The following is a 103,510-nucleotide window of genomic DNA, read 5'->3' on the forward strand; positions in this document are numbered from 1 at the left end:
AGAGAAAGCAATCATGAAATTCATATGGAAAAATAAAAGACCCAGAATAGCAAAAACAATGCTAAGCAGAAAGTGTGAATCAGGCGGTATAGCGATACCAGACTTCAAACTATACTACAGAGCAATAGTAACAAAAACAGCATGGTACTGGTACCAAAACAGGCGGGTGGACCAATGGTACAGAATAGAGGACACAGAAACCAATCCACAAAACTACAACTATCTTATATTTGATAAAGGGTCTAAAAGCATGCAATGGAGGAAGGATAGCATCTTCAACAAATGGTGCTGGGAAAACTGGAAATCCATATGCAACAAAATGAAACTGAATCCCTTTCTCTCGCCATGCACAAAAGTTAATTCAAAATGGATCAAGGAGCTTGATATCAAATCAGAGACACGCCGTCTGATAGAAGAAAAAGTTGGCTATGATCTACATACTGTGGGGTCGGGCTCCAAATTCCTCAATAGGACACCCATAGCACAAAAGTTAATAACTAGAATCAACAAATGGGACTTACTCAAACTAAAAAGTTTTTTCTCAGCAAAAGAAACAATAAGAGAGGTAAATAGACAGCCTACATCCTGGGAACAAATCTTTACTCCTCACACTTCAGATAGAGCCCTAATATCCAGAGTATACAAAGAACTCAAAAAATTAGACAATAAGAGAACAAACAACCCAATCAACAAATGAGCCAAGGACCTGAACAGACACTTCTCAGAGAAGGACATACATTCAATCAACAAGTACATGAAAAAATGCTCACCATCTCTAGCAGTCAGAGAAATGCAAATCAAAACCACCCTAAGATACCATCTCACTCCAGTTAGATTGGCAGCCATTATGAAGTCAAACAACAACAAGTGCTGGCGAGGATGTGGGGAAAAGGGTACACTTGTACATTGCTGGTGGGACTGCAAATTGGTGCAGCCAATTTGGAAAGCAGTATGGAGATTTCTTGGAAAGCTGGGAATGGAGCCACCATTTGACCCAGCTATTCCCCTTCTTGGTCTATTCCCTAAAGACCTAAAAAGAGCATGCTACAGGGACACTGCTACATCGATGTTCATAGCAGCACAATTCACAATAGCAAGACTGTGGAACCATCCTAGATGCCCTTCAATAGACGAATGGATAAAAAAAATGTGGAATTTATACACAATGGAGTATTACTCTGCATTAAAAAATGACAAAATCATAGAATTTACAGGGAAATGGATGGCATTAGAGCAGATTATGCTAAGTGAAGCTAGCCAATCCCTGAAAAACAAATGCCAAATGTCTTCTTTGATATAAGGAGAGTAACTAAGAACAGAGTAGGGTCGAAGAGCATGAGAAGAAGATTAACATTAAACAGGGATGAGAGGTGGGAGGGAAAGGGAGAGAGAAGGGAAATTGCATGGAAATGGAAGTAGACCCTCAGAGTTATACAAAAGTACATACAAGAGGAAGTGAGGGGAAAGGGAAAAATAATACAAGGGGGACAAATGAATGACAGTAGAGGGGGCAGAGAGAGAAGAGGGGAGGGGAGGGGAGGGGAGGGGGGATAGTAGAGGATAGGAAAGGCAGCAGAACACAACAGACACTAGTATGGCAATATGTAAATCAATGGATGTGTAACTGATGTGATTCTGCAATCTGTATATGGGGTAAAAATGGGAGCTCATAACCCACTTGAATCAAATTGTGAAATATGATATATCAAGAACTATATAATGTTTTGAACAACCAACAATAAAAAATTTAAAAAAAAAAAAGAAACAATAAGAGAGGTAAATAGGGAGCCTACATCCTGGGAACAAATCTTTACTCCTCACACTTCAGATAGAGCCCTAATATCTAGAGTATACAAAGAACTCAAAAAATTAGACAATAAAATAACAAACAACCCAATCAACAAATGGGCCAAGGACCTGAACAGACACTTCTCAGAGGAGGACATACAATCAATCAACAAGTACATGAAAAAATGCTCACCATCTCTAGCAGTCAGAGAAATGCAAATCAAAACCACCCTAAGATACCATCTCACTCCAGTTAGATTGGCAGCCATTATGAAGTCAAACAACAACAAGTGCTGGCGAGGATGTGGGGAATAGGGTACACTTGTACATTGCTGGTGGGACTGCAAATTGGTGCAGCCAATTTGGAAAGCAGTATGGAGATTTCTTGGAAAGCTGGGAATGGAGCCACCATTTGACCCAGTTATTCCCCTTCTCGGTCTATTCCCTAAAGACCTAAAAAGAGCATGCTACAGGGACACTGCTACATCGATGTTCATAGCAGCACAATTCACAATAGCAAGACTGTGGAACCATCCTAGATGCCCTTCAATAGACGAATGGATAAAAAAAATGTGGCATTTATACACAATGGAGTATTACTCTGCATTAAAAAATGACAAAATCATAGAATTTACAGGGAAATGGATGGCATTAGAGCAGATTATGCTAAGTGAAGCTAGCCAATCCCTGAAAAACAAATGCCAAATGTCTTCTTTGATATAAGGAGAGTAACTCAGAACAGAGTAGGGTCGAAGAGCATGAGAAGAAGATTAACATTAAACAGGGATGAGAGGTGGGAGGGAAAGGGAGAGAGAAGGGAAATTGCATGGAAATGGAAGGAGACCCTCAGAGTTATACAAAAGTACATACAAGAGGAAGTGAGGGGAAAGGGAAAAATAATACAAGGGGGACAAATGAATGACAGTAGAGGGGGCAGAGAGAGAAGAGGGGAGGGGAGGGGAGGGGGAGGGGGGATAGTAGAGGATAGGAAAGGCAGCAGAACACAACAGACACTAGTATGGCAATATGTAAATCAATGGATGTGTAACTGATGTGATTCTGCAATCTGTATATGGGGTAAAAATGGGAGCTCATAACCCACTTGAATCAAAGGGTGAAATATGATATATCAAGAACTATGTAATGTTTTGAATAACCAACAATAAAAAAAAAGAAATAATATCAGGCCTGGGGTTGTGGCTCAGCAGTAGAGTGCTTGCCTAGCACATTTGAGGCCCTGGGTTCGATCCTCAGCACCACATAAAAAATAAATAAACAAATTAAAACTATTATGTCCTACTAAAAAATAAATATTAAAAAAAGAAATAATATCAGAAAACTTTCCAAACATGAAGAATGAATTGGAAATCCAAATTCAAGACACCTACAGGATGCCAAATGTACAAAATCACAACAGATCCACACAAAGGCACATTATAATAAAAATGCCCAACATACAGAATAAAAGCCATGAGAGAAAGGAATCAGATTACATATAGGGGAAAAACCAATTAGGATGATGGGAGATTTTTCGACACAGACCCTGAAAGCTAGAAAATCCTGGAACAATATATATCCAGCTCTGAAAGAAAATGGGTGCCAACCAAGAATCTTGTATCCAGCAAAATTAAGCTTTAGATTTGAAGATGAAATAAAAACCTTCCATGATAAACAAAAGTTAAAAGAATTTATAGCTAGAAAACCAGCACTACAAAATATCTTTGGAAAAATATTCCATGAAGAGGAAATGAAAAACAATAATAAAATCAGCAGAGGGCGGTAGTACCCTAAAGTAAAAACTAATCAAAGAAAAAAATCAAGTCAAATTAAATAACAAAAATAAACAAATATGGCTGGGAATACAAAACCATGTCTCAATAATAACCCTGAATGTTAATGGCTTAAACTCACCAATCAAAAGACATAGGCTAATAGATTGGATTTTTTAAAAAGACCCAACAATATGCTGCCTCCAGGAGACTCATTTTATAGAAAAATAAATACACAGACTGAAGGTGAAAGGTTGGGAAAAATCATACCACCAGCTGGACTGCAGAAGCAAGCAGGGGTTTCCATTCTCATATCTAATAAAGTAGACTTCAAGCCAAAGTTAATCAAAAGGGATAAAGATGAACACTACATACTGCTCAAGGGAACCATACACCAACAAGACATAACAATCATAAATATATATGCCCCAAACAATGGTGCAGCTATGTTCTTCAAACAAATTCTTCTCAAGTTCAAGAGTCAAATTGATCACAACACAATAATCTTGGGTGACTTTAACACACCTCTCTCACCACTGGATAAATCTTCCAAACAAAAGTTGAATAAAGAAACTACAGAGCTCAATAACACAATTAATAACTTAGACTTAACTGACATATATAGAATATTTTAACCAGCATCAAGCGGATACACTTTCTTCTCAGCAGCACATGGATCCTTCTCTAAAATAGACCATATACTATGCAACAAAGCAACTCTTAGCAAATACAAAAAAGTAGAGATACTACCATGCATTTTATCAGATCATAATGGAATGAAATTGGAAATCAATGACAAAATAAAAAATAAAAATTTCTGCATCATGTGGAGACTGAACAATATCCTACTGAATGAACAATGGGTTACAGAAGACATAAAGGAGGAGATTAAAATTCTTAGAGGTAAATGAGAACACAGACACAACATATTGAATCTCTGGAACACTATGAAAGCAGTACTAAGAGGAAAGTTCATTGCATGCAGTTCATTCCTTAAAAGAAGAAAAAGTCAACAAATAAATAACCTCATATTACATCTCAAAGCCCTAGAAAAAGAAGAACAAATCAATCACATAAGTAATAGAAGGCAAGAAATAATTAAAATTACAGCTGAAATCAATGAAATTGAAACAAAATAAACAATTGAAAAAGTTGACAAAACAAAAAGTTGGTTCTTTGAAAAAATAAATAAAATTGACAGACCTTTAGCAACAATAATGAAGAGAAGGAGAGAGAAAATTCAAATTACCAGCATAAGTGATGAAAAAGGTAATATCACAACAGACACTACAGAAATACAGAGGATACTTAGAAATTATTCTTGAAAACTTGTACTCCAATAAAATAGAAGATACTGAAGGCACTGACAAATTTCTTACGTCATATAATTTGCCCAGATTGAATCAGGAAGATACACACAATTTAAACAGACCAATATCAAGTGATGAAATAGAAGACGCAATCAGAAGCCTACCAACCAAGAAAAGCCCAGGACCGGATGAATACACAGCTGAGTTCTACAAGACCTTTAAAGAAGAACTAATACCAATACTCTTCAATTTATTTCAGGAAATAGAAAAAGAGGCAGCACTTCCAAACTCATTCTATGAGGCCAATATCACCCTGATTCCAAACCAGGCAAAGACACATCAAAGAAAAAATACTTTAGACCAATATCTCTAATGAACATAAATGCAAAAATTCTCAATAAAATTCTGGCAAATCAAATACAAAAACATCAAAAAGATTGTGCACCATTGCCGCAGTCTGGCTGGGCACAAAATCACGAGCCACTCAAGCAGGAACAAAGTTTATTTTTTGAAACTGCCGCCAATGTCCGGTACGCGCCCGGGAAGATTTTTTCCACCCACGCGGCCTCCTCCCGGACCCTCAGAGAGAGCTCCTCCCCCGGAACTCCCTCCTACTGTACTTCCCCAACCAATGGGAACTCTCCAGGAGTCCCGTAGCCGGCCTAGGTGAACAGCAGGAGTCCAATATCCATATGAATGCAAATCTTAACATAATCATATCATCTCAATGGCTAGCTGGCGTCACCTTTAGACTAAAAATGCCATGCATCATATACTTGGCTCTTAGCACACCATGATCAAGTGGGATTCATCCCAGGGATGCAAGGTTGGTTCAACATACATAAATCAATAAATGTAATTCATCACATCAGTAGACTCAAAGATAAGAACCATATGATAATCTCAATAGATGCAGAAAAAGCATTTGACAAAATACAGCACCCCTTCATGTTCAAAACACTAGAAAATCTAGGGATAACAGGAACATATCTCAATATCATAAGGGCTATCTAAGCTAAGCCCCAGGCCAACATCATTCTAAATGGAGAAAAATTGAAGGCATTCCCTCTAAAAACTAGAACAAGACAGGGATGCCCTCTTTCACCACTTCTATTTAACATAGTTCTTGAAATACTGGCCAGAGCAATTAGACGAAAGAAATTAAAGGGATACACATAGGAAAAGAAGAACTTAAATTAGCACTATTTGCTGACGATATGATTCTATACCTAGAAGACACAAAAAGCTCCTCCAGAAACTAGTACTAGTAAAACTAGTTGCATAGTATATATTCTAGAACTAGTAACTGAATTCAGCAAAGTAGCAGGATATAAAATCAACACCCATAAATCAAAGGCATTTCTGTGTATCAGTGAAAAATCCTCTGAGAGGGAAATGAGGAAAACTACCCCATTTACAATAGCCTCAAAAAAAAAAAAAAAACAAAAAAACTTGGAAATCAACTTAACAAAAGGGGTAAAAGATCTATACAATGAAAATTACATAACCCTAAAGAAAGAAGTCAAAGCTGACCTTAGAAGATGGAAAGATCTACCTTGCTCTTGGATAGGCAGAATTAATATTATCAAAATAACCACATTTCCAAAAGCACTGTATAGATTAAATGCAATTCTAATGAAAATCCCAATGGCATTCCTCATAGAAATAGAAAAAGCAATCATGAAATTCATCTGGAAAAATAAGAGACCCAGAATAGCTAAAGCAATCCTTAGCAGGAAGAATGAAGCAAGTGGCATCACTATACCAGAACTTAAACTATACTGCAGAGCAATAGTAACAAAACCAGCATGGTATTGGCACCAAAACAGACTGGTAGACCAATGGTACAGAATACAGAACACAGAGACTAACTCACAAAACTACAATATCTTATAATAGACAAAGGTGCCAAGAACATGCATTGGAGAAAACATAGCCTCTTCAACAAATGGTGCTGGGAAAATTGGAAATCCATGTGCAACAAAATGAAATTAAACCACTATCTCTCACCATGCACAAAACTCAACTCAAAATGGATCAAGGACCTAGGAATTAAACCAGAGACTCTGCGTCTAGTAGAAGAAAAAGTAGGCCCTAATCTTCATTATGTGGGATTAGGCCCCAACTTCCTTAATAAGACTCCTTTGGCACAAGAATTAAAATCAAGAATCAATAAATGGGATCGACTCAAACTAAAGAGTTTCTTCTCAGCAAAAGAAACAATTTGTGAGGTGAATAGAGAGCCTACATCTTGGGAGCAAATCTTTACCCCTCACACAACAGATGGAGCACTAATCTCTAGGGTATATGAAGAACTCAAAAATCTAAGCACCAAAAAAAAAACAAATAACCCAATCAATAAATGGGCCAAGGACCTGTACAGACACTTCTCAGAAGAGGATATACAATCAATCAACAAATATATAAAAAAATGTTTATCATCACTAGCAATTAGAGAATTGCAAATCAAAACTAATCTAAGATATCATCTCACTCCAGTCAGAATGGCAGCTTTTCTGAAGACAAACAACAATAAGTGTTGGCGAGGATGTGGGGGAAAAGGCACACTCATCCATTGCTGGTGGGACTTCAAACTAGTGCAGCCAATATGGAAAGCAGTATGGAGATTTCTTGGAAAATTGGGAATGGAACCACCATTTGACCCAGCTATCCCTCTCCTCAGTCTAAAAAGGATTTAAAAACAGCATACTACAGGGACACAGCCACATCAATGTTTATAGCAGCACAATTCACAATAGCTAAACTGTGGAACTAACCTAGATGCCCTTCAATAGATGAATGGATTTTTTTAAATGTGGCATATATACACAATAGAATATTACTCAGCAATAAAAGAGAATAAAATCATAGCATTTGCAGGTAAATTGATGGAGTTGGAGAAGATAATGCTAAGTGAAGTTAGCCAATCCCCAAAAAACAAATGCTGAATGTTTTCTCTGATATAAGGTGACTGACTCATAGTGGAGTAGGGAGGGGGAGCATGGGAGGAATAGACGAACTCTAGATAGGGCAGAGGGGTGGGGAGGGAAGGTAGGTGGCAAGGGGTTAGCAATGATGGTGGAATATGATGGACATCATTATCCAAAGTACATGTATAAAGACATGAATTGGTGTGAACATTACTTTATATATAACAGAGTTATGAAAAATTGTGCTCTATATGTGTAATAAGAATTGTAATATATTTCACTGTCATGAATTTAAAAAATAAAATCCATTAAAAAAACCTGCCAAGCTTCTTTCCAAACTGGTTGTACCATTTTTACATTCTCAAAAGCAGTGTTTAAGAGTTCCGGTTGCTCTACATTCTCATTAGTATTTGGTATGTCAGTCTTTTTTTTCCTAGTGGGCACATAAAGGTATTTTAATGTGTTTTTAATTTGAACATCCCTAATGACTGATGATATTGATTTTTTTTTTAAACTGAGGATTGAACCCAGGGGTGCTTAACCACTGATCCACCATTCCCAGCCTTTTTTATATCTTATTTTGAGACAAGGTGTCTAAGTTGCTTAGGGCCTTGCTAAGTTGCTGAGGCTGGCTTTGAACTTACTATTCTCCTGTTTTAGCCTCCCAAGCCTCTAAGATTATAGATGTGCTGCACTGCACCTAGCCTTGATCATTTTTTCATGTGGTTTTTCTTTTTTTTTTTTTTGCATTTGTATATCTTTGGTGAAGTATTTATGCAAATCACTTGATCATTTAAAATATTATGTTTTTCCCTTAATTCCTAGTTTTTTTAAAAATTTGTTCTTTTTAGTTATACATGACAGTAGAGTATGATCTGACATATTTATATGAACATGAAGTACATCTTATTCTAATTAGGATCCCATTCTTGTGATTGTACATGACATGGAGTTTCACTGGTGGCGTATTCAAATCTGAACATACAAAAGTTAAGTCAGATTCATTCTACTCTCTTTCCTACTTCCTGTCTCCCCATTCTTCCCTTCCCTTCCCATTGTCTAATCTACTGAACTTCTATTCTTCCCCTCCCTCCCTTGTATCAGAGAGAACATTTGACCTTTGGTTTCTTGAGATTGGCTTATTTTGCTTCGAATCATAGTCTTCAGATCCATCCAATTGCTGGCAAAAGTCATAAACTTATTCTTTTTTGTGGCTGAGTAATATTCAATTGTGTAAGGCTGGGACATGTGAGGCACTGGGTTCGATCCTAAGCACCACAAAAATAAATAAATAAATAAAAATTAAAAGATTAAAAACTTAAAGATAAATAAATGTATTGTGTCCATCTACAACTAAAAATTTAAAAATTCCATTGTGTATACATATCACATTTTCTTTATCCATTCATCTGTTGATGGGCACCTACGTTGGTTCCATAGCTTAGCTTTTGTGAATTAAGCTGCTATAAACATTGATGTGGCTGTCACTATAGTATGTTGTTTTTACGTCCTTTGGGTATATACTGAGGAGTGGGAAAACTGAGTTAAGTGGTGGGTCCATTTCAAGTTTCCTGAAGAATCTCCATGCTGATTTCCAGAGTGGCTGTACAAATTTGCAGTCCAACCAACAATGTATGAATGTATCCTTTCCCCCCACACCCTCACCAACATTTATTGTTACTTGTATTCTTGATAATTGCCATTATGACTGGAGTGAGATGAAAAATATATTTTGACTACAGTTCTTTATCAGATGTATGTTTTGCCTTGTCTGTGTTTTATTTTTATTATCTTTCAAAGGGCAGATGTTCTTAAAGTTGATGAAGGTTACCATCAATTTTTCTCTTATGGATTAGGCTTTTGGTGATGTAAATACACACACACACATCTATAAACACACACATACATATGTATGTATATAAATGTATATATGTATGTAAAAACATATATACTGTATAGTGTGTGTGTACGGGTGTGTGTGTTTGATGCTGGAAATCTAACCCAGAGCGTGTTAGGCAAGTGTTCTATCACTGAGCTACACCCCAATCCTTGAAATACTTTTTTTTTTAAATATTTTTTTTAGTTGTAGATGGACACAATACTTTCCTTCCTTCCTTCCTTCCTTTCTTTCTTTCTTTCTTTCTTTTGCTGAGGATTGAACACAGTGCATCACACATGCCAGGCAAGCACTCTGCTACTGAACCACACTCCCAGTCCTTGAAATACTTTTAAAATTCATTGTATTACACCATGTTTGCAGGGTTTCCTCCCATGATAATCATCAATTCATTGCTTCTTATTGAAATCCATCTTTCTTGTCTGCTCTGAGAAAATAAAAATGGATCCTTCACATATACCTTTTTTTTTAAATTTTTTGTTAGTAGTAGATGGACCCAATATCTTTATTTGTTTTTATGTGGTGGCTGAGGATCAAACCCAGGGCCTCACATGTGCTAGGTGAGCATTCTTCTGCTGAGCCACAACCCCAGCCCCTCACATGCACCTTTCTTAGTTAAGCCTTGTCAACTGATGGCACTGGAGAGACACTGCAGGAGGGAAGGGGCCTGCTTCCTGGTCCTTGTGTATCAGCTCAGCACATTCTGCCGCAGAGCTAGTTTCTGCAGTCCGCATGGCTTCTCTAGTGCCAGTTCCATCAACCAGTAGCTTCCCTCAATGCCCCCTGCCACTCAGGTGGGTTCTAGCAGAGTGTGTCCAGTGAGACACCTCCCTGTGGACAGCTTGCTCAGCTGATACAGTGCCACAATGACTTCTCTGCCATTCAGTGTTCTACATCTGTGTTAGGTAGGAATTCAGGACACCAAGATGTCTGAGATAAGGTGAAAGGATGCTGCCAGAGGACAAAACATGCAGAGGAGTCCTGTCCCTGTTTATGATAAGTCCCATTACCATGACACTGAGGATTTATCACTATTACAACTACAGGTTAGGAATTTTTAAATGACCATGGGGGTAAATTGGACAGTATTCTAATCAGGTTTTCTAAAGTAACCAATAGGGGAAAATTGGACTATAGTCTAATCAGGTATCCTAAGGCAACCAATGGGGAAAATGGGATAAGGTCTTCAATCATGTCCACATAGGAAAGAGAATACCTCATAGCTCAGCATGTAAGATCCTAATTTCCAGATACCAGGGCCTTGAGCTTCCCTCTTTTGCTCCTCCCACTCCACTCTACCTTATGAAGTGTTACTTCCACTTTCACCTTCAATAAATCTGTACTTTGCTGTTATTTTTATGTGTCTTGCTCAGTTCTTTGTTGGGGACGCCAAGGACATAAGCCCAAATTGGACACTGTGATAACACCTGTGCCCTCTCCAGCAAGGTTGGTTATCAGCCCAGGAGTGGAAGGGCTCTCCTTCTTGGAAGCTATATCTTAGCCACAGGTAGTGGTTATTATATTATATATCAATTATTATTATTATTATTATTATTATTATTATTATCTTCTTTAAAATTCTTTTCTTCTTATTAGCCCAACATCTCCCCCTCTCTGTTTAAACAAAAAGCATGTGGCTTAGGGACCGTGCCTGCCTTAGGTTGTCCAATAGTACATATGGTCCTTACCCGTTAGGTTGGTACCATTGCAATTGGATCTTACCCGTCACTGACTACCGGTCCAGTATACAGCCACACCTGTGGAGAGGTCTTTGTACCAGCGGGGGGGTGAGGTTCTTTGCCTCACCTCTGTTGGCCCCCAAATTTTAGCTGGACAATCATGACAAGCAGAAGGGAGGAAGATACACCAAGCCAATTGACGGCTCCTTTTGGAAAAATTGTACCACCGATGGCAACATCAACCAAAATGCACCCACTATTATGACTAGACAAGGTTTTAGGAAAGGAAAAAGATTAGAAAAACAAGAACAAGGTATAGCAGCATCAATACAAATAGATCAAGGAACAGACAGACATGGGTTGGATTTTCAGAAAGGGCCACTGAGACAATAAAAATTACTTGGAAATCAGACCAGTATGGGTTCCTCAGTGGCCCCTGACTAAAGAAAAGATACAAGCAGCCCATGACCTGGTCAAACAACAATTAGCTGAAGGACATATACAACCTTCTGTATCTCCCCATAATACTCCCATTTTTGTCATCAAAAAGAAATCTGGTAAATGGAGATTATTGCAAGATTTAAGAGCCATTAATAATGAGATGGTTATTATGGGACCTGCTCAATCGGGGATTCCTCAGTTGTCTGCTTTGCCAAAAACCTGGTATGTTTTAGTTATAGATATTAAAGATTGTTTTTTTTTCAATTCCAATTCATCCTGAGGATAGTCCACATTTTGCATTTCCTATCCCTGTACTGAATCATGAAGGTCCTGATCAGAGATATGAATGGAAAGTACTCCCTCAAGGGATGGCTAACAGCCCAACTATGTGTCAAATTTATGTTAACAAAGTAATCCAGCCACTTAGAAATCAAAATCCTGAACTACAAATATTTCACTATATGGATGATGTATTATTAGCACACAAAGCTAAAAACACATTGCTAGAATGTTATGCCACACTTACAAACTTATTAAAAAATTATAATCTAGAGATAGCAATAGATAAAGTACAATTAAATTTTCCAATTAATTATTTAGGAGTTCTATTATCCTCAACCATGGTGCGTCCACCAAAAATTCAAATACGAGTAGATCAACTCAAATCACTTAATGACTTTCAAAAGTTATTAGGAGACATAAATTGGATAAGGCCTTATTTAGGTATACCAACAGGAGAGTTGGGACCTTTATTTGATATCCTAAAAGGTCCATCAGATCCAAATTCACCCCGAATGTTAACGCCTGAAGCAAGAAAGGCATTAAAAATCATTGAAACATATATGGAAAATATGCATTTGGATAGAATTGATATGTTTGCCTTTATTATTTATTGTACTACCAACAAAAAATATTCCTACAGGAGTATTTTGGCAAGAAGGTCCATTATTATGGATACATTTATCTTATTCTCCTAACACTATTCTTACTAGGTATCCTGAGGCTGTAGGACAATTAATACTCAAAGGAATAAAAGCAGCAAAGGGAGTGTTTGGAATTTCTCCCAATAAAATTATTACTCCATATACTATGAATCAAATTGATGAGTTAGCTAATGAGTTAAATACTTGGGCAATAATCATGTCCAAATCTAATGTTTCATTTGATAACCACTTACCATCTAATCCTTTATTGTCTTTTTGGTCATCGCATCCTGTAATTTTTCCAAAAATGACAAGAAAAACACCTATCATGAATGCTCCAAATATATTCACTGATGGATCAAATAATGGTACAGCAGCAATAGTTACACCTGATCAAACTTTTACATTTTTAGTACCCAAACAATCAGCTCAAAAGGTAGAGCTTAATGCAGTATTACAAGCTTTTGTGATGTTTAAAGATTCTGTATTTAATTTATTTTCCGATAGTCAGTATATAGTTAACGCTATAGTATCCCTTGAAGATGCTGGTAGGATTTCCCCTTCCTCTACTGTTTTCTCTTTGCTTTCCACTATACAAAGTCTAATCTGGGACAGAAAAGATCCATTCTTTATAGGACATATCAGGGCACATACAGGATTGCCTGGAGCCCTTAGTTTGGGCAATGATTTAGCAGATATAACTACACATGACATACATATTTTCTCTACACTTGAAGAAGCTATAAATTTTCATAAACGGTTCCATGTCAATGCTAATACTTTACAAAAGCGTTTTAAAATAACTAAGGAACAAGCTAGACAAATAATAAAACAATGTCAAAATTGTGTGACCTTTTTACCACAAGTTAATCTTGGAGTCAATCCTAGAGGATTGATACCTAACCATATTTGGCAGATGGATGTCACACACTTGCCAGAATTTGGAAAATTAAAATATTTGCATGTTACAGTTGATACTTCTTCTGGATTTTTGATGGGTTCCCTTCATGCCGGAGAAAAAACTAAAGATGTTATAGCTCATTGCTTACAAAATTTTGCCACTGTGGGCATTCCAAAACAGTTAAAAACAGATAATGCCCCTGGTTATACTTCTACCTCTTTTAAACAATTTTGCTCATCATTTGGCATTACTCATATAACAGGAATCCCATACAATCCACAGGGACAAGTCATAGTTGAAAGAGCTCATCAAACTATTAAATTGTACTTATTAAAGCAAAAAGAAGGAATTGGGAAGGGGTATATATTCCCCAAAGATAAACTTAAAATAACCCTTTTTACTCTAAACTTTTTAAATTTGGATTCATCAGGACTTAGTGCTGCGGAAAGGCATATGTGTCCAAAAAATGTATATAAGCCCAAGGTACTTTGGAAGGATATTCTAACAGGACAATGGAAAGGTCCTGACCCAGTGATTGTCTGGAGTCGGGGGTCTGTTTGTATGTTCCACAGGGAGAACAGCAGCCGATTTGGATTCCAGAGAGATTAACCAAGGTCCTGACCCAGTGATTGTCTGGAGTCGGGGGTCTGTTTGTGTGTTTCCACAGGGAGAACAGCAGCCGATTTGGATTCCAGAGAGATTAACTAAAGCGATTTCTACAGACCAAAAAGAAGATGATTTGACTCAAGTCCATAACAGCTGATATCCAAAACTCCAGCTTGGCTATCCTTACATCTGCGATAGAACCAGGATGCTTTTTTCAATAGCAATTTTATTATTGCCCTTTCCCACATTCTATTTCGTTTTTTGAGCTCATACAGACCTAGGTTAATGTTTTGCTGATCAGTTCTATTTTTTGACTATAGAGTTTTTAAACATTGCAATGGAGATTTCACCTGTAAAAAGTTATAAGGCCTTTACTATTAGGTTATGTGTTGTATGTATTATATGTGTGCACACTTGTGTTTTGTGTTATATGTTTAAATGTACGTATGTCATATATCATATATGATGAGCGCTCATGAAAAAATGGATCCAAATATATTTTTTTTATTCACGTGATTTAAATGGTTTAATTTAAATTGGGTAAACAACTGTTGAGGATTGTTTTAATATGTGAACAAAAAACGAGGTTAACAGATCTGTTTGTTTACTTTCACCTTTCCTTTTCATTATATTTAATAATTCTCTTAAAGATAATGTAAATTGTTAAGAAAATTGTTTTCTTTTAGTGCCTTCTGTAATGTTACATAATTTTTTCTTTAGCCATTATTGCCAGAATTCCTATCTTCATCCCAGTGCCGGTGAAGACAATGTAAATTGTTAAGAAAATTGTTTTCTTTTAGTGCCTTCTGGAATGTTACATAATTTTTTCTTTAGCCATTATTGCCAGAATTCCTATCTTCATCCCAGTGCTGGTGAAGTCAAAGATAAAACCAATCTACAGCTTCTGCAATAGCCATCACTGAACTGCTTGCAGAACTTGCCTGGACACATTGTGAACTCACCTGTATGCATTGTGAACTATTTGTTGGTGCAGCGACTTGTGGTAGTGTTGGGGTATTTTTGCTGATGATGCCATCGGTGGTACAATTTTTCCAAAAGGAGCCGTCAATTGGCTTGGTGTATCTTCCTCCCTTCTGCTTGTCATGATTGTCCAGCTAAAATTTGGGGGCCAACAGAGGTGAGGCAAAGAACCTCACCCCCCTGCTGGTACAAAGACCTCTCCACAGGTGTGGCTGTATACTGGACCGGTAGTCAGTGACGGGTAAGATCCAATTGCAATGGTACCAACCTAACGGGTAAGGACCATATGTACTATTGGACAACCTAAGGCAGGCACGGTCCCTAAGCCACATGCTTTTTGTTTAAACAGAGAGGGGGAGATGTTGAGAGCCACAGCCGAAGGGGCCCCAGCAAACTTCCAGCTGCCAGCAAACTTCCAGCTGCCGGCTGATGATTGGCTCACAGCGGCCCCAGCAACATCTAGCTGATTGGCTCCTCTGCGGTGATGCTCATTGGGCTGTTTCCCTGCCCTTTCAGACCATGGAGCTGCTCATTGGGGGACTTTTTTGGCTCCGCCCATGTGACCCAGCCAATCGGCCTCAAGAGCAGGAGGATTGTGGGAGGTGGAGAGAGAGGCTTGTGTTGGAGAGGGAGGCTTGTGGAAAGCTGGTGGTGGCAGTTGGGGCTCTGAGGGTTTTTCCTGAGAGGCTGTTTTGTTTGGCGTGTCTGGTTCTAAAAATAAAGTTAGTTTCTTTTGACAAGTGGCTCCTGATTGTGCCCAGCCAGACTGCGGCAATTATTATTATTATCTTCTTTAAAATTATTTTCTTCTTATTAGTCCAAACAGTTGGCAAGCCATGATCCATGAGGCAAATCCAGCCCACTGCTTATTTATATATATATATATATATATAAAGCTTTATTGGAACACAGCCATGTTCATTTGTTTATGTATTATCTGTGACTGCTTTCATACTTCAACTATTACCAAGAGTTCAATCCTTGTCCCTGATACCAAACCAATAACAAGGATGAGAAAAAGAGAAAAAAAAAAAAAAGTTTTATTGTTTGCTAGCAAAGGAGAAACAGAGGACTCCAGCCCCAGAGGCTGTGATTCTGCCCTTCAGGGAAAAGGGTTTTTTTAAAAAGGTGATTCAAAGGCTACATTCCACATGTTCTGTCTGAAATTATAACTCACTTGTTAATTTGGGAGACAATCATTTCTGAGATCTTCTGATGCTATCCTCAGTCTACCACGCGGCCTGCGCAATGGTTTCATTAATGAGGTTTTAGGCATAAAGTTAGTTAGAAGAGATCGAAATAAAACACACAGACTCAGTTACCTTATTTCTATTGCCAGGTCCGAGACGGCTCCCCTCTCTGGCTCCAACCTCTAACCGCCCAGCAGGGCAGCAAGGATTACTCAGGGCTAGCAGGAGAGAGAGAGAGTGAACACGCCAGGGAGTAGCCTTTTATTGGGGAACAAGAAATTTAGGGGATAATTCCATCTAATGAAGGTTGAGGGGGGACTGTACTCCAAGGTCAGGGTCAGTGATTGGGCCCCCGGGGTCAGTGGTCAGTCACACCCCCACACGGACGGGCTCTCTCATCAGGAAAGGGCCGGGAAAATTTCGACACAGCCAGAAGCCTCAGACCCTTAACGGGAGTCGCCCAGTCACGTGTCAGGATGGCTTCCCACACCTCAGAGTGTGAATTACTTCCTTTCTGCGGTGGGTGTATGCTCAAGGACAAATAACTCTGCCTAGGATGGGAAAGAAAGGTAATTCTGTTTCCCCTGAGATCAGGGAGGGGGAGAGATTAGGGAGGCCCTGGGAGAAAGGAAGAGAAGAAACATGTCCATTTTAAAAACAAGTCGCAGTGGTAGAGCAGCAGGGCTGTATTCAAAGCATAAGGTGAACCACTGTTACTATTTTATTTTATTTGGCACCAGGGATTGAATCCAAGGGGAAGTTAACCACTGAGACATTTCCCTAGCTCTTTCTATTTTTTATCTTGAGATAAGGTCTTGCTAAATTGCTTAAGGCCTCATTAGGTTGCTGAGCTGGCTTTGAATTTGCAATCCAGACTCAGCCTCCAGAATTGCTGGGATTAAGGCATGCACCACTCAGGCTGGTTTAACCAATTGTTTAACCAATCCTCAGCAATTTATCGAGGCCCTAAGCAATTTTAATCTGGATTCTATGAATGATTCCACTATGTTGATAAACCACCTGAAATTATATGCAAAGTTTGGGTGGATATGCAAATGTGGATATGTATGGGGAGAAAGTTTCCAGCTTAATCTTTTGGTAATAAATTTCAATAGTTAAGGGCATAGGCCCTGGATACAAACTGCCCTGAATCCCAGCTCTGCTAATTCCACTATCACATAAACTAATTAACCTCACCATGCTTTGTCTGTAAAATGGGGATGTTGTAGTACCTACCTCATTATTATGGGAATTTAGAGAGTTAACATATATAAAGCATTTGGAGATGACTTGGCATATGATAAATGGTATATAAGCATTGGCTAATATTGCCATTTCTGGCTTTCCCCTTGCCTGTAAGGCTCCCAGCTAGACCAATGTTTTCCTTTTCTTTCTTTCTTTTTTTTTAATGTTTATTTTTTAGTTGCAGTTGGACACAATATCTTTATTCTATTTTTTTTTTTTTTTAATGTGGCACTGAGGATCAAACCCAGGGTCTCCCATGTGGTAGGCGAGCACTCTACTGCCTAGCCACAACCCCAGTCCCTAGACCAATGTTTTCTGATGTTCTAGTGCACCTTGCTCTCCAGGACTCATCCCTCAGGTTCTTTCTCTGCTCAGAGCAAGTTTGCCAAAGTGTGGCTTGCCCACTAACTCTTGACCTTGCCTCTGGCCTCAGCTCAAATATTTTCTCCAAGAAGCCCTTGCTGATCTCTAGACTATGAGAGTCCTCCCTCCTCTCAACTCTCAGCCCAATTTTTCCCCATTAAAAACAAACAAAAAAAAAAAAACCTGCACTATAATTGAGTGAGATCTCTTTAAGGGTTTCCCTTACAGTTTCTAAGCTCTGAAAAGGACAAAGGTCATGTCTGCCTGGCTCCCTGTGGAGTTCAGTGCAGTGCCTAATATACTGTAGGAATACCATAAATATCGGTCAAATGAATTAGTGAATGAATAAAAACAAAACAAAAAAATGTAGCTGGCTGGGTGGTACGCAGAGATCAAAGCCATCCTCAGCAATTTAACGAGGCCCTAAGCAATTTAGGGAGACCCTGTCTCAAAATAAAAAAAAAAAAAAAAGGCTTGGGGATGTAGTTCAGTGTTAAAGCGCAAAAGCGCGCCACAAAGAAAGAAATAATTAAGCAGGGAGCTTGCCTGTTCCCAGAGAAGATATGCATACCCTTAATTTAAGACATGATTAAATACTTTCATAAACTGGTAAAATCAACTGTGTCAATCTGAGAAATTTACTGCTATCTTGGGAGATGATACATAAGTGACACGTTATCAGGAAAACTACATTTTATTATTAATACTCGAACACTAGGAAAATTATAATAATTACCATCATAATTCAAAATAGACACAATAAAGAGATTCTTTAGGAAATGTCTTAAAGGACCAATAGTTGCTTTCCCTCCACTGGAATAAGGAATCCCTGCAAGAGTTCGCACTGCACCCACCTCACCAACTGTCAAACTCCAACGGTTCCTCTGCTGTGTAAAGGGCCTTAAAATACCTGCGGGACACCAGTGCCTGTTCTCCAGCCAAAACAATGAGGTAAGTGCCAACCACGATGGGGGGTGGAGGCGGGGACTGGACTTGGGCCCCAGGAGATACAGAACTGGGGAAATTTCACAAGAATTGCTGGTGGTCAGAGGGCTTTAGGAGAGCCGGTTGGAATGTCTCAGAGTCCCTAGACAGTTGGAGATCTGTCATGCATATGGCAGATTTCTGAGGCTGGAAGCAGCTTCCTTAGACAGCCCTTCAGCTCACAAGCCTTGGACTACATTTCCCAGCGGGCTTGCTTTAGGGCTGGTTGTGAGTAATAGGGCGTGTCTAGGAAGAGAAGCCATAGTACTTCAGCAGCGCTGGGGCATCTTGCTCCGCTGCAGCTGCGCCGGCAGAGATGGTTGTACTCCTGCTCCTGCTCTTCCTTCTCCCCTTTCTCCTGTACGTGACTGCGCCCCAAATCAGGTTTGTGCAATTATGTGTTGCCTTCTCTTGCAAAGTCTTCACGAGGGCACCCGAATTCTCAATGAAGCTCTTTTCTTCAAAAAGAAGGACTAAGGAAAACTCCCCGTGGTGGTGGTGGTGGTGATGGTGGTGGGGTCCCCAAGATGGCCTAGAGCCGGAGTTCAGTGGGTTGCAGGCCAGGTCCAGGTGTCTTGGATGTTGGTAGGGTAAGATCCGACACCACAGGCGGTCGTGAACCATTCTGAGCATCCTGCTTTGCTTCTCCGATCCCCCCTATTCGTCTGGCACCCCCCCTGCCTCCGCCTTCAGGGATCCCTGAGCGCAAGGCTGCCTTAAATTCTCGAGTTTTCAGCTGGGCGGATTTCAAACCCTAGAACGGAATGTGGCCCCCAGCTCTGTTTCCTCCTTCAACTCCCACGCCTTGCCCCAGCGCTATCTATCTTCTTGCTTCCAGCCTTTGAGGAACAAAGAACGATTGCACCTTTTGCTTTATGGCCCCGTTGCATGCGCTCTCGTTACTATTAGATTCGTGCTTTCGTGAGGCGGCTGTAAAGGAGAGAAATGGAAAGAGTGATTATGCACCCTACCCTGCCTTCGAAGCAAGAGCATGGGGGACGGTGAGGGGTGTTGAGGGGGAGGACAAGAAAAGTGCGGGGGACGGTCTTTTGACCAGGTGACAGATCAGCCCGAGGCTGGCGCGGTTCCCCAGAGAATCAGCAGCGGGCTGCACAATCGCTGATTGGTTCTGAGTAGAGTCACCCGTAGTGACGGTGGTTCAGTGACTGAAGAGACACACTCCTTCCCCAGGAGGTGTGATCATAGTTGCAGTAGAAACGGAAGCTGTGCCAGATTCTACTCAGTCATTTCTTACCATATAAGATTGATCTAATGCCTGCCTCCCTGCCTCCCTTTCTTGACTTTGACTTTTCCTCATTGATGACCCTCTTCCGGTTGTATTTTTTTTTCTCAATCCTAAACATTCACTGCTCCTATCTCTAAGCACACACGTGGGTTATCATACTCAAATGAAAACATGATTTTTTTTTATGTCTTTGCCACATCTTCTTATGCACATAGAATCTCAATGAAAACTTGAACCATAACTGGGAAATAGTTCCTAATGATATTTTTTACTGGGAATATCTTTCTTAGAAAAATATCTAAGTGAGGTGATATTTTTCTTATAAAGAATATTCTTCAGGCTTTATCTCCAGCCTAGCTAGGTCATGGGAGCCAGGCCAGAGCTGGAATTTTATAGTTGATTTTCTTTTTCATTTCTGCTATTTAAGGAGAGGAAGGAGCTAAGTGCAGCCCCCAACAATTTTCATTATTGGAGCTCAAGCTGAAGGAGTGTGGGAAATAGAGCTGGGGACATGTTCTTTGAGCAGGGAGGTATCAGTTGGTGGGCACCATGAATTAGTTCACCTCCTTTTCAGCCTGTTTGCACTAAGCAGGTAGCTTTGGTGGCTAGGAGTAATTTGCAGTTCCAAGTTCAATGAAAAAAGCTGAAATGCTCTTTAAAAATGCACCTCCTCGTCATCTGATTATTTTAGTCCTAAGATTGTAAAGGAGAGAAAAGAAGAATCTGAGGACTGCCAAAATGAATTTGTGCATTTGTTCTTTTGGAAAGGCAGTATAGTGTAGTACTTAGGAGCAAGGACTGTAATTAGACAAACCAAGACTTGAAACCCCACTCTCCTTTGTACTTATTTAACTCCGTGTGTGTATATGTGTGTGTGTGTGCGCGTTCATAGGACTTGAATCCATGGTTTCACTCATGCTAAGTACATATCACTGAGCTACATCCCCGACCCCTGTCTTATTTTCATGTGTGTAAATGTATGTGAGTGTGGCCTTTTTCTTGATTTGTTCTAGATTTACAAGCTTTCATAATTTTAACTCTTCCAATTGATTAATCATTTCTCAAGACTAAATATGTCAGTTGTTGGCAGAGTGACATGCAGAGACAAGTTCTTTCCTCTTCTTGACTGGGTCTTGTGATTTTTCTAAGCCAAAAGTACCTCCTGGGGAGCTCAAACTGTAGTCAGGTGCTTGGCTAATCAAACCTTCATCCAGTTCTTATGCTGCGGGGAACAGCTTTTTCCCTTGTGCAAGAGCAGATTGTTTTCTTTCCACCAATTTTTTTTAAACTTGTAAAAGGACATAAGTGGAAGAACCTAAAGGAAACCTCAGCCTTGGGATTTGAAGACATTGGGAGTTGAGGAATCCTCTGCAGGGATGAGATAATGAAGGACTGATAAACTCTCCTCCTTTGTCTACAGGAAAATGCTGTCTAGTGGGGTGTGCACATCTACTGTCCAGCTTCCTGGGAAGGTAGCTGTAGTCACTGGAGCTAACACAGGCATTGGAAAGGAGACAGCTAAAGAGCTGGCTCAAAGAGGCAAGTTCATCTGCTCTTCATTCCCTACTGCTACTGTAGTTTTCCCTCACAGTGGGTCATTTTCCTTATTTCTTCATGGTCCTAGATTCAAGAATACTCCAGTGTGATATTCTACTTGTAATGGGCATTTAACAGATATTATCTATCTGTTTTTCTTTCTTGATTTGATTTGAATACCTCTGTTGTGAATTAGGGATAAAAATTTTAATCTAAAAACAGAGAACAACATTAATATTACTACATTAATGTCAGTATTAATCTATAACACCCAATCAAAAAACAACTGACAGTTTTTTTCATATGTCGTTTGATAGGAGCCCGTGTGTATTTAGCTTGCCGGGATATGCAAAAGGGGGAATTGGTGGCCAGAGAGATCCAAGACATGACAGGGAACCAGGAGGTGTTGGCACGGAAACTGGACCTGTCTGATACAAAGTCTATTCGAGCCTTTGCTAAGGACTTCTTAGCACGTAAGTGTGGAACCAGAAACTATGTTGTGGGTCTTACGATCAACATAGCAGACTTAGCTAAAAGGGAAAGATTCCTTTCCCTCTAATACATAGAAATAGTGGATAAAATATAGCCCCAAACTTTCCATATATAACTGAACTCATGTGATCATTGGGATGTGATTTATGTCTGGGGAACATCCTAGGAGGCAGAAACAAAAAGGCAACCATAACAGCGAGCATGAGCCAAGGCCAGAATCTTATGGGAGTATCAATACTTGGTTGGGGCTTTTTAAGGTCTAGGGTCTAAATACTCTAACAAGAACAGGAGATGAGACCTCAGGTTTTTGAGGGGTGAAACACCATAGATAAGGTTGAGATTCACAAAGGGCTATCTGGTCCATGGTAAAGGGAAAAACAACAAAACCCTGACTACTTTGTACCAGCTCAGGGACATGATGAAAAGCCTTTTCATCTTTTCAGGATATGGATGAATAGTCATCTGCAAGAAACTAAAACCTCAAACTGGTCTTATCTGTGGGGTCTGAATCATACCACCAAATGGTGTAGGATCTTTATTTTTTAATTACAAGAAATGTTTTTTGGTGCCAGACTCTTGAGCTGAGACATTAACATAAAAACCTATAATAGGTGCCAGGTATGGTATTACATACCTATAATCTCAGCTACTCGGGAGACTGAAGCAGGAAGATCACAAGTTTGAAGCCAGCCTGCACAATTTAGAGAGAACCTGTCAGGAAATAAAAATTTTAAAAGGGCTTAGAATGTGGCTCAGTGGTAGAGCATTGCCTAGCATGTATGAGGCCCTGGGTTCAATTCCCAGTATTGAAAACAAACAAACAAAACTATAGATCTTGTGAAAAACAAATCCAAGCTTACTCTATAGATATCCCTTTTCATTGCCCAGGGATCTAGGTCTCCCAGAGGAAATACCTTCCACCGCTATGAACTTAAACCACATGAGGAAATGGACCACTAAAGACAGGTGGCAAGTTTCTTTTGGGATCTGAATTCCAGAAGCAAGGGTGCATATAGAACAGCCTTTTTTCTCTTGCTTTGGGATCTTCCCATTCAGCTTGGGATGTCTTTGTATTGGGAGAGGTGGACAGAATACTTTCAAAAGCAATGAGTAAGCAGCTCCTGAACTGGAAATACTGGGAAAGCCATTCAGTGATATCAGATGGTATTTTTCCATGTTGTAGAAATATGTAGGATTCAACTAAGTTCTTACAATGAAAAAACAATGCAGCGAAGGGGAAATGGAGGGAAGATTGAAGTCCTGCACCCCCACTTTCAAAGCCTGGGTTTTGAGACAGGTGTCAAAGATGTAACAGCTATGGCTGGCCACATTCATGCTCCGTTTTCTCTTTCCTGCAGAGGAAAAGCACCTCCACATTTTGATCAACAATGCAGGAGTGATGATGTGTCCCTACTCTAAGACAGCAGATGGCTTCGAGATGCACATGGGAGTCAACCACTTGGGTAGGAAATCTGGTCTTATCATAAAACTGGAAGAAATCTAAAGTTCTCCTTGGAAACATTAGGAGTCAGATTGAGCCTTCTTTGTGGTATGATTGGCGCTCAGGGCCATAATAGACCAGGTGAGAGTTATGAATAGTTTAGATCAGCCTGAAGCTGAGGCCTGCCTCAGGTTCTGCCTACGTTTTAATCTGCATTCCAGATTTGGTTTACCTTGAGAGCATTTTCCAACAGCCCAATCGGATTGGGGACTGTGTTGCTTCTTAGAAGTGATCCCTGTAGCTGGTATCAGATAGAGGCTACCTACTCTTAAAGAGTGATGTTAACCACCATTGGAACAAGACAGGACTTCATAGGCACTTGTCAGACCTACCTGGCTGTTTCCATTTCCCTGAACCTTCACTGGACTTGTGTAGTTGACAGTGTAAGTTGAGGTGAAAGGCTTTATTCCTGAATTCTCTGTCCCCCATAGCTGAGCCCTGCTTACCTCCATTCCTCTTACCTCATACTGGCACTGAACTCTGTTAATCCTAGTTTTTTCTCAACAGGTCACTTCCTTCTGACCCATCTGCTGCTAGAGAGACTGAAGGAATCAGCCCCATCAAGGGTAGTAAATGTGTCTTCCTTGGCACATCACCTGGGAAGGATCCACTTCCATAACCTACAAGGCGAGAAATTCTACAATTCAGGTCTAGCCTACTGTCACAGCAAGTTAGCCAACATTCTTTTCACCCAGGAACTGGCCAGGAGGCTGAAAGGTAGGCTTGGGAAAAATGAATATGGAAACATAATTCAATGGAAGATAGCTAAATGCCACAAGAATGGAAACTGTTTTCCAGAGCCTGTCACCTGCCCTCAGGACCTGCTTCCCTGACTCTAAATGAATATTGGAGGTGGCTAGCTGGGGACAGGGAGATTCTTACTTTGATTCTGAAGGCTCCACAACTTACTGTGTGAGCTGAAGAAGTTACTTAACTTTTCAAAACTTATTTCTTCATGTGTACAATGAGACTGCTCCACAGATGGTTGTCATAATTCAGGCTCATGAGCAAGTCGAGATTTTTCACTCTTAGTGAGACTGAGTAGCAGGAAGGGAACTGAATTAACACTAGATACAGCCATTAGAATAAAACATTTACTGGGATTCTGGAGGGGCATCTTCCTAACACCAAAGGGTCTAATATGAGGGATAGTGAAGGGGACTCTCCAGTCACAAGTAAACAAAAGTTCTTAGCATGATCAACTCTGGATTTCCAACAAAGATAAAGGAAATCAAAATCTAAAAGGGCAATATGTAGGAGAAGAGAGAGGCAGAATTCAGACTCGAGGAATTAATCACAGGATCCCCACTTTAGAATGGGATCCTCATACCTCATGGTCAGCCACAAGATGAGAAAAAGGAAGCTGGTAGGCAGCTCAATCCATATGCCCAGTCTGTACCCAGGGCATGCATCCTTTAATAACTCAGGATAGATGAGGATATCATAACAGTAAGAACTATCCAAAGAGTAGGTCAGGGAGCTAAGGCAGCCTGGAGGGGTAGAGATGGGTCCACAGTGAGAATCAAGTAAAAGTAGAGTATATACTAGAGAGTAAACCTGACAGTTTTCCTGGCTTTTTAGGTAGAAAATAGCTGTGTTGAAGAGCAAGAACCCCCGTGTGACAGATTGATTCATCCAACCATTCCGCAGACATGTATTCCATTCCTGATTTAGGGGAGTAGGGATGAGGTGGTGGACAAGACTCTATTTGTTTGACGTCTAATGGGAGAGAGAGATGATTAGCAACATTTGTTCCACGTAAAATCGTCTAGTAATACATGAGGTAATTTTTGCTATAAAAAGTTCAAATAGTATGTGATAGTATACAGAATTAAAGGTGAAAACCTTCTTCTTTTAGCCCCCTTCCAATTTTTTCCCTTCAAGTGATGCTGTCAGCAGCTTGTTGTGCTGATTTCCAGTCATCCCCCGTGCATTTACATATGCATGTCATACACAAGGAACTACATTTCTAACATGGTATCTTGGCAATTCTTCCATGTGGTACATATTTACTCCCATTCATTTGTTGGCTGCATTATATTTAATATAGCTGTACCTTTGCTTATTTATCCATTTTCTTAAAACATATAGGTTGTTTCCTTTTTTGTTGCTGCTATTTAATTTTAATTATGGTAATGTTATAAAGGTTAAGTGCAAGGACTTAATAATGGATTGGGCTGGCAAGGACCTTATTCAATCTAAGGGTTTAAGAAAGATTCTCTGAGGAACAAATTGCAATCTGAGCCCCAAAGAATGATTAAAAATTAAATGGGTCATAGGTGCAGGGGGGTGAGGAGGCTGAGGAACATTCCAGCCAGAAGGAAGAAGATGTATAAAGTATGAGCTCTGTTGGAGAAACAGAGAAGACTGGTTAGAACATGGTTTGAACAGAGGATTGAGCTAAAACTGAAAGGTAGATAGAGGCCATAGTAAGGATTTTAGTGTTAATTCTAAGAGCAGTAGAAAAACCTTTGAAATTAAGGCCTTTTAGAAATGGGCAGGAGTAGGTGCAGCAAGCCTGGACTAGGGTGGTGGAGATGTAATGTAGAAGACACTCCTGAGAGATATTTAGGATGTAGAGCTTGTTGATGATTATGCATGGTGAAGTGGGGAATCATCAAGTGCTGCTCCTAGAAGCCTATTTAGGTATTTAGGGGACATGGCAGCAACCAGGTTTGGACTTAAAAGTGGAAGTCAGTTTTAGACCTCTGAATCTGCATTGTGGTAGGTTATCTAGGGAAGATTGTGGAGTAGGCAGTTGGAAATAATGAGTACTTTATCTCAAGTTGCAAAATCCACAACTCAAACTTGACACCAAAACGTATTTGGTAGCAAAACCTCAACTATGCTAGGGAGATTAGATAATAGGCAGGATAGGTATATGTCTCATATCCTGCTAAAATAAGAAGAAATTTAAAACATTTTTGGTCTCAAGATTTCCAGACAGGATCAGGGACCTGAAATAACATGTGCAGAAGTGTTATTTAGCATTTCCATATTCCAGGGACTATTCTCAGCTCTTTACATATGTGAAATTATCTACTCTTCAGACAAACCCTGTGAGGTATAGGTATCATGATTAGCCCCATTTTAGAGATGAGAAAGTAAGTCACAAAAACAGGAGCTTGTCTTAGGTTACACAGCCAATGAATGGAGTTGAGAGTTGAAATGGGGCATTCTCGCTGCTACAAAGTCCATGCTCTTCACCACTTCTCATAGTTACTCTAGAATCCAAAGGAACAGTTTGGGCTGTAGATGCAAAGTGTAAGTCTAGTGAGCCATGAGAATTCCAAGACTTAACATTTGGATAGAAAATGATGATAAGGCTGTCTAGGAAACTGAGATGAAGCAGCCAGAAGAAGGGTTAAGAGACCAGAAGAGGTGTGGGGTCATAGAAGCCAGTTAAAAAAAAAAAAGGACTTAAAAAAACAGGGGATCAACAATGTAAAGTGTTCTTAAGAGGCCAAGTCTTGGTTCTGCTACAACAAAACAGTTAATAACCTCTCAGAGCCTTAACTTCTTAATCTGTGAAATGGATGTGTAAATTAACTGTGAATAGTGCTTGTGATGTTACCATGGCAGGGGGTTCACTTGTGGGATCACAAGATTCTTCCCATCCTTTTTGGTAAAATCGAGTCCGTCTCTTTACATGGCACCCCCTACAGGCTCTGGCGTTACCACATATTCTGTACATCCTGGCACGGTCAAATCAGAATTGGTTCGGCACTCATCTTTCATGAGGTCGATGTGGTGGCTTTTCTCCTTCTTCATCAAGACTCCTCAGCAGGGAGCCCAGACCAGCCTGTACTGTGCCTTAACAGAAGGTCTTGAGATTCTAAGTGGGAATCATTTCAGGTATGCATATATCTGTTTTTGAAGATGAATTTTATTTCTCAAAGGAAATTATCGGAATTTGTCTGGTATGTCGTAACCTTTTTAAAAAAGTATTTTGTCAAATATATCTAGAGTTTTTATCTTTTATGTGACCCATTCACATTTTTTGTGATACCTAAGTTTGATTTTTTTCTCTTACTCTGATAATTATGCTTTCTATTTCTTTTCATCCTATCTTTTGTTATGTCAGTCAAGTTCTATTTATTCCTTTTTGGACTCTTTAGTTCTATATTTCTCACATTAAAAAGAACTTTAATCTGTTTTTTTCATTGTCTTTAGAATTGAAAGATTCCCTTCTTGAATGAGTAAAAGTTTAAAAACTTCATTGTAGAGGCTTTTGAACATACATAGCAGTAGAACAATTAGCATATTGAACTCACATATACCCATCATCCAGTTTCAACTGTCATTATCCTTCACACCTTTCCATATTTTCTTCTCCCATATTACTATTATTATTATTATTTTAATGTTTTTTAGTTGTAGATGGACACAATACCTTTTCATTTTATTTGTTTATTTTTATGTGGTACTGAGGATCAAACCCAGTTCCTCACACATGCTAGGCAAGTGCTCCACTCTGAGCCACAACCCCAGCTCATTCTTCTCCCATATTATTTTGAAGAAAAATCCCAGACATCACATAAGATTGGATTTTTAACATTTTATTTATCTTCATGACAATGTTAAAGTAACCTGATATTTTGGAGAAGGGGCTATAAATTATATTCAGATTGGAAAGAAAGGTAATTAGATGATGAAAAGCCTATAGTACCAACTTACAGAAGAACCACAGAAGTTATTTCCTTAGAGACAGACAGAATCTAGCCTATGTTTTAGAAAAATATTTGTTTAATGAATAAGTAACCCAGTGAGAGGTAGAGTCCCTGATTTAGGGTATTGACAAAAGGATAGTTGCATGCCAGAGGCCCTTGAAGAGACAGAATTTTACCACTGGATGAGTGAGAGAGGGAGGGAGAGAGGGAGGAGGAAGATTTGGTAGCCTGGGTTTCAAGCCTGAGTGTCTAGGAGGTTGATGATGACATTAATCCAGATAGCAGGCATGGAAAAATAGTGTATGACTTAAGGTTCTTGAATTCCAAAGCAGTGGACATGAACTCTGGCTAAGTTAAGCAGGAAGGAAATTTTCTATAATATTAGAGCTGGAGGTGCCCCTAGATTCAAAAGGAAGACTGAAGAGTTGCTTAGAACAGTCAGAATGGCCAGCCACCCTGCTGGAGCACTGCTGCCAGGGTGAAGTCTTTTAGTTTTGGTTGCTCACTATACAGTCTCCAGGGAGGAAGCATTGGATAGAAGGAAGTTGCCAAAAGAATATGGAATGGATATTTAGTCAGAACGACAGTTTTCCCTGGCGTAGTAAATCTTGCTCTGTATATGTTGAGTGTGTATTACAAGACATACAAATAGAAATGTGTAGCAGAGAGTTGAAAGTATGGGTCTGAAGTTCAAGAAAATAGATAAATACAGTTTTGCACACTGGAATGATTTTCCAAGAGTGAGTGGAGGCCGGATGTGGTGGTGCACACCTGTAATCCCAGCGGCTTGGGAGGCTGAGGCAGGAGGATCGCAAGTTCAAAGCCAACCCAGTCTATGGATTCTTAATTTTACTTCATTTTGAAGATCCAACAGCAGCCAAGTAGAACACTATGTAAAAGTCTGTTTTGATTGGAACTTTGCACTGGCTGTTCTCTCTGCCTATTTCTACTAATCTTTCTGTCTGTAATGTTTTGCCTATAATGGACATTTCACAAAAATGGAATGATAAAATGTGGTATTTGTGACTTTCAATTAGCATAATGTTTTCAAGGTTTATCTATACCAAAACGTATCAGTTCTTAGTTCTTTTTTTAATAATTTTTTTTAGGTGTAGATGGACACAATACCCTTATTTTATTTATTTATTTTTATGTGGTGCTAAGGATAAAACCCACTGCCTCACACGTGCGAGGTGAGCACTCTTCTACTGAACTACAACCCCAGCCCCTCTTATTTCCTTTCTATTGCTTAATAATATTTAATTATATGGATATACCATAGTTTATTTATCCTTTCATCAGTCAGTGGACATTTAGGTTTCCAAATTTTTTGGCTATTTGAATACTACTGTTGTGAGCATCCTTATAGAAACTTTTGTATTGGTATTGCTCTTGGGGCATCTGGTAACTGTTTAAAGAGTTGCCAGACTTTTCCAAAGTGACCATCCTTTTACATTCTCACTGGTCATGTATGAAGGTTCCAGTTTCTCCATATCCCAAACAATACATGCTATTGTCTCTCCTTTTGATTTTAGCCATCATAGTGAATATCTTGTCATTATCATTTTCCTGCTAATGATATGAAACATTTTTCTTGTGTTTCATTGTACTTTTATGTATGTACATTGGAGAAGTGTATGATTTGAATCCTTTGCCCATTTTTAAGTTAAATTATTGTCTTTTTATTGTTCAGTTGCAAGAGTTCTTTATAGTCTAAATACAAGTCCTTTATCACATAAAAGATTTAAAAGTATTCTTTCACTCTATGGGTTGTGGGTTGTCTATTCACCTTTTTTGTGTGTGTGTGTGTGTGTGGTACTGGGTATTGAACTTAGGGGCACTCAACCACTGACCACACCCCCAGCCCTATTTTGTATATAGACAGTGTCTCACTGATTTGCTTATTGCCTCACTTTTGCTGAGGCTGCCTTTGAACTCATGATCTTCCTGCCTCAGACTCCTGAGCCACTGAGATTGCAGGTGTATGCCACCACGCCCAACAATCACTTTCTTAATAATACCCTTGGAAGTACCCAAATTTTTAATTTTGATAAAGTCCAATTTATCTACATTTTTCTTTTGTCACTTGGGCTTTTGGTGTCATATCTAAGAAACCACTGCCTCACCCAGGTTCACAGATTTTCTACTCTGCTATGTTTTCTTTACACAGTTTTATAGTTTTAGCATTACATTTAGGTCTGTGATCCATGTTGAGTTATTTTTTGTATGTATTAGGAATTAGAGGCCTAATTTCATTCCTTCGCATGTAGATATCCAGCAGTCCAAGCAACATTTGTTGGAAAGACTGTTCTTTCCCCATTGAATTATCTTGGTAGCTGTATTAGTCTGCTCAGACTGCCAGTACAGAATATAGTCAGCCCTGAATATCCATGTTTCTGCATCTGTGGATTCAACTAGTAGAAGATTGACAGTGTTCACGGGGAAGAGTGTATCTGTACTGAACTCAGAGTTTGTTTCTTGACATTATTCCTTAAACAATATAGTGTAACAACTTATTTACATTAGGTGTTGTAAGTATCTTATAAGAGACAATGTGTGTAGGCTATTATGCAAATATGATACCATTTTATGTAAGGGACTTAGGCATCCCACAGGAGGTCCTAAAACTAGAGACTGGGTACCTGTAGCACAGATTGGATGCCTTAAACATTTATTTTTTTACAGTTCTGGAGACAAGATCTTGTCCAAGATAAAGGTCTGGCAGGGTTGGTTTCTGATGAGACCTTTCTTCAAGGCTTTGGAATGGCTGTCCTCTCTGTGTCCTCACAGGGCCTTTCCTCTGTGCACAAACATTCCTAGAGTCTCTTCTTCTTCTAAGGACACTAGTCCTATTGGATTAGGGCCCCACTTCTAGCCTCATTTAACCTAAATTATCTCCTTAAAGGCCCCATCTACAAGTACAGTCACATTGGGGGTTAGGGTTTCAATGTATGGATTTTGGAGAGACAAAATTCAATCCCTAGGCTAGGTATAGTGGTACACGCCCATAAACCCAGAGGCTCCAGAGGCTGAGGCAGGAGAATTGCAAGTTCAAAGCCAACCTCAGCAACTTAGCAAGGCCCTAAGCAACTCAGTGAGCCCTCTCTCTAAATAAAATACAAAAAAGGGATGGGGATATGGCTCAGTGGTAGAGTGCCCCTGGGTTCAATCCCTGGTACAAAAAAAAAAAAAAAATTCAATCCATAACAGGAACCTTTTTGGAAGTCAATTGACCATAAAGGTAGGGGTTTATTTCTACACATTTAATTTTGTTATATTCATTTATCTGTCTGACCTTATGCAGGTACCACATTATCTTGATTACTGTAACTTTGTAGTAAGTTATTTTTTTTATATTAGCCAATCTTTTACTATATTTATTCTTAACAAATTTTGGGGGGATTATCAGCACTTCAACCATGTTGATACAGTAACCACACTTAAATAGCTCATACTATAGTATTTAAATAATTTTTATAGCACATCATAATTTACAAGGTATCTTTGTGTCCATTGTATCATTTGCTCTTCACTATGACCTTAAGAAGGGTATAAGACACAGGGCAGAGGAAGATGCTTACAGAGGCTAGATGTTTCCAGAGAGTGGTTCTCTGTGATGGTATTTTCATTCACAAAAGTCAGGTTGTGCTGGTCATACTGTAAGTTTTCTTAAGTAGATATACTACACTTATAATTCTTGTTTTATAAATGTGAAGTTTCGTGGGGTTTTTTCCTTTTGTGTGTGTGGTACTGGGGATTGAACCCAAGTTCTCATGCTTGCTAGGCAAGCATTTCTATATATCCCAACCCTTTTTTAAATTTTTGAGACAGGGTCTCATTCAGTTCACCAAGCTGGCCTCAAGCCTGTAATGCTCTGGCCTCAGCCTCTGGGGTAGCTGGGATTATAGGCATATACTACCACCCTTGAATATGTTTTTAAGTGATCTGTACATGTGAAGGTATTTTAAGTGATGTTTCTCAAGCATTAGCTAGTTATAAGGATCATCTTAAGAACTAGTTGAAAACAGATTCCTGGGCCTCAACCTGAGGGATTCTGATTCAGTATGTCTGAAATAGGACCAGAGAACTGTCATTTCTGACAAGCTCCAGGATGATATTCCTGCTGCTGGTCCACGGCCCACACCAAGTAGCATGTGTTAATGAACATATGTTAGGAATTTGCTTCATGTTGTTAATTCAGAGTTGGCAACTCTACTTTTACCTTCAGAATTTGCTTAGAAGCCATGCCTATAATCCCAGTGGCTTGGGAGGCTGAGGCAGGAGGATCACAAATTCAGGGCCAGCTTTAGCAATTTATTGAGGCTCCAAGCAACTTAGCAAGACCCTGTCTCAAAATAAAAAATAAAAAGGGATGGGGATTTGGATCAGTGGATAAGTACCCCTGGGTTCAATTCCCAGTTCCAAAAAAAGAAAAGAAACTTAGTTACCAACACAGCAGCCTTTCAAAGGTGATTAGGTCAAGAAAGATTAAATACCATTATTGCAGGAGTGGTAGAGAGTTCCTTATAAAAGGATGAACTGGGGCCCTCAACCACCTGGTGCCTTCTGCCTTGTCATCATACAACCAGAAGGCCCTCACCAGATGCCAGTCCCTTCAAGTTCATCTTCCCAGTCCCCATAATCATGAGCCATTAAATTTCAGTTCATATATAAGTTAAACAGTCTGGTTAACCAGTCTATAGCAACATACAAAGGACTAAGACACACCTGGCACCTTGTTACCATTTCTTTTTTGCTGTCACCTTTTCCTTCCTTTGTTGTTTATGAAGCTGGCTATATTTGTCATATGAGTTTTAAAGTAGTTATAATTGCAGATAGTTCAGGAATAAGAAATATTCTTTTACTACTCCAAGCATCTGTGACCAGTGTAAGCAGCAGGATCTCAGCTTTGTAACAATGTCCAGGGCCTGGAAGGATGGCCCTTATGGTCTTATTTGAAGAAGGTAGACATACACAGGTGTCAGGCAGGCACTGATATTAGAGTTAAATATATACAAAGAAAGGAAGACATAAAGACCTAATGAAACATTCTGATCAGAGTGACCTAATAAGAAGATCTAACTGGCATTCATATTTTCTCAGAGAATAGAACCAACTGTGGCCCTGTCCTGAAGGACATGTGATCCCTGGGTTGTTTTTCTATCCTATTCTTTATCCCAGGCAGAGAGCAGATTCCATTCTTAACCCTTTGCTTCAAGCCTCTCTCTTTCCTTCCCAGTGACTGCCATGTGGCATGGGTCTCTGCCCAGGCTCGTAATGAGACAATAGCAAGAAGACTATGGGATGTCAGCTGTGACCTGCTGGGACTCCCAATGGATTGACTGGTGGTAGTTGGACCCCAAAGAAGACTGCAGCTGAAGATACAATGCTCCTGACAAAATGTTTCTCCTTCAAGGTGGCCAAAACCTGAAGCACAAAAAGAACAAACCTTCTGGCCTAGCCTACGTGGTATCCAGTTAAATTCCAGTACACTGCCAGACTCATGTTAATACCTTGCATTTGTCCAGACTTACTTTGTTCTTGTTACTACCAGTTTCTAGCAATATCATTGGATAAGATAACCTCATAAGACCTGCACAGCTCATATTTTCCTTCTGAAACCTACTCCTACTTAAGAGAATCTAAGCTCTGGAAGGTTGATGTTTGGAAATACGGAATAGTCTACCTTTTTTGTTCACACTGTAATTCCTCCCAATCAACCAACCTTTACTTAAGGGAGGCACACTGCAACCTCAGCTGAATCGAGTCACAGTGGCTTGACTCTAAAGCAGGGCTTCATTGCACCAACACTGGGATTCTTTCAGGAAATCCTTCACTGAATCTGGATTATGGCCCGGCCTTAAAAAAAACCTAAAGCCACTGCTGTTAAGATATTTACCCAAGTCCAAACCACAGAAGAACTTCCTTTTCTAAGAAGTTTGTGGTATTTGGAGGAGAGCAGAAATTTTTTAAAAATCAACATGTCATTTTCCTACCATGTCTCAAACCAGTAAGGGGGTAATGAAAATAGCATTATTAAACAACAGGCCACTTGGGTATACTGACTCCAGTCCCATGCAGGCCTCCTTTTTTGTGCCTTGAAACTAGAAAAGGAAAGGGAAGTGTTTTCGGTCATTGTCATTGTGTTATCTTTTTGTTCTTCTTGTGTATTTATGCAGTTGGGAGTATTTTCACATAATTTACAACAGCCACAAAGAAACAGTGGCATCAAAGCAGACACTAATGTAAGGATATGATCAGAGATGGAACAAACCAGTGTCATTCATTTGTTTATATAAATGAGTACAGCTGCAAAGAGAAGTAGACTGTATATGTTGGTATCCAGCCAATAAGAAGCAGGTGGGTACAGGGACAAGTTAAAAAAAAGTTCCTAAAATTCTATATTTTATTTGGAGAACTTTTATCAAAAGTAATGTTGCCAAAGAAGTCTGAGGAATTGGTAATGTTCCCATCACTTCATTGGAGTATGTGATTCTAAGAGAGTTTGTGACTTTCTTGGACTGAAAACTATATATTAACTTTAGTAAGGAGAAGTTATAGGACCACATCCTTCACTTCTCATATATATATAAACTGATAAATGTTTTATTGGACTGTTTTGACCATTAAACTATATATTTAGAAATGGTCATTTCTAGGAAAATTGGAAAACTTGGTAATATTGCAGAATAACTCAATATTTTACGTAATTTATGTGGAACTGTCAATGACAAAAATTCTTTTTGATTATTATGTTTTTAATCAGAATAAAAGTGTAAGAATTAAAAGTTTCAAGAGTCAAAAGAAGAAAGCACCTATTATAATTATGCAATTATTTTTCATTATGAAAGATAAATTTGTCCCAGAATCTAACTACAGTACAATCTCAGTTCACATGCCATTAATTTGTGTTGTTAATTTGACCATTCACTCACTTCCTACTTAACTTTATGACGTTGACCAAAGGTCACTTTTTCTGCAATCCTTGATCATCCCCAGAATTTTCTCTCTGTACCAGCCTTTTATTTCTGTAACACAGTGTTATAGGACTTAACACTACACTGCTGCTCACAACCAGAGACTTTATCATCTCTTTGCACAGGGCATATTAAGAGCTCAACTAATTTATTTGTTTAAAGCAATGGTCAGTGAACTCAAATCTAATAAAAACAAGGCTCTAAGAGAGAGAAATCACCAAAGCAGCGAGGCGTGGTGGAACACGCCTGTAATCCCAGCCACTGGAGGCTGAGGTAGGAGAATGGCAAGTTCCAGGCTGGCCTCAGTAACTTAGCAAGTCCCTCAGCAACTTAGTGAGACCCTTAGATTTTTTTTTTTTTTTTAAAGGGCTGTATGGGCAGTTTAAGTATTGGCTCTTTAGGCAAACTACGCAATCACTATAGACAGGAATCCACACCCACGGAGTGTAGGAAAAAACTTTATAATTGCTAAGTTCACTTAGTGGGAGACCATACCTCTTTTCTTCAAGCCCGGCCCATTTTCTACCCCACATTATAAACCACCCAAGGACAAAGTAAATTATTTGATTCATCAACATATGCGCTGATTCCCACCAACGCTTACACTCATGCGCCTTTTGTAAACTAATGCACAGCCTAGTGCATGTGGCGGTCAGAGTCCGTATTTTGAGGTCGCACTGACTTCCCCAGTGCACCACCGCCCGACGGCCCGCCTATCCTTCTAGGGCTAAAAGCCAACACGTAGGACACGAAGTGAGGAAGTCAGGGTGGCAAAGAAGGGAGCGATAACCGTGAAGAGGACGTTCGGGACCATGTTACACTCCAGCGCAAAAGCCGGAACACGGCAGCCCCACGGGCGCGTGACCCACAAGCCGAGCGTCCTGCGCCCTAACTACAGCCCCCGGCATGCACTGCGTCCAGCCCCGCCCCTCGCCGGCCGGCGGGGCCCGGAGGAGGCAGTCAAGCTGCCCGCGCCGGGGCCCTCCTCGAGCCCTTCCGCTGTGGCGCCTTCTCTAACCCGGGCTGGATATTTCCAGGGCCGCAGACGGCCTCTGTCCCCGACACGGCGCCACTTCTGCAGAAGTCGCCAGACATTGTGGACCTCCGGGCTTTCTGTCAGGCTTTCGTGCCCGACGCTTCCGCAGTGAGCGGCCGGCCGGGTGGGCGTTCCGGCTACGAAGGACCCCGCCGCGGCCCCGGAAGCGCCTGGTTCCGGGCATTGGTGGTGCGGCGATAGCCGTGATGGCTTTGGGACTGGGCGGCTGACCGCTGGGCTAGGAGCAGGCCCAGGGCCTAGAATCTCAGTGGCCGCTTTTTAAGCACGGCTTCACCATGGCCACCTCGGCCGCCTCCTCTGAACATTTCGAGAAGCTGCACGAAATCTTCCGCGGCCTCCATGAAGATCTACGAGGGGCACCCCAGCGGCTGCTAGGGACTGCCGGGACCGGTGAGGCGGGGGCGGGACAAGCCGTGGGGAGCTCGAGTTTAGGAAGAAAGAGTCTCCTCCCTCCTACCGGGCACCGACCCCTTGCTCCCCGCTTCTCTCCCTCAGACACGCCCCCTAGAGCTGGCACGTCCCAGCATTCAGGGGTCTCCCTGCTGTCACTGAGAGGGGGCTGGGGACGTGGCCAGGGTGCCATTTCTCTGGGATCTTCCTGTGGCCTTCAGAATTTTCTCGGTCCCCCACCACACACGGTGGCAAGAAGACCGTACGATTGTTAAATCTACCGTTCTATTTCAGTAGAATGGGTTTCTTTTGTAACTCTGTATTTTGTTGTAGTCACTTAAAAGCATTATCATCAAGAGAGGCTTCATCAGACAAAAGAATCCATAACACAGAATAGGGCCAGGAACCCAAAAGAATCATACCTTCTGGCTATTGGAATGTAAGGGTTCATGGGAGTTTGCCAGAGGTGGGGTGAAAAGAGGCAATGAAATTTAAAAAAAAAAAATGAATACTCCCAACTGGAGCTTAGGGTGTAGGTGGAAAAGCAGCTAGTGACAAGGAAGGTGAAACACACTGTGGAGGGACCTAAATGTCATATTAAAATTCTTGGACCTGATACAGAGAATCAGTAAAGGATTTTAAGCAGCTGATTAATATGAATTTTATTTTAGAAAGAGTGCTGTGATGGATGGATAAGAGGCTGGCTATAGGAGACCATGTTAGGAGCTTGAGTGACAGTCATCTAGAGGGAGGTGGTTCTAAGCAGAAATTAAGCAGACTCATTAGCTATTGAAGGAGTGAGAAAAAAGGTTCAAGTGTTTCTAAGTTTTTTCATTTGGTCAGTTGAGTGAATGATGAACTTGAAATAAGAAAAGAGAAGCAGCCAGGCATAGTGGCACATGCCTGTAATCCCTGCTACTGCAGATGCTGAGGCAGTAAGATCACAGGTTCTAGGTCAGCCTAGGCAACTTAGGGAGACCTGTCTCAAAACAAAACTAAAAGGCTGGGGATGTACCTCAGTGGTAATGCACCCCTGTGTGTGTGAGAGAGAGAAGTAGACTTCTTTGCTTGGAGGAGATCATCAAGGGTAACTTTAGAATAGAAATCACAATGCATATATCTGTTTTAGCCTAACAAAAATATTTTTTCTGCCATCAGAAATATCATTTATGAAGAACATATTAATGTGAATGGAGAGACAGCATAGTAATATTTAAAAGCAAGAATTCTAGAGCCAAACTGGGTTAAATATACATTTTGATAGCTATGTGATCTTGCAAGTTATTTTAACCAAATTAGTTTCTCTTGCAGAATGGGGATAAATCATACTATTTAACTTCATAGGATCTTGGTGAGGAATTAATGAGTTAATGTATGTAAAGCCCTTAGAATATTACCTTGCAATAATAAGAACTGTTAGTTATTGTTATTAACATATGAGAAATTTGATATTTAAATGAAAACTAATACCAATTCTGTATACAACTAACTACTCTTATGTAGCTCTGCTTTTTCCCCCCAGAACATTTATTTTCTGATATAGTAGACACTTTACATATTTCTGATATTTATATAAAATGTTTGTTTTCCTTTCATTGGAAAGATAGTTTCAGTGTGGTCCATGAACCAGCAGCATCAGCACCATCTAGGAACTTGTTAGAAATATAAATTCTTAAGCCCCACCCTAGACCCACTGAATCAGAAAACTGTTTTGACAGCTCTCCAGGGGATTTCTGAAGCAAACTCAAGTTTGAAATCCACTGAGCTAGAATATAACTCAGTATTTTATTTGCTTTGCTTATTATGAATCCTGAATTCCTAAAATATTGCCTAGCACATGCTAAGTGATAAATGTTTGTTGAATGATTGAATTGTGTAAATACTGTGAATTGTTGTAAAGAAAATAACTGAGTATTGGGCTGGGGTTGTAGCTCAATGGTAGAGCACTTACCTACCATTGTGTGAGGCACTGGGTTCAATCCTCAGCACCACATTAAAATAATAATAATGATAATAAAGGTATTGTGTCACTCTACAACTAAAAAAATCACTGAATATTAAAACTAATAGTGTGTTTTTATTGTTTTTACTTTTTCATTACTCTTAAAATTGATATATGCAACTACTTTTTAAGGGAATATCATGCTCCAAATTCTTTTATTTTGTTTATTTGTTTTTATATGGTGCTGAAGATCAAACCCAGTGCCTTAGCACTCTACCACTGAGCTATAATTCCAGCCCTATATGCAACTATTAGAACAACAAAGATGGAGATTTTTATTTTCCTAAAGAACAGTCCACATTCAGTTTCTGCCATTAAAGGATAATAGACAACAAGTGTCATTTTAGGAAGTTTTTGTAGCCATGACAATCCATTTATTATCATATACTATAATTATCAATCTATTTAATATAATGTTAATACCTACAGCAGGATTTCAAGATTCAGTTTTGTACCACCTGAATAGGTAAATACCTCAGTGTTATAATTTCTTTTTTAAAATTTTTTCTTTTTAATTGTTAATGGGCCTTTATTTTATATATTTATATGTGGTGCTGAAAATCAAACCCAGTGCCTCACACATGTTGGCAAGTGCTTTACCACTGAGCTACAACCCCAGTCAATTTCTTAATTTAATTAGTATGTTAAATGCCTGTACTCATGATTTCTAGCTTTGGTTTTACAGTACCTGAAGACATCTTTCCATATGTCTTAATGTTGTATGTAAAAAGTCTTTGAAAAGAGAAAAAAAAAAGGTTTTGAAAGTTTTTCGTTTTCATTCACATAAACTTTAGTGTATGTACGTGAGACCCTATTATTTTGGGGGCTAGACAAAGTTATCACCACAGTACCATGTACAGAAGGCTGATAAACACCAGTTACAGTCTTCGGAATTGTAATTATTCCAACTCTCTTCATACTCTGTGGTGAATTTGGTTTTCTCCTACGTATTCCTACCTGAGGATTTATTTTCAAAATTAGGTAGGGGCTGAAGGTTATATAGTTCAGTGGTAGAGCACTTGCCTAGTATATTCTAGGCCCTGGGTTCTATGCCTGGCACTTGCTAAGTACTTGTTATTTGTATTATCTTATAATCCTTTCATACACTCCCATGAGGTCAGTACTATTATATTTCCTACTTAAAGGTTTGGAGGTTTGCTTTTAACTCATGTGTGAGATCAAGCAACCCATTAGTCCACACACAGAGGCTGTAGATCTTAGAAATGCCACAGAGGGGCGCCAGAAGCAAATGAACCACATATTTTTCAAAGAGAGCGTATTTGATTTCATGTAGGCTGGGATGGGGGTTGTAGCTCAGTGGTAGAGCACTTGCCTAGCACGTTTGAATGGGTTCAATCCTCAGCATCACATTAAAAAGTGAATAAATAAAATAAATGTATTGTGTGTCCCCCCCCCCCGCTCGCTCGCTCGCTCTCGCGCGCGCGCGCGCTCTCTCTCTCTCTCTCTCTCTCTATATATATATATATATATATAAAAGAATGGAAACTATAATTCTTTTTTTTAAAAAGTACAGACTGTAGAGCACTCCTAGATGGGAAGTGTGTGCTTTACGAAATCAGGTGGATGATAGAACATACCAACTACAAAAAGACGGAATAACAGGATCACTGGGAAGTTTGCAAAAGAATACAGTTTCGGTGGACTATCTCTTCTCCCCTATTTTTATTTATATAGTTCGTTTTTAATCATTCTCAAATTTGCCCCTTGAAAACACAGATTTTTTTTTAGATCCATTAACAAAGAAAGAATAAAGGAGGAGACCTTATGACTAACAGAGTTGTAGAAAAATGTGAGCCAGGAGGGGAATGCACATATGTGTACAACACTGCTTTATACTATCTGGCTTAGATCAGGAATAGATGTACTTGAATTTGGAGATATGCCATTTCAGAGGAGTGACTACACTAAGCACTTTTGTGACAGCTTATTGCAAAATGACAATACTGCTCCATGGCAGTATCTGTTTTTGACTGTAACTATTATTATTTCACTGTTGGTGGCTAAGAACACAGTCCCCTTGAGAATAGTAACAGCTGCTTTGATGTCCATTTCAATTGTGTCTCCGATAGCCAAGAGGCTGTTTGCCATGGCTGAACTTTCCCCCATTAAATAAATAAAAAATGAAGCCATGTTTTTTTGTTTGTTTGTTTTAATATTTTTTAATTGTAGATGGTCACACTACCTTTATTTTATTTATTTGTTTTTTTATGTGGTGCTGGGAACTGAACCCAGTGCTGGACACATGCCAGGCAAGCGCTCTACCACTGAGCCACAACCCCAGCCCCATGCCATGGGTTTTATGAACAGTGTGGACAAATAATTCACCTACAGTGACTTATGTATGCTAAAGGAGTGTCACTGTAGTAAAGGATCTGTTGTCATTTTCTCTTTCAGGCAGTAACAACATCTAGAGGAGATGTAAACTTTTAGAAGCTATGGACAAAGTTTAAAAAGACAAAGTAAGCCAAGTATGTTGGCATATCCCATAATCCCACCAATGTAGGAGGCTAAGGCAGGTGGATTGCAAATTTGAGGCCAGCCTTAGCAACTTAGTGAGGCCCTAAGCAACTTAGCAAGACTGTCTCAAAATAAAAAGGGCTGGGGACTTATCTCGGTGCCTCTGGTACTTTAAAAAAAAAAAAAAAAGTCAGTTACCTTGTTCTGGAGGTGTTTATCTCAAGTTGAGAATATAGAACAAGCACATAAGTGATTTGTGATCATTTGAAAAGCAGCTGCTAACTGATATAATAAATATTGTTGTGATTAACAGTGTAAATCCATGCAAACCTTTAGTGATGTTGCATCTTATGTTGGTTGAAAGGGTCTAGAGATGGATGGTAGTGATGGTTGCACAACAATGTGAATGTACTTAATGCCACTGAAATGTATGCTTAAAAATGGTCAAAATGAGGCTGTAATACAGACTACTTGGGAGGCTAAGGCACGATTGCAATTTTAACTGAGACCCTGTCTCAAAATAAAAAATAAAAGGACTGAGGATATAGCTCAGTGGTAAAGTACTCCTTAGGTTCAACTCGAGTCCCTCCCCACCAAATGTCACAATAGTAGATTTTTTTTGTTATGTGTACTTTACCACAATTCAAAAGAAACAGAACACTATATCGTCAGATTGTAAAGGTAATCTCAAAAGATTAGAAAAACATTATAAGCAATAGTAACTTTGTGGATAATAGATTATGTGTAGATTTCCAATGAGAACATTCATTTGTATACATTTTTTTTAAAATTCAAGTTCCTCAAAAATTGAACTGATTTCTTCCTCATTTTAGAGCCAAGGGAGGAGATCAGGTACCAAAGATAAGAAGATAGTTATCTACATTTTCACGTTGAGGCAGGCCCAAAGCTGGCACTAGAACCTGACACCCCTGACCAACTAGGACTCTCCCCCTATACAAATATTTACCATATCACAGCATTCAAAATGCCTTAATGATTTTTTCTGACAGGTGTGTTGTATACCTATAAGCTGAGTGACTCAGGAGGGAGGCATAGGCAGGATGATTCCAAATTCAAGGCCAGCCTCAGCAACTTAATGAGACCCTTGTCTCAAAGTAAATAAAAAAGACTGAGGATGTAGCTCAGTGAGTGGTAAAAGAAACCCTGGATTCAAGTTCCAGTACCAAAAAACAAACAAGAACTTACTAATTTTTGCTATATTAAATGCCTTTTTTTTTTTTTTTTTTACCAGGAATTGAACCCAGGGGCGCCTAACCCACTGAGCCACATCTCTAACCCCTTTTAATTTTTATTTTGAGACAAGTTCTTGCTAAGTTGCTCAGGACCTTGCTAAATTGCTGAAGCTGGCTTTGAACTTGCCATTCTCCTGCCTCAGCCTCCCAAGCCACTGGGATTATAGGCGTGTGACACCATGCCTGGCCTGAGTGCCATTTTTATTGTTTTCTCTTTATTAACTCATTCATATAAAGTACATTTATTTAATATGTAAAGATACTTTAAAAAGAAACTTGGTATATTTTAAATGGGAAATTTCTGTAAATGATCAGAAAAAAATATAATGAAAACAGAAATTTTAGTCTGTGGCCAGCGCAGACGGTATGAAAAGTTCGGCTACGTGGGAAAATCCTAAGGGAGTTTAAAGACACAGACTCCAGTTATCTTCAAACCAGCTCCAGGATGGCTCCTCAAACCCCCAGCCTCCAGCTACCCAAGGAAGTAATGAGGTTTACTGAAGAGGCTAGAGAGAGAGAGACAGAGAATGCCAGGGAGAGAACTTCTATTGGGGAACAAAAAATTCTGGGGAAAATCCCATCCAATGAAGGTTAAGGGGGGCAGTGTTCCAAGGTCAGGTGAGATGATTGGATCTTCGAGGGCTGTGGTCAGGCGCGCCTCCACATGGACAAGCCCTCCGGACCCAAGGAGGGTGGGGAAAGCTCTAACACATAGAAAAGTATCTGAGCGCCTCTCACCCAGCCAGGGAGATAACTCAATCATGTGCAAGGATGGCCTCCCACAAGAAATAATTCTTTTCTTAGATGTTATTACTTTGATACTGAAGTATGTTCTATTTTTGTTAAAAGAGGAGATTAGTAATTTTTAGGTATTAAAGACAGCACCAAAATGACATTGGAAGGGTTGAAAGAGAACTCAAGGTAGAGTGACAGGTCTTGTATGCAAGTCATTACCTATGTCACCACCCAGGAGGAATGAGTACCACACCAATGAGCAGAGTTGGTGAATTTTGAATTTGATTTGTAGAAAAGCAGTGCTTCAGGGTTAACATGGAAGAAGTGATTTACTATGGGGTGAAGGTGAGAACACATTTCAGCGATCCATATTGGTAAACTTACTGATGAAAGTTTGCCTGGCCCTTCAGTTATGATGGGGAAAATGGTTGAGAATGATTAACTTCTGTAGCGTTTCTTAGCAGGGATGCTGTTGGCTTTGGGGACCAAATAGTTGTTATGCTGGACTGTCCCAAGCATAGGTTTTCTTGTTCCTTGAATACTAAATGCCAATAGTAATACCACCCCCCTCATTCATCATGATCACAAGTTCCCCATATACTTCCAAATGCCTTTTAAGAGTGATTTAGTTCCCCCACTCCCAATGGGGGAGAAATGAGAAGGTTATCCTAAGTGGATGGAATGGCCTCTACAAATATGTGGAAGAAACAATGAGTGTTACTTATCTTTTTTCTAGAAGAGAAGAAGAAGTTGATCAGAGATTTTGATGAAAAGCACCAGGAAGCAAATGAAACGGTGAGAACAAGGAACAAGTTCTTGTTTCTTCTCCTTGGTGTTGGACTTTTCCAGAAGTAATTCTGTGACCTGATCATAGATTACTTTTTTCTATCTATTGATCCTAGATTGTGACTATTTCTTATTAATGAGGCTACTTGATGGGGATGGGTGGTTAGGAGGTTGAAAAACACAAATGGGTGAAACTTGGAAGACTCTCCTAAAATACTGCATTCCTTATGTGAGTAGTAAGGGCATTCTCACTCCTTAATCTGAGTGGTATTTTCAGATCTCTTCATAAGAGCTAGCCTCTAGGATAGATTACTGATCTTTGTTAAACTTGCTGTCACAGAAAATGTAGCTCAGAGATGGTTCTAGCCATATTCCTCTCTGTCTTGGAAGATAGCATAACTGGATTTTGTTCCTCGGGCAAGACATTCAAGAACAGAATGAGTTGTCTCAAGCAGGACCCAAAGCCTGTCAAGTCAGTCCTGGTTGCTGGGGGCTTCTCTCTTGCCTTGCTTTTCTTTAAATTTTTTTTTTCTTTTTTCTTTTTGCTCTAACCCTTTGGAAGCAAGAGCCCTTCTAGCTCCTTCTCATTAAACTCTAGCTTCAGTAAACCTATTAAGATTGGGGCTAAAATCTAGGTCCTTGGTAATATCCCGATCTTGTCACTTGCACTGCTCTGTTGCCTGGAACCTCTGGGCCAAGTAGCATGATGTCTGATTCAGTTGATTGTACATCAACTGAACAGTTGCTGTTATTTTTTTCTAATGGAATAACTGCTGTTATTTTTTCTAATGGAAGAACACTGAAAGGTTTGACCAGACCATTAATTTGATTTTGGATGAAAGCCATAAATGAGTGTTTAGTTCTTCACAGGGATTAGAACAAGTAGTAAAAGAGCTACACATTGTAAGAGGTGATAGCATTACAGTCACTGGAGAAATTGATGGAGAGAGGCATTCTGTGCTTGACTTAGGAAATATTCAAGCAGAACCTCTAAATTCTATAGCACACTGAGAAAAACTACATAGATCGGACATCTCTAAATCTTGTACAGAAACTGATTATTCTGAGGAAGAGGTTTGGAATTTTGGGGACTGTAGAATTTGACTTCATGTTGATTCATTATAACATGTAGGTTAAAATATTTCTACATTTTTTATTGAAAAACAAAAAATGAAATAGCTGCCCTGAGTTTTGCTACTTAAGAGCAGACTTAGGAGAAAAATCATTTTCATGACAAAGAACTTCCTCTTTGCTTATTGAAGATCAACCTCCCAGTTATCCCACTGAAGTTCTGAGAAGTTAGACTTATCTACATCTTTTTCTCTTTTTGTACCTATTTTAAGGAGACCACTAAAATATGAAAACGTATCTCCTTCATAGTAGGACTATTAGACATTTTTCTAGTACAGTTGGGCATATCCATGATACCTATTATGTATGAGTCTCGTCTTTCAATTAACATCCTGATAGCATTTTAGAAATCTAGCCACTTCTGATTTATGTATTTGGTGTTCATATACTCTCTGGTTTTTAATTGAGCAAGATTAACAGTCCCACTCTGGCATCCCAGGCAGATCTGTGTGTGTAGGGTTTTTTGTTTTTAACTTAGAAAAATGGAAATTTGACTCTCCAAAGCATCCTACTCCGTGGGCCCCTACTTAATCTCTGCCTTAGAGAGAAATGTAGTTGTTGATTTTCAGAAAAAAAGAAGAAAATAACCCTTATGTCAGATCATTTTTAGTATAGTAGTCTTGAATATACTTCTTTTTTTTTTTTTGAGAGAGAATTTTTTAATATTTATTTTTCAGTTTTCGGTAGACACAACATCTTTATTTTATGTGGTACTGAAGATCGAACCCAGCGCCCCGTGCCATGCACGTTACTGCTTGAGCCATGTCCCTAGCCCTTGAATGTACTTCTTGATGTCCATGTTGAACCATATCAGGCTCAGGATCTGAAAATTTTGAATCCTAACTCCTCTTAGAATGTAAGCAGTTTTAAGTCAGTCTTGTGAAATGGAGAAGGTATTTCCTATCATTGATTTGTTGTAGGGATTAAATTAGAGAATGTACATAAAGACGTATTTAACAAGCTCTAAGTTGCTTCTGTTAGTTGGGGTTTTTTTGTTTATCTTTTGCAGTACCAGAGATAGAAACCAGGGCCTTGCAGTACCAGAGATAGATAGGAAGGCATTCTACCACTGAACTACCCCCCAGCCCATTAATGTTTTCTTTGATTTATTCATCCATCACAGATTTTATTAATGAATGCTGGCTAGACACTATTCCAGGCACTTGGAATGACGTGAACATGGCATTTGGGGCCCCTGCCTCATGGAACATACATTCGAGTGTCATTTGGGATTGTTCAGGGTTTGATGAATTCAAAGTAGGCACATCCTCAGATGAAAAGGGGGAGACCCAGGCCACATATTTATTACTTGGTGTTTTCCCAGTTGGCAGAGATGGAGGAAGAGCTACGGTATGCACCCCTGTCCTTCCGTAACCCCATGATGTCTAAGCTGCGAAACTACAGGAAGGACCTTGGCAAACTCCATCGGGAGGTGAGAAGCACACCTTTGACAGCCACACCTGGGGGCCGAGGAGACATGAAGTATGGCACATATGCTTTAGAAAATGAGCATATGGTAAGTATTAGCTGGTTGATTTTTTTTGTTTTCCCTTCCCTGAAGGAACTGTGGTACAAGAATTAAACATTGTGGAGTTGCAGTCCACACTATCAGTGCATACTGGATTCTTGGGTTTTTTTTAAATTGTAGTTCCCTTTCTTGCATCTAATTTTTCTTTTCCCTTGTGGTACCTGCTCTTTTTAATGCAGATCTTTTGGCAGGGGCGGATAAATGAAACTAGGGGCACATAACCACTAGCCCTTTTTATATTTTATTTTGAGATGGTGTCTTGCTGAGTTGCTTTGAACTTGGGATCCTTCTGCCTCAGCCTCCCGAGCCACTGGGATTAAAGGTGTGCATTACCATACCTCACTTAATGCATATCTTTCTAAACCCTATTTTCTTAGATTTATGTCATATACGTATGTATATCTTTTTGTGTAGTAGTATATAAATGTTTCTTATTCCTACCTGAACTCTGTTCTGACATGTTGATCTAATTTTTTTCTTCTTGAGGTTTTATTCTTTCATATACATTTTAGAATCACTTTCTCATGTAGCCTCCAAAAAGTTCATTTAGGTTTTTCGTTTGTCAAAATATTGTAACAAAATTAATCTTTCCTTTACCTTAATATCAAAATGGTCCAGCAGCTATCCAAGAAAATGCAAGGTGCTTCTCAAGAAGCCCCCCCCCCCCCCCAGGCACTGGGGATTAAACCCAGGGGCACTTTACCACTGGCTACATCTCAAACCCTTTTTACTTTTTGAGAAAGTTTCCAAGGTTATCTTGAATTTATGATTCTCCCAAGTAGCTGGGATTACAGGAGTGTGCTACTACGCCAGCTCAGGGGCTTCTGACACCTCTTCTAATGGAAAATGAGCCTGATTACCTTTTCAGGGTTCTGGTTTATAAAATTGGACTAATTGAAAACTTACATCCTGGAATCATCTAGAGAATCTGGTTAAAGATATTTATCATAAGATTTCACAAAGATTAAATTTAATGGGTTGTATTTGGATTATATTTCACAAATATAGTACAAAGTAGAAATTAACATTACAGATTGTATGTTAAGAGAAATGGAAAGAGGCCCACCATTGCAGACCAAACTTATGGAGAGATGCTGGTAATAGAAATAGTTCATAATGCATGCTGATTATAGTCTGAAGGACATTCAGAATGTTACTGGGTTGACATATTTGATATCAAAACAAGATATTTTGCCAGGCCAAGAGGTACACACTTATAGTCTGGTGACTCAGGAGACTGGCAGAAGGATCGAAAGTTCAAGGCTAGCCTTAACAATATAGCAAGACTGTCTCTCAAAATAATAAAAATAAAAATAGCTGGGGATATAGCTCAGTGGTAGAATGTCTTTGGGTTCAATCCCTCATACAGAAAAAAGAAAAAACCACATTTTGAGAATGATGTAAAACTTTCAAATGGATAATTATAAAATCACATGAAAAAAGACTGGAGGGCTGGGATTGTAGCTCAGTGGTAGAGCACTTACCTAGCATGTGTGAGGCACTGGGTTTGATTCTCAGCACTGCATGTAAATAGGTAGAATACCCAAAAACAACTAATAAAAATGGTTAAAAAAAAAAAAAAAGACTGGAAAAAGCCAGGAAAGTGGAAGTTTTATAAAAGTGGCTTTGGCCATTGTTACCAGAAACATGGAGGGGATGCATCCAAACATTTTGCTTTAAATTTATTAGTTTCAGAAATTTTAAATCATAATTTTTTTAAGTGAGTCTCACTCTGTTGTCCAGGTTGCCCTCAAACTCTTGAGCTCAAATGATTTTTCTTCTTCAACATTCTTGAGTATCTAGAACTATTAGGAACTATTAGGCACATGTCACCATGCCCAACACCATAAATCATAATATAGATTATATGTACCACTTTCTTTCTTTTTTTGTTTTTTGTTTTTTTAAGAGAAAGAGAATTTTTTTAGTTTTCGACGGACACAGCATGTTTATTTGTATGTGCTGCTGAGGATCAAACCCAGGCCGCACGCATGCCAGGCAAGTGCGCTACCGATTGAGCCATATCCCCAGCCCTTTTCTTTTTTTTTAATATTTATTAATATTTATTTTTTTTAGTTGTAGTTGGACCCAGTACCTTTATTTCATTCACTTATTTTTATGTGGTGTTGAGGATCGAACCCAGGGCCCCAAGCATGCTAGGCAAGCACTCTACCGCTGAGCCACAATCCCAGCCCCACATGTACCACTTTCTGTAGAATTATTGTCCCAAATCTGTCTGAGCCTGATTTATGTGATATTTTTGTTATTTCCTGCTCTTTAGCCTAATTATTTGAAAATCTGCATCTTTTTCTTAAATTTTTCTTTTTCTCCTTCTTTTGAGCAAACCACTCATTCAGTGGTTTCCTCATCCACTGGTCTGTATGCTACTTTTTAGGTGAAAATGCTTCTTGTATCAGGTATGGTGGCTCATGCCTGTAATCACAACGGCTCAGGAGGCTGAGGTAGGAGATCACAAGTTCAAAGGTAGTGAAACCTTGTCTCTAAATAAAATACAACAAAGGAATGGGTATGTGGCTCAGTGGTTAAGCATCACTGAGGTCAATCCTCAGTACCAAAAAAAAAAAAGAATGAACAAAAGAAAGAAAATACTTCTTGATGCTTTTGCTCTAAGAATCCACTTTGTTTTGTCATTCCTTACACCCCTGGTATTGGGTATGGAACCCAGGGGCACTTTACCACTGAAGCACACCCCCAATTCTTTTTATTATTTTGTTTGAGAATGGATTTGCTAAGTTGTCTAGGCTGGCCTCAAATTTGCAATCTCTCCTGCCTCAGCCTCCCAAGTCACTGAGATTAAAGACATGTGCCACTGTGCCTGGCAAGAATCTACTTCTTTTGGTTTTTTTTTTTTTAATATTTATTTTTTTTTAGTTTTCGGTGGACACAACATCTTTGTTTGTATGTGGTGCTGAGGATCGAACCTGGACTGCACGCATGCCAGGCGAGCGCGCTACCGCTTGAGCCACATCCCCAGCCCAAGAATCTACTTCTTGATGATGTCTTTTTAAGTTCTATTGCCAGTGGTCACTTACTTTGTAAAAAGCCTTTGAGAGTTGCACCCCTTCAGATTGTATAGACTTTGGATAGCTAAGAATTTAGAACTGCACCCATTTCTGTTCATGGTTAATCCTGGCCTTACAAAGACTACTTTTGTCCACATGTTATCTGTGTTTAGGATTATAGGTAGAGTAAAACTTAAATGGGATTTAGAAAATTAGGGCAGCTGGGAAAGCTTACTTCAGTCCCAGATATTAACTGCCTTGAGACCTAATCACCATGTGGCAACTTCATAGTTGTGTGTGTGTTTGATTGGCCTGAGATGAAATTCTTTGGCAGGGGGCCAGGTGTGGTGGGGGTGTGTCACCAAGAGTGTGGTGGCCACCTAAGTTTTTTTCCTTATTGTGATTGAATCTTGGGCTTCTAAATGATTTTTTTATATGCTAAAAAAGAATAGTTTATTCATAATACCCAAATCCTCAGTACCAGTCAAGTGGGAATCTTGAGCAAATTAGTCTTTTTCTAGGACTGTAAAGATTAGTTTTCTTGTGAAGCACTGCCAAAATTACAGGCTATATGCATAATCAGTTAGCTCCTGCACCCCTAAATCTAGCCTGCTACCTTTCTGAAGTTGCCTCTGAGAGACTCATTTTATGTTTATGATAAATTTGAACTGATCCACAGGAAAAATGCTTCTTATCTTTTATTTTTTTCTCACCTCTCTTCACTTAAGTTTAACAAGTGGTGTGGGTAACCTGTGGTCTGGCTGATTGAACTTCAGGTTCTACTTGAGTCTATGACCTTGAACATGATCTTACAGTATATTAGTATCTTTGGTTCTTCTTTAAAAGTACAGTTAGCCCTCCCTGTCCACTGCATCTGATCATTCAACTAACCTTGCATTGAAAATATTTTTTAAAAATTCTAAGCCTGCTACCTTTCTGAAGTTGCCTCTGAGAGACTCATTTTATGTTTATGATAAATTTGAACTGATCCACAGGAAAAATGCTTCTTATCTTTTATTTTTTTCTCACCTCTCTTCACTTAAGTTTAACAAGTGGTGTGGGTAACCTGTGGTCTGGCTGATTGAACTTCAGGTTCTACTTGAGTCTATGACCTTGAACATGATCTTACAGTATATTAGTATCTTTGGTTCTTCTTTAAAAGTACAGTTAGCCCTCCCTGTCCACTGCATCTGATCATTCAACTAACCTTGCATTGAAAATATTTTTTAAAAATTCTATCTATGCGAATCACATGTACCGACTTTTTTCTTGTCATGATTTTCTAAACAATAAACAACTATTTACTTAACATTTACATTGTATCAGACATTATGTATAATCTAGAGATGATTTAATGTATATGAAGGATGTGCATATGTTATATGTAACTGCTGCACCATTTTATATAAGAAATTTGAGCATCCGTAGATTTTGACATCCTCAAGGGTCAACCAATCCACTGTGGATACCAGGGAACTAACTATAATGGAAATTGTTGTTTCCTATATCCCTTTTTATACAAGGTTGTAAGGAGCATGCTGGCACTGAATCTATAACATTTCCCTCCCATGTTCCTATCAGAATCGGCTACATTCACAAAGGGCATTGCTTCTGCAAGGCACTGAAAGCCTAAACAGGGCCACTCAAAGCATTGAGCGTTCTCATCGGATTGCTACAGAAACTGATCAGATTGGCTCAGAAATCATAGAAGAGCTGGGGGAGCAACGAGACCAGCTGGAACGTACCAAGAACAGAGTAAGTCTGCACAGGTGGGGAAAAGTGACTGGAATAGGGAAAGTAGGTAGGTCCACCATACCCAGATGCCATCATCCTAAGTCCAAAAAACTACAGCAGTTCTAAATGTAGGGGATAACCTTTTTTTTTAGGTTGCTTGGGTAAGAGAGGTTCTCCCTTTGAAGGAATTTTACCCCTAAGACTTAGACATTAATGGGAAAAAAAATTTTTTTTAAAGAGGCATGTAAGGATTCAAAGTCAGCAACATGAGCTTTTAATTTCTCACATCTAGGGGAATATTTTGATATTCTTAGGAAAACATCATCAACTTATAACACCCCATCTTTTAGAACCAACGTTCTTTTCCAAATGTCAAACATAGTACCATTCATAGTATGTAGATTTATAAACTATTGCTCAGTATTGGACTATAGTCCTTTACTGTTACCAAGGTAAGTTGGATCATTGAGGGAAAAAAATAAATAGAAATCCATTGATGACTGTTGGGGGTCTCTAATATGCTGCCACTTTTAAGAAACTCTGGGAAATAACTCATTTCTTCCTTTCTAAATATTTGTTACTCTACAGAGGGATTTTTAAAATAGTAGTTTGCCAGTGGAATGCTCTATCTTAATAGGCTGAGGCAAATTCGAACTGAAAAGCGGATAGTGGGTCCAAGATTTAGACAGGAAAATTTTAGCTTAGTGTGGGGATTTGAGGATGTTGTGGAGCAGATACTGGGGATTTGAACCCAGGGGTACTCTAAACTGAGCTACAACCCCAGCCCTTTTTATATTTTTGAGACTGGGTCTCGCTAAGTTGCCTCAAACTTGTAATCTTCTTGCCTATTACAGGCATGCGCTACTCAGTGATATCTTTCTTACACATCTTAATAGCTTCAATTCTTCATTCTTTTTTTCCCCACATTTTGCAATTCTTCATTCTTAAAATTAATCAGTGATTCTATTCTCAATATTAGTGAAATCAGTATCAATATTCAATGAAAATTCACAATAAAATGCTTATCCAAAGCAAGCTATGGAGAATTAACTTGCCAACAAATAATGTGGGTTCTGAGCTTTTAAATTTTGGTTAAATTTAAAAGCCAACGAAGGCTGGGGATGTAGCTCAGTGGTAGAGTGCTTACCTAGCACATGTGAGGCACTGAATTTGATCTTCAACATCGCATAAAAAATAAAATAAAGCCAAAGAGTGGGGTGGGTACAGTCATGTACACCTATAATCCTAGCTAGTTGGGAGGCTAAAGCGAGAGAATGGCAAGTTCAATGTCAGCAATTTAGTGAGAACCTTTCTCAAAACTAAAATCTTTAAAGAGGGTTGGGATGTAGGTAGATTGAGGCCCTGATTCTAATCCTTAGTACCACCAAAAAAAAAAAAAAAAAAAAAAAAGCCAAAGAATGCACTGAGAGATCACTATATCAAGGCTATTGGTATATTGATCATCTGGGAACAGATGACAAGGAGCAGCCATTGAGATGTTCTCTAGCTATCTAGATTAGTAACAAACAGTCAAAAGGGAAGGGGTCCATGGGGGCTAATTCCCTTCACAATTCAGTATAACTGCCTCAAAGGGGTAATAAAAGATTTTTAAAACACATTTTAAAATGATAGTCTACCAGCTTATGGAAATAAACACCAACCCAGGAGGCTCTTCTGGAACTTGGCTGATGAAATAGAAATCTTAAGTTGCTACATAGACACTGGCTGGGTAATCCAGATCCTTTCCTGTTTTGAGTAGCCAAAGTGAAAGTAGTCCCAGCCAAAAGTCTACAACCCCACAGCAACCTTGGGATATAATAATTCCCACATCTCCTTGATGAATACCAAAGTACCTTTTCCTTTCTAGATTCTGCTACTTGTACTCAGAGGCCATAATTTAAATTAGTTTGATTTCTAGGCCTTTTTGAACATAGACCTCTTAATGCCCACTATTAATTTAGGAATGTTCAAATTCTATACAGTATGTACTTTTGAAAGAAGGGGGAAATAATTGGTATTTTCTCTTCTCAGCTGGTAAACACAAGTGAAAACTTGAGCAAAAGTCGAAAGATTCTCCGTTCGATGTCCAGAAAGTAAGTTTCAAAAAGTTACAAAATTTCTTTTAACTCTTAATGTCTTCAACCAAGAAAGCTTAAAACAGTGGCAGAGTCCTAATAAATCACCTTAGTGCTTTGTTCCATATAGTCCCCCTGTACTCAGTACTGCCCAGCAGATAGAGAAATAAAGTAAGGAATATAGTTTTTATAGTAAAATATTCCAGGATAAAATCCTTTGTTAAAATTATGTATTGCTCTGATTTGCAGCACTTGAAAATTTGTCCACTGAAAGAATGTTTAATCTCAGCTTTATATTTCTGCAAGAAGACACATGGGAATGATAGAGCTTTATATTTATTGAAATATATTTGTAAAAACTTGATTAGAAAACAGTTTTCATGGCCAGGCAAGTTGGCGCACGCTTGTAATCCCAGCTGCTCAGGAGACTGAGACAGGAGGATCTTGAGTTCAAAGCCAGCCTCAGCCAAAGTGAGGCACTAAGTAATGAAAGGAGACCCTGTCTCTAAATAAAATACAAAATAGGGGGATGAGGGGATGTGGCTTAGTGTTTGAGTGCCCTTGAGTTCAATACCTGGTACCAAAAAAAAAAGTGTTATTGCTTAGTCCTGGCTTTTGGCTCTGGTTGCCCTTCATGTGAATGAGGCTCTTTTCTGGGAGTCCTGTCATGTTAGCAAGAAGTAGATTTTAAAAACAAAACAGAAACCTTTGAGATGAGTACTAACAGCAACAAAACCAGGACTGAAGGGAAGTATTGCCATTGAGGCTGAAATTGGGGATAAGTGCATGACCTTGGGCACATATGGCCTAGCATGAAACAAAATGACAGCCTGTTCATGAAACTAGCAGGAAGCGTAGAGTTTTCCCTAAACAATAGGAAATTCCTTGTGGACTAAGGAGAAACCCAAGAGTGAACATGAAAACCAGAGATTGAACTCTGTGTAAACAAAAAATAGTACTTTTTAAAAAAAATAATAATAATAAAAGATACCCATTAAGTTAGGGGAGCAGAGCAGAAGAAATAGGAACAAAGTAAAAAAGGAAGACTGAAAGGCAGTACCCAGGGTTCTAGTTACTTTTCCTAAAAGCAAAACCCATCCATGAATTGGACTTTGACACAGGAGGGTCTGTTCCAAACCCTTCACCCAGCCTACAGTCATAGCTGTGGTATTTAACCAATGTGGTGCTATGTGGCTAGATAGTGGTATTGTATTACTGCTATTTGAAATGTGATTTGAAGACATTTTAGAACCAAGAAACTATCTTTATGCTTTGGTATTTATGTCCTAATTTTCCACATTTCTGTGAGGTAGACAGTTTTATCTCTAAATTACAGCTAAAGAGCCTTCAGAGTTGCCACTTCCAAGCCAAAGAACCTTATGAGTACTTATTGCTAAGTGGCTCTGTATTCAAACAAAAATTTCATCTGCCCCCAGAGTATCTTAGCCTTGGCCCTGAGACAAACTCCAAAGAATGAAGAACTGTAAGAAATAACCTGTCCAGACTACTGACTACTACTTGTTCTGCTTCTCTTTGTAGAGTGATGACCAACAAGCTGCTGCTTTCCATTATCATCTTATTGGAGCTAGCTATCCTGGGAGGCCTGGTTTATTACAAATTCTTTCGCAAGCATTGAAATTGCTATAGGGAAAGGTTTGTGGATCAGAACCTTGACCCTGTGGACAAATGTTATTAGGGAGTGGAATAAGCGTGTTGCTGCTGTGGGCTAACAGTTCAAGGATGCACTGTGTAGCCAGACTGGGAGGAGGAACAGCAGCCAGAAAAACCACATAGATGTGAAGGAACAATGACAAGACCAATATGATATACCAAGGTAATAAATGCAGTTTATGACTTCTGCAAATTTACATAGTACTGTAACATATCAATACCTTGTGAATTTAAAAAAAAAAAAAAATACATTTACAGTAGTATTATTGGTCACCAAAATGGAGAGGGGAAACTTTACAATCATGAAAATGTATTGATGTTCTTATTAAGGCAGTATCAATCCAGCCAACCATTTAGTATCTGTCCCCTTGAATGCTTTGCAAATCTGGAATGCCCATCGTGAAATGTGCCAGTGCACAGTGTTTCCTAAATTCTCACACGTTCTTCATTTTCTGATTCATCTGGTGAACTGGGAGTAGGAAGTTGGTCATAGACAATGTGTCTTCCTTCCCTTGTCTGACCAAAACTTGAAGCAATCACATCCACTGCCAGTCTAGCCGTAGCCTTTGCCTCTTCATCTGAAGTGGCCAACCGAGGATTGACTTCAACAAGATCCAATGCTGACAGCAACCCTGGAAGAAAAAGTATCAAAATCTCAGAAAATCGCCTAGCTGGTACTTTTAGTGAGAGTTGTCCCACTTGGACAAGGAGAACAAGCCAAGGTAAAAACAGGAGCGCTTTTCACTATAAAATTATCTATTGTAAGAAAGCCCCTTGCACCTCATCCTCTTACCCATCATTCAAGTAAAACACTATAAGCTGAAGTACTGAAAGAAACCTTTAAGGTAATCAAATAATTCATCCCTATTCAGCTAACATAATAGGCCTAGCTATCAGGCTTTCTAATGCTTTATCTGTTTTTGTTATTGTTTTGGGGGGTGCTGGGGATCAAACTCAGGACCTTCTGCATGCTACGCACACACTGTGCCACTGAGCTACATCCCCAGCCCCATTTGTATCCCTTAAGGCACTGTACCATGTGCCCTAAAATGTATATTCTTATCCCTTCATGCTTGAGTTCTGAGGAAAGTTCTACATCTGATACATTTTTTATGTCTCCCAGCAGACTGGCCCAGCATCTTACACTTGGCCATGGGAAGATACAGTCATATGTTGCCTTCTGTGAGGGTTTGAGAACTTTTGCCCAAGTCCTCAGCACTGTTCTTTGGCCTGGAGGGAAAGGGAAGAACCTATCCAGATCTTCTTCCCTCCCCCTCTACATAGCCAACTTCTCTAGAACTAACTTCTTAATTGGTTAATCTGGATAAAGTTAATCTACCTCTTTGAGAGTCATCTGAATAAACTAGTATTCAAGAATACAGTATCTAAGAATATTTGGTGTGACTACAAAGACTAGAATCATGGGTGTATACACCTAATGGCTTATTGATATTATGTTATAGTACGTGATACTTAGTGTCATTGTATCTGTTCAGTGTGTTGTTTAAACAGAACATAGCTGATTGCAGTGTGCAAAACTGCAATGACCAGGCATGTTACCATAGCATTTCCATCATTTTGTCCATATGACCTGTGTCTCTGACGGTTTATGTCACTGATTTATACTGGCTAAACCTGCACCCTGAACTTATCCCAAAAGTAATAATCAGAGAGTGTGTGCTACTATTACCTATGTTTCCTGACTACTGCCATCCTGCAAATTAAAGAAAACTGTTTGATGTATCTAATGGACAACATCATGAGTGTCTTTTGGAATAAATACTGCAACAAAGGAAAGGTGGCACAAGGCAAGGACCATGCCACGTCTAGGTGCTGCAGGTTATTAAGCCCTCCTCTGACTGGTGAGATTGGAAAGCTAAATGGAGGATTGAACTCTTGGGTTCTCTGTCCACTAACCCAAGGTAATATCTAAGATGGCGGGTCTGAGAATGAAACTGTCTTGCTACTCTTAGATCTGAAAGTGCTTTCCTAAGGTTCTAGCAGGTTCTATGGGTTCAATGCCCATTTCTATCTCTTATTCCAGGGTTCCCTACAGCCTTAGACCTTTGAATCTGGGGTCTCTATGCTCCTTTATACCTGTTTCATGAAATGGTTACTGAAGTAGTACCACATGGTAAGTGTTTAAATTTTGGAAGGGAAGGTCATTTCAAGTGAACTTAAAACCAGAAGCTTTTTTACAAAAATGAAAACTGCAAACAAGTTTGAGTTTTGGAAAAGTTACTTTTGATAATCTAGAATTTATGTTAATATTGTCAGTGATTTATCCAACTGTATCCTACTTATTAAAACTCCTATCAAACAACCTCTAGTACAAGACTTAGATAAAAAGGGCTTGTCCCAACTTACAATATCTTTAAGAGATCTGCTTTGACTTCAAATTCCTGACTCCCAGAGAACCAACCCTCTTTTTTTGTGGTACAGAGGGCTGAATCCTATACTTTTTAGGTACAGAAATTTAAGCAAAGGGGAGAGAAACAGGAAATACTGGGGACTGAAATGGAGCAAATTATATTCTATGCATCTACAATTATGTCAAAATGAACCCCATTATTTTGTATAACTATAATATACAAATAAAACATTTTTTAGGGCAGGGCCTGGTGGCAAATGACTACTCCCAGCAACTCAGGAGGTTGAGGCAGGAGGATCACAAGTTCAAAGCCAGCCTTTGCAAATTAGCAAGACTCTAAGCAACTTAGCGAGATGCTATTTCAAAATACAAAATAAAAAGGGTTGTGGATGTGCTCAGTGGCTAAGTGCCCTGGGTTATATTCCCAGTACCCAAAAAAATTTCTTTTCAGCAGAACAGCCTGGTATGATAACACATACCTGTAATCCCAGTGACTTGGGAGGCTGAGGCAGAAGAATCACAAGTTCCAGGCCAGCCTCAGCAACTTAGCAAGAAGACCCAGTCTCAAACACTAAAAGGGGCTGGGATTGTAGTTCTGTGATAAGAGTGTCCCTGGGTTCAATCCCCAGTATCAAAAAAATAAAAAGTTTAAACAAAGATCCCCTTCAGGCAGGAGATGCCGCATATTTACATATATACTTAACAGGCCACTGACCTGGTGTCTACATACCTGTATTGTGTATTTCCTCAGTAATATACATGCCTTCTCTATAGGTCAATCCCCCCACAACAGGGGTTCCAGTGGCTGGAGCCAGTGTAGGGTCAAATGCATCAATATCAAAACTCAGATGGATTGGCCTTTGTCTCCTGGAAAGGAAGAGGACCAGAGAATACATATTTAGTTGTGCTTGTAGACTCATTCATTTTCCTGTTATCGGAGCTCCTTGATTTTGTTGTTTTTTTTGGTCCTGGTACTTTGTTAAATACAGCAAATTTCCAGGTTTTTTTCTTCCTGAAAGTTACTAAAAGTGTATTAGATTCCTACACACTACTTCATGTTATTGGTGTTTGTTCTACATATTTCAGACTGATTAACTGCCGATTGTATTTCTGGTGTACCCTGGGCATTAGAGCCTCCTTCATTACTGTCATTAGAGGGAATTCTTCACTTTCACATGACACTGGGCTCTGATATACTAATTTAAGTTAGCATGATCTGAGTTATATTTGCCTTTATTCTCTAACAGCAGCTGAACTTAATACTAATTTTATGTCTGCAAACTTAACATCTTCCAATTCTAACTTGAGTACATGTGTCCAACGGCTGAAACTAACATACAGCATCCTGAAGTAAAAACTCAGGATTGGGAAAATGCTCCTTTAAGCTAGCATATTATTATCATTCATCTGCCATCTTTCTATATTACCAAGATTTGCTTAATATTAGACTCAGATGAAGCAATAATAATGAGGCTGTGAAGAATGAGACTGTTGGAACAAGGAATGCCTCACATCTCAAAAGATAAGCATTAAATGGAGATAAAGCCGGGCACAATGGTGCCTGCCCTGTAATTCTAGCGGCTCAGGAGGCTGAGGCAGTATGATTGAGAGTTCAAAGCCAGCCTCAGCAATTTAGCAAGGTGCTAAGCAACTCGGTAAGACCCTGTTTTTAAATAAAATACAAAAATGGCTGGGGATGTGACTCAGTACTTAAGTGTCCCTGAGAAATTCACAAGAAACAGGAGATCTGGGCAATGACTTAAAGGAAATTCCCTCCCAACCCCAGAAAAAGAATATGACTAGATGTTTCATGTGATACCTTTCTGAAATTTCTATATGTACATAATTTGTTTTATTTTAAAAGTAAAGTTTCTATGCTAAAGAGACAGGCTAAGGTGTGACACCCATTGAGAGTTTGCTCTGTCCCTCTCTGGGATCTAGAAGTAGACATACACTGTAGTTACTTACTTGCCAATCAGCAGATCAAATGTCTGTTCCATGACCTTCTGAATACCAAGTCGATCAATATCTCTCATGGAAAAATACTGAATATCATAGTTCTTTAAAATAAAGCTGGTGAGAAAGAAAGAAAGGAATCCTTAGTTTAAAAGCTATTTTTAAGTGACTCAGGAGGCCTCAGCAATTTAGCAAGACCTTGTCTCAAAAAATAAAAAGGGTTGGGTATGTAGCTCAGTGACAAACCACCCCTGGGTTCAATCCCCAGTACCACACACACACACAAAAAAAAAAAAAAAAAAAAAATCCAAGTTTTTTAGCATGTATATTAGGGGGTTTTCCCTTGTATTGACCTACAACAGATTACATCAAGCATCAACCTTTAAGAGGAACATAAATAGCCAGCACAGGCCCAAAGCTTAAACTTACTGTTCAGGAGGGTCCACATCTCTTAGGCCAATATACACAATACTTGGGGAAGAGATACAAGGTTTGATCCAGGAAAATCCTGGGAGTTGTGGTACCTATGAAAAGAGGAATAAACAAGATTATAGGATTAATTAAGAATTCTTGGTCTCACCAAGATAATCACCATGTGTTTCCAAAAGTGTGTAATCATTTTTTCCTCCTGTCCACAGGATATGTTTAAAACAACACAAGACACACTTGATCTAGGAAATAAACTTCACAAGAATGGAAATGTTTCAGAAGGGGAACAGAAAAACAATACAGCTTTCTCAAGGAGAATGAAAAAAAAATTTCTCAAAATGGTCTTGGTTTACCAATAACTAGTCTAAACAGTAGGACTACACTGATTTGCCCTTTTGGTTCCTTTGCACATTGCTAAACTGTTTACAGATTGGTTCTTAAAGTATAACTCAATTGCCACCTCAAGTTGCCAACAACCAAACAAATTCTGTCTAATGAATAATCTTTGTACTATTCTGGTTTAACCTGGTTTCTCGCTAAGGGGGAGGGATATACAGATACTAGTTTATGCCTGTCTTGGCATTAACATGCCTCCCATAATATTTTCCTAAGCCTCTTCTCTATAGCTTAGGAAAATATTACCCAGAGGTAAGCATAGGGTAGCTTATCTGAGGGTGTGGCCTGGGAGCCTCTAACCAAGGAGTCCTCAGGCTATGAGACTGTCCATCACTAGTTACTACCACCTTACTTTCTTAGAGAATTATAAGCACCCTTGAGAGCAGGGACCATGTCCTAGTCATCTCTAAATCCTAGCATCTAGCAGACTGTCTGGCACATAGTAGTATTTAGTGAACAAATGAAAGGTTGGTGAGCCTCATGGAACCCATCCTTCACTCTAGTCTTATTGAACAAAACCTCCAAAGCCCCAGGAATAACCCTGTAAGCCATTTACCTTCTCATTCTGTCCCACTAACCTTGTCCTGTAGTTCTCTGAGAAGAAATGCAACTGGCTGTCCATGGAGGTTTCCTGATGAAGTGGTGAGGGGTGTATTGATGTCAGCATGGGCATCAACCCAGATGACACAAAGGTCTGGGCGGTGCCGGGTGTGACCACTAATGGTACCGATTGCCAGGCTGCAAAGAACAAATATAATCTTCAAGGCCCTCTGCTTTGCTATCATCATCAATAAAAAATATTCTGAGCCAACACAGCTTACACTCTGTCCTCAGGGCAAAGTCAGGGCCTGGACTCGGTTAAGGTAAAACAAGTTCCCTGGGTTGTTGTTCCCAAAGATTAACCTTGAGTGGATTAGATATGAGAAATATAAAACTCTTGAGGACTGGCAGCATGATAAATGTATTTCCTGTCCCCAAAATTCATGTCATTTGATCCATTAACCCTGGCCCAGAATAGGACCTCAAATGTTTGTTCAGTGAGTGAAATCTAGTTAAATGAATTGATCTATGTGTAACAAATCAAAAATGTTGCTTACTACCTCTTAAGGTCTCCACCTGGGAGATCTAATTTTAACTTACAAAGAATCAGTTATGTTAACTTTTTTTTTTGGCCGGGGGGTGGGGGAGGGTCCCAGGGGCACTTACCACTGAGCCACATCCCCAGCCTGTTTTTATTTTCTATTTTGAGACAGGGTCTCACCAAATTGCTTAGGGCCTCACTAAATTGCTGAAGCTGGCTTTGAACTTCCAATCCTCCTGCCTCAGTTTCCAAAGTTGCTGGGTTAGAGGTGTGCACCATTGTATCTGGCCTACATTAACTTTTTATGGATTAAAAACTATAAATCAGGGCGGGGGGAGTAGCTGGTACAGTGCACTTGTCTAACTCTGGGTTTGATTCCCCATCAGCACACATACACACACACAATGGAGTATTACTCAGCCATAAAGAGGAGAAACTATGACATTTGCCAGTAAATGGATGGATCTGGAGACTATCATGCTAAGTGAAATAAGCCAGTCCCCAAAGGTTGAATGTTTTCTCTGATATGTGGAAGCTAACCCACAAAAAAGGGGTGGGGAAGAAAAGAAGTTCAGTAGATTAGACAATGGGGAATGGAGGGAAGGTAGAAAAAGGAAAGACAGTGGAATGAATCTGACATAGTTTTCCTATGTACATATAGGGAAACCACAGTGAATCCTACCATGTGTACATCAAGAATGGAGTCCTAATAAGATTTATTCCAAATGGATTTATATCCAAATGGATTCTACTGTCATGTATAACTAAAAGAACCAATTTTAAGAAGAAAGCACTATAGCTATTTTTGCTTATATGTGCCTGAAACCTGAAAAGTCAAAAAGTTGTTAAAGTCATTAAAGTAATAAGCCAATCCAATTCAAGACTTCATATCCACCACTGCATAAGACAAGTTATTTGCATGTTATCTGTGTTAGCATGGCATTCAAATAACTTTCAATGATTTGTTTTTGCCTTTCTTTGTCCTTGGGCTCTGCTTACATCAGCTACCTGTTCTATCTCAACTGCAGGAATATGGCTGATGAGATTGTGGCTGGGAAGCTGCCCAGAAACAAAGTTGAGTTTGGCATAGACAAGAAATGCAGCTTAAGCATTCTATAGCCATCCTTGATCAATAAAGCACAAGACAGATTTTCAGGCTCCCCTTGAATGACAATATGGTCTAGTGCTAAAGGCAGTGAATTAAGATAGATTACTGGAGTTTTTGTCCAGGAAGAACTGTGAGATTGAAGACAAATTATCAAACTTCTCCAGACTTCCACTTCCCTTTCTGTAAGATAGGAATAAGAGTACTTGGCCTGTTTTAAGTCAGGACTGGTTTTGGTTGGGGGGCGGGGGTGGTACTGGGGATTGAAACCAGGGGCACCACTGAGCAACATCCCTAGTCCTTTTTATTATTTAGAGACAGGGTCTCACTAAATTGCATAGGGCCTTGCTAAGTTGCTGAGCCTAGCTTTGAACTCGATCCTCCTGCCTCAGCTTCCCAAGCTGCTGGGATTACAGGTGTGCCCTACCATACCTGGCAGAACTGGTTTGATAAGTAAGGTGATGGTGCATGTATAAAAGGAGTGATCAAAACATGCCTCTTCCTTTAAAATGGTCAATAGCCATTCAAATTATACACTTGTCCCTTCCTTCATAGACTATTCCAGATTGCCTAGGTTTTAGCATTGAATAGGAAGGAAGGAAGTAATAACATGGGCTGCAGTATAGATAGCTACAGGTAAAAAAGAAAAAACAAGGACCATGGTAATCACATTGAGGAGGTCCCCAAAGAGTGAGATCTGACTACAGGAAAGACTAAATAAATAATCTTAGAGAGAGAGCACAGAACTCTAAAGTTGATTTAACTGAATGCCCCAGTCATCATACTAGTGAATCTAGGACTCTTATTATCCTTCCTGAATTTTTATTCTAATAAGGATTCTACCTGCTTCTCCGGCTGAACAAAAGTTGAACTTCTGATAGTGATCTGAAAAGCTCTCAAAGTACCTCAGAGAAAGTTATTCTATTAGATCTGAAAAGAAAAATTAATTGCAATGGGGGCCACAATGGATTTGAATCCTATCTCTGCTATTTCTTGGCTGTAGGCCTTGGATAAGTTATCTAACATCTGGCTTTCGGTGCTTCCAGTAATAAATAAAACCTTAAAATACATTGAAGTGCTTCTGGTGCTTCATTGCCTCTACCAATAAACGTCATTACTTAGCTAAAATAACAGTCCCCTGTGAAATCTGACTATTCAAGCACAGACCAACTTCTTTCTTCTCTGGAAGTCTGTAGAATTCAATATTTTAAAAAAATTTGTTCCACATGTTTTAATTTCATCTAACTGGAATAAATCGCAAAGTTTCCTACAAATCTTTAGACTACTGAGAAAACATCAGCTCAGTGAAGTATATACTGACCTACTAAGAGACAAAGGCTCCAGTGACCAAATACATTAGTCACCTAGGGTATTGTGGACTGGAAAGTATATTCACATTCTAAGGGATGATCTCTAACAAATCTATTAGAAATGTTAATAAAAATGCCTAAATTTGGGTTGGGGTTGTGCTCAGTGGTAGAGCGCCCACCTAGCATGTGTGAGGCCCTGGGTTTGATCCTCAGCACCACATAAAAATAAATAAAATAAAGGTTTTGTGTCCAAATATAACTAAAAAACCAAATAAATATTTTTGAAAAATGCCTAAATTTAGTCCTGATGTTTTCTTCCAGTTCTCCAAAATGAAAGTCATGTTTTCTAGAAAACTTAAGAAGATAAGCATGAAACATGGTAACTAAAAACCTTGCTTAACCTACCTTTGTACTTGCTGTGTCAAATAACACAAATCCTCTTACTATACAATGTGTTACACAAAGCAAAATACACAGTTCCTGCAAAAGTTCGTGATCTTAGACATTAAAATGATGTTATAACACCACACCCTAAAAATACTGTGGATATTTTTCTTGGGATGAGGAAACTAAGATAGCAGCTAAGTAATGAGCCCAAAGCAACATGTTATCCAGCCCCTCACCACACCTGGCTCCAGCTTACCTGTGGTCGCCTCCCACTGTGACACAGCTGTAGCCACCTGATACTGCTCTGCTGACCACCTCTGCCAGTTCCTGGTTGGCAAGGCCCACAGAGCGTGGGTTCACTATCAGGTTGTTATAGAGATCATCTTTGGGCACTGGAGTAAAACTCAAGTCTCCAAAGTCTTTTAAGCGGCAACCTGGAAACAAGGGGTGATAAGAAGAACTGTATGTACTTCCAATTCTTACTGGTCTGGGATACTCATGGCAAAGTATACATCTTACTTATTTTGTCACAGTAAAAATTAAAATGTCACATAACTGGCAGAATTGCTCAATCAAGTAATCCTGGGAAGTAAACCCTCTTAATATTTTTAAGATGTAGATGGACACAAAACCTTTATTTATTTATTTATTTAATATTTTTTGGTAGTGAGGATTGAACCCAGGGGTGCCTAACACTGAGCCACATCTCCAGCCCTTTTTTTTTCTAAATATATTTTTTATTTAAGAGACAAGGTCTCACTGAGTTTGCTTAGGGCCTTGCTGAATTGTATAGGCTGGCTTTGAACTTGCAATCTTCCTGCCTCAGCCTCCCGAGTTGCTGGGATTACAGGTGTGTGCCACCATACCCAGTGATTATTTTATTTATTTTTATGTGGTGCTGAGAATCAAACACCGTGCCTCACACGTTAGGCAAGCACTCTACCACTGAGCTATAACCCTAGCCCAAGGAAACCCTCTTAAAAGAACACCATTTTGCAGAAGAAACTGAGCTTTACAAACTAAAACCAAGAGGTATTATTAACTTAACCTAAATCACAAAGGTAGCACATGTCCCAGACTTATAAAGGGGAAGTAAAATACCAAGAGTAACCAACAGATTTAAAGAAAATAAGTACTATTAATTAGGACCAAAATACACATATAGAAATTCTCAGACTTTTTAAAAATATTTTTTAGTTGTAGTTGGACACAGTATCTTTTTCTGTTTATTTTTATGTGGTGCTAGGTATTGAACCCAGTGCCTCACACATGCCAGGCTGGTAGAGTACTTGCATGGCACGTGTGAGGCACTGGGTTCGATACCTAGTACCACATAAAAATAAAATAAAGCTATTGTGTCAATCTACAACTAAATTTAAAAAAATCAGAGGACCTAAAGCATACTAAAATATCTGCCAGGCATGGTGGCACATGGCTTTAATCCTAGCAACTGAGGAGGCTGAGGCAGAAGAATTCCAAGTTCTAGACCAGCCTCAGCAATTTAGCAAGGCCCTGAACAGCCTAGTGTGATCTGTCACAAAAAATAAGGGTTTGTGGGGACTGGGCTTGTGGCTTAATGGTAGAGTGCTCACCTAGCATGTGTGAGGCACTGGATTCAATCTTCATCACCACATAAAAATAAAATAAAGGTACTGTGTCCACCTACAACTAAATATAAAAAATAATAATAAATAAGGGCTGGGGATGTGGCTTAGTGGTAAAGTGCCCCGAGTTCAATCCCCAGTTCAAAAAAAAGAAAGAAATATATAACGTTTGTTATTACAAATTACTGGCAACTGTTACGCTTTTTTTTTTTTTTTCAGTGCTGAGGATTGAACCCAGGGGCACTTTACCACTGACTTACATCCCCAACTCTTTTCACTTTTTATTTTTGAGATAGGGTCTTGTTAAATTGCCCAGACTGGGCTCAAACTTTTGATTGACCTGTTTTGGCTTCCTGAGTCATTGGGATTATAGATATATGCCACCAAGCCTGGCTGGTTTAACATAAATTCTTATTTAGGATTCACAACAGTTCTATGAAGCAACTAAAATAATGCCTTTTCCATACAGTATGAGGACACTCAAGCAAAGAAAAGTAACTTACCTAAGGTCACATAGCTGCCAAATGCCAGAATCAAGATCTAGCAGGGCACAGTTGCACATGCCTGTAACCCCAATTACTCAGGAGGCTGAGACAGGAGGATTGTAAGTTCAGGGCCAGCCTGTGCAACTTAGCAAGACCCTGTCTCAAAAAATTTTTTTCAAAGAAAGGGTTGGGAGGGTAGCTCTGTGATAGAATGCTTGTCTAGCTTTTGCTAAGTCTGGGGTTTAATCCCTAGTCCAAGTCATCTGGCTCTAATATTTGTATTCCTTACTGTACAGTTTGCCTCCCAAATAATTCTTCCTGCTTCCAGTACTTTAAGAACTCAATAGCCAGGCATGGTGACGCATGTCGTTTGGGAAGCTGAGACAGGAAGATCAAGAGTTCAAAGCCAGCCTCATCAACAGCGAGGCGCTAAGAAACTCAGAGAGACCCTGTCTCTAAATAAAATACAAAATAGGGGTGGGGATGTCGCTCAGTGGTTGAGTGTCCCTGAGTTCAATCCCCTGTACCCCCCCCCAAAAAAAAAATATATATATATATACACACACACACACACATACACATACACATTCTGACAACTTTGAATACTTTCTACCTATATTGTAGGTGAAAACTAAACAATCCAATTCTATCCAAAAGGGACATGAGGGCTATGGTTGTGGCTCAGTGGTAGAGCGCTTGCTAGCATGTGTGAGGCACTGGGTTCAATCCTCAGTACCACATAAAAGTCAATAAATAGAGGTATTGTGTTCATCTACAACTAAAAAAATTAGAAAAGGGACATGAACTATGAGAGAACAGAATGTTACAGATTGTATGCTTAGGGCCCTGCTTCTCAAACTGGTGTCTAGTTATTGGGGTTCTGGGGGACTGTAACATCTCAATGTCTGCATGGATTTGTTAAAGATTTGGATTAAGACCATCATGAAACCGGGCGTGATGGTACACGCCTGTAAAGCCAGCAGCTCAGGAGTCTGAGGTAGGAGGATCTCAAGTTTGAGACCAGCCTATGGAATTTAGCAAGGTCCTGTCTCATAACAATAAAGGGCTGGGGATGTAATTCAGTGGTAAAATTTCCATGTTCAATCCCCAGTATAGCTAAAAGAAGGGGGGGTGGAGAAAGGAAGAAAGAATGAGTGAGCATAAAAGACCCCACATGAGAGAATATCCAGACAAGTAAGAGGAAAGGAAGGAGGGAAAATGCAGGTAGGAGAAGAATGACAAAAACAAAAACAATGGGAACCAAGAGAAAATGACCAAATAAAATCTTTGTTTTGTTTTGGGGCTGTTGGGGATCAAATCAAGGGCCTCATGCAGGCTAGGCAAGCTCTCTATCAGAGAGCTACACCCCAGTCTATAAAAATCTTTTTTTAAAAGAGCTCAGTGGGACACTCAGGAGGCTAAGTCAGGAGGATCACAAGTTTGAGACTAACCTCAGCAACTTGCTGAGTCCCTGACTCAAAATTTTAAAAAATAAATGACTGAGATTGTAGCTCATTGGTAAAATAGAAAATGAAAATCTTTTAAAAAGAAAGTCAAGAACTGGGGATGTAGCTCAGTGGTATAGCACTTGCCTAGCATGTACAAGATCCTGAGTTTGACTCACACACACCACAAAAAAAAAAAAAAAAAAAAAAAAAGCCACAAGTAAAATCTTTATTGACTTCACCAAATTTCAAAATGTGGGGAGTAGACTTAAGAGAAATGAAGCTCTAACTTTGAAGTCAATATCAGGTGTGGTCAGATCTTGAATGTTAGTGCCTATTCTAGGGTGTTTTTATTTGTATTTTTAATCTCAACTACCCCTTCAAGCATATTATGCATTAGGTTCTTACTGGATTAAAACCCTAGAGCATGTCTGGTGTTTTGTAATTAGGTGCATAATTATAAAAGCCTTATAATCAAAATAATAATAATGTTAATATTAACTAACTTTAGAGACCTCTCAGTGAGCTACACCCCAATCTATAAAAATCTTTTGCCAGGCACTTTAACTCATATTAATCCTCACATGCAAAAAATATACTGAGGAATTAAAATTTTCATGGGTAATTGACAGAACTTGGGGAACTCTCAAGACCAATCATGGAAATCAGGCTGTAGACTCAAGTAAGTGCAACAGGAAACTGCGCTCTACTCATTTGTATGTTCTTACTAGGAGGAAAACAAATTAAAAAAAAAACAACAAAAAAAACTGAACAAGGCCTGAAAATAATTTTGGTAGTCTTAGAATAATACTGTCCAAGGAAGAGAGATTGAATTTTGTAAAAAGATTTTGATCATTAAATGTGTAACTGTGCTTTGGATTGGGTTAACAGAGTAATTCACAGCATAAGGACTGGAAGTTAGCTCAGTGTTAGAGCACTTTGCCTAGCATGCTCAAAGCCTTGGGTTCAATCCCCAACCCTGTGGGGGCAAAACCAAAGATTAATTCAGAGCCCAGATGGTGGATTCTCCTAAATTACCCATCTCTATTTACTCTATTTCTTTCTCACCAAGCCACCTTATGGTTACTCACTTGGTTTCCCAGATGCCTTCACTTACTCACAAGGGCTTCCAGACAGCGCGTGCTGGGAGGTCTCTTGCTCAGCATAATTACACAGAGGCATTTTGTTTTATCCAGCATGGTTAGTGTGAGTCTGGGTATTAGAGCCTGAGAATCTCTACACACAGCAAGCTTTGTGTTTCTGGATCCACAAAGCTCTGAGCCTGACCAGGAAAAAATTAATATCTTGAGAGGCCCTGCCTGAGCGGCCTGCCCTCTAGACTCCTAACTCAGCTCTTTAATTTTCACAGTAAGTACCAGGTAAGAACTAGGAATAGCAAGTATTAAAGGATCAGAGGAAGTCTGCTGAAGATTGAGGCAGTCAAAGAAGGACCCCTCCAACTAAAACTTGTATCAGCACTGTTTTGTTTTATTTTCTACCTTACTTGGATAGAAATTATTTATAAAAATGAATGAGGAGGTATCTAATGGTAGAGGGTCCCACCCTAGTCCCCAGGCCAAACTACTATATCCTTGCAAGCCTTTATACCTAATATTTTCTTAAATAAGACTATTAGGTAGAGTAGGCTACACTGCTGTAGCAAAGCCCCCAAAATAATGGCTCAAAGATATTGTTTCTTTTTCATCTAACATCTAGAGTGGGTATCTCAGTCAGCAGGAGGCTTTCCTCCATGTTGGGATTCACGCATCTGGCTTGTAACTGTCATAACTAGGGCTTTGCCACTGATGGGGCTAAGGTTAGGTCTCTCCAGGTTCAAAGCAGCAGGAGGGAGAAATATATTGATAAGGCATAGCTCCTCTTTACAGGCCCCGGCTGAGAAATGGCACATCACTCCTGCTCACATAGCACTGGCCAGCAAAGTCTAGCTTATGTCCAGAAGAAAAAAAAGTAGAATTGTGGGAAACAGTTAACAATCTCAGCCACAATGAGTTTTGTTTTGTTCTTATTCTATGCCATAAATTTTAAGCTGTTAAAAATCAAAATACTACCAGACATAGTAGTGTACACCTGTAATCCCAGTGACTTGGGAAGCTGAGGCAGGAGGCCAGACTCAGCAACTTAGCAAGACCCTGTCTAAAAAAAAAAGCTGGAGACATAGCTCAGTGATAAATGCCCCTGCGTTCAATCCAGCATAATAAAGAAATAAATAAATTACCACTTTTGTTACCGTAGATTTATCAATCTATAGTATTTTAACTATTAATTATAGAGCTAAATCATCAAAATTATTATGCCATCCTGAGCTGGCCTCCTAAGAGCTCTCTCCTCTAATGCCCACTGTATCAAGAGCACTGAGGCACCCAAAGAACTTATAGTAGAATCCAAGGTTGGTTTCTAAAGAGTGAACAGAGGCTCCAAAGAAGAAATATACATGCCATGTTTGATAACAGGTGACCAACTTAATAAGAATGACACGTCTGAAAATTGGAGCATTGTGATATGAGGTACTGGAGAACATGATTGCAACCCACAGGCTACATTTCTTGAGAGAAGCAGGAGATTGATTGATAGGGGGTTCATTTTTTAAGAACCAGATGAACTGAGTACTAGTAAAGGTACTATTTTGTCAGAATGCTATGACAGATTCTCAGTTCAAAGAGCAGAAGGAAATGGTCTCATTAATTTTAAATATTAGAGTAGCATTGTAAAGAGCAAACATCATAACATGGAAGGAGTATCTGCCTGCTGTGCTTCAGGTCAACTTATCTGCCAAGTGTAGGTCAGATGAGACCTACAAGGTTTTTTGAGTTTTTTTCCCTTGGTACTGGGAATTGAACCCAGGCTCTTGCACATGCTGGGCAAGCACTCTACCACTGAGCTATATCCCAGGCCCTGAGATCCAGTGTTTCAATGCTATCCTTTACTTTTATATTTTATTTTTTGTGGTGTTGGGCCCAGGATCTCATGCATGTTAGGCAAGCACTCTGCCACTTTTTATTTTATTTTGAAATATGGTCTCATTAATTGCCCAGGCTGGCCTCAAACTTGCAATCCTCCTGTCTCAGCCTACTAAGTAGCTGAGATTTTGGCTATTCTGCACCACTAGGTCCAGAATATCAAATTATTATATTATATATGTATATATTTTTTGCAATACTAGGGATTAAATCCAGGGCACTCTACCACCGAGTTACATCCCCAGCCTTTTTTGGTTTTTTATTTTAAGTCAGGGTCTTGCTAAATTCTTGAAGCTAGTCTCAAATTTATAATCCTGTCTCAGCATCCTGAGTTGCTGGCATTATAGGTGTACACCACTGTACCTGTTAAAATTTCATCCTTTCTTCCTTTTTTTTTTTTTTTTGGCAGTGCCAGAGATCAAACCCAGGGCCTGATGATGCTCAGTAACCATTCTTCCTCTAAGCCCGGCCCTCAGATTCCTTATTAAAAGTAAGAACTGGTTGCAATGGTATGAACCTATAATCCCAGCAATTTGGGATTACAAAGCTAGCCTCAGCAACTTAGTGATACCCCAAGTAATTTAGTAAGACCCTGTCCCAAAATAAAAAGGGCTAAGGATGTGGTAAAGTGCCCCTGAATTCAATCCCTGGTAACAATAAATAAATAAACAAATAAATAAAATGTTTAAAAAAGGGCTGGGGATGTGGCTCAGTGGTAGAGTGCTAGCATACCATCCAAGAGACTCTGGTTTCAATCCCCGGTTCTGCAAAAAAATAAATAAATAAAAATAAAAGCTGGGCACAGTGGCACACACCTCTAATCCTAATGGCCCAAGAGTCTGAGGCAGGAGAATTGCAAGTTTGAAGATAGCCTTGGCAACTTAAGTAGACCATGTCTCAAAAAATAAAAAGGAGGTTGGAGCTGCAACTCGGTGGCAGAGCGCTTGCCTAGCATGTGTGAGGCACTGGGTTCGATCTTCAGCACCACATAAAAATAAAGGCATTCTGTCCACTGACAACTACAAAAAAATTTTAAATAAATAAAAAGGGCTGGAGGTGCAGCTCTGTGGTAGAGCAGTCCCTGGGTTCAGTCCCCAGCACCAAAAGAAAAAGAGGAGGAAGAGAAGAAGATAGTAGCATTTTACGACAAGATGAGTCTGAAACTTAAAGAAACTCTCAAGTCAAACAAATTTGGAAGCAAACTGAAAGGGCCCTCATTTTCCCCTTGCTCTTATATGCTGGCACAGCCTCATACTGGGAACTTGTCTCCAGAGCGAAGGTAATAAAATACACTGAATACTACTATGATCTTTCAGGCTCAGATATTACCTTTGGCCTTGATAAAGCCCTCTAGGCTCCAACGAAGTGGAAAAAGAACACAAATGCATCAACAAGATGATGCAACTGGCGGTGAGAAAGAAATCAAACAGCCCGGTGTGACCTTCACAATAGCTACAACAAGCACTTCTGTTTTAGGGCTAGTGAGTAAATCCTAGAGGGAAGCCAGTGACAGGAAAGAAGGAAATAGGATATAATTATCTGCCTCCATACATCACAGTGTGCTAGGCACCTTACTGAGAACTGAGCAAGACTGGATAGCTCCGTCCACTGAGGCAAGCCTCAGTCACACTTTGGTTAGAGATTCACATAAGGCAATGTCATGAATGAGCAGGTATTTTTTTGGACAGCACAAAAGCATTCCATTCTTCCTCTTACATGGGGCACCAAGTGTTATCAAGACTCCCAGCAAATCAAGAGATGGGTTTCAAACTAGGGATAACAGGAACTTACCTCAACATTATAAAAGCTATCTATGCTAAGCCTCAGGCTAGCATCATTCTGAATGGAGAAAAATTGAAGGCATTCCCTCTAAAATCTGGAACAAGACAGGGATGCCCTCTCTCACCACTTCTATTCAATATAGTTCTCGAAACACTGGCCAGAGCAATTAGACGAAAGAAATTAAAGGCATAAAAATAGGAAAAGAAGAACTTAAATTATCACTGTTTGCGGAGGACATGATTCTATACCTAGAAGACCCAAAAGGGTCTACAGAAAAACTATTAGAACTAATAAATGAATTCAGCAAAGTGGCAGGATATAAAATCAACACGCATAAATCAAAGGCATTTCTGTATATCAGCGACAAAACTTCTGAAACGGAAATGAGGAAAAACACTCCATTTACAATATCCTCAAAAAAAAAAAAAAAAAAAAAAACTTGGGAATCAACCTAACAAAAGACGTGAAAGATTTATACAATGAAAACTACAGAACCCTAAAGAGAGAGGTAGAAGAAGATCTTAGAAGATGGAAAAATATACCCTGTTCATGGATAGGCAGAACTAACATCATCAAAATGGCGATATTACCAAAAGTTCTCTATAGGTTTAACGCAATGCCAATAAAAATCCCAATGGCATTTCTTGTAGAAATAGATAAAGCAATCATGAAATTCATATGGAAAAATAAAAGACCCAGAATAGCAAAAGCAGTTCTAAGCAGGAAGTGTGAATCAGGCGGTATAGCGATACTAGATTTCAAACTATATTACAGAGCAATAGTAACAAAAACAGCATGGTACTGGTACCAAAACAGGCGGGTGGACCAATGGTACAGAATAGAGGACACAGAGACCAATCCACAAAGTTACAACTATCTTATATTTGATAAAGGGGCTAAAAGCATGCAATGGAGAAAGGATAGCAACTTCAACAAATGGTGCTAGGAAAACTGGAAATCCACATGCAACAAAATGAAACTGAATCCCCTCCTCTCGCCATGCACAAAAGTTAACTCAAAATGGATCAAGGAGCTTGATATCAAATCAGAGACTCTGCGTCTGATAGAAGAAAAAGTTGGCTCCGATCTACATATTGTGGGGTCGGGCACCAAATTCCTTAATAGGACACCCATAGCACAAGAGTTAATAACAAGAATCAACAAATGGGACTTACTTAAACTAAAAAGTTTTTTCTCAGCAAGAGAAACAATAAGAGAGGTAAATAGGGAGCCTACATCATGGGAACAGATTTTTACTCCTCACACTTCAGATAGAGCCCTAATATCCAGAGTATACAAAGAACGCAAAAAATTAGACAATAAGATAACAAATAACCCAATCAACAAATGGGCCAAGGACCTGAACAGACACTTCTCAGAGGAGGACATACAATCAATCATCAAGTACATGAAAAAATGCTCACCATCTCTAGCAGTCAGAGAAATGCAAATCAAAAACACCCTAAGATACCATCTCACTCCAGTAAGATTGGCAGCCATTATGAAGTCAAACAACAACAAGTGCTGGCCAGGATGTGGGGAAAAGGGTACTCTTATACATTGCTGGTGGGACTGCAAATTGGTGCGGCCAATTTGGAAAGCAGTATGGAGATTCCTGGGAAAGCTGGGAATGGAACCACTATTTGACCCAGCTATTGCCCTTCTTGGACTATTCCCTGAAGACCTTAAAAAAGAGTACTACAGGGATACTGCCACATCAATGTTCATAGCAGCACAATTCACAATAGCTAGACTGTGGAACCAACCCAGATGCCCTTCAATAGATGAATGGATAAAAAAAATGTGGCAATTATACACCATGGAGTATTACGCAGCACTAAAAAATGACAAAATCATGGAATTTGCAGGGAAATGGATGGCACTAGAGCAGATTATGCTTAGTGAAGCTAGCCAATCCCTAAAAAACAAATACCAAATGTCTTCTTTGATATAATGAGAGCAACTAAGAACAGAGCAGGGAGGAAGAGCAGGAAGAAAAGATTAACATTAAACAGAGACATGAGGTGGGAGGGAAAGGGAGAGAAAAGGGAAATTGCATGGAAATGGAGGGAGACCCTCATTGCTATACAAAATTACATATAAGAGGTTGTGAGGGGAATGGGAAAATAAACAAGGAGAGAAATGAATTACAGTAGATGGGGTAGAGAGAGAAGATGGGAGGGGAGGGGAAGGGGATAGAGGATAGGAAAGGTAGCAGAATACAACAGTTACTAATAAGGCATTATGTAAAATTGTGGATGTGTAACCGATGTGATTCTGCAATCTGTATTTGGGGTACAAATGGGAGTTCATAACCCACTTGAATCTAATGTATGAAATATGATATGTCAAGAGCTTTGTAATGTTTTGAACAACCATTAAAAAAAATAAAATAAAATTGTTTAAAAAAAAAGAGAGAGATGGGTTTCAAGGTGGAGTGACACAGAGAGTCTCTCAAGCCCCAGGTAACCCACTGGCAGGGTAACAGAAATGGAAAAAAGCTGGGGACCTCTGAGTATGCAATTTTTTTCAAACTGCTCCTAAACAAACTTTGCAATTGCATTTAGTGCTGATAAGTACTAATGGCTTTTTTGGGTGCGGGGGGAGTACTGGGGATTGAACTAAGAGGCACTTTACCACTGAGCCACATCTCCAGCCCTTTTTAAAAATTTTTATCTTGAGACATATCTCACTAAGTTGCTAAGGCTGGTCTTGAACTTGAAATCCCATGTCTCTAATGGCTTTTGAAGTTATACATTCAAATGTTGTATATGGGAAATATAATCTGACCCCAAACCAAGGGAATTCCTAGTATTTTAAAGGAATATACTTGCTATTTTTAGAATTTCACCTGTACTTGGAATACTAGCTTTGTTTTGTTTGTTTGGGGGTTTTTTTGTTTGTTTGTTTTGTTTTGGTACTGGGGCTTGAACCCACAGTGACTTTATCCCCATCCCTTAAAAAAAAATTGAGACAGGGTCACACTCAGTTGCTAAGGGTCTCACTAAATTGCTAAGGCTGGCCTCAAATTTGTGATCCTCTGGCCTCAGCCTCCAGAGTCACTGGGATTATAGGCATGAACTACATGCCTGGCTTGGAATACCAGCCTTTGTTTACTTATTCAGTAAACAAAGCTGAAATGTTACTAGAGATTTAAACTAGGGGGAAAAAAATGCCAGGGTTAATTCAGACCATTTAGAATAAGAGAATCTCTCTTATCCCTAAAATGTGACTTGGGTAATAACCTTCAAAAGATTATTATTTAAGTAAACTAATTTGGTTGCCACCAATAAAATACAGAAATCTAAATTGTATTTAGTGCATTTAACTCTCCCAGAGGTTATGCAACCTCAAAAACCAAAAATGTTTTGAGCTATCTAAAATCAGCTCTTGCTTATTTACATCCAATCTCCAAATAAGTTTGATACATTGAGGAAAGAGTATAAAACCCAAGTAGACATATTCTGGTTTACTTCAGAGTCCCAGAGAAGACTCTGCCAACCAGCCCTCTCTGTCTCCTTCCTCCTCATCTGCTTTACTCTCTTGTTGCCTCTATACCAGGACGGTGTTTGCTGAGACAGTGAAGACTGTGACTGAAGAAAACAGGAGCAAGGACAGTAGTATTGGGGGCTCAAGGATGGAAGGTGACCTTGGAGATGTAGGCCTGTCACTTCAGACATATCTGTCTACCACACACCAGAGTTAGCCTCAAGATCAAATGATACAAACATGGTGTTAACAGATACTTTTGTATGAATATTATGATTGAGTTAAAACAAAAAACACTTGAAAATTTAGCTCAACATTTGTCTAGCAAGTCTGAGACCCTGGGTTCAATCCCCAGCATCAAGAAAAAAAAAATTAGTTCAAGATAGTAACTGAGATGACTCGAAACACCAGATATATGTTTCCACTAATTTGGTTCTCCAGTTACATCTGTCCTTGTCTAAGGAGAACAGATGGTATCAATTCTTTGGATGGGCTTAGTAACATGCCCCTCTGCACCAACTCAAGTCAACCCACTAAGCACCTCTGGGTCCAAGAGAGCCAACTTAGGCTTTCCCAGGCTGACTCGGTTGATGGCACCCTAACAGCCTGGTTCCAGCACAGGCACAGATGGAATTAAGAGTTCCTCTGGCTCCATAAATCACATAATCACTTTACCTCATTCAGAAGAAGACTGCTGACCTTCTCTGAAAACAAAAGATCTGCTACATTAACATGTGGACAACATTTTAACCTTTCCAATATCAAACCCCAGGAAGAGACAGAAAAAATCCTTGGGGATAAAAAACTACTCTTTATGCTGGACACAGTGGCACATGCCTCTAATCCCAGCAGTTTGGGAGGCTGAGGCAGGAGGATCACAAATTCAAAGCCAGCCTCAGCAACTTTGTGAGGCCCTAAGCATGTTAGTGAGACCCTTTCTCAAAATAGAATATAAAAACAGGCTAGGGATATTGGCTCAGCAATTAAGCACCCCTGGGTTCAATCCTGGTACGAAAAGGAAAAAAAGAAAGAACTACCCTTTATAGCATGTAATTCTTAAAAAGTTTTATATTCTACCTTGTTCCAGAAAGGGTTTAAAGGGAGACACAACATGTTGGTGACTATAGCTTTTCCAGTTACCAGTCAGCCCTGATGTGTCCCTTCCCCAGACCCTATGGCATCCTGGTGAGTCTGCCCAGAAATCTCAAAAATCTCTCCTACATTCCACACTGCTCTGGGCTGAAAGGAGAGTACACACTGAATGGCCTCCATTAGCCAAGTGCTACATTGCATGCAATGGAAAGAATCCCTGCCCTCTGCTCCCTGACTTCCTGAAAGAGATTTCTAACCAACAAGATGTGGAGAGATGTGGTTCAGTGTCTGAACCTGTTGTGCCATATACAATTGTTTAAATGAGCTAACAATGAAAGGCTTGCCACATTCTAGGGATTACGGATTACAACTGAATGAGGCCATCTTTGTGGTTTTTCTTCCCCACAGTTCCCTTTCTCTTCCTTGAAACTGATGTAAGCTAAGATTTCCCAGAACTTGTTTGTAATACGTCTTTTTTTTTTTTTTTTTTTTTGGTATCAGGGTTTGAACCCAGGGGCACTTAACCACTAAGCCACATCCCCAGTCCCTTTTTCTTTTTTAGTATATATTAAATATTTTATATATATAATATTGTATCCACCTATAACTAAAAAATAAAAATGTAATTTTTATAAATGCATAAAGTATTATAAATATATATAATATATATTTTCTATTTTTTAGTTATAGATGGGCACAATATCTTTGTTTTTTTATTTTTATTTGGTGCTGAGGATTGAACCCAGTGCCTCATATGAGTGAGGCAAGTGCTCTGCTGTTGAGCCACAACTCCCACCCCCAAGTCCCTTTTTATATTTTATTTAGTGATAGAGTCTCACTAAATTGCCTAGGATCTCATTAGAGTTGCTGAGGCTGGCTTAGAATTTGCAATCCTCCTGCCTCAGCCTCCCAAGTCTCTGGTATTACAGGCAGGCACCACCACACTGAGCTTACTATATCATTTTGATAAAAACAGATTTTTGGTGAGAAGGAGCAAGCACAGGCCCACTGATTTCTCATTGAAATGGCTCCTTAAAAAGTCCATCTTAAAGGGTGTGGTGGCGCATGCCTGTAATCCCAGTCACTTGGTGCCAAATTTTTAAAAAAAATCCACCTTGAATTTTCTTTTTCTTTATGTAAATTTTTTATTTTTATATGATAGCAGAATGCATTAAAATTCTTATTACACATATAGAGTACAATTTTTCATGTCTCTGGTTGTATACATAGTATATTCACACCAATTTGTGTCTTTATACCTGTACTTTGGATAGTAATGATCATCACATTCCACCATCATTAATTACCCCATGCCCCCTCCCTTCCCCTCCCACCCCTCTGCCCTAATTAGAGTTCATCTATTCCTCCCATGCTCCTGCTCCCTATCCCACTGTGAATCAGCCTCCTTATATCAGAGAAAACATTCGGCATTTGGTTTTTTGGGATTGGCTAACTTCACTTAGCATTATCTTCTCTAACTCCATCTATTTACCTGCAAATGCCATGATTTTTTTTTTTAAAGAGAGAGAGATAATTTTTTAATATTTATTTTTTAGTTTTCGACAGACACAACATCTTTTGTTTGTATGTGGTGCTGAGGATCGAACCCGGGCCGCACGCATGCCAGGCGAGCGCGCTACCGCTTGAGCCACATCCCCAGCCCCCAAATCCCATGATTTTATTCTCTTTTATTGCTGAATAATATTCCATTGTGTATATATGCCACATTTTCTTTATACATTCATCTACTGAAGGACATCTAGGTTGGTTCCACAGTTTAGCTATTGTGAATTGTGCTGCTATAAACATTGACGTGGCTGCGTCCCTGTAGTATGCTTTTTCCACATTGAATTTTCTACATTCCCTATGAAAGATTATAAAGTCAAGGACATTAACTCTTGGAACACCAATCCTCTGAAAGCCCTAAACACAATGCCACGCACACCCTGCTCTGCTTTGTGACTCTTGGTTCACAAAGGCAGAAGTTTCCTATTTCTGTTACTTCTATTCATGAGTCCTCTTGCATTGGGGAGGAAGCCAGAAAGACACCATCTTCTTCTTCTTTTTTTTTAATATATTGGGGATTGAATCCAGGGACACTGTGCCACTGAGCTACATCCCCAGCCCCCCTATTTTTTTTTTTCTGAGACAGGGTCTCCTTAAGTTGCTAAGGGAGACCACATTAAAATGTTGTCAACATGTCACAAGTTCCCTGAGTCCTTGGTGCACCAGGAGGGATGTGGAGAGATGTGGCAAGAGGAAGAGACAAGGCCTTACTAAATTGCTGAGGCTGGCCTCAAACTTGTAATCTTCCTGCCTCAGCCTCCCAAGCCACTAGGATTACAGACCCCATTTTCTCTTTCAATCTGAGCACCACCACAACTATTTTGTACTTCCTTAATACCAGAAGAGTTCAGTCATTAAATAAAGAAAATTTATTCAAAGATTAAATAATTTAAATCAACCACTGTAATCCCTTAGGTGCTGCCTTTGAATTGTGTTATCTGGATGCTAAAGGAATAATGAAGTACCTGTCTGAAATAACTAGAACATTCATTATTACCTATTTACTTTCTGGTTTAAGAACATGTTTCAAAAAGGGGGTAATAGGGCTGGAGGTATAGTTCAGTTCTAGAACACTTGCCACTCACCTGGTTTTGATCCCCAACATCACACAAAAAAGGGGGGTGCTGGGTGTGGTGGCATATGCCTGTAATCCCAGTGACTCAGGAGGCAGAGACAGGAGGATCCCAAGTTGCAAGCCAGGCTCAGCAATTTAGCAAGGCCCTAGGCAACTTAGACACTGTCTCAAAATAAAAAATAAAAAGGATTAGGGATGTGGCTCGGTGGTAAAGCACCTTCAGGCTCATTCCCTGGTACCAAAAAAATCAAAACCAAACAAAAACCAAGAGGGGGCAATATAAACTAGCCATTATTACCTGCTAACATTTAGCTTGAATGAATCTCTTAATTCGTAGTCAATTAAGAGTTAACTCTTCCAAGAGTTAAAGTTTGATATATGATGGTTATCCTTTGAGTCATGCATTCTTAAAAATCTGGGAAACCAGTGACTTCTGAGTAGCAAATCATTGAGAGAAAGGAAATAGTGATCTGGAAAAATCCCATGGGTCACAGTGTTACAGGTGACAGCTAGGTTGCTTTGCTCCTTTTCTTCCTTCAACCAAAGTTCACTATGTGCTCACTGTGTGCCTGGAACTCTGTTAAGTCCTGGGGATACAGAGATGAGACATGGAGCTCAGAGCCTGGTGAGAAGACAGTTAGGGAAAGTGGCAGTCCAGTCCAGGTCTAACTGCTGTGACACATGTGTTCAGAGTGTGGAGGGAAGAAAGATGACAGAAGGGAAGAGCCAGGAGGAGTTCTCAGAAGAGGGAATTTGGGAGTCTTGACAGTACAGGCCAAGAATAAAAGAGGGGAGAAGTACTTTCTAGGAAAGGCACATAATAGGGCTGTGGCTCAGTGATAGAGTGCTTGCCTAGCATGTGTGAGGCACTGGGTTTGATTCTCAGCACTGTATATAAATAAATAAAATTAAGGTCCATCAACAACTCAAGAAGAACCAAAAAACAATACTTTAAAAAAAAAAAAAAAAGAAAAGGCACATAATAAGTCAGCCCTACAGAACAATTCGCAAGTTCCCTGAGCCATGGTGCACCAGGAGGGCTGTGGGAAGATGTGGTGGGAGGACGGGGCAGAGCCCAGATCATAATGCAGTGGGGAGGTAAGATTTCAAGTCAGGAAGTAAAAAACAAATTTGCATTTTAGATCTAATGCTCAGATAAATAACAATGTGGAGAAAACAGATTCCAGCAGTAGTGAAGAGGCATGCAGGGCAGATAAAAGGTCTGCCTCCAGCTTTCTGGCTCTGTTACCTCCAGAGATGAAAGACATAGGGAGCCAGGCATGGTAATTTTTGACCTAGTTCCAGCTACTCGGGAGGCTCAGGCGGGAGGGCAGTTTGAGCTTAGGAGTTCCAGGCCAGGCTGGGCAACACAGTAAGACTCTGTCTCAAAAAACTAAAATAAATATAAAAGAGACTGGGGAAGGAAGTGAAGAAGATGACAGGGAAATTGTTTTGGATTTGTTGGCATTGAAGTGTTAGGGACCCTTCTGCTGAAAATATGTAGACATGGAAATGAGTCAATAGACCAATTCTAGGCAATACCCAATGGCTGATAATATCACGTCACCTGGGAGCCATCTTCTGGAAATATAAACACCTAGGGAGATAAGTGCTACAACCTCCCAGTTCCTATGGGAGAGAATGAAACTACTTTCCCTAGGCACAGGTGGCAGGCATTTTGCTCCAGTTTGCAAAACTACCATCTCAATTAAGGTATGAGAAATGCATTTCCCTCCAGGTAAAGCTAATCAATTTTGGCTTTTAACACAGGTCATCAACTCCAATTTCTATGATTCAGTTAGCATGCACTTTGTATGAAAGAAATACTGTTGAGTCCTCTTTCTTGAAGCTTGGCTATTGTTTACCATGGAAACATTTCGTAATGGATTGTTCCTGCTTAACTAAATAAAAATATGAGCTTTCCATGGTCTGTGTAATCTCTTAGCAGATTGCCTGTGACTTACATCACATTCTGGTTTCATGCTTATTCAATAACAAAGTGTTTTCTTTCTCTACTACCTTTGTGGAGAGGTTTTCCAAATTGGGAGATTACCCAAAACTGTATATTTGAAATTAACTTATTTTAGGTGTAATAATTATATTTTTGTTAAGTTTTAAAGAATTTCGGTTTTAAAGATACAAAAATGAAACTTGCAAAGGAAATAATCCAATGTCTGTACTTTGCTTCAACATGGTCTGGAGGTAGGTGGAAAACACCCATGTGACTGACAATAGCTGATGCTGGTTGAAGGCTATATAGAGCTGACTATGTCACTACCTACTGTCATTATGTTTGAATACTTCCATAATAAAAAATTAAAAAGAGGAGATACAGGGCTGGGATTGTGGCTCAGAGGAAGAGCACTCACCTAGCATGCCTGTGGCACTGGGTTCGATCCTCAGCACACACACAAATGAAATAAGGTATTGTGTGCACCTACAACTAAAAAAAAAAAAAAAAAAAAGCTTAAAAAAGAAAAAGAGAAAGTACATGGAAGACATCTTGTGTGCAGGTTTGGAGCTGGGAGGAGAAATGAGTGCTAGAGATAAAACTCTGAAGCACAGAGAGGACAGTAAAGCTATGGAAATGAACAGACCACCAACTAAGTATAAGCAAGAGGATCAAAGACAGATTCCTAAAAACGCAATGTGAAATGGGTAGGTAGAAAAAGAGGATCTACCTCTTTTTCTCTAAATGAACCTGAAGAGTTAAAACCAGAGAGTAGCATCCTTTTCGGTATGGAAGCAGTGTTCAATAATGTCAAATAAGGTGAATGTCACAGCACCCACTATCTTAGAAAGCAGGTGGTTGGGAATCTCAACATAACTAGTTTTATTCCAATGATGGCCCAGGAAGGTGGTTCTGAAGTAACAAAATAACTGGACAATAGCTAAAGGGCTACCTAAGGCCAAGGGAGGTGGCAGATGGGTAAATTTGTATTCTTAATTATTGAAGAAACAGGTTAGTAGAGCAAGTTGAGTTATAAGAAAGAAAAAGTGTAAATGCTAGAGCAAGAACTCTCACAAAGGCAAAAGAGGATGGAATCTAGAACACAGGGAGATGCAGTTGAGGGTTAGTTCTCTAATGTCTGTTCTTTCTGTCAACAGATTTTTAGCTGGGTGCATGACTTCTCTTTTTTGGGGGGTGGGGCATTGAACCCAGGGGCACTTTACCACTAAGCTACATCCCCAGCACTTTTTACTTTGAGACGAATCTCACTAGGTTGCTGAATCTGGCCTCAACCTTCAATCCTCCTGCCTCAGTCTTTTAGGATTACAGGTGAGCACTACCACACCCAGCAAAAAACTCTTAATTGATCAGCTTCTTGAACTGGATGTGGCCATGTGACCAGTTCTGGCCAACAGGATAAGCAGAAGTGTCGTGCAGCCACTTCTTGGGAAGGAAAAGTTCTTGCTTTGCCCTCTTTTTTCATTCTTCCATCTTGTGCCAGAAATGAGACTAAGTCATCTGGGACCATTACGTAGATATCTTGCCAATAGCACAAGTTAAGAATCTACGTCTGAAGGAACACAGCCACCAAACCAGTTCTGAATTACTTCTTTCCAGACTGAGTTTAAAATGAACTAATTTTCTTAAGCCATTGATATTTTAGGTTCTTACCACATGTAATCTTATTTAATGCTGTGATTAAACGCATACTTTGAGGGATCTCTGTTAATGCAAGTAATTTGGGAGATGAGAGGATGAAAGTCTGGAGAATTCATACTCAAGTCAGAAAAACAGGGGCTTGAGGATTATGGGTAATTTGCAAGAGCAAAAAAGGGAAACATGAGAGGAGGATACTAGGAATACACAAGATCTTCAAAGGAAGATGAAGACCATATATCTTATGATGGTGCTACTTTGCATTTCTTCAGCCTTAGTCAAAGCTGAGAAGGCAGCTGACTGAGCCAATAAGAAGTTCAGGATGTATATGGCAAGAAATGAGGTTCTCAACCAAACTGCTGACCTCATGACCCTGGGAATGTTTCCTAGCCTCTTCAGACTATACTTCTTTCCCCTCTTCCCCAGCCTTTTTACAAATCAAAACAATGTACTAAATGCTGTGGGATTGGTTTTATTGAAAAAAAAAAAAAAAGAAGAAAAGAAAAAGAAACCTCATAAGTTAAACCATAAACAGTACTTACATTTTTATGACTGGCTTATTTTACTTAATATATTGCTCTGAAGGTTCATCCATATCACAGCATATGTCAAAATTTCCTGCCTTTTAAAGACTGAATAATATTCCATTGTCTGCCTACCATCTTGTTTATCCATTCATTCATCAATGAACACTTAGCGGCTTCCACCTTTTGACAATCATGGATAATGCTGGGCGTACAAATATCTCCTCAAGACCCTGCTTTCATTTCTTTTGGGTATATGCCCAGAAATGGAACTGCTGGATCACATGGTAATTCTATTTAAAATTTTTTGAGCAGTCACCATGTCTTCCATAGTAGTTACACCATTTTACATTCCTGTGAACAGTGCCCAAGACTTCCAGTTTCTTCACATCCTCTCCAACACTTCAACACTCATTTTCTGGTGTTTTTTATGGTAACCATGTTAATGGCTATGAGGTAGTCATGATTTGCATTTTTACGAATTATGAAATGTGGTAATTTTAAATGCCTAGCATAGTGGAAAATGTTACATGGAAAATGTTAGATATCTAACAACTTTGAAATAAGAGGTATAAGTTATAATCTTTGCTACCTTTATAAACTGGAAAGACATCAAAACTTACCAAATTCCAATAGACATGCCCATTTTCTGGTACATCATCAGTGATATTAGCATATACTAAGGCACTACTAAATTATTGATAATATATTCACTTTCTAAGAGGAATCTGCAATATAAAGGAAAACTGGAAAATACAAAACTGAAGCCAAAGAAGTAGGAAACTATTAGTGACAATGCAAGTAGGATTTAGAGTGGGGGAACCAAAAGAGATGCCATGTCTCAATTCAGGCCTTCATTCCTATTCCTCCACGCCACCCTCCTCCAAGATCAGCGTGGCTCAGATGAAGTCCAAAGCAGTGCAGTGGTTTGGTGTTCTGCTGAACCCTGTTATAGTTTGAATGTGTTATTCCCCAAAGCATGTGTTGGAAATTTAATCCCCAGTGTAATAGTGTTGAAAGGTGGGGCGTAACAGAAAGAGTTCAGGTTCTGAACAAATGGATAAAATGCCAATTAAAAGAGTTTGAGCCTGCAAATTCAATCTCTTGATCTTTCTTGCCATGTGATGTCTTTCACTATGTTATGATGCAGCAAATAGGCCCTTGATCTTGGACGTCCCAGCCTCCAGAACCAAAAGCCTTTATAAGTTCCTTATAAATTGGCCAGACTCAGGTATTCTGTTATAGACAAATAAAACGGATTAAGACAGGAAAAAATAAAGTCAATTTGCTAGACATTTAATCTTTTAAAAATATAACCAATTATCTCATGAGTGAGGCTTTGGGTTCAATCCCCAGCATCACTAAACAAAAACAAAAGCATATCCAAATAATTTTACAAATCAGAGAAATTCAAAACTTTACTGATTTTGCTGGGCATGGTGGTGCATCCCTGTAATCCCCATGACTTGGGAGGGTAAGGCAGGAGGACTGCAAGTTCCAGGCTAGACTTAGCAACTCAATGACTCCCTAAGCAACTTAGCAAGACCCTGTCTCAAAATAAAAAATAAAAAGAGCTGGGGATGTCAGTGATAGAACACCCCTGGGTTCAATCCCTGGTACCAATAAAAACCCAAACAAACAAAAACTTTACTGATCTTAAACAAGTTCATTCCAATACCTTAGCTTCCAATCACATACTCAGACCCTAGACTAAATTTTTTTGTTTTGGTCCTTCTGTTTTTATTTCTCCTTACTGTAAAGACAGACTATGTCCAATAGAAGAGAGTGAGTAGTAGAAGCAAAGGATTTCCTGGGTCATACACCACCTGCCCCCAACTCCATTCAAAAAGATCACTGACAGTTGCTGTTCAGTCAACCTAGAAACCAATTTTTGTCTCAAAGGCTTATTCAGACAGCTCTCAAAAACACTAGCTTCATCTCTTTTCCTAATACCCCAAATAAATAAGAAGTTGAAAATTGGCACCCTGGGGCTGGGGATATGGCTCAAGTAGTAGCGCGCTTGCCTGGCATGCATGAGGCACTGGGTTTAATCCTCAGCACCACATAAAAATAAAATAAAGATATTGTGTCCACCTAAAGCTAAAAAATAAATATTAAAAAGAAGAAAAAAGAAGATTGGCACCCTAAGATCCATATCTGTCAACAGACATGATTTGAAAAGTATACGGTTTTTAAGTTATGTTTCACAATATAAAAACAAAACAAATATATCAAACTTGTATAAAGTAAAACAGTAGTTGTAATGCATACACCTTTTTTTTTTTAGAGAGAATTTTTTTAATATTTATTTTTTAGTATTTGGCGGACACAACATCTTCGTCTGTATGTGGTGCTGAGGATTGAACCCGGGCCGCACGCATGCCAGGCGAGTGCGCTACTGCTTGAGCCACATCCCCAGCCCCTACACCTTTTAATACTCAAGTCACAAAAATAGACCAGTACTGGTAATTCAGAGGTCCCACATATCCTTAGCAATCACAACTGCCTATATAATTTTTGGTTACTATAATTAAGATCTAATTCACGTACTATAAAATTCACCTTTTTAGAAATTATAATTCAAGGATTCTTAAAATATTGACAGCCAGGCATGATGGTGCACACCTGTAATTCCAGTATTTCAGGAGGCTGAGGCAGGAGGATCACAAGTTCGAGACCAGCCTCAGCAAGATAGCAAGACCCTGTCTCAAAATAAAAAAATAAAAAAAGGGCTGGGGATGTGGATCTGTGGTTAAGTGTCCCTGGGTTCAATTCCCAGTACTCTCCCCTACCCCTGCCAAAAAAAAAAAATTATACACACACACATATATACATACGTGTGTGTGTATGTATATGTATGTGTATATATATATATATATATATATATATATATATATATATAAAACTTCATCATGCCACAAAAGAAACTTGTACCCATTCGCAGTCACTTTCCATTGCCCTTAGCCCCTGAGAACCAATAATTGCCTCTTCTAGACATTTCATATGCAATCATACCTGTGACCTTTTGTGTCTATATTCCTGACATACTTGGCATAATATTTTCAAGGTTCATCCATGTTGTCATATGAATTAGTACTTTATTCCTTTTATGGCTGAATATTCCATTGTTTGAATGTATCATTTTTCTTATCTATTCATTAGTTGGAATTTTGAATTTTTAGAAATTGTTTTATTTATTTATTGCATTACAGGGATACACTACCACTAAGCAACTTTTTATTTTTTATTTTGAGAGAATTGTCATTATTTGATATGTCAGGAACAGCAAATAAATCATTGCTTTGAACTCCACAGCAGACTGCAGCTTCTGGGTATCTTTCGGTGCAACATTGCTGAAAGACACACCCATTTGCAGGTGGCTGCTGCTGATAGGGCAGATTCCTTGCTTGGCACGGAATTTATGGGTTCCATAGCTTTGAATTCTGATGCCTGCTGCCCTGGAGTGGAAGAAATATGGGCACACTCAATAGACTGGAGGCGCCAGCTGTTGCGCAAGTAGATAAGCCTGATTAGCCTGTGCCTGGTGCTCAACTTCGCATTTTGTTTATTTTGAAGAAGTTTTTCTCTTACAATAAATCCCTTTGATGTGCTTACCTATAAATAAAAGATGATGGGCTTTTCTTTGCTAGAGACATCAGACCCTTAAGGTCTGATCCATCCACCAACACCCATCCACCCCCATTAAACTATTTTTATGTCTTTGTCTTTATTTCTAAATATTTCTTCAGACCTTTAATTTTATCAGCTGGTTCATACCTCCGTTGGTTTACTGATCCCTTGCTGTGCAGGATGCAGCAACATTGATCATTCTGGTAGTTCCCTAGAAGGCCACACTTCTTTGGCTGTCTTTATTTGACCAACATAAGTCCCGAACTTGAAGATGTCTGTAAGCTTATTTAGACTGTAGCTGATATTTTCAAGAAGTCACATTAGTGAATATGATGTTTCAAAAATCAAAGTACTGCTGGGCATGGCAGTGCATACCTGTAATCCCAGAAGGATGGGAGGCTGAGGCAGGAGGATCACAAACTAAAAGCCAACCTCAGCAACTTAGTGAGGATATAAGCAACCTAGTGAGACCCTGTTTCAAAATAAAAAAAATTAAAAGGGCCAGGGATGTGGCTCAGTGGTTAAGTGCCCTTGGGTTCAATCCCCAGTACCAAAAAAAAAATCAAAGTGCCAACTGAACAAGGAACTGCTTAAATGAAATGGAATTAAGATACAGACCCAGATTAAAGGCCAAAGAAATTGTAACCTGGGTTATATTAACTGATAAGAAGATTGTGTCCGGGCTGGGGTTGTGGCTTAGCGGTAGAATGCTCGCTTAGAACATGCAAGGGCCCTGGGTTCGATCATCAGCACCACATAAAAATACATAAATAAAATAAAGGTATTGTGTCCAACTAAAAAATAAATATTGAAAAAAAAGAAGATTGTGTCCAACACTAATGATGGGGATGAAACTTTGAAAAGAAAATAAATTTATGATCAAGGTCCTGGAGAGAGAAAACTTTGACTATACAAAAAAAAAAAAAATCCAGGCGCAGTCCTTGTGGTAACTTGTTTCTTACTAGAACTTTTAAACAGGTTTATCAGTTAAGATCTTTAAATTGCAAGCAACAGAAACCTGTTCTGCCTAATTTAGCAGAAAAACAAAATAATTAAATTCAGGGGTCATTCCCAGAATCTCTCTGGATTTTGGGTTTTTGTTTTTGCAGTACTAAGGCTTAAACCTAAAGCCTTGCACATACATGCTAGATACATTATCTACCACTGAGCTAGACCCCCAGCCCTAGTCCCAATCTTTAAGAAAATATAAATCTGATTCAGGTGCACATTCCTGAAATCCCAGCTACTCAGGAGGCTAAGGCAGGAGGATTTATAAATTCAAACCCATCTGGACAATTCAGCAAGACCCTATCTCAAAAATAAAACCTCTGTAATCCCAGCAACTTGGGAGGCTGAGGGAGGAGGATCACAAATTCAAATCCAGCCTCAGCAATTTAGCAAGGCCCTGAGCAACTCAGCAAGACTCTGTCTCTAGGGCTGGGGTTGTGGCTCAGTGGTAGAATGCTTGCCTGGCATGTGTGAGGCACTGGGTTCAATTATCAGCACCACATATAAATAAATGAATAAAATAAAGGTCCATCAACATCTAAAAAAAATTTTAAAAAACACTCTGCCACTAATAAAAATATTTAAAAGGGCTTTGACGGGTGGTTAACCTTAAATACCCCTGGGTTCAATCCTTGATACAAAAAAAACAAAAACAAGCCAGGCGCCAGCTCAGTGGCAGAGCACTTGCCTCACACATGTGAGGCACTGGGTTTGATCCTCAGCACCACATAAAAATAAATAAAACAAAATAAAAGTATTGTGTCCATTTACAACAACAAAAAATATATTTAAAAATTATTTTTAAAAATGTCTGGTGTGGCACACACCTGTAATCCTAGCTACTTGAAAGGTTGAGGCAAGAGGATCAAAAGATTCAGGCCAGCCTTGGCAACTTAAGGAGACCCCATCTCAAAATAAAAAATAAACAGGTCTGGGGATATAAAATCAATGGTAAAGTACCCCTGGGTTCAACCTCCAGTACTGCAATAATAATTACTATAATAATTAATAAATAATAAAAATTGAAAAAGTTTAGGGATTTAGCTCAGTGGCAGAACCACACTCATGTGTTCAAGCCCCAATACCACTAAATAAAAATCTAAGTCTGTTTAAATGCCCACTACCAGGACTAATGACCCCCACCCCCTAACAACCAAACACCACACTGCTAAATGGTCCAGTGAAAGATACTATTGCTGCCGTGGCCTCCATTACCAGAGAAAGGAGAAAGAATCCTTAGCTGACCTTTATTCTTGAATTTCAAATTAAAATTTAATATGAGTTCTTCTGTTGGTGGATCCTTGGTCAAGTGGCTATAGCCTTAACTTCAATAAAAACAAGGTGGAATGTGTGGAAGTAAGTATAAGAGGCAGGGAGGGTCAAATTATGCAGGATCTCTCCTATCGGTTGGTAAGTGCAGAACAGATACCACTAGTGATTGAAAGAAAAATACCCAAATATAAAAGCATTCAAATGCTTTAAGCATTAAAATGTACTAGTGTAAATCTTGAGACTTCACAGTTCATTATAGGGGCAGGCTATGTTTTAAAAGTATGAAGCTTTAAAGCCAATATTAAGAAAAACACTGCAAGGCACAGTGGCGCACACCTGAAATCCCAGCAGCTCAGGAGGCTAAAGCAGGAGGATCGAGAGTTCAAGGCCTGCTTCAGCAACTTAGCAAGACCTTGTCTCTAAATAAAATACAGAAAAGGGCTGGGGATGTGGCTCAGTGGTTAAGCACCCCTCGATTCAATCCCTGGAACCAAAAAAAAAAAAAAAACACACAACTAAAATAAATAATACAAGCAGACTATGGATATGGCAAGTTAGCACTGGTGGTATATGAATGACAGGCTGAGATGTATGGCTGCATTTAAAAGAGCTCCATGGGGCTGTCAGTGTAGCTGAGTCTAGCATGCTGAATCAATCCCCTGTGTTCAATTCCTGGCTCTGGAAAGAAAAAGTAAAGAAAGAACGTCAGCTAGCCATGGGAAGAATACAGATTAGCATTTTAGAAGTACCACTCTGGAGCTGTGTACCAATGGATTCCTTCGGTGGGTCCTATTGGTGAGTCCCAGGCCATGGAGGAGGTCGCTGCTGCCACCACCCTCTACCAGCCAGCCAGCACCCCCACAGGACACCTGGGTCTATAGCAGCGGCTACTGAATATATTTGGAAGCTCTATGAATACATCAAAAACCACAATCAGTATCCTTTGGAAGAGTGTTATGCTGTCTTCATATCAAAAGAGAAGATGACACCTATCTGTAAACAGCAAGCAAGACCTGGAAATGGACCTGTGATCTGGGAAATTTAGAGTGATCCACGTAGAATCCTATCTGAAAAACTTTGCTTCTGATCAATCTCACATGAAAGGCTCCAGTGGGAACTAGAGAGAGCCTCCTCCACCATACCCTTGCATTGAAACTGGAAACTCCAAAATGAACTTGAATTATTTCATCAGCATGGATCCTGAAGTAGGATGGGGCTCTATCTACACACTTTCTGAATTTGTACATTGGTTTAGCAGCAACTACTGAATCTGACATAAGGATGTGGAACTATGAGAAATTCTAGGACATGGACAATCCATTCTTTCATTTGGTACAGCAAACATTAGAGTACAGTTGTCTTGGAGTTACATTTTTTTCTTGATTCAACTGAGTGAAAACATGAGTGAACACAAATATCAGTGAATTAAATAAGTCCTTTTGGGGGCTGAGGCTGTAGCTCAATGGTAGAACGTGTGCTTAGCATATGTGAGACCCTGGGTTCAATCCCCAGCACCACAAAAATATAAAATAAAATGCACTCTTTCTTTTCAATATGTCAAGTTGAAACTCAGTGCAGCACCTAATTGCTAGGCTATTCCTGTGGCTCATTTCCTAAAACACATGATGACTTATATGGGTAACAGCTCCTGTTAAGAAAGAGGTGTGGACTTGGAGCCAGTTCCGTTTGTCTGTTATGTATATTTCCTGTCTTTCAGGCTACACTGTAAATTTCTTGTAGGCAGGGCCATGCCTTATGGCTCTGTCAATCTCTGATGCCCATAAAAGATGCCCATAAAGGGGCTGGGGTTGTGGCTCAGCAGTCAAGTACTCGCCTAGCATATTCGAGGCCCTGGATTCAATCCTCAGCACCACATAAAAATAAATAAATAGAATAAAGGTATTGTGTCCAACTACAACTAAAAAATAAATATTAAAAAAAGGGCGACCATAAAATATTTCTAGACACAGCACTGCTGCCTGAAAAGGGATAATATTGTGAACTGAATCAGCAATAAGTATTAGTCTTTTTGGACTATGATATTGTTGAAGTATAAAAGGTTGATGTTTTCTTAGGCTGAGTGATATTTGGCCTATTTGTAAATGGTTTTAAATAAAATAGATTTAAAACTAGTTTTGTTTTGAAGATTTTATGTTGCTCTTGATGATCCAAAACACCTTAGAACGTCTTAATCATAGATGAGAATCACTGCTTTAAAACACAAGATGCCTTGGAAATGTGGCTTGTAAATTTCAAATAAAAGGTATTTAGCATTAATTGGGGGGGAGAAATACCATTATGGTAGCACTGAAGAAGGTTAAAGTGAGGAATGAAAAAAGAGGACACGAGATACCATTTGAAAGTTATAGTCAGGTGTGAAAAGAGGAACAAAACTTGAGCAGTATTGTGGAGAAGGAATCTAATCATTTAGGAGATAAGATGAGGTGATCAACTGATTTAAGAAGCAAAAGGGAAAGAAAATAATTGTGATGTTCTTTGAATTGACTTGAGTAACTAGATAATGGGTGACAGTGTGAAATAATGACAAGACGGCAGAAAAAGTAGATTTGAGAGAGAAGATAAAATGAACATTTTTTTAAACATGATGGGTTTAACATATCTGTAAAATTGAAGTGAGGCTACTTAAAACAAAGGTAGAGGAGTAAACTTGGCTTTCTAGAGGAAGGTCAAAGTTGTTGAGAGTAATTGGGGAGTGGATGAGATTGGTCACATTCATCAGAAAATGGCAGGAATAACACTGGGGACCTCAACATGAGGGTTAGGAAGAAGAACCCCCCACAATTCAATGAAGAAAGGAGGCCAAGAGAGAGTAGTATTGGCTATCAGAGGAGACTATTTAGGAACAAAGCAGTCATCTAGGTGATAAAAAATCCAATAAAATAAAGGCTGACAAATCTGAGCTTTCTCTAGGTAGTTTTGAGGCAGGAGAAAGGGTTAAAATGGACAGGCAGAAAACTTGGGTTCCTTCAAGGTCAGGTTTCTATTCAGCCAGGCTGAGAACACACACCAGGTCTCATCCAGGTCAGGCTGATTCCTATAGAAACAGAAAAAACTTATAGTGGACCCTCATCAAAACAAGGGAGCAGGGAAACATGATCAGACCAAAGAGCACATGAAGAGCTTGTGGACTCTGAGAGCCTTTCCCAGGGTTGGGTAGGAGGCTAGTTTCCTTAACCCTTAGATTCATATAAACACTTATATAATAGCTACTCTTCAGTATCCCTTTCTTGAGTCCTCTACCCTTTGGGAGTCTGCTTTCTTTCTATTACTCTAATAAATTCTGTTACTTTGCTCTCACCCTGTGTCCATTGATTTCATTCTTCAAAGTCATGAGACAAATTCCCTCCATGCTAACTTCAGAGGAATGGCAGGAAGGAAGCCAGGCTAACGCATCACTATCATGCAACTAAACCCGTGACTCCTAAAGTCCTCTACCAACTGTTGGAAGCAAATACAGATGCCTGAACTCACATATTGATCTGTCCCAAATGAACAGCTCTCTTACTTAAGATTTTTATATTTAAACAACTATCTCAGGTCCTCTTATCAGCAGTTCTTGTGGAAGCAAACTAGTTTCTTGGTTCTCAACTTGTCTCAACCAAAGAGATTCTTGTTCTATCTGTTAGAGTGCCAAGTAGATTAGGAAGAATAAGTGTCATTAGTCTAATTGAGAGGAACCAGAATAACCCACAAATGACTTTCTGGACACCAGGACTTGTAGCCTGGTCAGAAGCAAGCTCATTTGAACAGATTTCTCAGTGACTGTGGCTTCTTCAGTAGCACAGCTGAATCAAATTACCAGAATTAAAAAGATAGATACTTACAGCCTTAATCTTGACTTACAGCTATCTTTACCCACAGACATTCATTCTACTTCTAATGAGAAAAAGACAAACTGCTGTGGACATCAGAACTAACTAGAATCAGGAGCAGATAGACTGCCTCTGAGATTTTTTTATTTAACACATTTTTTTTTTAGTTGTAGATGGACACAATACCTTTATCTTATTTATTTATTTTTATATGGTGCTGAGGATTGAACCCAATGCCTCATACGTGCCAGGCAAGCGCTCTACCACTGAGCTACAACCCCAGCCCTACCTCTGAGCTTTGCCAGAGCCATCTCTCTTCATTTCTGTCCAGCCCTCTTAATGTACTAAAATAAATGGTTACCTGTGAGAAACACCATGCCCTATTGAGTCCAGGGAAATGGAAAAACAAGTCCAGACACTAAGTCAAATAAATACATTCACCCAAGAAAACAGGAAGTTTACGTGACACCATAGCAACACAGAAGAGCAGCTAGTGACATCAGAGCAAAAGGCAAGAACAAAGGAATTAAGGAAATTTACCTTCTCTCTCTCCTTTTTTTTGGGTTTCCCCAGCCTGCTACTCATGCTTTGAAATTTGACCCATGCTAATTTGAAAGTACTAGAAGGATGGTAAGTTATTTTGGTACTGTTAAGGAGCAGAGCAATGAAACTACTCATGGTACTTTTCTCCAACATATTCAGGAGATTAGCCAAAACCATGTGCTGGAAATCTGCTGAGTGCCACAATCTTATTAATATGCAATGAGATTCTATTTTGGACAGCTGGTGATACTGGCCTACCAATCAGCAGCTAGGTACAAATACAACTACAAAATTTGAAAAAAAAAATATGAAAAGGAAGGCAAAATAAACTGAAGCTTTACTATTACTTTAGATTGGGAGTTTAAAGGGAAAAGAAAAAGTAGAGGGAATAGTATTTAAAGGAAAAGGGCCTCCCCTAGGTTGGAGTGGAAAATTACTAAGAGATGGACAGAAAAGAGGTCTATAAATGAAGGAAGCCGTTATCAGCGTGCCGCTTCTCTCTAAAGAGGCCTAACCTGTTTCTGGTAAGAGTCTCTTGAAGACAGAACCTAGAGATAACAGCAACTTGAGCAATGCCTGGCCCAGTTTGTTAGACGGGCTGCAGACATTTATCTGGTATATAAAAACAGTGATCACCAGAGATTGTTGTCTTCAGTGTAAAATGATTCTTTTGAAAAGGCAGAGTATATACAAGCTATTTTAAGAGACAGTATCTTCATTAATAAGCAGGAATAAAAACCTCCTCCCAAGCCAGGCACAGTGGCATATGCCTGTATCCCAATGACTCGGTAGGCTGAGGCAGGAGGACTGCAAGTTCGGAGCCAGCCTCAGCAACTCAGTGAGACTATCTCAAAATAAAAAACAAAAAGGGGCTAGGGATGTAACTCAGTGGTAAAACACACTGGACTCAATCCCCAACACCAAAACCAAACAAACAAAAAAACCTCCTCCCAGTAGCTACCTTGACACATAAAAGAAGACCAGAACTGGGGTGTAGCTCAGTGGAAGAGCACTTGCCTAGGGTCTTGAGTCCCTGGGTTGGATCCCTAGCACTGTAAAAAATAAAAAGACCAAATCTTAGCAGTTTATCTTTCACTTTGGTAGTGAACTTGGTGAGTTATTAAAATGACTAAGAAGGAGATACTACTGAAGAAGAAACTGCAATTATTGAACAGAGAAGAATTTTGAATATTCAATCTGAGTCGTCATATCCTTATAAAGGTGGAGGCATACACCTCAACTTTAGATGATTTCAGTAACTTCATTATTCCTGCAGGTTTTGGAAGGAGATGACTGATCCATGTAATGGACTCATCAGCAGAGATTTTAGAGGAATTCTGTGATCCTATCTCCAGATCACCCTGCTGCCACATATTTGGAATTTGCAGTACTAGAAAAAAATATGTAATGGAGGAAATGACCTTGAGTATCAGCCAGAAATATTTGGGTTAGACATAAGGAGAACCTTCCTATCTATAAAGTTATGAAATTTGGTACCCTGTTACTAAAAGATGTCATTACTATACAAATTGCATTTATCTTTGGATCAGATTTACTTTTGTTTCTAAAAACTTGAAGTACTATCCTAATTACAAGACTGCAACTTTTAAGACTGGTTATCTGAGGGGCTTGTAAAAATGCTTATATCTGTCAGGCACGGTGGCACACACCTGTCATCCCACCTACTCAGGAGGCTGAAGCAGGAGGATTGCAAGTTTAAGGCCAGCCTGGGAAATTTAGCAAGACACTGTCTCAAAATAAAAAATGAAAAAAGGACTAGGGATGTAACTCAGTGGTAGAGCACCCCCTAGGTTCAATCCCCAGTATCACAGGGGAAAAAAAGATGAAAGCAAAAAGAAAAATGCACATATCTGGGTCCCACCTCAGACCCAATGAACCAGACTCTTCCATGGAGGAGTCTAGGAACCTATATTTTTAATGAGTAACCCAGGTGATCTTCTAATCAGGTAGGTTTGAAAAACACAGCTCTACACCCTGCTTACAGTAATGCAAAGCCATGAACCCTAGAGAGGAAATGAATTTGAAGAGAGGAAACTGTTGAGACTGATGACTCATAAGCATCTCAAGACTGAGTTTTGAAAGCTATAATTGTAGGGGAAAATGTTGAGTGCAGTTAAAGCTGAAGCAAGGCTGGGCATGGTGGTGCATGCCTGTAATCCCAGCGGCTCAGGAGTTGAGGCAGGAGGATTGCAAGTTCAAAGCCAGCCTCTGAAACTTAGCAAGGCCCTAAGCAACTTAATGAGACCCTGTTGCAAAATAAAAAATAAAAAGGAATGGGATGTAGCTCAGGTAAAGCTCCCTTGAGTTAAATCCCCAGGTCAAAAAAAAAAAAAAAAAAAAAAAAAAAAAAAAGCTGGTGAAAGTGTTCTCAGCACCTGATGCATGCCATTAGCAGCTTGTCCCAGGCCCAGCCTCATTTCACCCCTGGACTTCCACATCAACTCTTTATTGCAACTTTCCCTAAAGACTCCCTGATAGATCTTAAACTGCAGATGTAATCCAAAGAACAGGAGATAAATGTGGCAGATTGTTCCCAAGTACATAGATGACACTGTAGGCTGTGGATATAAGAGAGAAGACTCCAAGCCCAACACAGTGGCACACATCTGAAATCCCAGCAACTCGGGAGGCTGAGGCAGGAGGATCACAAGTTCCAGGCCAGCCTCAGCAACTTAGCAAAAAAAAAAAAGCCCTATCTCAAAAAAATAAAAAGGGTTGGGATGTAGCTCAGTGGTAGAGCACCCCTGGGTTAAATCCCCAGTACCATTAAAAAAAAAAAAAAAAAAAAATGAGAGAGAAGACTCCAAAGTGGTCCATTAACAGTCCTGTACAGACATAAAATCCAGCCACTTACCCAAAGCAGAGAGTCTTTTCAGCAAGCCAGCTTCTCTAACAGCAGCTGGACCATATTCCACTCCTTTTCTTTTCTGCAAATCACACAAATTACAGTTAGATGGAAGGAAAGATGGGGGCAAAACACACACACATAATTTAGTTCACAAAAAAATACAGAAATCTGCAATACTACACTTGGTTCCTAATAGACTCCTCTGAAAACCTGACACAGCATCTGTCCTTCCATCTATTACTTCCATCTATGAGGTCTGGTCATTTTATCTAACCTTTACACTGGGAAACAACTCCATTCCTTGGATTAAATCAACTTCCTCCTGCGAGAAGGGTCAGCAAAGTCCAAAACAAGGGAGGGGCTGAGACAGGTCAGGATCTGGGGGTTGGGTGTGTGTGGCTGTGGCTAGCTGGGGCCAGGGACCTGGCCACTAGTGAGCAAGCCCTCTACGACTGTAGGTTTCTTTCATTGAAGAGAAAACAAAACAGCCCCTCGGGTCCTCCCGCCCCGGGAGAGAACAGTGCCGATTTCTTTCCCGGTTAATGCTTTCTGGAAGAATGGATCCTCCTCGCACCTTCTCTCCGTCGATTTTCCACTGGGCATTGTGGCGGGTTTCGCCTTCCTCGGCCCCTCCAAGGAACCCTGTTCCTCCTTTCCTCCGTTCCATCACCCCAGGCTGGGGCTACCGTTCTCTCGCTCTTTCTGGGGACACCATCCATCCCCCCTTCGCTCCCTCTTCATCTCGGTCCGGCTAAATCCCACGTGTTCTCCCGGTGCCCAATCGCAGGAAACCGCCAGCTCTCGCCCTCACCGTTGCCCCAACCTCTCCTTGCCTCGCCTCCGGGCCCCCAGCACCCCACCGCCGCTTTCTCCAGGTTCTGGGAGCCGGGAAATCCTGCCCACAGTGTCGGTTCCCAGCTCTCACCTGTCCCTGAGAGAAAGGGGCTCCTATCACAGCCACAGAGTGGACGGACTTCTTCAGGACAGAATGCACTTGCATCCGAAGAAGACGCGAGAAACTGCCCCTCAAGGACATGATCAGCAGCGCCGGGATGCCAAGAGAGAAGTGTGTCGGTGCTGCTGGCAGCCTCGAGTGAGGGCCACCGACCGCCGCAGAGCTTACCTATAGGCGCCAGCCGGACCGCGCCGCCCCGTGACGTCACCGCCACCTAGGCCCCGCCCCGGCCACACCGCCCGCGCCCCCAACCAGCCCCCGGCACACCTTCCCTTAGGCCCCGCCCACTGCTCCTTTGGTTCTCGGGACACGCCTACGATGACATCATTCCACCCTGGAGCTGGCTGTCCCAACCAGGGACACGCCCCTGCTGCTGATGCCTAGAAGGCTGTATCAAGGGCCGGCCAATAAAAGCCCAGAGACAGACAGGTGTGTCCTCTCATGTGAAGTGGCCCGCCCTCCCCGAGTTCGTGAACTTGGTGGAATACACGAACTGACAGTCTCTACAACCTCTCTTTTCATGCAAATACACGCCCCTCCGTTGCTAACTCTACCAAGGGTTGGCTGGGCTGAGCCGTCCGGGGTCTGACTGGACCCCACACGATTGGCTACCCTAGACAAAGCCAGCATCCATCTGCTTTCTTCCATCTCGAAGCTCAAAGTCCTGGCATCACCCCACCTTTGGGCATCTAAGACTAGAAGATCAGATGTAGATTAAAGCTCTCTGACTCCGACATGTTAAGATTCACCTACCGTATGGCGAGGTTAGAATTTATCAAGCAATTACCTTCTAGATGTTTTCAATTTGTTGCGTGAATATCGGGAGCACTGGTTATTAAAAACCAAATAAACCAATGTATTCGAACTATTTCTAAAGTTGAGGGACGCTAAAGAGCTGAAAATACTGACTACTTAAAGTCTTAATAGCTAATAACAGTATTTTAATAATGACCAACCTAAATTCTAAGAACTTTAACCCTCCGACAATTCTACAAAGAAGGGACTCTCTCTCTCTCTCTCTCTCTCTCTCTCTCTCTCTCTCTCTATATATATATATATATATATATATATATATATATATATATTTTTTTTTTTTTTTTGAGAGAGAGAGAGAGAATTTTTTAATATTTATTTTTCAGTTTTCGGTGGACACAACATCTTTATTTTTTATTTTTATGTGGTGCTGAGGATCAAACCCAGTGCCCCGCGCATGCCAGGCGAGCGCATTACCGCTTGAGCCACATCCCCAGACCCAGGACTATATTTTTAAATATTTTTTTGTAGTGTTGATGGACCTTTATTTTGTTTATTTGTATGTGGTGCTGAGAATTGAATTCAATGTCTAACACATTCTGGGCAAGCGCTCTTCCACTGAGCTACAACCCCAGCCCAAGAAGGGTCTATTTTAAAGATGAGAAAACAGGATCACAGAAGTAACTATCCCTAAATCACATAGCTTTTAAGTGGCAGAGCTGACTCCAATTTCAAGTTCTTAATCATGACACTATGGCATACAGGAATCTAAACATTATTGCTTCCAAAGTAAATTTTTACATAAACATCTTAGGTTTATTTCACCTGATGCCGATTTACATAATGCTCTCCAAAGTATTTCGAGAGTTTCCATGGCAACACTCTTAACTCCTATGAGCCTCTGTATAAAGCAGGTTATTTTTAGAGGATACTGTATACTTGTCTCCACCTGCTGGTTTAACAAAGTCTTCTTCAAGGTCTTAGCAAAATCAGAATAGAATTACTGTAAGGCAGCAGTTCTCTCTCTCCCTCTTTTTCTTTTTTTCTTTTTTCTTTTTTCTTTTTGGTACTGAGGATTGGACCCAGAGAGGCTTAACCACTGAGCCACATCACTAGTCCCCAAGGTCTTGCTAACTTGCTCAGGGCCTGGCCAACTTGCTGAGGCTGGCTATGAACTTGCAATTCTCCTGCTTCAGCCTCCTGAGCCTCTGGAATTATAGGTGTGGGCCAACACCACCGGCAAGGTAGGGGTTCTCTAAGTAAGGTCCCAGTCCAGGAGCATGAACATCATCTGGATACTTGCTAGAAATGTCATTTTATTGGGTCCTACCCCAAAATTTACTAAATCAGTAACTGGTGTCAGGGCTTCAGCAACCAGTATTTTAACAAGCCCTCCCAAAGTAGGTTGGGGATATGGTCATCGATTTAGTCTCTGTACCGTCACAACTATTTAGTTCATTAGAGCTATCTTTTTAAAAAATATACTTTACTAGTAGTTTTTTTTTTAAGTTGTAGGTGGACACAATGCCTTTATTTTATTTATTTATTTTTATGTGGTGCTGAAGATGGAACCCAGTGCCTCACACATGCCAGGCAAGCTCTCCATCACTGAGCTACAACCCCAGCCCCCATTAGAGCTATCTTGGTTCTTTTTTCTTGCCCATCACCATATCCATTTTTTTTTTCTTTTTACTGTTTTCTAGAGTTGATACTGGTATGGATTGCCTTGGGCCCTCCTGGGCTTCTGCAAAAACCTCACTATCCTTAATCACCAACCGTGGATCACCAGATTGACCTGTCTAAAAAAACTACATGATTCCTACATGTCATTTTCAGTGGTTTTCCACTACCTATAGTTTATTCAGAGGCAAATTACTAGTTACACACTTTTAAGTGAACAGCAGACTAGGTCATATTCTATTGTATGGGCAGAAAGTGTGATACCTTTCATTAACCATCATAAGGGTCACAGATGACACTTCTATAACCAAAGGAAGGTTTACAAGAGAGGCCGATCAAGGTCATTTGATCAAGTTTTACTTGAGATGTGAGCCTTCAGAAATGAAGACTGAAGAAAACTGTCTGTTATTTAATGTTTAGGTTTGATGAGGAATGGACAGGTATATAGAAATATGATTGGACAAAAGGGGAAGATCTATGGAAATAGGGGGAAACCAGCAAGACTTGTCTGTGTAGCATTCTTTACTCCCAAGTTTGGGACAGGATCCCCCCCTAGAAGGAAGGTGTTCAAGGAAGAAGAGAGAGAATAAGGTTTCTAGGTTTTATGGCTTGTTTGGGGAAAAGGAGTTCTAGTCTTTAAGGCCTGCCTTGGGGAAGAGGAACCCTGGTTTCTATAACTCACCTCAGAAGAAAAATGGGGTCAGGAGACAAGGAGGGCAGGAGGGCAGAGAGAAACTTTGCTCTAACACCTCTCCAATGTCCTTTCAGAGTACTCAGCAATCAGAAAGCTGAGCAGGAGGATCCAAGTTCAAGGCCTGCCTCAACAACTTAATGAGACTCTGTCTCAAAATAAAAAGGGCAGGGAATACAGCTCAGTGGTAGGGTGCCTCTGGGTTCAATCCTGAGTATTAGAAAAAAAAAGTACTCATCCAACCAAAGTGCCATACTTTAGGATATTATTTCAACACTGTTATACCTTAAAATTCAAATTATTATTTATTACTTAAAATTTTTTTTTTCTGTACTGGGGATCAAAGCCAGGGCCTCAAGCAAGCTAGGACCTCACTCTGCCACTGAGCTACATCCCCAGTCCTTTTATTTTATTTTGAGACAGGGTCTCATTAAGTTGCTGAAGCTGGCCTTGAATGTGCAGTCTCCTGCCTAAACCTCCTGAGTAACTGGGACAGCAGGTGTGTGCCACCACAGCCAGCTAGATCTGAAATATTTTATAATCAATTTCTAGATCTGCCAAAGGACAAAATTAAAATTTAGTTTAAAGCTTTTAATTGGCTGTATTTTTAATTTGAGGAACAGGCAACAGTTTATTCCACTAAATAGAAGAAGTATTCTGATGGCCTGAACGGAAGTGGCTGGTTTTACAGAGGAAGGATGAAGAAAGCAGAAACAAAAGAATAAAAAGTGTATTTATCACTTCAAAGTTACTTTCCTTCTAAGATGGTAACAGGGAGATAGAACAATAGAAAAATAACTGCTTAACATTAGACTACTTTAAGTTACTTCTCTTGTATGCAAGAATTGATAAAGAGGGAACTTCATTATCATGCCAATTGAAACTGGCCTATTTGGAGAAATTTGGTTGTTCTTTAATCCTGATTTTTCAAAAGCTCAGATAAACAGTTTACTTTGAACTTGGTGACATGGAACTTTAGCATTAGTGACTCCATTTTGATTTTTAGCTTGATCTGTACAGGAGTTGAGTTCAAAACAACAGCCTCCTGTAGTTTTTATTTAACAAACTCTGAAGTTCAAAATGACTATTCTGCTTTCATTTTTAAGATATGTATTTAATTTTTAACTGAAAGATCAGTTTTTTTAAATAAAATTCTGGCTGGGTACAGTGGCACATGCCAGTAATCCCAGCAGCTAGGGAGGCTGAGACAGGAGGAACATAAGTTCAAGGCCACCCTCAGAAACGTAGTAAGATGATATCTTCAAATAAAAAGTAAAAAAGGGCTAGTGATGTAGCTCAGTGGTTAGGCACCCCTGGGTCCAATCCCTGATATCAAAAAAAAAAAAAAAAAAAAAAAGAAAGAAAAGAAAAGAAAGAAAGAAAAAAAAAGAGAAAAGACTAAATTGCAAATTCTCATAGGTGGCAGAGAGACCATGTCTTGTTTTGATCATCATTTCCTTCCTGAGTACATCACTTGGCACATAGCAGGAACTAGGTAAATAATAAAAAAGACTGCCAAGTTCTTATAAAGTTCTTAGTCATTGTCCTTGGTCTATGGCTCTCTTATAATAAATGGGCATCTCAAAGATTTCTTTCTGGACTTTTTTACATACACCAATCACACCTTTAGAGCCTGTCTTTAATTGTAAAATGTATCCATTCATTCACTCACTGAGCACCTAATATATGCAACTAATTGTTCTATGCATTATTTATTAATATTTATTTTTTAGTTGTAGTAGGACATACTACCTTTATTTTATTTATTTATTTTTATGTGGTACTGAGGATCAAACCCAGGGTCTCACACTAGCTAGGCAAGCGCTCTACCACTGAGCCACAACCCCATCCCTGTTCTATGCATTATTGATGGAGAAGTCAAATAATTCTTCCTTATTTGCTGTACTGGCATTCTAGTGTGGAATATGATCAAGCAGGTAACTCCAGATGGTAATAAATGCTACAAAACAAACAAACAAACAAACAAAAACAGAAAAATTTTGGGACAGGAGGTGCTGTTTTAGAGAGGAAGTTCAAGTAAGGACTCTCCAAGCTGGGCATGGTGGCCTGCACCTGTAATCCCAGGGGCTCTGGAGTCTGACACAGGAAGTTCACAAGTTCAAAGTCAGTCTCAGCAATAGTGAGGCACTAAGCAACTCAGTGAGACCTTGTCTCTAAATAAAATACAAAATAGGGCTGGGGATGTGGCTCAGTGGTCGAGTGCCCCTGAGTTCAATCCCTGGTACCCATCCACCCCATCCACCTGCCAAAGAAAGAAAGACCTCTCTAAATTGACATTTGA

General features: G+C 39.6%; 3 protein-coding genes across 6 annotated transcripts; 2 read left to right on the forward strand and 1 right to left on the reverse strand.

Annotated features, from left to right (window-relative positions):
- The first annotated feature begins 19,262 nt into the window (after positions 1-19,262).
- Rdh11 (retinol dehydrogenase 11) lies at positions 19,263-34,042 on the forward strand. Its single transcript, XM_027929540.3, has 7 exons — positions 19,263-19,391; positions 21,674-21,792; positions 22,107-22,262; positions 23,640-23,744; positions 24,290-24,499; positions 27,448-27,637; positions 33,692-34,042. The coding sequence occupies exons 1-7, from the start codon at positions 19,324-19,326 to the stop codon at positions 33,792-33,794; spliced, it is 951 nt and encodes a 316-aa protein (XP_027785341.1). The 5' UTR covers positions 19,263-19,323; the 3' UTR covers positions 33,795-34,042.
- A 2,322-nt stretch (positions 34,043-36,364) lies between these two features.
- On the forward strand, positions 36,365-63,700 carry Vti1b (vesicle transport through interaction with t-SNAREs 1B). Of its 4 annotated transcripts, none has more exons than XR_011706620.1 (7): positions 36,365-36,876; positions 44,081-44,139; positions 46,586-46,777; positions 51,394-51,567; positions 53,578-53,639; positions 55,161-56,014; positions 60,258-63,700. XR_011706620.1 is itself a non-coding variant. In XM_027929608.3 (6 exons), the coding sequence occupies exons 1-6, from the start codon at positions 36,762-36,764 to the stop codon at positions 55,255-55,257; spliced, it is 699 nt and encodes a 232-aa protein (XP_027785409.1). In that variant the 5' UTR covers positions 36,365-36,761; the 3' UTR covers positions 55,258-57,035. The 4 variants fall into 4 exon arrangements, 1 of the variants encoding a protein (XP_027785409.1); XR_011706621.1 differs by having other exon boundaries at positions 55,161-55,455; XR_003581933.3 differs by lacking the exon at positions 60,258-63,700 and adding an exon at positions 57,337-57,615 and having other exon boundaries at positions 55,161-55,455.
- Positions 55,444-98,234, reverse strand: Arg2 (arginase 2). Its single transcript, XM_027929607.2, has 8 exons — positions 98,055-98,234; positions 97,136-97,208; positions 64,584-64,761; positions 61,023-61,182; positions 60,049-60,143; positions 59,632-59,736; positions 58,394-58,530; positions 55,444-55,924 (listed from the first exon to the last, which is right to left on the reverse strand). Exons 1-8 carry the CDS (start codon positions 98,163-98,165, stop codon positions 55,719-55,721), a joined length of 1,065 nt encoding a protein of 354 aa, XP_027785408.2. The 5' UTR covers positions 98,166-98,234; the 3' UTR covers positions 55,444-55,718.
- Between the last annotated feature and the right edge of the window lie 5,276 nt (positions 98,235-103,510).

This window comes from Marmota flaviventris, chromosome 2 (genome assembly GCF_047511675.1).
Source record: "Marmota flaviventris isolate mMarFla1 chromosome 2, mMarFla1.hap1, whole genome shotgun sequence".
In the NCBI taxonomy this organism is placed as follows: domain Eukaryota; kingdom Metazoa; phylum Chordata; class Mammalia; order Rodentia; family Sciuridae; genus Marmota; species Marmota flaviventris.

Coding starts and splice junctions, on each gene's coding strand:
- Arg2 (XM_027929607.2), bottom strand. CDS start 98,165: ATGTCCTTGAGGGGCAGTTTCTCGCGTCTTCTTCGGATGCAAGTGCAT. Junction 59,737..60,048: donor GATGTGGACCCTCCTGAACA/GTAAGTTTAAGC, acceptor CTTTCTCACCAG/CTTTATTTTAAAGAACTATG. Junction 58,531..59,631: donor TTTGATCTGCTGATTGGCAA/GTAAGTAACTAC, acceptor CTTCCTTTCCAG/GAGACAAAGGCCAATCCATC.
- Vti1b (XM_027929608.3), top strand. CDS start 36,762: ATGGCCACCTCGGCCGCCTCCTCTGAACATTTCGAGAAGCTGCACGAA. Junction 46,778..51,393: donor CTTTAGAAAATGAGCATATG/GTAAGTATTAGC, acceptor TGTTCCTATCAG/AATCGGCTACATTCACAAAG. Junction 51,568..53,577: donor TGGAACGTACCAAGAACAGA/GTAAGTCTGCAC, acceptor TTCTCTTCTCAG/CTGGTAAACACAAGTGAAAA.
- Rdh11 (XM_027929540.3), top strand. CDS start 19,324: ATGGTTGTACTCCTGCTCCTGCTCTTCCTTCTCCCCTTTCTCCTGTAC. Junction 22,263..23,639: donor TGCTAAGGACTTCTTAGCAC/GTAAGTGTGGAA, acceptor TCTTTCCTGCAG/AGGAAAAGCACCTCCACATT. Junction 27,638..33,691: donor CTAAGTGGGAATCATTTCAG/GTATGCATATAT, acceptor TTTCCTTCCCAG/TGACTGCCATGTGGCATGGG.